At 34.6% G+C, this 144,179-nt stretch overlaps 1 protein-coding gene and 4 pseudogenes across 2 annotated transcripts; 1 reads left to right on the top strand and 4 right to left on the bottom strand.

Moving 5' to 3' along the window:
* Positions 1-58,057: 58,057 nt before the first annotated feature.
* LOC104646644 (ethylene-responsive transcription factor ERF069-like) lies at positions 58,058-58,578 on the bottom strand (annotated as a pseudogene).
* Positions 58,579-63,378: 4,800 nt separating this feature from the next.
* On the bottom strand, positions 63,379-68,549 carry LOC104646054 (ethylene-responsive transcription factor 5-like; annotated as a pseudogene).
* A 2,943-nt stretch (positions 68,550-71,492) lies between these two features.
* On the bottom strand, positions 71,493-79,596 carry LOC104646057 (ethylene-responsive transcription factor ERF069-like; annotated as a pseudogene).
* A 4,506-nt stretch (positions 79,597-84,102) lies between these two features.
* LOC104646686 (uncharacterized) lies at positions 84,103-111,544 on the top strand. 2 transcript variants are annotated; one of them, XM_069297120.1, is made up of 4 exons: positions 84,103-84,671; positions 88,190-89,917; positions 101,548-101,606; positions 110,212-111,544. In XM_069297120.1, exon 2 carries the CDS (start codon positions 88,630-88,632, stop codon positions 89,614-89,616), a length of 987 nt encoding a protein of 328 aa, XP_069153221.1. In that variant the 5' UTR covers positions 84,103-84,671; positions 88,190-88,629; the 3' UTR covers positions 89,617-89,917; positions 101,548-101,606; positions 110,212-111,544. The 2 variants fall into 2 exon arrangements, with proteins under 2 accessions (XP_069153221.1, XP_025885722.1); XM_026029937.2 differs by having other exon boundaries at positions 101,548-111,544.
* A 3,067-nt stretch (positions 111,545-114,611) lies between these two features.
* Positions 114,612-120,527, bottom strand: LOC109119492 (ethylene-responsive transcription factor ERF070-like; annotated as a pseudogene).
* Positions 120,528-144,179: the final 23,652 nt, after the last annotated feature.

Raw genomic sequence — 144,179 nt, 5'->3', positions numbered from 1 at the left:
ATATAACGATCATATTTATTTACTAGGATATTGTATGATGAACTTGTGAGATGATTGCCTTTATAAATATAATTGTTATAATCCAATGGAGAGTGTTGTTAACGACCATAATTTGTTACTTAGACATGTTGTAGGACTATATATTGTTTTTCATATTGAATTACGTGATAATTTTATTAAATTAGGACCCATAAGAGTCATTTGTTATAATTATATGTTGCAACAGTTTTATAATGTGTTGCGAATTTAAAAACAGCATATGTTACTATACATGAAAAATCAAGGAGACACTAATAGACGATTTGATCGATTTAGGAAAGGAAAAATGGAAATTTGACCAAAATATTAGTGATTTAGAACATCAATTATTATTAATAATAAGGTATAACATTTGGAACAACGATTTAGAAGGGTGTTATATACCTATCATGTGGATTTACTAGGACAATGTATGATTAAATAGTGAGATGATTGTCTTTATAAATATAATTACTAAAATTCAATGGAGAGTGTTGTTAACGACCATAACTTGTTACTTAGACATGTTGTAGGACTATATATTGGTGTTACATATCGAATTACGCGGATTTAATTGAATTGAGCCCTAAAAAAGTCATTTGTCATAATTTTATGTTGAAATCTTTTCGCTATATGTTGCGATTTTAACAACTGAGACTGCATATGTTGCTACAGATGAAAAATCAAGGAGAGACTAATAGACGATTTGATCGATTTTGGAAAAAAAAGTAAATACTCGAACCAAATATTAGTAATTTAGAACGCAGATAATCAATAATAATAAAGTATAACATTTGGAACAAGGATTTAGAATAGTGTTATATAACTCTCATTTCGATTTACTAGGACAATTTATGATTATTTAGTGATATGATTGTCTTATAAATATAATTGCTATAATCCAATGGAGAGTGTTGTTAAGGATCATAATTTGTTAATTAGACATGTTGTAGGACTATGTATTGGTGTTACACATTTAATTACGTGATAACTTAATTAAAATTAAGCCCGAAAAGAGTCATTTGTTGTAATTATATGTTACAAGAGTTTCATTATATGTTGTGAATTTAACAATAGAAACTGCATAAGTTGCTACAAATGAAAATGAAAAAGACTCTAATAGACGATTTGATCGATTTAGAAATGGAAAAATTGAAATTTGAACCAAATTTTAGTGATTTGGAACATAAATATTGAATAATAATAAGGAATTACATTTAGAACAACGATTTAGAAGGTTGTTATATGACTATCATATTTATTTATTAGGACATTGTATGATGAACTAGTGAGATGATTGCCTGTATAAATATAATTGTTATAATCCAATGGAGAGTGTGGTTAACGATCATAATTTGTTACTTAGACATGTTGTAGGACTATATATTGTTTTTCATATCGAATTACGTGATACTTAAATTAAATTAAGACACATAAGAGTCATTTGTTATAATTATATGTTGCAACAGTTTTATAATATGTTGTGAATTTAACAACTGCATATGTTACTACACAGGAAAAATCAAGGAGACACTAATAGACGATTTGATTGATTTAGGAAAGGAAAAATGGCAATTTGAACTAAATTTTAGTGATTTAAAACAATAGTTATGTATAATAATAAGGTATAACATTTGGAACAACGAGTTAGAAGGGTGTTATATATCTATCATATGGATTTACTAGGACAATGTATGATGAACTAGTGAGATGATTGCGTTTATAAATTTAATTGCTAAAATCCAATGGAGAGTGTTGTTAATGACCATAACTTGTTACTTAGACATTTTGTAGGACTATATATTGGTGTTACATATCGAATTACGCAAATTTAATTGAATTGAGCCCTAAAGGAGTCATTTGTCATAATTAGATTTTGAAATATTTTCGTTATATGTTGCGAATTTAACCACAGAAACTGCATATGTTGCTACAGATGAAAAATCAAGGAGACACTAATAGACCATTTGATCAATTTAGGAAAGGAAAAGGAAATTTGAACCAAATTTTAATGATTTAGAACATAAATAATAAATGATAATAAGGTATAATATTTGGAACAACGATTTACAATTGTGTTATATAACTATCATATGGATTCATTGGGATAACGTATGATGAACTATTGAGATGATTGCCTTTATAAATATAATTGCTATAATCCAATAGAGAGTGTTGATAACGACCATACTTTGTTACTTAGACATGTTGTAGGACTTTATATTGTTGTTACATATCGAATTACGTGAGAATTTAATTAAATTAAGACCAAAAAGAGTTATTAGTTATAATTATATGTTGCAATATTTTTCGTTATATGTTGCGAATTTAACAATAGAAACTGCATATGCTGCCATTATGAAAAATGAAGGAGACACTAATAGACAATTTGATCGATTTAGGAAAGGAAAAATGGAAATTTGAACCAAATTTTAGTGATTTATAATATAAATAATTAATAATAACAAGGTATAACATTTGGAGCCACAATTTAAAAGGGTGTTATATAACTATCATATGGATTTACTAGGACAATGTATGATGAACTAGTAGGATGATTGTCTTTCTAAATATATTTGCTATAATCCAATGGTGAGTGTTGTTAACAACCATAATTTGTTACTTAGACATGTTGTAGGACTAAATATTGATGTTACATATCGAATCACGTGACAATTTAATTGAATTAAGCCCCAAAAGAGTCATTTGTTATAATTATATGTTTTAAATTTGACAACAGAAACTATATATGTTCCTCGCATGAAAAATCAAGGAGACTCTAATACACGGTTTGATCGATTTAGGAAAGGAAAAATGGAAATTTGAACCAAATTTTAATAATTTAGAACACAATTAATTTATAATAATAAGGTATAACATTTGAAACAACGATTTTATAAGGGTGTTATATAACTATCATTTTGGATTTACTAGCACAATATATGATGAACTAGTGATATGATTGTCTTTAAAAATATAACTACTATAATCCAATGGAGAGTGTAGTTAACGATCATAATTTGTTACTTAGACATGTTTTAGGACTATATATTGGCATTACGTATCGAATTCGTGACCCCCAAAGGAGTAATTTGTTATAATTATATGTTACAAAAATTTCATTATATGTTGAGAATTTAAAAACTGAAACGTCATATGTTGCTATAGATGAAAAATCAAGGAGACCCTAATAGACGATTTTATCGATTTAGTAAAGAAAAATTTTAAATTTGAACAAAATTTTAGTGATTTAAAACATAAATTATCAATAATAATGTGGTATAACATTTGGAACAACGATTGAGAAGGGTATTATATAATTATCATATGGATTTACTACGACAATGTATCATGAACTAGTGAGATGATTGACTTTATAAATAAAATTGCTATAATCCAATGGTGAGTGTTGTAAACAACTGTAATATCTTACTTAGGCATGTTGTAGGACTAAAAATTGGTGTTACATATCGAATCACGTAACAATTTAATTTAATTAAACCCCTAAAGAGTCATTTATTATAATTATATGTTGCAACAATTTCTTTATATGTTGTGAATTTGACAACAGAAACTGCATATGTTGCTACAAATGAACTAGTTAGATGATTGTCTTTATAAATATAATTGCTAAAATCCAATGGAGAGTGTTGTAAACAACTGTAATTTCTTACTTGGGCATGTTGTAGGACTAAAAATTGGTGTTACATATCGAATCACGTAACAATTTAATTTAATTAAACCCCTATAGAGTCATTTATTATAATTATATGTTGCAACAATTTCTTTATATGTTGTGAATTTGACAACAGAAACTGCATATGTTGCTACAAATGAACTAGTCAGATGATTGTCTATATAAATATAATTGTTAAAATCCAACGGAGAGTGTTGTTAACGACCACAACTTATTACTTAGACATGTTGTAGGACTATATATTGGTGTTACATATAGAATTACGCGAATTTAATTGAATTGAGCTCTAAAAGAGTCATTTGTCATAATTATATGTTGCAATATTTTCGTTATATGTTGCGAATTTAACAAGAAAACTGCATATGTTGCTACACATGAAAAATCAAGGAGACTCTAATACATGATTTGATCGATTTAGGAAAGGAAAAATGGAAATTTTAACCAAATTTAGTAATTTAGAACACAATTAATTTATAATAATAAGGTATAACATTTGAAACAACAATTTAGAAGGGTGTTAAATAACTATCATTTGGATTTACTAGCACAATATATGATGAACTAGTGATATGATTGTCTTTAAAAATATAACTGCTATAATCCAATGGAGAGTGTTGTTAACGATCATAATTTGTTACTTAGACATGTTGTAGGACTATATGTTAGTTTTACGTATCGAATTCGTGACAATTTAATTGAATTAAGCCCCAAAGGAGTAATTTGTTATAATTATATGTTACAAAAATTTTGTTATATGTTGTGAATTTAAAAACTGAAATGTCATATGTTGCTACAGATGAAAAATCAAGGAGACCCTAATAGACGATTTTATCGATTTAGTAAAGGAAAATTTTAAATTTGAACAAAATTTAAGTGATTTAGAACATAAATTATCAATAATAATATGGTATAACATTTGGAACAACGATTTAGAAGGGTGTTATATAACTATCATATGTATTTACTAGGACAATGCATGATGAACTAGTGAGATGATCGTCGTTATAAATAAAATTGCTATAACCCAATGGTGAGTGTTGTTAACAACTGTAATTTGTTACTTAGACATGTTGTACGACGACTTAGATATGTAATTTGGTGTTACATATCGAATCACGTGACAGTTTAATTGAATGAAGCCCTTAAAGAGTCATTTGTTATGAATATATGTTGCAACAATTTCGGTATATGTTGCGAATTTGATAACTGAAACTGCATATGTTGCTACACATGAAAAATCAAGGAGACACTAATAGACGATTTGATCGATTTAGGAAAGGAAAAATGAAAATTTGAACAAAATTTTGTAATTAGAACACAAATAATCAATAATAATAAGGTATAAAATTTTGAACAGCGATTTAGAAGGGGGTTATATAACTATCATATGGATTTACTAGGACAATGTATGATGAACTAGTTAGATAATTGTCTTTATAAATATAATTGTTATAATTCAATGGAGAGTGTTGTTAATAACCATAATTTGTTACTAAGACATGTTGTAGGACTATATATTGGTATAACATATCGAATTAGTGACAATTTAATTGAATTTAGCCCCAACAGAGTAATTTGTTATAGTTATACATTACAACTGTTTCGTTATATGTTGCGAATTTAACAACTGAAACTTCATATGTTGCTGGAGATGAAAAATCAAGGATACTCTAATAGACGATTTGATCGATTTAGTAAATAAAAAATTTTAATTTGAACCAAACTTTAGAGATTTAGAACATAAATTATCAATAATTATAGGGAAAATACCCAAGTACCCCCTCAACCGATACCCGAAATCCCAGAGACACACTTATATTATACAAAGGTTCTATTACCCCCCTGAACTTATTTTATATGTATTTTTCTACCCCTTTTTAGCCTACGTGGCATTAGTTCGAAAAAAAAGTCAACCATCGTCGGGCCCACAAGATAGTGCCACGTAAGCTAAAAAGGGGTAAAAAATTATTAATAAAATAAGTTCAGGGGGTAATAGGACCTTAGTATAGTATAAGTGTGTCTCTGAGATTTCGGACATAGGTTGAAGGGGTACTTGGACATTATCCCATAATTATAAGGTATAACATTTGGAACAACGATTGAGAAGGGTGTTATGTAATTATCATATGAATTTACTACGACAATGTATCATGAACTAGTGAGATAATTTACCTTATAAATAAAATTGCTATAATCCAATGGTGAGTGTTGTTAACAATCGTAATTTCTTACTTAGGCATGTTGTACGACTAAATATTGGCGTTACATATCGAATCACGTGAAAATTTAATTTAATTAAACCCCTAAAGAGTCATTTATTATAATTATATGTTGCAACAATTTCTTTATATGTTCTGAATTTGACAATAGAAACTGCATATGTTGCTACAAATGAACTAGTGAGATGATCGTCTTTATAAATAAAATTGCTATAAACCAATGGTGAGTGTTGTTAACGATCATAACTTGTTACTTAGACATGTTGTAGGACTATATATTGGTGTTACATATCGAATTACACGAATTTAATTGAATTGAGCTCTAAAAGAGTCATTTGTCATAATTATATGTTGCAATATTTTCGTTATATGTTGCGAATATAACAACGGAAACTGCATATGTTGCTAGAGATGAAAATCAAAGAGACACTAATACACAATTTGATCGATTTAGGAAAGAAAAAAAGGAAATTTGAACAAAATTTTAATGATTTAAAAGATAAATAATGAATAATAATAAGGTATAATATTTGGAACAACAATTTATAATTGTGTTATATAACTATCATATTGATTCACTAGAATAATGTATTATGAACTAGTGAGATATTTGCCTTTATAAATATCATTGCTATAATCCCACAGAGAGTGTTGTTAACGACCATACTTTGTTACTTAGACATGTTGTAGGACTTTATATTGTTGTTACATATCGAATCACGTGACAATATTATTGAATTAAGCCCAAAAGAGTCATTTGTTATAATTATATGTTGCAACAATTATGTTATATGTTGCGAATTTGACAACAGAAACTGCATATGTTGCTACTAATCAAAAATCAAGAAGAAACTTATAGACGATTTGATCGAATTAGGAAAGAAAAAATGAAAATTTGAACCAGATTTTAGTAATTTAGAATACAAATAATAAATATTAATAAGGTATAACATTTGGAACAATGATTTAGAAGGGTGTTATATAACTATTATTTGGATTTACTAGGACAATATATGATGAACTAGTGATATGAATGTCTTTATAAATATAGTTGCAATAGTTTCGTTATATTATACGAATTTGACAACAAAATCTGAATATGTTGCTACACATGAAAAATCAAGGAGACACTAATAGACTATTTGATCGATTTAGGAAAGGAAAAATTGAAATTTTAACCAAATATTGTTGAGTTAGAACATAAATAATCAATAATAATAAGGTAAAACATTTGGAATAATGATTAAGAAGGGTGTTATATAACCTATCATATGAATTTACTAGGAAAATGTACGATGAACTAGTGAGATGAATTTATTTATAAATAATATTGCGATAATCCAATGGTGAGTGTTGTTACCAATCATAATTTGTTACTTAGACATGTTGTAGGACTAAATATTTGTGTTACATATCGAATGACGTGACAATTTAATTGAATTAAGCCCCAAAAGAGTCATTTGTTATAATTATATGTTGCAACAATTTAGTTATATATTGCGAATTTGACAACAGAAACTGCATATGTTGCTACACATGAAAAATCAAGCAGACTCTAATAGATGATTTAATCGATTTAGGAAAGGAAATTTTTTAATTTGAACCAAATTTTAGTGATTTAGAACATAAATTATTAATAATAATAGTGTATAACATTTGGAACATCGATTTAGAAGGGCGTTATATAACTATCATATGGATTTACTAGGACAATGTAAGATGAACTAGTGAGATGATTGTCTTTATAAATAGAATTGATATATTCCAACGAAGAGTGTTGTTCACAACCATAATTTGTTACTTTGACATGTTGTAGGACTATATATTGGTGTTACATATCGAATCATGTGACAATTTTATTGAATTAAGCCTCAAAAGAGTCATTTGTTATAATTATATGTTACAATAGTTTCGTTATCTGTTGCAAATTTGACAATAAAAACTGCATATGTTGCTACTGTAATGATCCAAAAGCTCCTCTTTAGAATTTTGAATATTTATTTAACTTAAGTTAATTAATCGATAGTTTATGGGCTAAAGTGATAATTTATTTAAGACCATAGGTACCATTTAGACTATATTTAATAAAATATGTGGGTAAAACCTATCACTTTTAGTACATAATTAATTTTTTTTAAAAAAAAGAAGAAAAGGTCGAAGGCTAGAGGCGGCCGAAGGGTTTGCAGGTAGCTGATTTCCCATTTTCTATATGCCTGCTACATTAATTTTCCCCACTTAGTTTCAATTTCTAGGTTACATGTTAAATTAATATTTTATCATGAACTAAGGACATATTGTTATGCATATATATATTAGTTATTATTATTATATTAATTTACTGTTAGTATGATTGTTGATTGGTTATGCCATTCATACTTTAAGCATGTTGGATGGCTTGATAATTGAATCATTATTGTAATGTGCAATTTTATTTTAGGATAAATTAGAAGAGATAAAGCTTGTAGCTAAATTAATTGGAAAAAAAATAATATCGGACTTTGATCCAATATGGCTGCCACAGTATTTTGGTTGTTTCTGGGAATTAAACAAATAAGATTTGATGGAAAATTGTTACAATAGCCATGGAGTAATCATATAACATAGTAATATAAGATTTGACATGTTAATTGGCATTACGGTTCAAGAACTTGATTATAAATTTGGAGTGAGTTTTTGGGTCAAGGCTAAACACATAGTAATATAAGTGTTGTTAGTTCCGAAATCATACTGTGGTCATTTACTTGAATAGATCTCTTTGAGTTGGAAATTCAACGAAAGGGGAGAATCAAGTTTCAAAGTGAATAGATTGAACGAGGAAAGTGGATTTCTAAACTCTTGTTAAGCGTATGAAATTCATGTATTTCCTTGCGTGGTGTTGAGAACGATTTGGAGACTTGTTGCTTATTTGTTAGTGTTGTATTCCTTGCTGTAAATTGTGTTTTGTTATCAAAATGGTTATCTCCTCATTTTCATTTGAGCATGTCAATTGCATTGTATCTGAGACATGATTGTGGTATAAGGATGTATAATTTCGAGGGTCGTATCGCGCGCCCCGATGGATATTATATTTCGAGGGACGTATCGCGCGCCACGATGGTTACTATTATCGAGGTTCGTGTCGTACGCCGCGACAGATGCATAGACAGATATGTCCTCCATGGGTCCCGGACTGAGAGACAGCGGGTGTGTATCGTTATGAAAGACATGCATCACTATATTTGACATTGCATCTCATGGCATTGCACATTATTATTGATGAACTTGAACATGTGTTTTGCTGATCTTGTGAGTGTTTTTCTGTGAAGCTTGTGACTGTTGAATATTGAGTTGTTATTGAGAATGTGCAAACTGATAGAGTGTGGCTATTGAGTTGTGTGTTTGGTAAACTGTAAACTGTTAGGCGGTAGCATGGAGGTCTAGATAGGGTGTAAGAAGTACCCGTATTTTTTTCACTTAACTTGTGTTTAGAGGTTTGCTTGTTGGGTACCGCGTAGTTTGGTACTCACCCCTTGCTTCTACAAATTTTTGTAGGTTACGAGCCCAAATTTTTGTGATACCTTCCATTCTCTTCGTTTCCGAGGCATCTTGTGGAGGATTGTGAGGTAGCTGCTTGTCATCTAGCGAACTTTCCTACTCCAGTTTATGACTTTGTTTTTACTTGAAAGACAACTTCATTTTAGACTTCTATTTTGTTTCAATTCTAATATTTACATTAGAGGCTTGTGCACGTGACAACCTGGTTTTGGGGATTGAATTAATATGACTTGGTTTTTTTTATAGAAATTGTTGTTGGATTGTCATTTACTTTTGCACTTTGTTAGATATTGGGTTTTAGGCTGACTTGTCTTGGTGGGATAAGACGAGTGTCATCACACACATTTCGGGTCGTGACAAAATGGTATCAGAGCCAGGTTCATAGGTCTCACGTGTATACAAGCCGAGTCTACGTAGAGTCTCAAGGATCAGTGCGGAGACGTCTGTACTCATCTATCAGAGGCTATAAAGATTACTAGGAAACTTCCTTTTGTTCATTCTTTCTCATCGTGCGTATTTACCTTCGTTAGTACTCAGTTGTTGTATACTCTTTTGACAAATCACGAGGACTAGAACTAATATTACTGGTGGTAGAGGGGAGGCACTTCCCGAGGCAGTTGTTGAGGCCCCAGCTAGGGGTAGGGGTAGATCTCGAGCAAGAGGTCGTGCTAGTAGTACGACAGTAGCCAGAGGTCGTGGACGTGGAGCAGCACCAGTGAGAGGTCATGCTAGAGAGGTCTCTACAGAACCCCAGATTGATGGCAGGGAGGACCAGGTTCCTTCAGATCCTGTAGTCACACCTTTGCTTCAAGATACACTATTGAGGGTGTTAAGTCTGCTAGAGGGATTTTCTCAGGGTGGTGGTGCGACTACCACACCACATGACTCTCGTACTAGAGAGGGGGCTCACAGCTAAGAGCAGCAACAAGCTCGAGCTGTTTAGGATGCGGTGGGGAACCTACCAGTAGATCCCGTAGTACAGGAATGATGTTGCACCAGCAATTGGGGGTCAAGTTGCATCAATGGTTGTTCTGACAGAGGATGAGCAGCGTAGGTATGAGAGATTTCGAAAGATGGATCCACCTCAGTTTTAGGGTAGGAAGAGCGAGGACGCTCATGAGTTTCTAACTACATGCCGAGAGTTACCAGAGGTGGTTGGATAAGCTGAGTCACATGGGGTTCGATATGCTACACTCCAGCTTCGTGGACCAGCAACAGACTGGTGGAGGACTTATTCGGGATGTTTTCCAGTTGGATCTCCTCCTGTGAATTGGGAGCAGTTTGCTAGCACATTCCAAGATCGTTTTATCCCATGGAGCGTGAGAGAGGAGAGTCGCTTGAGGTTTGAGAGTCTGAGACAGGATGGTTTATCGGTTACAGAGTATGAGGCGCGTTTTTTCCAGTTGTCTAGGCATGCGTTGGCCATTATTCCAAATGAGACAGAGAGGATCCGCAGATTTGTAGGGGGATTGACTTTCTCTATCAGGTCAACTGTGTTTCGGACATCTAGGGAGGGGTCTTCTTTCAAGTCCATTGTGAGCACCGCCAAAGAGGCAGAATTGATGGAGAGAGAGGAGTTTGGGGACCCTAAAAGAGCTCGTATATCAGGTCAGTTTTATGGTGCCTCATCTGGGGCTAGGGGATCACAGAGAGTGAGTGGTTCTTTTCAGCAGCGGGGACCTATTCATGCATCTATGCCGACATTTGAGGGTGGCCACACATCTAGGGGTTCTTATGGACCAAGTCAGGGCTCGTACAGTTCACAACAGCGACCTATAGGGCGAGGCAATTATAGTGTGTTTTCAGGGTCCACACAACAGTTCCCAGGTCAAAGATTTTATTTGTGGAGATCCCGATCATCTAATGTGGCAGTGTACTTCACAAAGGGGTCGTGGTGGGCCTCGACATTATTCTTCATTCCAGACTAGACCACCAGCACCACAGGGTAGAGGTCGTGGAAGAGTTCAGTCAGGTAGAGGTGATAGAGTTTCTAGTAGTGGTGTTGCAGCTCAGTAAAGTGGGGGTAGAGGTACCACCCAGGATGGAGGTGGACGAGGAGGCCACTACTATGCTTTCCCCGGGAGACCTGAGGCGGAGACCTCCGATGCTATCATTATAGGTATCATCCTAGTATCTCATCGACCTGCGTCTGTGTTGTTTGATCCAGGTTCTACATTATCTTATGTGTCTACGTATTTTGCTGCTAAATTTGATATGATATGTGATAGCATGACTGTACCTATTCGTATTTCTACATCCGTGGGTAAGCCCTTAGTGGTGGATTGAGTATATATCGATCCTGTCTTATTTCATTGGCTGAGTATGACACTTGGGTAGACTTAATCATTCTGGGGATGATAGACTTTGATGTTATCTTGGGTATGGATTGGCTTTCTCTTTATCACGCTGTCCTTGATTGTAATGCTAAGACTGTGACTTTAGCAATGCCTGGTATTCCGAGGGTTGAGTGGAAGAGTGCTAGTGGTTCTTATCCTAGCAAGGTCATCTCTTTTATCCGTGCTCAAAAATTGGTGGAGAGGGGGTGTTTGTCTTACTTAGCGTTTATTCAGGATACTAGTGTTGAACCACCTTCCATGGACTCTGTTCCCGTGGTTCAGGAGTTTCTCGATGTATTTCCTTATGATCTTCCAGGTGTTCCTCCCGATAGGGATATCGATTTTGCTATTGATTTGGAGCTGGGCACTAAGCCTATTTCTATACCTCCATATCGTATGGCCCCAACAGAGTTGAAAGAATTGAAGGATCAGTTACAAGATTTATTGAGTAAGGGTCTTATTCGCCCTACTATATCACCTTGGGGTGCCCCTATATTGTTTGTAAAGAAGAAGGATGGGACTATGAGAATGTGTATTGATTAGCGACAGTTGAACAAGGTAACAGTTAAGAATAAGTATCCTCTTCCGCGTATTGATGACTTAATTGATCAGTTACAGGGAGCATCATTGTTCTCTAAGATTGATTTGAGGTCTGGGTATCATCAGTTGAAGATTAGGGCATCAGATATCCCTAAGACAGCTTTTCGGACCCGGTATGGGCATTATGAGTTTCTGTGATGTCCTTCGGATTGACTAATGCCCCTGCAGCAATCATGGAGTTGATGAATGGGGTGTTTCGACCATATTTTGATTCTTTTGTGATTGTTTTCATCGATGACATCTTGGTTTACTCTAGGACTGAGGAGGACCATGTCCGACACCTGAGGATTGTACTTCAGAGGTTGAGAGAAGAGAATTTGTATGCCAAGTTCTCAAAGTGTGAGTTCTGGCTTACTTCTGTGACATTCTTGGGACACGTGGTGTCCAAGGAGGGTATTAGAGTAGATCAGGCCAAGATTGAAGTAGTAAGAGGCTGGACGCGACCTACTTCACCTACTGAGATTAGGATTTTTGTGGGATTGGCAGGCTATTATCGACGATTTGTTCAGAGTTTCTCTACTATTGCAGCTCCATTGGCTAGATTGACTCGACAGGATGTGGGTTTTCGGTGGTCTGATGAGTGTGAGGAGAGCTTTCAAAAGCTCAAGACTTTGTTGACTTCTGCTCCTATGTTGACTCTACCTGAGGAATGTGTAGACTTTACTGTATATTGTGATGCTTCAGGAGTTGGTTTGGGTGGTGTGTTGATGCAGAAGGGGAAAGTTATTGTTTATGTTTCTAGGCAATTGATGTCCCATGAGAAGAACTACCCTACTCATGATCTGGAGTTACCGGTTGTGGTATTTGTACTTAAGTTATGGCGTCATTATTTGTATGGAGTGCATTGTGAGATCTTCACTGATCATCGGAGTCTTCAGTATATCTTTAGCCAGAGGGATTTGAACTTGAGGCAACGGAGATAGCTTGAGTTGCTGAAGGACTATGATGTGACCATTCTGTATCATCCAGGAATGGCCAATGTTGTGGCCGATGCTCTGAGTAGGAAGACTCCTAGCATGGGGAGTCTTGCAACGCTTAGTATTGAGAAGAGACCATTGGGTAGAGATGTGCAGATATTAGCTAACATTCTTGTCTGCTTGCAGATTTCAGAAGAGAGTGATGGGATGATTGCTTTTATTGAGGCTCGGTCTTCTTTAGTCGAGCAAATCCGTGCACACCAATTTGATGATGAAAAATTATGTCTCATTCGAGACAAAGTATTGATATGGGAAGCTAAGGAGGTTGTCCTTGATTCTGATGGTGTCTTGCAGATCGGAGGCAGAATTTGTGTTCCTAGTACAGGAGATTTGATTAGATTGATTCTTGAGGAGGCCCATTGTACTTCGTATTCCATCCATCCGGGAGCGGCGAAGATGTATCATGATCTGAGTCAGCATTAGTGGTGGTGTTGGATGAAGAGAGATATTTCAGACTTTGTTTCGAGGTTTTTTACTTGCCAGCAGGTCAAGTGTGAGCACCAGCGGCCCGGGGGTGTATCTCAGAGGATGCCTATTCCTACGTGGAATTGGGAGCGGATTACTATGGACTTTGTTGTGGGTTTGCCTACCACAGTGGGTGGTTATGACTCTATTTGGTTTGTTATTGATAGGCTGACCAAGTCTACCCACTTCATCCCGATTCGGGTAAAGTATACCACAGAAAAGTTAGCCGAACTATATATCATTCAGATTGTACGACTACATGGAGTTCCTGTTTCTATCATATCAGATCGAGGTTCACTATTTACTTCTCACTTCTGGAAGGCATTACAACATGGTATGGGTACTTAGTTAGATATGAGTACGACATTTCACCCTCAGACAGATGGTCAATCTGAGCGGACCATTCAAGTATTGGAAGATATTGCTTCGAGCGTGTGTGATCGATTTTAGTGCAAGAACGGATCGACATTTACCCTTAGCGGAGTTCACCTATAATAACAGTTATCACTCTAGTATCCAAATGGCCCCATTTGAGGCATTGTATGGTAGACGGTGTAGATCTCCTAATGGTTGGTTTGATTCGGCGGAGATGGACTCTTTGGATACAGACTTGCTTAGAGATGCTATGGAACAAGTACGTATGATTCAATATAGACCGTTGACAGCCCAGAGTCGACAGAAGAGTTATGCAGACTGGAGAGTTAGAGCCTTAGTGTTTATGGAGGGTGATCATGTTTGGATCCGAGTATCACCCATGAAGGGTGTGATGAGGTTTGGAAAGAAGGGCAAGCTTAGCCCTAGGTTCATTGGACCTTTTGAGATTTTGAGCTGGGTGGGAGTGGTGGCCTATAAGTTGGCCTTGCCACCTAGTTTGTCATTCCTTACAATTATATGTTGCAATAGTTTTTTTAAATGTTGTGAATTTAAAAATAGAAATTGCATATGTTTCTAAACATGAAAAATCAAGGAGACAGTAATAGACGATTCGATAAAATTTAGGAAAGGAAAAATGGAAATTTGAACCAAATTTTCGTGATTTTAGAACATAAATAATCAATAATAATAAGATATAACAATGGAGAGTGTGGTATACGACCATTATTTGTTATATCATAATTCAAAAATAGGTTTAAAACAAGTGAAGGCAAAATTTTCACTATATGTGCATAATATGTTGCCACCTATGTAATTTCAAAATGAATACAAAAAACAATAAAATCAACAACGTCTTCAACATAGATTAAATTAAATTATTCTCACACAGTACTTTACGGAAGAAATTTAACTAGATAATCTAGTTCTAAATCACAAATACACAATTCGTAACGAATATCGTCTTCATCGTCACTTCCTCTAGGCCAGCCAATCCTGCGTGCATTTTGTTGGGTTGATGCACAGTGCAACAAATGGATCCTACACCAAAAATATTAGGTTCTTGCACCACATTATATTTACAATGCACCACAAATGGTGTCGACATCTTCTCACTATAATAAAGATCATCCTCAAATTAGAAAGAACATTCATAAAAATTCAACAACACAACGCTTAGCACTTCTTGTGGGGAATTTCGATTTGGGCATGTAGTTTCTTTGTGGAAAAAGTCCCTACATACTAACCACTTATTTTTTCTTGTTGGAAATGATCCACCAACTCCATGCCATCTCTTATATGTCCTTCTTCCGGGTTTACTTGGATCAACAAATGGAGGAGGTAATTCTCTCTTTATGATATCCAAATGGACAATCCAAGAATCTTCCTTTGTGACCGGCTGAATTTCCTGACAATATGTTATTATCTATTATTCCACTGAATAATATGGAGAGGTGTATAGGTAAATATTATTTCCAAAATCATCACCATGTTGGGATCGAATTGTTGTCATGGCATGTGGACAAGGTATTTTGTCCAAATCAAAAATTCTACAAGTACAAGTTCTTCTTTGTAGATCGACAGTAGCAACATCTCCATGACCAGTGAGACTGAACTTGTAGTTAGCGATTTTATGGACAACTTGTTTCTCGCGTTGACATACTCTGATATGTCTTTTTTAATTAAAGGAACAAATATATTTGCGGAGTGCACCAGTTTCATATGTGTCTGATGAAATAACAATACAGATCTCCTGTTTATTTCATCAAATAGAGAGTCAATGGGAAATTCTCTTTCAACATCAAACATAGCATTCACCAATTTCGTGATGTTTGACGTCATAATGTTATATCTACACAACAGCAGATAAAAATCAAAGAAAACACATAAAGTAAAAATAAACTCAATTGAGATGGTACCTCATTCCCGGGCAAAATGCCCTACTCCATGTGTTAAATTCAATACGTTCAAGAGCTTCAGCAGCCTTTGGTACCAAAACTCTTATTTGATTGAAATGATCATTGAACTCACGTATATCGTATGACATTGTTGCTTTATAAAAATGGGACACTACCTTTGAATTGTAAAAGTTATTTAGAATATTTTCCTCCAAGGTGTCTCATGCAACAACCATAATGAGATGTAGGGTACATTCTCGAAACCATTTTTCGAATACTTGGATGCCTATCAGAGATAATTCACAACTCATCAGTATTATCTACAAAGCTTCTCATATTTTGAAAAAATTATTCGTATGAGGCATCACATTCCTTGCCCACGACACAGAAAGCCACTGGAAATATATGATTCTCGACATCTTGTGCCACCGCCGATAGCAGAACTCCTCCATACTTTCTCCTTAGAAATGTGCCATCAACAACTATTACTTTTCTCATTTCGTGAAAACTAATTATCCAAGCAGCATATGATACAAAGAACTACTTGATATCAAGCTAAACTTTGGTACCAACTTCTATCCTTTTTTTTAATATCAAGCTAAAACTTCAATTCTTGGGGTGTGATTATGTGATTATAGGTTGAGTTAGCTGTTAACTATTGTTTATTTATAGTGTAAATGTTTTTTAAGAGTTATTTCATTCAATAATTTTTGCTTAATCTAAAGGGTTGTAGTTGCAAATGCAGCTATACCTTTGTGTTTTTGTCTTGCTTGAGAGAGACATTTTAAAACTAAGATTACTTATTTGACGGTATGTGGGTATTGAATTTTCATGGGTTCAGCTCAAGAGAATAAATCTGAAACCCTCTTCTGCACATTCAACTAAAGAGAGTGAATGGACTAAAATGTAGGTAGTTCTTAATTGTTTCTTATTGGTTTTTGAGAAAACAAATTTGATTCGGGGTAAATCTTTCAAGAGAATGTTTATCCCCAATAGAGTCCATCTTAGTCACATAATTTACAACTATTTAATATTAGTTGCAATACCCAGTTGTCAACCTTAGCCTATAATCCTATCACATCCCAAAAACCTGTCTCATTATTTATCTATACATGTTATTTGCTATTATAGTTGATAATTACAATCAAAACCCCTGTAATTTGACACTTGATTCACCCCAAACTTGAACCATGATTTTATTTCGTAAATTTTTTACCTATGATTGACTTGAGCATTTTCGCACTTGGTTATTGATTCTAAAATACATATCACTCCCTGTGGGATTTAACCCCCGAATAAATTAGTTGGGTTATACTAATCAATAATCATTGACATTTAGTATTGATGAAGTTTCCTGATACCTAAAATCAAAATTGTCGCGCTGCTAGAGAGTGATGTTGTTTGAGAATCTTTAGTTAAGTTGAATGTTGTTCTTGTTATATAAAGTTGAACTTACTTAATTTTATTTTTGTTTTGCTAGTTTGTGTCTTGAAAAAGAATGGAATCAACGGTATCCAAGTAGTCACCAAGACGACATCAGAAACCTCAATAATATCAACGAGCCTAATGCTAATTACCACTTTTGGGTGGTATTGTTTCCCATCGCTTGCCTCCGGCCGAAGGAAATGCAATGTTTTACATTACAGGTACTAATGTTTCAAATTTTGCAATCGAAAAGCGTTGTTCTATGGTTTGGCTCATGAGGATCCCCATTAGCATATTAGAAATCTCGTGGACGTATGTGGACCGTTCTTCTTTAAGAACATATCGTAAGAGTTGGTCCGATTGAGGTTGTTCCCATTCTCTTTGATGGGAGAAGCCTACAAGTGTCTGGCGTGGTTGCCACATGAATCATCACATCATTAAAGAAGATGTGTCGACCCTTAGCAAGACTGTTACTTCCCATTCAGTATCAATCAAGTATTTTGAGATCCAAATGTGTCATATCTCTTCAAATTTTGAATCTAAGACAACAAGGGGGATTTTCCGAGTGATACGGCAGCCAACCCCAAGAATGAGATCTTAGTGTAGACTTGTGTAATGCTACGACGTTATCTAAGGGATTTTTAGGAGGCAACCCAAGATTTTATTTGCTATCTTTTGAAATAGAAATAATGGTATGTTATTGTGAAGCTCAAAGTATGGAAAATGACTAAAAAATGCAGATAGGCGAGCCAAAAGTCCAGCCGACGTATCAGGCCAGAGTGCCCGATCTAATCCTTTGTTAGACCTAAGATAATCTGAAATTGGGTTCTGTAAAACATTGTGATCCCTTTACAAACTTCTTTAAATCTTATAGTCTTAAACAATAGCATTAAAAATGATTTCTTTAGCCCTTTACAAACTTCTTTTAGTTTTATGGCTTTACAAGAATTTTTTGTGCTTAAATATAAGAGATCTTGATCTTTAAAGAGAAGAGATTTAAAATGGTAATTTTCTTCTTTTAAATTGTAATAGCGTGAGAGTTCTAAGTTTTCAAATTTTTACACTCACAGACTAAAATTATATATCCTTCTAAAGAACTAGAAAACCATTTCTCTCAAACTCACTTTAATCCTAGATTTTTCTTTTGTTGAGTTATTTCTGTAGAGTTTCAATCTAAAGACAGAGAAACAAGGAAATTAGATCACCTTGTTTACTTACAATTTGAATTTTAAAAAAATGTCATTTTCAGATCTCTTATGTGTACAAGAGAAAATTATACCTTCGCCACAGAAATTCACATGTCACACATAAATAACTTCAAAAATATAACTTGTGGTATAGAAAAGTTAAAGAAACTCATATTTGTGCATACCTTGAAAAGAAACTCGAAAGCTCTCAAAAAAATCAGTAATTCTGATCTTTTGTCTTGTCTTTATGTCTTTTTGCATATGATGGTCATTTATATGATTTAAACTTTAGCAATCATCGCAATATAGTAGTGGTAAGAAATTAAAACAAAAATAGTTAATCTTTTATACTTCAATTTTTTTCACTTCTCATTCTTATCCATTATCATACATGTGGACTAAAATAAAAGAAATCAGCATTAATAATTCATTAAATAGTCTGTGTCATTGAAATTTTAAAAAAGACTCACCTATATCATCCGTTAAACATTTGGCTAATCTATATCATTTTCATTTTAGAAGAATAATTTTTTAAAAAAAATAAAATGTAAAATATTTTACTCTGTCACTGTACCCCCCCCCCCCCATTTTTTAGTTTAAATTTCTCTAGAAATGTCTATAATCTTTTTGTACTTTTTATAAAAAATTCTAACCACTCCACCTAACCCTCCGCTTACAAAAAATTTATTGCTTTGTATTACAAATATACATAATGAAAATATGTTTTACTTACCACCGTTATAATAAATTTTTTATTTATGTTATATTCGATACACGAAAAAGTTTCTAAAAATATATGTACATATCAAACACAAAACAAGAAAAATATAAAAATAAATTATGAGTGGCGAATTAGCAATGAGGGGGTGGAATTTCTATTTTTTAAAAGTAAAATAATATCAAGCTTTTTTAGAATGAGTAGGTGATTTTTTTTTTGGGATAGGGGGGTGGTGAAGTATGAAGTTTTAAAAATATATTATAAAAGAAATTTTAAAATAAATTAAAAAGGGTAAGGATTGTGGGGGGGGGTGGAGGAGGGGAGTACAAGGAGGACGAGGTGAAGTGGGTAAAAAACTAAATTTAAAATTTTCTGCATGTGCAATGTCATGTGGCAAAAAAAATTCTAATAAAATAGAGAGTAAATTACTGTATTTCTCAATATATTAATTGATAGTTTAGGTATGAAAATCACTCTGAATAGTTTAGATGTTGAACTAAAAAAACTCAATATTTTAGATGTGTTTTTGACCCTTTTTTCTATGTAAAATAGATGAGTTCTTTAGCGCCGTAAATAAAAAACTAAATTAAAACTAAATAAAGAAAAAAAATAGGTTTTAAAAAAGATAGAGGATGAAAAAGACAAAAAAAAACAAAAGGTACGACAAAAGGACAAAAAGAGAAATAAGAGAGATAGAAAAAAGGATGAATGGACAGGAAAAAGGAGGAAGAAAAAGAAAAAAATAGCTGGAACAGAAGTTTTTTCCCCCATTTTTTTATCAAAACAAAACTCATATCGTATCATATATTTATATACAAGATAATTCTAGGTCTGCCTACGTGGCGCAACCACGAGCAAGGATTTAGTTTAAAATTTATTTATTTTTAAAATTAGCCTTCGTTTTTTCATGAAAAGATGTGACTTTTATGAATAGTTTCGACTTTAATGAAGAGTTGTGAGTTTTATCAAAAGTTGTAACTTTATGAAGAGTTGCGACGTCTTTCAAAATGTTACGACATTATGAAAAGTTGCGACTTTAGTGACAAGTTGTGCCTTTATGAAAAGTTGCAACTTTTATGAAAGGTTGTGAACTTTACGAAGGCTTGCACTTTTTTCAAATAATTGTAACATTTCTGATAAAGCACAACAAACATTTGTTCACACTACCCTTTGTTGTCTATAAATAGAGGAATTTTCTCTTTTTTTATTAAAAAAAAAGTCCAATCTTCTTCTTCTACTCCTGCAAAATTAGATATTCGTTTGATTTGCTCCAATTGAATAACCAACTGACGTTGTTGTTTTTGTATGGATAAGTTGGTGAATAAAATTGTTCCATCACGAGAGGGTATTATTCTTTATAGCTTTGGAATTAGAGGAGAATAAATTTCTTAAGGGATATTGTGCATTCAGTGGACTCGATTTTTTCTTTCTATTTCATTCTATTTTTATATATCTTGGTATGTTTTATACACTCATTAACTTATGCATAGGATATTAATTATTATTTTTGAGTACATGTTTTAAACTCTGTTGTTTATGATTCTTCAAAGTTATTGTCTCTGATTATATTGAACATATACACGTATAATACGTTTATTCATTGTGCAGAAAATAGTTAGTGTACTCAGCTCCAAATATTCATATTTTGATATTCTATATTAAATTTTATAACGTAAAAGTACTATATATAAACTTAAATACTATCTATTTTTATAAAGATATGTAATTTCTCACTTATCAATTGAAGAAATTCATTATGCAAGTTAAAAAGGTGTAATTGTTTTCCTGTTCAAGCGTAATTTCTTTTTTAAATATGTTTACAAACTTTTGAATTTTCTCCTAAGACATATATCACAATTCTATAATCTGAGCAACTTAAATGCTTTTTTTAATCATGAAATGTCTTTGTATGTATATATATTCTTATTTTATTCTTTATTTTCCTTTTAATGTTAATTAAAGAACCAATGATTTATTATTTCGTGAATAATTCATTTGTTAGAGGTTCTTGTGTAATGTGATAATGACAAATGATCAAATTCATGTTGAAATATTGCTAATATTGTTGATGAACTTATTTTCCCATTATTTTTAATATATGAATATTAGTAAAAAAAATATTTAGAGTTTCTCAATCTGGAGATTTTGCATTTGGATTCAAGCAAATTCAAAGTCAAAATCAGTTCTTGCTTTGCATATACTAAGCTAAGATTAAATATTCCAACATAATTTGGTATGCAAATCATGGTAACATTTTGCCACGAGGCTCAATCGCAGAGTTAAATCCTCTAAAGGGACTGATTCTCCGATACTTAAGGGAAAATGATCATGTTGAGCACTGTAGGATTGATTCTAATGTTGCTTATGCTGTCATGAATGATACATGAAACTTTGTTGGAGTTGGTGTTGGTTCTTCAGTATTATGGGAAATTTTTCGATATCCGACTGATACCCTTATGCCTACTCAAATAATAGAGATTAACAACAAGCTTGTTGCTCGAAAATCTGAGTCTTTCTTTGTTTCTGGTGGAATTTATCGTCATATATTAAGTGATGGGAATTTGGTTCTTCTTACTCAATCAAAGCCAACTAATTTTGATTATGATGCTGAGTATTACAATAGTCATACTTCTGATTCAAGAGATGAAGCCAATTCTAGTTATCGATTGATATTCGATGAGTTTGGTTCTATTTACATATTGAAAAGCAACAAACAAAGACTTGCGTTGACACCTCCTAATGTTCCTTCAATTTCAGAACATTTTCACAGGCTAATTCTTGATTTTGATGGTGTTTTAACTCATTATTATCATCCAAAGAGTAAGTCAACGGGGGATAAAAAGAGGAGTACTCAATGGTCTTTGCCTGATAACATATGTCTAGCGATTGTTGAAGATATTGGAACTTGAGTTTGTGGATACAACAATGTGTGTCATCTAGGTTAAAATCAAAGACCATATTGTGAGTGTCCAAAAGGTATTCGTTGATCGATCCGAATAATAAGTATGGGAGCTGCAAACAAAGTTGTGATGAATTTAGACATGGAAATCCTGAAGATTTATATGATTTTGATGTGGTGACTGATGTTCATTGGCTGTTATCTGATTTCGAGAGGATTTATCCTTCTACTAAAGAAGAATGCAAGAAGGCTTGTTTAAAAGATTGTTTCTGTGCTATTGCTCTTTATAAAAGCAATGTTGTTGGAAGAAAAAACTTCCATTGGAAAATAGGAGAGTAGACACCTCTTTGAATGTAAAAGCTTTTCTTAAAATACGGAAAGTTTGAACATAAGAACTCAAGTTTGAACATAAGAACTTAAATTCGACATAATGTATACCTGCTTCAGGTTGATCGTTGAATTCGTTGATCCAACTTGATATTTTAAACAATTCAATAGTTTGTATTTGTAACAATTAATGGACCATATTGTATAACAAACATTGATTTGCAAGTAGTATTTCAAGTTGAAGCTGAAATATTTCATACATTTCAAGAAACATATTGCACTGAGATACAGATACAGGTTATTGATGTACTCTTTTAGGTAAAAGAAAATGAATAATGGGGGAAAAACATTCATTTGATACTTCAACAGAAACTTCAAGCATTAAATCTCTTGATATCTTTCTAATGCCTCTTCATCAGCGCCTACAAGTAAATGCAACTCATCTCTTTTATAGAAATCGTAAGCCCATTCTAGTAGTATCATTTAATTCTCGTTTGCCTAATCCTGCTCATAGTTTTTTCTGCAGAAAATCAACTCTAAGAGAAAGACCCCGAAGCTGTACACATCAACCTTCACAGTTACACGCATGATTCTGAACCAGTCTGAAGCTGTACCATTTGGTTCCACATATCCTAGTTGTTGTTTGAGTCTGATGTTTTTTCAGTAGCTTGGCCGTACCAAAATCTTCTATTTTTGCTGTCAAATTTTCATCGAAAAAACGTTTTGGGGCTTGATGTAACATTATATATTTAAGTACTGCACTCTTCATGTAAATAGCAAAGTCCTTTGGCAGTGTTGTTGGCAACTTGTACCCTTTTGGACCAACGAAGCCTAGAGTATTTGAATAGCAAGTGTGCTATCAAGCCGGTTTTCATGTGTTTATATACCAAAAGGTGGTGTTGGCCTTTGTTGCAGAATCCAAGGAGTTGGACAAAGTTCTCGTTATTAGTCCTGCTGATTGAATTCACTTCATCTTCAAATACTTCTTCTCTTTCTCCTTCTGTTACCATGTTTCGAAGTTTTTTTACAGCAACGACTTTCCCATTTTCATCATCAAGAACCGCTTTGTAAACTGTTGATTAAGCTCCAGTTCCTAACTCTTCCTTGAATCCATTTGTAGCTTGTTCTAGCTCTTTGTAACTAAAACTTGATAAGTTCACTCCTGGAACAACTGAATTCGGTTCCGTCCCCTTTCGTTTTTTCCCTTCAAACTTAAAAATGTACACAAGTGCCTAAGAAAATAAGATCAAAGTAGATTGATTTTTCTTTTTTCGTATTTCAACATTTGGCGATTCCCATACTGTGGAGTTGTCTTTCCTTATTTTTATCAAAGCCTTCCCTCCCATCGTTAGACATACTCTCCCATTTTAAAGAGCATATCTTTTCTTCTCACAGTCGTCACTATAAATGGCAACAACAAAAAAACAATCACTCAAACAAATTCGGTATGCACCAATCCTCTGAAACATCCCAGTGAGACTCATAATCTGAGTCGTGCCAGCTAGTATCCAACATTTCATGGAACGTAAAAGACTCAACTTCTCGCGACTTATGGTTACAGTTTTGCTCAGAGAAATTTTGTCTGCACCTGCCTAATTTGTTATTCGGATCATCCAAGATATATCGAGTGGACAATCACATCTCGGCCTCTAATCAGTTCCTATTGAGCATAAGTTGTTGAAACCACATGCACCCCCTCCAGTACTTCATGCGCTAGACAAAAAGATGTTACCAGGAATGTAATACAAACTAGACCGTGCCATCGGTTCCCTGTTGAGTCCATCCCATTTTTTGGTCAACTTTTGTTATTCAATTGATACAAGTAATTGTTAAAAAGGAATAGTAATTAGAGTTCAAAATAAAAGATTTGGTAGTTTACAAATTTGTAAAATTTGCAACAATTTTTGACTTTACTGTGTTTACCTATGTCATTAGTGACATAAGCATAGTTTTATCCTTCTATAAATAGAGCATTCTTGCTCATTTGTATAACACACCAAAGCAAGAGAGAAAACCACATTGAGAGCAAAGTGAGGTATTCCGTCGACTAAATAAAAAAATTGTCTTTGAAGAAAAATAGAGTGTGAGAGATATTTTATTAAGGTGAAAATCAAAAGAGTGTTGTACCTTTTGAGTGTGTAGTAGTCACTTTGAGTATTGTATTCGTGACTACACTGTGTAAAATTTCTTACTGTAGTGATATCAGTTTCTCCTTGGCCCATGGTTTTTTTCCTTATTGAAAATGGTTTCCACGTAAATTGATTGGTCTCGTTATTTTTTCATTTTATTTCCATTACTCTTACTATATATATTGTTGTGTTTATCAACATTTTCCTTATAACTTGGTATCAGAGTCAAGGTTTTGTCTGAGTATGCTCTGTGGTTGCAGCACAATTTAAAACTTCCACATCATAAAAGATTTACTTTGATTTGCGATAACAAAATTTATTTTTTTTGGGGGGGGGGGGGGGACAATGGAAGACAACACACGTAGAATGATTACTTTGAATGGTGTTAATTATGCCATTTGAAAGGGGAAAATGGAAGATATTCTTTATGTCAAGAACTTTTATAAACCAATATTTACCACTGTAAATTCTGATAATAAAACAGATGAAGAGTGGAATATGTTGCACAGACAAGTTTGTTGATTCATTAGGAAATGGGTCGATGCTAATGTGTTGAACCATATTTCTGGGGAGAGAAATGCTCGAACCATATGGGAGCATCTTGAAATTTTGTATGCTCGCAAGACTGGCAATAACAAAATGTTCTTAATAAAGCAGATGTTGATTTTAAAATATCATGATGGTTCTCCGATGACAGACCATCTAAATAATTTTCAGGGGATCATGAATCAATTATCTGGTATATGCATCAAATTTGATGAAGAAATTCAAGGCTTGCTTCAACTTTCTTCCCTACCAGACTACTGGGAAACATTTCGAACTTCATTTTCATATTCTTCTCCGGATGATATGATCTCTATGGATTCCGCAAATAGTAGTGTCTTGAACGAAGAGATGAGAAGAAAAACTCAAGGCTCTTCTTCATCAGATGTCCTGATAACTCGCCCCAGAGGGGAAACAAAAATCGTGGTTGTCAGTATAGAGAAAAAAATAGGATCAAAACCAGAGGCAAACATAAGGATATTGATTGCTATCATTGTGGCATGAAAGGGAACACAAAGAAGTTTTACAGGAAGTTGAAGAGGGAGAAATATAACAAAGAGGAAACTAAGGAAGATGGCAATGAAAATTACCTAGCCACAATTACCACCGAAGATCTTGTTATTGTCTTTGATGCGGATATGATAAATATTGCTTGTGATGAGTCAACTTGGGTTTTGGACCCTGATGTCGCATCTCATTTGACATAAAGGAAGGATTGTTTCTCTTCCTATACTCTTGGTGATTTTTGAAACTTGAGTATGGGTAATGAGACTGTTTCTAGGGTGGTTGGTATTGGTACAATTTGTTTGGAACCTAGTTTTGGAACTAAACTAGTTTTGAAAAATGTGTAACATTCTCCTGATGTTCGTCTGAACCTAATTGATATTGGTTTTTTAAATGATGTAGGATATGTTAGTACCAACGGTAATGGAAAATGGAAGCTCATTAAGGGTTCCTTAGTTGTGGCTCGTGGTAACAAATGTCGAAGTCGATATTGGACAGCGACATCTGCTTGTGTTGATATGGTGAATGCGGTTGAGGGAAATAACTCCTCAACGTTATGGCACAAGAGACTTAGCCATATCAGCGAGAAAGGACTTTATATTCTGGCCAAGAAGAAAATTTTGTCAAATTCCAAAAGTGCTAAAGTAGAAAAGTGTGAGCACTGCTTGGCTGGTTAACAAAATAGAGTTTCTTTTTAAGTCCTTCCCTACTTCTAGAAAGACAGATTTGCTTGAGTTGGTGCATTCTTATTTATGTGGTCTAATAAAGACAAAGATATTGGGTGGTGCACTCTACTTTCACTTTTATTGATGATTGCTCGAGAAAAATTTGGGTCTATGTCTTGAAGACTAAAGACCAAGTGTTAGGCATCTTCAAGAAGTTTTAGGTTGTAGTTGAAAGAGAAACTGGAAGGAAACTTAAATGTATTCGTACTAATAATGGTGGTGAATATAGTGGACCATTTGACTAATACTGCAAGCATCAAGGTATTGACACCAGAAGACTCCTCCAAGACTCCTCATCTTAGTGGTTTGGCTTAGATGATGAACAGGACCTTAATGGAAAGAGTTAGATGTTTGCTTTTTGAAGCAAAGTTGTCGATCTCATTTGGGGTGAGGCTTTATTGACCGTTGCACATGTTATTAATCGATCTCCTGCTGTTGCTTTGCAAAGTGATGTACAAAATAGTGTGTGGTACGGAAAGGATGTATTATATGACCATTTGAGAGTATTTGGTTGCAAAGCTTTTGTACATGTGCCGAAAGATGAGAGGTCAAAGTTAGATGCCAAGAGAAGGTAATGCATCTTCATTGGATATGGCCTAGATGGATTTTGTTACAGTTTATATGATCCAATTGAAAATGATCTTTGAGAAGCCGTGATATTATTTTTGTGGAGAATCAAACAATTAAAGATATTTACAAAGTGTAAAAGGTAAAATATTCAAGTTTTGATGGTATAGTTCATCATGATGAAGTTCCTCACATAAGTGTGCATGATGTTGTGAGGCTTGATAATCATAGTGGTGCCCAGAATCATGTATCGAATCAACATGTGGTTGTTGATAATAACAATGATATTGTTATTGATGATCCTGTTTCTCATGAAGTTGTGGACGAATAAAATATTCAGTCTTAGAGGTCCACAAAACAATAGTTTCCTTCTTCCCGTTATTCACCAAATTAGTATGTGTTACTCACTAACGGGGGAGAACCTGAATGTTATGAGGAGACCATGGAAGATGAGCACAAGAATTAGTGGATTGAATCCATGTAAGATGAGATGAAGTCTTTGCATGCAAACCACAATTATGAGTTGGTAAAATTGCCTAAGTGCATCAGAGCTTTGAAGAACAAGTGGGTGTTCAAAGTTAAAGTTGAAGAACACAAGTTCAAGCTAGATACAAAGCTAGATTGGTTGTTAAGGAATTTTGTGAAATAAAGGGTATTGACTTTGATGAAATATTTTCTTGTGTTGTAAAAATGTCCTCAATTCGCATTGTTTTAGGTTTGGCTGCTAGTCTGAATTTAGAGATTAAGCAGATGGATGTGAAGACGACTTTCCTTCACTGTGACCTAGATGAATAGATTTATATGGAACAACCTGAGGTCTTCAAAGTAGAAGGTAAAGAAAGTTTTGTGTGCAAACTCAAAAATAGTCTTTATGGACTAAAAAAATCTCCCAGACAGTGGTACAAGAAGTTTAAATCTGTTATAGGAGAATAAGGCTATAAGAAGACTTCTTCAGATCATTGCGTATTTGTACAACAAATTTTAAACAATGATTTTATCATCCTTTTGCTGTATGTGGATGATATGTTGATTGTGGGTAAGAATACTTCCAAGATTGACTAGCTGAAGAAGAAGTTATGTAAGTCTTTTTCTATGAATTACATGGGTCTTGCCAAGCAAATTTTGGGAATGAGAATTACTCGTCTCAGAGATGAAAGGAAAATTTATTTGTCTCAAAAGAAGTGCATTGAACGTGTACTGGAGCACTTCATTATGAAGAATGTTAAACCTGTTAATAAACCTCTTGCTGGTCATATGAAGTTGAGCAACAAGATGTGTACTACAGCTAGAGAGGAAAAAGAGATCATGGTCAAAGTTCCATATTCCTCCATTGTGGGAAGTCTAATCTATGCAATGGTATGCACTAGACCTGATATTGCTCACACAGTGGGTGTTGTTAGCAGATTTCTCAAAAATCTGGGAAGAGAGCATTGGGAAGCTGTGAAGTGGATACTCAAGTATCTTAGAGGAAGATCAGATGAATGCTTGTATTTTGGAGCATCAAATCCAATCTTTAAAGGCTATACAGATTCTGATATGGCAGGTGACCTTGAAAACACAAAATCCAATACTGGATATTTGGTAACTTTTTCAGGGGGAGCTATATCATGGCAGTCAAAGTTGCAGAAGTGTGTTGCACTATCTACAAATGAAGTTGAGTATATTGCAACTACTGAAGCCGGCAAGGAGATGATATGGCTAAAGAAATTTCTTCAAGAACTTTGTTTGAATCAGATGGAGTATATTGTCTATTGTGATAGCTAGAGTGCAATAGACTTGAGTAAGAACTCCATGTACCATGCAAGAACAAAACACATTGACATCAAATATCATTGGATCCGTGAGGAAGTGGAGAGTGAATCATTTCACGTAAAAAAGATCCACATAACTAAAAATCCTGAAGATATGCTGACCAAGATGATATCGAAAGACAAGTTCGATTTATGCAAAGAACTTTTAGGTATAAGCTCTCTCTAAGATGAAGATACCTCTTTCTAGTGAATGGGACTGGAGGGTGAGATTTGTTGAGTCCATCCCATTTTTTGATCAGCTTTTGCTATTCAATTGATACAAGTAATTGTTAAAAAGAAATAGTAATTAGAGTTGAAAATAAAAGATTTGGTAGTTGGCAAATTGGTAAGATTTGCAACCATTTTTGACTTTGTTATGTTTACCTATGTCATAAGTGACGTAAGCATGGTTTTATCCTTCTTTGAATAGAGCATTTTTCTCATTTGTAGAGCACACCAAAGCTAGAGAGAAAAACCACTTTGAGAGCAAAGTGAGGTATTCCATAGACTGTACAAGAAAAATAGTCTGTGAAGAAAAATAGAGTGTGAGCGATATTTTAGTAAGGTGGAAAGAAAAAGAGTGTTGTTTCTTTTGAGTGTGTAATAGTCACTTGAGTATTGAATTCGTGACTACACTGTATAAAATTCCTTATTGTAGTGATATCAGTTGCTCCTCTTGGCCCGTGGTTTTTTCCCTTATTGAGAAGGGTTTCCACGTAATTTCTTGGTGTCGTTATTTTTCCATTTTATTTCCATTACTTTTACTCTATATATTATTGTGTTTATCCGTGATTGGGATCCCAACATTTCTTACCAGAAGATTTCGAATAGACATAGTGCCTAAAAACTCCATCATATTCAAGAATCGCTCGATGATACATTGATTGGCTTCTTGAATTTTCCACATTAGAAAAAATCTAATTTATCAAAGTTCCATTCTTCACTTGAAGAATAAGAAAGCCTGATTAATTGAAGATAACTTGATAACCACTGCCAATTGACATAGGTGACCAATATGCAATTTTATTGCCTCAGCTGGATAATCAATTGTGCAAAGCACCAGATACCCATCAGTTTGAAGTATAAACTCAAACCTCCCACTCGATACATTTGTGTCAGAGAAACTTGAAACAGGGTCGTTTCCTTGATTAAGTACTTGACCAGGAAAAATCGTATCGGTCGGCTCATTGAAACTCTGCCATAGAGTGTCTAAACTACTAGTTGCTAGCACAAAGTTTCCGCAATAAAACATGGATCCATAGGCATATTGAGCATTCGCAATGGCACAATCCCACATCTCTTGACCATTTGGATCAGTGAGGACTAGTATTCCATCCGCAAAGTGGTGAACTTTGGATCCATCTAACGCAACATTATTCCTATTGGCTGACCAAAATATGGTTTTGTCTGTGATTTTCTTGAACCATATGGCTAGTACGTACCTTTATACATTTCCAACTTTTTGGAAGCTGAAAGCGAATTCATCTTATGGAGATGGACAAAATCTAGTAGTATCACTTGTAGTGAGTGATGAACCCAAACTAGCATTTCGGTAAGATTGAGCAATGGCTGAACTGGGAAACAATAAGAGACCAACAAGAAGCATAGCTAAAAATGTCATGTAAGAAAGAGGCAAAGTTAAAAATGGATAATTTGTACACATATAAGTTACAAATATAATGTCTTTTAACTTAAACTTTAAGTAACTATTCAAGTAGACACTTAAACTTGTATATAGTTGACAAGTTGACACACACATTGCACATGATAATTTACGTCCTGTGCAATATTTATGTGGCGTCCTACATATATAATGTTACATGTGTATGTCTATTTACTTAGCTTTACACAAGTATATAGGTAACTTGTGCATACCCAAAGTTAGAGGATGTAAATGTTAAGTAAGATCAACAAAAATGAGAAAATTAAGGGAAATGTGTCAAATAAGTCTCGTTTTTGTTTTTGGTGACAGATTGACCAAGAGCTGGTCAAATCCTCTTTAAACTGTAATTAACTAATTATGGGACCAAATTAACATTTTCAAAACTTTCTAACCTTCTATAAAATACAAGAAAGCACATTATTATAATTTAAACCAAATTATGTAAAAGAAAAAAAATGTTTTCATCTTCCTTCCTCTCTTCTCTCTCTTCTTTTCTTCCTCCCTTGGGGGGTATTGTTCATCTTCTTCCTTAGAAATATAGAGATCCATCGTTACTCTTCCTCTGTAGTTGTTAATCTTCATCTCCAGTCCTTCATTATTCTCTCATATTTCTGAACTATAATCGTGTTTGACTAGAAATGGTTATGTTTTTTTTGAAATACTTTACAATTTCTGATAGTTTTTTTTCTTGTATTAATGAACAATAAAATGTTCTATAGGTGTACAAAATGAATAATCGACTTAATGGTGTGTATTATTTATCATTTTTGAAAGAAAATCAGCCGACTCAAAAATTCCTTATTTTGAGGAGATGTATATGTATTTGTAATGTTATCATTCAGTGAAAAGTCTTTTTTTTTGTTGTTCCTTTTTTTGGCCATTTTGTTGATATGATTTTTGGAAATATAGTGTTGTTCAGGCATCGAAAATATATTTAGCGTAGGTTGCCACATTTTAGTGATATGTTGGTCATTTGTTTCCACATAAGATTTAAATGTTGTAATAATTTGTACAGATGTGTCAACATATGATGCATCTGTTGCTACATAAGATGTATATATTGCACAACAGCAGGTACATATGTGACAACATAATGTTAATTTATCGCAACAGACTATCCATCGATTGCAACATACTAAAATTTTAATTTTATAATGAATTATAAAATCTCAATATTTTTTATTTACCTTGTAGATAAAATGAAACACGAAGCTTCATCCATGACTATAACTCAATCTTCTAATGTTAGATGCTCTTTTTGTCTATGCAAAGAATGTGAGCAGCAACATGATTATTTTATTAGTCGTGTTAAAAAAACTCACTGATATTTTTAAGGAAATATCTCATAATATTGATGTGCAAAGATCCAAGAAGACTTCACAGCCTTTGAAATGTAGGAGGTTGAAAAAATCTATTTCTCAAACTTTTTCTATGAATATTGAGAAGAATGAAAAGGAGAAAAAGGCAAAGGAGGAGAAGGATAAGGAGGAAAAGGAAAAGGAAAAGGAAAGGAGAAGAATTCAAAGGAGGAGAGTAGAAGAATGCAAAGGAGGAAAGGAGAGGGAGAAGAATGAAAATGAAGAGAAGGAGAAGGAGAAGAAGGCAAAATAGGATAACGAGAAGGAGAAGAAGAAGAAGGCAAATGAAGAGAAGGAGAAGGAGAAGAAGGCAAAACAGGAGAAGGACAAGAAGAATAAGAAGAAGACAAAGGAGATGGAGAAGCAGAAGGAGAAGGAGAAGGTGAACCAGAAAGATAAAGTGAAAGCAAAAAAGAAAGTGAAGAAAGTTGAAGTTGTTAGTTGTGATGTGAAGCGACAATATCCATTTGAAGGTTTTAACATTGACGGCGAGGATCCAACTGAACTAATGTCATCCTTCTCGCAATGGATAAACTAGGATCTTTACAAGAATTGTGCAAAAAAGTAAGTAAAGTAAGGTCGTTAACCTACTATTAGAATTTCTTCTTGTTGTCCAATAAGTAATGATTTATAATGATTACATAATTTCAGATGAAACAAGGAGGATTACTACTTAGCCGATTGCTCAAAACTTTAATTTGACCAACTTGATTTAGTAGTTGAATTTCCAATGATGGTTACAATGTTGCCAAAGTACCTTAAGTTGAGTGGATTTTTGAGCCAAACTAGTATAAGTGTGTCTCTGAGATTTCGGGCATAGGTTGAGGGGGTACTTGGGCATTATCCCTTATTTAAAAGTATATTTTGCCCAAATGATTATATGTAGCAACATTTGTCCGTCACAACATGTGGCGTAGTTGCTATAGCTGATTCGTCTGTAGCAACATTTATTGCATACGTTGCCACATCTAATATACCTAAAAGAACACTCTCACGTAATCATTATTAAAAAGTATATTTTTCTACATATGAATATATGTAGCAACATTTGAGTCATATGTTTCCACAGATGATTATATGTAGCAACATTTGAGTCAAATGTTTCTACAGATGATTATATGTACCAACATTCATCCATCACAACATGTGGCATATCTTGCTACAACTGATTCGTCTGTAGAAACATTTATTGCATATGTTGCCACATCTAATATATCTAAAATCACTCTCTCATGTATCATTATTTAAAAGTATATGTTGCTATAAATGATTATACGTAGCAATATTTGAGTCATATGTTGCTACAAATGATTATATGTAGCAAAATTTGAGTCATATGTTGCTACATATAATCATATATGGCAACATATACTTTTAAATAATGATTACATTAGAGTGTACTTTTAGATATATTATATGTGGCAACATATGCAACAAATGTTGCTACAGGCGAATCACAACATGTGGCATATGTTGCTTCAGATGATTTGCCTCTAGCAATATTTGTTGCATATGTTACCACATCTAGTATATCTTGTAGCAACATTTGACATCTGTTGACACTGAAAAAAAGAAGAGCAACAAATCACGCATTGGCGAATTTTTAAATAAGATTATATAATAGAGATCATCCTCAAATAAGAAAGAACATTCATTAAAATTCAACAACACAACGCTTAACACGTCTTGTGGGGCATTTCGATTTGGGCATGTAGTTTCTTTGTGGCAAAAGTCCCTACATACCGAACACTTATTTTTTCTTGTTGGAAATGATTCACCAACTCCACGCTGTCTCTTATATGCCCTTCTACCGGGTTTACTTGGATCAGCATATGTAGGAGGTAATTCTCTCTTTATGATATCCAAAGGGACAATCCAAGAATCTTCAATTGCCACCGGGTGAATTTTCTGACTATGCCATTATGTATTTTTCCACTGAATAATATGGAGAGGAGTATAGGTAAATCATATTTCCAAAATCATCAGCATGCTGGGATCGAATCGCTATCATGGCATGTGGACAAAGTATTTTATCCAAATCAAAAATTCTATAAGTACAAGTTCTTATTTGTAGATCCACAACAGCAACATCTCCATGACCAGTGATACTGAACTTGTAGTTACCAATTTGATGGGCCAAGAACTTGTTTCCCGCGTTGACATACTCTGATATATGTCTTTTTCAATTGAAGGAACAAATCTATTTGCAGAGTGCACCAGTTCCATACGCCTTTGGTGAAATAACAATGCAAATCTCCTGTTTATTTCATCAAATAGAGCGACATTGGAATATTCTCTTTCAACACCAAACATAGCATTCACCGATTTTGTGATGTTTGACGTCATAATGTTAAATCTACACAACAGCAGATAAAAATCAAACAAAACACATAAAGTAAAAATAAACTCAATTGAGATGGTACCTCTTTCCTGGGCAAAATTCCCTACTCCATGTGTGAAACCAATACAATCAAGAGCTTCAGCGGCCTTTGGTACCAAATGTCTTATTTGATGGAAATTTTCATTGAACTCACATATATCGTATGTCATTGCTGCTTTATAAAAATTGGACACTACCTTTGAATTGTGAAAGTTATTTCGAATATTTTTCCCAAGGTTTCTCATGTAACAACCATAATGACATGCATGGTAGATTCTCAAAACTATCTACAAAAATTTCTCATATTTTGAAAAAAGTATTCATATGAGGCATCACATTCCTTGTCCACTACACAGAAAGGAACTTGAAATATATGATTCTTGGCATCTTGTGCCACTGCCGATAGAAGAACTCTTCCATACTTTCTCCTTACAAATTTGCCATCAACGGCTATTACTTTTCTCAGTTCTTGAAAACCAATTATCCAAGCAACATATTATACAAAGAAGTACTTGAACCTCCCATTTTCATCGAGCGACAATGTCGTCTTGTTTCCTTAATTCGCAACTTTAGCATATACCGGTACGCATTAAGCACTGCGTACTCGTGCTCATGTGTTCCACTAACATTAGGCTTAGCATGCTCCATACCCTTATAAATCTTCCAATACCTTACCTTACAACCCAATTCTTGCGGAATTAATTTGACATGTCTCTTTTTGATAGGCCTTTACAATTGGGAAACCTATTTTCAAAGTACTTACCTATGTCTTTTGTCGTGGCGTGGGGATTATGCCTTGTAAGATGCTCTGAACCACACGCATGGTACTTTTCATAGAATCTAATGGCAAACCTGTCACTACTTGTAAATTTCATATCCCTCAACCACCAATTGCTATACAGATATGAACATTTAAAGGAAAACACGTTACGAGAATTGACCAACTTTTTCAGTCTAAAATCTTTTTTTAAGCAAGCAATTTTCAATAAATTTGCCAGTTCTTGCTTGTTCTTGAATGTCATTGCCTTATAAAATCATGTTTCATCATCTCTAACTTTATTCACACGTGAAAATTGAGAAGCACATGGATTGTTGCTGCCAACTATAGGTGTGGAAGGAAACTTGCTCTCAAGGTCCGACCCTTCAGCTTGAGCTTCACCTTCACCTTCACCTATTCCAATTTCATCATCAGGATTATTCATGTCCGCAAGATGAATTTCATCACTAAATATATCTTGTTAGCCTTGGTCTACGTAACGATCCTCCTCAATAGAAATATCTTCCACGTAGACTCTTAATATTGGCAGTTTCTCTGTTCCTCCAAAATAAACACTCTAACTAGATTGATCAGTTATTCTAAAAGGTAAAACCTTCTCATTATGAAAAAAAATGGGAAATGTAACACATGACAAGATCTTGCGGTTTACAATTGTATCCAGACTTTTGTACGACTAAATTGAAGAACTCATCATACAAAATATTTCTTTCGGCATCCATCCCTACTAAACCAGCTCCTCATTTTTTACTATCCTCCCAACGCCATATGAATCAATTTTTCTTCTCGGCCCATTCACCACGACAATAAATCCCTACAAATAATGACATTGTACCTGAAGAAAATAATTAAAAAACCAATTACTAATTATAAAGAATAAGCATATGTAGCAACATATGACTATTCTGTGGCGATATTTGAGTCATATCTTGTTGCATATGATTGTTCTGTTGTGAAAAATAAATCACATGTTGCTACATGTTTTAGGTATATCATATGTGGCAACATATGACTATTCTATTGCGAGATGTAAGTCATATGTTTCTACATATGACTTTTCTCTTGTAAAAAAATAAATCACATCTTGATACATTTTATAGTTATATCATGTGTAGCAACATATGACTATTCTATTGCGAGATTAAGTCATATGTTGCTACATATGACTGTTCTGTTGTGAAAATAAATCACATGTTGCTGCATATAACTATTCTGTTGCGAGATGTAAGTCATATATTTCTACCTATGATTGTTCTGTTGTGAAAATAAATAACATGTTGCTACATATGACTATAATATGCTATAATTGTTAATTGTTGCAACATATATAACAATACGTTAGAAATGCAAATGCAAATTATTGAAACAACTGCAGGTACCCAGATCAGATGATAATGAATTGATTTTAAATAACTATTAATTATATTACAATAAACAATGTTGTATAACGCTTATGCAGTAATTTCAATTCAACAAAATGAAATTCGGTCCACCGGTTACAGATTAGGTAAAAAACTGATTCAAGAAGAAGAAAGCACAAGCACTACCAGTGAAGACCCGCAATATACGAAACTAAGAAGAAGATGAAGAGAGCATGAAGAAAGGAAAGCAAGCAAGAAAATACGAGAGCAGAAGAAGAAGAAAAGGATGAATACGACGGTAGGAGAAGGGGGGAAACACTTTTATTTCCTCTTTTGGCTCGATATTTTCCCACCAAAATTGGTTAAATTAGGTTTGGCATAGTCAATTTACCATTTTACACCTGATTTAATTCCCACCAAAAGTTGGTTAAATTAGGTATTGTGAAATTACCCTTTTACCCTTCATTTAATTCAGTGGACTAAACTGTCAACTTATAAACTTTTGGGCAACTCCACAATCCTTAATCATTAATCACATAATTGTCACCTACACCCAATACTCAAGACTTATGTCACCACACATTTATTTTGAAACCTTAATGTCACTTTTTTATAAAATCCCAACTTAAATTACATATTTATGTATTATGTCGATAGTAAAAATCATATTCCACGTAAGCAAATTTTAGAAAGAATAGGGAAAAAGAAAATTTAACGTTAATTAAGTTTTTGCTGTTTGGACAATATTTTTAAGAAGTAAATGTTGAATAAGTCAATTGGCTACCCCATTTTTGAAGTAAATGTACATATTGGTTCTATCGCGTTTTCGTGGCTTGGAAAAGTTGTTGTAGGAAGTTTCTGAAAATTATTTGGGTGATTACTTTTGAACAAATAATTTTTAGTTTGAGTGATACTTTTTATTTATTATATTTATAATAATATACAATGCAATATTATGATAAAGCTGATTACGTATTAAAAGTGAATTATGCATGTAAATTACATATATTGTAAGTATTTTAAAAAATATTATACTTATTTAGTAAAAATTTCAGACAATGCATTATCAATATATTAAAGTGTATAATAAATGTATTATTCTATAAATTGTTCTATGTAGAACACAATCAACCTGTATTATAAACATATTGTAAGTGTCCAGGAAAAAAAATATTATTGTTATATATGATAAATATTTTTCTTAAGATAACATATCTATGTAGTTTATTCTTTGTTTACTGTTTTTTTTTTATGATCTTGATTGTTTAAATTTACTATTCCAATTAATTGGGATTAGCAACAAATAGATTCACCAAGGGGCATAAAATGCTTCAAACCAAGTTCTAGCTTAAAAAATATCAGATCTCTGAGTGATGCACACATTATAACCATCCTGTCATACTCAGTGACAATGTAATAAGAAATTTCACTAAAGATATATTCAAACTTTGAATAAGACTATAAGAGTATGACTGATCGTAAATATACCTATATTTCGGATGAACCTCAATACAAATATTGATTTTTTAAAGTGGAATTTTGATTGTAAATAATAATAATAATAGTAATAATAATAATAATAATAATAATAATAAACTTAAAGTATCATAAACCCATTATTGAATTGTAATTTTTTAAATTCAAATAAACCAAAATTTTCATAAATAAATTTGAATTTCTTAACTACCACGTAAATACCACTCGTTAAAGAAAAATAGAAAGTTGACCACTAAGGTACTCAAATCATTTTTTTAAAGTTAATTTGGACCTTTTTTGGTGTGTTTGGTACGAACGAACATGCTTTCCATGGAAAATATTTCGTCGAACACAAGTAAATTTTTTACTTATTTTATCATGTAGAAAAAAAAATCCAGATTTTTTTAGGTTTTCATTTATGAATGAATTTTTTTGAGAAAATATTATTTATTGGAGTAAAAATAATTTGGTGGATTGAAATTGAAAAAGAAAATACTTTTAAAAATAAACTAAATTTTTTTTGGGAGAGGGTAGGGTAGGGGTGAGATGGGCTAAAAAAATAAAAATTAAATTTGAAATCAATTTTTTTAAAAAAATTAACTTAATTTTTTTGGAGGGGGGTCGCGGATAGGGGTGGGTGTAACGACCCGTAAAACGAATAAATGCAACTAGAGCCTAACTAGTGAGTATGTCAATTTTCATGAGGTTTGAGGTGGTTTAATGTTGTCCCGTGTCATGGTTGAGGGGGTTGAGGGGTTAAACTTCAAGGTACAACTCCCATGGACCACCCTACGGGTCCTTGAGGAGGACCCTAAGCCTAACCCCCAAGACCCCTTCAAACAAAAAGGTTGCCAAAATTTAGTGACCTACGGTAGGAATCCACGTCCTGTAGGTCCATCCACGCTCGTTGATGGCCTCCATTGGTCAAGGGCCCCTAAAACAAATTGCAGCCCCATATCATGGACCAACAGTATGGAAAAACTGGCTAACCTCACGTGATCATCTAAAAAGTATGACCTGTTAATACCCATGATTGCTACATGGACACTTGAGTTAATATGAACTCTCATCCCCACATCAATGCTCAATACTACTCAAAAAATATACTTTAGCTCATGATTTTAAAATATAATCTTTCCTCTTGGGTTGAGATAATTTACTCAATCCTCCTTTTAGCTTTAAAACGTCCTCTTGGAATCAATGCTCCCTTTTTTATTTCTCAAAACTCTTTTGGAAATATTAGTTTCTCTTAACCTTAAATGTGAAAACATTTATAAACTTTCATGGGGTACTTAGTTCACTTATAACTCAGGAGAAATAAACTCAGCTCTTACTCTTTGCTTAACTTGAAACTTAACTTTTAGGGAATACTTAGTTCACTTATAGCTTTTGAGAACTTAACTCAACTATTTTACTCTTTGGTCAACTCATTTATTGAACCTTAAAATAAAATTAAAATGTTTGTTTAAGACTCTTGAATGCTTTAGGAACTTACTTTGACTTGCTTCTTAAATTTTAAACTTGACTCTTAACTTTTTTGACTTTGATATTAACTTTTCTTGAATTGAATTATGGATCACGGATCATGATATCATGTTTATGGATGATTTCATGATGTTTAGATGTACTTTGGACTGTTGAAATCGACTAGGAATTGTAGGTACATTACTTAGGAACTAGTACGCAAAGATTGGGAAAAAAGGACGTATCCAAGTGACCTTGGTGCTTTGAGAGGAGCGGAGTGCTAGAGCCTAACAGACAAACTCTGGTGTGAGGCACTCTGGCTAGCGCGGTGCGCCAGGACCTGTCAGACAGAGCCTTCGCTAAGGGGCTCTGGCAGGTGCGATGCCCCAGGGGCTGTCAAATCTGGCTTAATTACACATGTTGGTGTGTGGGTGAACGAACTCAACACTAAAAGAGCTCACATTCCTCGATATGGATCACCCCCAACGGATTCCACTTGAATCTCTTGACGTTTTTGGTGAAATCTTGCTCTTTTGTCCCTTCTCTTTATTCTCTTCTCTTTTCTCCCAAACCCTAAGCGCAAAAAGTGGTTTCAAATCTGAACTAAAAGTTGGTTTTACCCCAATTAGACACTTAAAACAAATTAGAAAATAGTAGGGTAAAAAGACTAATTTACCCTTCCGGATTGGACTTTCCTCAGTTCATAGCCCAACTTCTGAAAGTCATATCTCCCTCATACAACCTCGAAAATGTGCTAACTCGGCACCGTGTGACCGTTTGAAAATGATCAAAAACTCACCTTTACACTTAAGAAATTTTCCAGATTTCCCTACTTATTTCCACAATTCATTATTCTTGGTTTGTTAGCTTATTATTAGATTTTTCACGTTACAAGATGTAACAGTTTAACAATTATATCAAGGCACAACTTCTATAAGATTCTTGATACTTTCATTAGACCACAACTATATTATATGTATGCGGCAAAAAAAAGGAGAAGATTTCAATTCTACAAAAATAAGGTAGATACATTAAAAATTAAATATTTTCCACCAAAGGTGATGTTACTCATAAATTAAAATAAAATTATGCTACTAATATATGTATGCCTAAAACAAAGAATTTATGAAGCGAAATATTTGACATACACTCAAACCTCAATTTAACCATCATTCATCATAATAATAAAAACCTTTTTTTTAATGTAGAATTACGTGTCTATGATAGTCTTACTCAAATATTAATTGATAAAAGATAGATTATGTAATCCTTATTAGTGTCACGCAGATACTAAATTTAAAGAATGAATATTTAAGAGAAAAAATAAACTTAAATGGTGTCCATCATTTATGTTCATAGCATCAAGAGGAAAGACTATTTTTTATTTTTTTTAAAAATTGTCCTGGTTTGATTTTTTAGAAAATTGAGTGAACTAAATAATGCTACTTCTCAATAAATGAAACTTTCTTTCCAACTTTGAACTTTAAAACTATTTTGAAATGTTTGATAATTTTGGTCATTTTAATCTCAAAATACAAGTAACTGTATGATAATCTTTATATACCATTTAAAAGAAGTTGTCCTATGTTCTACAAATTTTAATTATTTACTAAAAAGATTTAATTTACTAATATTAATTCTATTTTACAATATTATATACAATATGCATGTGCGACACACGTGCCGTAAAACTAGTAAGGATAAAAGAAAATAAAAGAAATATTGTCTTAGTCTCAATTTAAGTGGTCTTTTGAGTTTTTTGAGTTAAACATATTTTTGCAGTGGCTTTTTCATACCACTTCCAAATATTTTTTATTGTCAATTATTTGACATAGTAATTTTTACATAATTGTTGGAAATATAATTTTAATTTGGAAACCTTTTAGATTTCGTACCTTTATATGCCATCACATTTTGAAAAAATTGACTTCCGAAGTCTTAAATATCCCATATAAATTGAAATAGAGACCTATTAAAGAACATGTTTCCCGAAATAAACATGTTAGGTTCTCAAGGATGAGCATACATAAATTAAAGTTACACAAAATTTCTTTGGAAGGAAATGAGTTATCTTGCCTTTTACCAATTTTGTTCTTTTTCATAAGGGATGTCTTCTGACATGCATCTATTAGGTGTAAAAAAATTAATTTCACAAGGTTATTAAAATAAAAGCAATTTGTGTAGGGTACAAAATAAATTTTGATGTTTTATATCCACTTTCACGAATGAAGACTCCATAATTTGAATGAAATAAGATCTCTTACCTTTGATAATTTAAGTACAAGAAAATGACATTTTTCAAATTTCTAATGAATAAAAATAAAGATATTTTATAACTAAAAAATCTCTTATTTATAAAATTGCTATAAACTAAAAAGAATTGTGGAAATGACTAGAAAATTATCTCCCTCAAACTCACTTAAAATCCTAGATTCACTTCTATTATGTTATCTATCTAGAATTTCAAGTAGAAAATTGTCACGATTCAAGTAGACGTGATGACACTCGTCTTATCTCATCAAGAGAAGTCAACATAAAATCCAACCTTCACGATATAATGCGAAAATTTATAATCAAGTTCAAAAATAAAACCCCAAAAATGATGTACGTGTACAAGCCTCTAATGTGTTAAAACAAAATTGAAAGAAAATACAAGTCTTAGATGACACTGTTTCTAGAACAGAACAAGATTATAATTAAGGAGGAAGAAAGCCTCCTGAAATAACAAGCAACTGCCTCACAAATCTTCAGAAGAAGCCCAGTCAAACCTCCACAACTACAACCTGTAATAAACAAGGCCAACCTAATATTTCACAATTAATATAGCAACCAACGCAACAACAACACTTCAACAACTAAATATCCTCAACAACAAGCTTAATATTCATCAATCACAAATATAACCTACATAAAATCATCCCAACCTAATGTTGCCAATCTGTGTTTGAAAAAATTAGAATACTGATTGTGATAAATTTGGAAGAAAAAAACAGAGTAACAAAATTTTACTAAACCAGTAAGAAAGATGAACAAAAATGTATTTCATAAAAACTAAAATCTGTAAAACGTACAAGAATCTGAAAAATTTTAACAGGAAAAAGATCAAGTCCACTGAACTCCAGTGTCCCTTTAAGGAAATTAGTCTCCTCTAGTATCCGAGATTTGATTTAGAATATGTGCTCCCAGGGAAAAATGATCTCAATCACCAGCGTATAAATACTGAAAACTCTAGTATTAGTGAACTACTCAACAACAGTTAAGTACACGAAGAAAACTTTTTGTGCAGAAGAAGAAAATCAAAAAATTCGTAAGGAAAAATTCTAGAGAGTTAATGGTATTTATAGGCAAGAGGAACATGTTCTGAAAGGTACCACTATGGTGCACACCCACATACAAGGAGTGGCATTCCTCCAAAACACGTCAAATCTCAACCTCCGGCATGCAACGACGAATATGCCCATCAGCACAACTCCGATATAAGTACGGATCATCCCAAAAGAGCTTTTTCACATTATGCATCAACTTCTTCCTCTGATAGAAAGACAAGTCCGATGGTACTATATCACTAGCCAGATAATTCGCAAAATTGGTGATCCATGAAATCAAATCATGAGAAGCGAAAAAGAAATGCTCATCAAGTAAGGTATCATTATTTTCAACATTTTCACCCAGCTCGCGCATAGTTTCATCCTCTAATCTAGACAAGTGATCGACAATTTGGTTTCCTGTCCCCTTTCTATCTTTTACCTCAAAATTAAACTATTGCAATAACAGCAGCCATCTAATCAACGGTGGCTTCGCATCCTTGTTTGACATCAAGTACCTCGAAGCGGAGTGGTTAGTAAGCACTATGACTCTTTTACCAAGAAAATAGGATTGAAAATTTTTAAACGCAATTACCACTGCAAGAAGCTCTTGTTCAGTCACAATATAGTTTTTTTGTTCTTCATTTAGGGCGTTACATTCATAATAAATGGGGTGAAGGATTTTATCCCTTCTCTGTCCTAATACTACACCAAGATAAATCTCACTAGTATCACACATCACCTCAAATGGCTTACTCCAATCTGGGGAAATAATAATGGGCGCTGACACCAACTTCTACTTCAACTCTCCAACTGCTTTCAAACAGGATTCATCAAAAAAGAATTTACATTTTTTCTCAATTAATTTGCACAGAGGATGTGCAATTTTTTAAAAATCCTTAATAAACCTCCGGTAAAAGCCCGCGTGTCCCAGAAAACTTCTCATGCATTTTACAGAGATGCGTGGGAGAGTCTCTCAATGACTTTGACTTTCGCTCGATCAACCTCTATCCCCTTTTCTGAGATGCGATCTCCCAACACTATACCCTTTTTCACCATAAAGTAATATTTTTCCCAATTAAGCACATGATTTCAATCTTCACATCTTTTGAGAACCTCGGTCAAGTGACTCAAATACCGATCAAAGAAGTCTCCCACAACCTAGTGCATTACAGAACCCAAAAGGCATTCTATTGAAGGAAAACGTACCATAAGGGCAAGTAAAAATGGTATTCTCTTGATCCTCCACGACAATACAGATTTGGTTGTAACCCGAATACCCATCAAGAAAATAGTACCATCATTTTCGTGAGAGTCTATCCAACATCTGATCCATAGAGGGCATAGGAAAATGGTCCTTCAAAGTCCATGCATTCAACTTCAAGTAATCCATACATACTCTCCATCCGGTCACCGGCCTTATTGGAACAAGATCGTTTCTCTCATTAGGTACTACTGTCATTCCCCCCCCCCTTTATGGCACAAACTGAACAGGGCATACCCAACAATTATCTGCAATAGGGTATATGACTCCGACATCCAACCACTTAATGATCTCCTTCTTTACTACCTCTTTCATAGGTGGATTCAACCGTCTCTGGTGCTCAATACTAGGCTTGTGATTGTGCATCAGTTGGATTTCATGTGAATAAATACCGGGTGGGATCCCAATAATGTCTGCAATGGTCCAACCAATGGCTCATGTAAACCTTTTCAAAACTTCCACCATACACTCTACTTGTTGCACATTCAAATCCGCTGCAATGATTACCGGTAGAGTGTCATCTCTACCCAAGAATACATAACTCAGATGAGGTGGTAAAGCCTTAAGATCCAATTTTGGAGCCTCCTCAATAGATGGTATCACGAGACGAGACTCGCGATGATTCATATCTAACTCGAATTTATTTTGTTTGGACCGGTATTCATTTCATTCAAGTGCTACAACCAAAGATCCATATTCTTCAATACCATCACTTGCAAAATTCATGATCACTACCTCTAGAGCCTCGACACCCAGGCGTTCTTCAATATGTACCTTAGACGTACTCTCAACCATGTAGGATATAACAGATACCGTTTGGATCTCACCACTCTGCTTCATGGACCTACAAATGTTAAATGTTTCTTCTTCATTGTTCAATCTAAACTTCATTTGCCTTTTCTCCATATCAACCAAGGAACGACCAGTGGCAAGGAACGGCCTCCAAGAATAATAAGGACCTCAAAGTCAACCTCATAGTCAAGTATCATAAAATCGGTCGAAAATATAAACAACTCCACTTTCATGAGCACATCATGAACTATCCCAATGTGCCTCTTCACCGTTCGATCGGCCATCAGTAACCGCATTGCAGTGGTCGTTGGGTCACCCAAACCCAATTTCTTATAAATGGAAAGAGGCATGAGGTTTGTGCTTGCACCTATATTATATAGTGCTTTAGCAAAGTGTAATAATCTAATGGTACATGGAATAGTGAAAGCTCCTGGATCTTTTTTCTTCTGCACAGGAAACCTTGTGGCAATAGCACTACAATGCTGCATTAATTTATCATCCTCAAAACTTACCGCTCTCTTTTTTGTAACCATATCCTTCATGAACTTAGCATAACTGGGCCTTTGTTCCACAACTTCTATCAAAGAGACATTGATGAAAAGCTGTTTCAACATAGTGATAAAACGTCTGTGTTAACCATCCTCATTCTTCAACACCAATATTTGAGGGAATAGTGGTGAAGGTTTAGGAATGGGGACCACTTTCTAAGGGACCTCTGCTTCTTTCACCATTTTGTCCACCAATTCTCTACTAGTTTCGAGAACCTCTTTATCTTTTCTCATCTTATTTTCAACCACATACGGCCTAGGTAGATCAATATTTTGTTTACCTCCTCGAGTAGTGACTATCATGCAATGTCCATTATTTTTTTAGGATTTTGAATGGTATTTCTAGGAAGAGTGTGTGGTTGGTGTGGGTTCACAATAGTAGACAATTGGGTCATTTGTAACTCAAAATGCTTAATCGAGACCGCATGTGCATCCACCTTTTGCCCAATGTTAACTAAATCACTTCTTAATTCCTGGGTGTGCTCATCACTAGAATCAAACCTCCTCCTCATCTTCTGCAACATATCTTCAACTCACGCTATACCACCTCCACCATCCCTAGGAGCAACTTCTCAATTTTGAGAGGGAACATAGGGCCCACTCCGATCATTTCTGTTACCATAGTTACCCCGATTGAAGTTGTTGTCGTGGTTGTAGTTTCCATCTCAAACATTCTAACCCTTTCTGTTGTAATTACCATAGTTTTGACCTTTATTTCCTTGACCTTGACGCCAATTCTCCTGATTGGATCCTTGGGCGTTTGGTCGGAAAAACCCCGTCTGATCATTCACTGCATAAGTATCCTCTTCATAATAGTAGTCATCCATTCGCGGTGGTTGTTTAGTCAAGTAGTTTACCTCATTTACCTTTTCTGCACCTCCAGTGTCATGTTTGAATACCAACCCGAGCTCAGTTCATATTTGAGCCATCTCTTCATGAATTTCATCTGTTGTCGGATAGTATGTATCTTTTACTGCAAAGGTATTTCTTCCAGTGTGTGACTTTCTAGTACTAAACTCTTATTGTTGCAAGAAATTTTCTCCAACTTCTCTGCGATCTCGAAATAAGTGCACTCATTATAATAACCCCCCGCAATAGTATCTAGTACTCCTTTGTTGTCTTCATCTTGACCCCGATAGAAGTACTATTTCAATGACTCATCATCAATGCGATAGTTTGAAAAACTCTTCAAAAACGTAGTAAACCTGTTGCAAAAGCTACTTACCGACTCTTCCGGTAGTGCCACAAAGTTGTTCACCTTATCCTTATGATTAAACTTCTTGGACACTGGATAGTACTTGTCTAGGAATATATCTATGAAGTTATCCCAAGTATATATGGAATTATAGAGTAGCTCAGTAAACCAAACTGATGCAACTCTCATAAATGATAGAGGAAACACCCGCAACCCAATGACGTTCATATCTAAGTCTGTCCTCCCCACACAACTTTTGCATATAGTCCTCAGTTTAGCTATGTGTTCATGGGGATCCTCTTATGGTATCCCTTAAAACAAACCACAGGTATATATTTCATCCCATGAGAACTCACAAACCGGTCCATAAAATCAATGCCACATACATCAAATAACTAAATCACTAGAATCAGATTTATGGAGATCTCTTGCCTCTGAGAAATTCCTCTATATCTTTGGCATCTATCACGTGACTTGGAGAACTCGTGCACATCTTAGTGAATGGTTGGACAATAGTACCAATACTGCAAAATCTTGTGGGCAGTTTGGATACAACTATGGTGCCCACCCACATGCGAGGAGTGGCATGCCTCCAAAACACTTAACATCTCAACCTCCGGCATGCAACAACGAATATTCACATCAACACAACTTGGATATAAGTAAAGCTCATCCCAAAAAAGAACTTTCTCAAATCATGCATGAACTTCTTCCTCTGATGGAATGACAAGTCCAATGGGACTATATCAGTAGCCAGATAATTTGCAAAATCGGCGAACCATGGAATCAAATCATGAGAAGTAGCCAATACATGCTCATCAGGGAAGGTCTCATCAATTTCAGCCTTTTCACCCAACTCGCACATAACTTAATCCTCTAATATAGACAAGTGATCGGCAAACCCTCGCAGTGAGCATTTGCATCAAACTACTAGTCACCACGAACGTGTGCCCAAGGGGTAGTATATTAGAATTATTAATGTTGACATTGCCCCTATAGAATTCTTGAGGGATTGAGACGGGAGGCTGCATCCTCATACATTATGAGCCTGGTTTTCCGCAACTACCCGATTGTGCGCATCAATGGTGGTGGAGGATGCCTTATTAATCCATCACCAAGATTTATTGGGTTTTGCTGATTTTCCATTCTTCGAACTAGAATTTGTCCCCGGATCTGTGTACCGGGCATACACTAGAGCTAGACCTGAGAAAAACAAAAAACAAAATAAAAACTAAAATCATGTAATCATTGACTAAACTTTAGTAACATTATTAAGGTTAATGTAAAATCCACTTTCCCTGGCGGCAGCGCCACAATTTGATACGCTCAAATTACACCTCCCTAAAGAAGTATAAACGGTCCTATCAAGTAAAGAACTCAACTCATAGGTTTGGGTTGATCGCACGAGGAAAATAGTTTAGACTAAACTTCAATTTACAATTATTTTTATTTAGTCAAGTTCTTTCTGAAAATAGGTCTGTAAAAAGGGGGGTTTGATGAAATAAAATTCTTCAATAACTCTATGTAACACAAGTAACATGAGTAAACATTTGGTTTTTTTCAAGTTCTGAGAGAAACTAGGGTGTAAGTGTTCCCCATAGGTTCATAACGCCATTTTCCTAGCTAAAAAAGTTCTTCCCTATTGTTTTGCATGCAAAGTGATAAGTTAGATAGCGCTAAATCCTTGGTCCGACGTTGAGCAAATTCCACCCCGTACCTTGGTCCGGCTACATGCATATAAACTACTAACCTTTACATTTACTTCATATTAAGCATCATATTGGATATATGTGTTAGTTATTACATCGCACCAATTGAGACTATCCTATTAGATAGTATCCCACATAATTTATGTTGATGAATTTTTTCTTATTAACTACCTCCTTGGTCCGGCAACTAGCAACAAGACAAGTTCTAACGCATGTACTCGATAAAAAGATTTCTAAGCAAAAGAATTATCAATACATGCAATAGCCTATTTGAGAATTGTTATTAAGCTTGGTCTACTTTGTTAATTACCTAGGTTCGTACAATCCTAGTTTTGGATTTATTTACCCATGCATATAAGAACACAATTAATAGTTGTTAAACAATAAAACATGAACTTACTTTGACAATTCGAAGAAAATCAATAAATCAACTTGAAATAACAAGAAATCATTTGAAAACCAAATCCGAAAATTGAATTAATGCTAAAGTTGCAAAACCCAATCTCCAAACACAAACTAAGAACAATATTAATAGAATCCAACCTCCCAAAAGAGGTTTTTACACCCTATATATAAAAACATAGTGCTAAATTAAAAGGAATTAAAATAAGGAAAGTTGTTCAAATAACGTGGTTGTAATTGACGACCCCCATAGATGGTCTCTCGGTGAAACGACAGACCGTCGACTGCCTCCATCAGTCCAGACATAACATCTTTTTTCATCCTTCAGCTGACATCCTCTCTAAATCAATCGACGAACCAACAACATGGTCCATCGATGCATCTATGATTCGTTGATGCCTTCTGTCGTTCCATACTTAGCCTTTCTTCAACTCTGAGTAGTAGACTATCCCTAAACTTATCGACAATTCAACAGGACGGTCTGTCGATCAATCGACGGACTGTCAATCCTTCTATAGCCCCACACTTGGTTAGATTTCCCTGAGATTCTCCAAATGCTTGAACTATCAGTCGACAACCACCATCTACGGTAACAACGGACCGTAGATGGCCTTCATGGGTCACCTCTGCACTAAATCTCAGCTGCCTGTTTTGTGCAGAAAAATTGTTGATTTGAATTCTTTTTGAAATCTCATTTTTTTCTTGTAAATTTCTCCGCATTTTGGGTTTGGACATCTTTCCTGCAACACAAAGATAAAAACATGTTAAAACTACTACAAAAAAGGCTCTAGACACACACAGATCTTAATAAAAAAGCATTGAAAGAACCACAAAACCACAGTACATAAGGAACCTGAGTCAAGAACCACTCTTTGGGATTTCAAACTAAGTTACACTTCGATATCATTAAACACAAGTCATTTGCATCTTTCATCTCTTCCACGATGTTTGCTTGACTTTTGTCATTGCCTTTGTCTTTGTCCTGTCCTGGAGAACGACAATCAGAAGACCTATGACCAGCCTTGCCATAGTTGTAACAGTTGCCTCCGAATTTATTCTTGTACTGTTCCGACTTCTGCCCGTTGGAGTTCTTTAACTTTTTATCTTTGGTAGGAGCTTCTTCAACAATATTAACTCCAATAGTTGTTGAATTCTTACAAGACTTGTTTTTGGCGTTTTTGTATCTTCCTCAATCTTGGAAAGAATCATAAGATCTTCAAGTTTCATTTCTTTACGCTTGTGCTTTAGATAATTCTTGAAGTCATTCCATGAAGGGGGAAACTTCTCGATCATTGAAGCCACTAGAAAATCTTCATTTACTACCATATCTTCAGCAATCAGATCATGGAGAATAAGTTGAAGTTCCTACACTTGTGATCCAACAGTTTTACTATCTACCATTTTATAGTCTAAAGACTTTGCCACCACAAACTTTTTCAAGCATGCATCTTTTGTCTTATATTTCTTATTAAGTGCATTCATAACTCTTTTGAAGTTTTTAGCACTATAGACATTATATAAGTCATCCTCTAAAGCACCCAAAATGTAGACTTTACATAGGAAGTCTGTCTGTTTTCGTGCTTCAATAATCATGAATTTTTTTCTATCTAGCATATCAACAATATGCACTGGAGTTTCTTTAGTGGTAAATTTCTGCAGACCAAGAGTGGTAAGCCAGAAAATCACTTGTTAATGTCATCCTTTGAAATTCACACCAGTAAATTACCTGGTTTCTCTGCTTGTGGTACAACAGTTCGGGTTGGTGCAGCAACAACCGTTGTAACACTGTTGATTGTCATTTCTTATAAATAAAAGTCGATAGAGTCTAAGTAAGCAATAACTTCTAACTGCGTACTTTAAGGAGTATAAAATAACGAAGATTTTAGTCTCCACCAGAAACACATATTAATAATAAAATAATTTCTTTAAGATTGTTGTCAATTTGTGTTAGAAAAAATCAGAATACTGATTCTATAAATTTTGTAGAAACACAAAGTAACAAAAATTTACTGAACCAGTAAGAAAGATGAACAAAAATTGAATTCACAGAAATTGAAATCTGTAAAACATACCAGCATCTGAAAAATTTTAATAGGAAAAAGATCAAGCCCACTGAACTCACAGTGTCCCCTTAAAGAAATTATTCCCCTCTAGTATCTGATGTTTGATTTGGAATATGTCCTCCCAGGGTAAAATAATCTCAATTACCAGCGTATGGATACAAAAAACTCTGGTGTTAGCGAACCACCCAACAACAGTAAAGTACACGAAGAAAACTTTTTGTGCAAAAGAAAAAGAAAATCAGAAAATTCGTAAAGAAAAATTCTAAAGAGTGAATGGTATTTGTAGGCAAGAGGAATATGTTCCGAAAAAGTTGCAACACTTTCAGAATCTACACGATCATTAATGAAAGTTTGCAAGCTTTCAAATGGTACTGAGAGTTCCTGAAAGTTGCAACCTTTCAGAACAATCATTTTAAAAAAAGGCGAGAAATTTAAATAAAATAAGAAAGTTTTTTAATCAAACGGGTCGTGCGCGAATCCGAGTTGAGTCGGGTTAATCATCTAAAAAGTTGAAAAGATTTGATTAATTTCAACTAAATAACAGAAAACGATTTTAGTATCAACTAATTAATTGAAAAAGTTTTGGTCATTTAATTTAATTAATTAATTAAAACAACATTTGTCCAAAAAATAATCTCTAGATCATTTTCCAAAGCCAGATCCAAAGCCGAGCGAGCGACGACGACGGCGCGAGGGGTTCCCTCTTTCCAACCCTTTTAACAATTGATATGAGTGTTTGTTTATTAAACTCTCCTATTTTTCTTTCCATCACCGATAAGGGACAAATGTCTTTTAATTGAAGAAAAAGAGGACTTTTTAAGTTCTCAACTCTTTATGTTCTCAACTCTTTATGTTCTCAACTTTCCAAGTTCCTCGCTTTTCCTCTATTTCCCATCAATTCTTGTTACATACCCAACTCCTAGCATTTCACAGTTTATAGAACACCCAAATCAACACCAAAACTTAAACAATTATACATCCTTAAGATTAAACTCATTGTTCCTCAATCATAATTTTACAAAAATGCACTCACAAGATCAAGTTCATCAATGATAAAAATGTGCAATGCAATGTCAAGTATAATAATTCTCTATGAAATTGAATTGATTTAAATAACAATACAATCACGATACAACATAAACAATGAGTCAATAAGCCTTTCAAAACCATTCTCAACACATTACACACCAACAATTAATCATAATGCTTTTACTACCCCTTTTTAATCGTTAGAATTATTCAACATGGACAAGTCAACCAATCACTTATTTCCATTACTCCCCAACACATACCACAAGGAAATACACAATTCTATGTACTACACAAGGGTTTAGTAGTACACTTTCCTCAAGTAACTAAATAATCACTTTGGGACTTAAATCTTCCCTTTTTGTTGATCTTTCAAAACAATGCAAATTCACAATAAGATTTCAAAACTAACAAGATCCACATTTCTATGTCCTTAGCCTTGACCCACAAATTCACTAAAAATTTTATGACAAAGTTCATAAATCTTGATGTTAATTAACATTTCAACTATTATATTTTTCTTGTTTCAAGTCTAGCATTAATTCTGAATTCCTCTAATATAATAATCTAATGGTGTTGACATAATACCTATGTCAGAATAAATAGGATGGAAAACTTTAAAGAGAAACAGAGGCTTGAAAATTAAGAGAATTGAATATTGAAGTCTTTTTCAATTTTTTAGTCATTGAAATCATAGGAAAGTACAACTTTATACAGACTTAAAATACAAACAACTAAGTCACTGAATAACAACTACTTCCATTAGTTAACCAACTAATTATTAACCAAAACACATCTAGAAAGTATTGTATCATGATCTACATATTTTCTAACAACTAGCCCAAGAATATAGGACTCAAATAACAAAAATAATTGACATGTTCATACTTTGAATTATTCTTCAATATTCCCCCTTGATTTAGAGTTACGACACCAAGCAACGCCCGCAAAGAAATAAAATTGTCTAGTGCCAATGACTTCGTAAATGTACGGTCTAATTACTTATGAGTGCTGCAATACTTCAATACAATATCTTCCCTTGAAACCAAATCACGAATGTAATGGAAGCGAACATCAACGTTTTTCTTTCTGCAATGAAAATTTGAATTCTTTGACATGGGTATGATGCTTTGTTGTTGCAATATGTCTCTATTGCACTTTCGTGTTTATGCTGAAGTTCTGCTAACATTCTACACTGTTCTCAACTTCAGTTGTGGATAAGGTTGTTGTAACTTACTTCTTTGAGATCCAATATATTACTCCTGACCCAAGAGTAAAAGTATGTTTTGAAATTATTCGTCTATCATACAATGAACCAGCATAGTCACTATCATGAACCCACATAATCTGAAGATAGACACTTACGAATACCAAATCCGATAGTCCTTAGTTCCAACAACAAATGTAGTACTCTTTTTCCTGCTCCAAAATGAACCTTTATAGGTTGTTACATAAACTTCGATGTACCACCACCTAAGAATGCAATATTAGGGTGAGTATGGGCTAGATAAGTTAAACTTCCAACAATTCTTCTGAAACATCTAGCATCATCCATCTCTGCTCCATCCTTAAGTTGCAGGTTTTACAAACATTCATAGGTGTGGCAAAAGGCTTAGAATTAAGCAAACTAAACTTAATGAGAAGATTTTGGCATATTTTCTTTGTGAAAGAAATATTCAATGTTCATCTTGATGGACTTCAAGGCAAAGAAAATAATGTAATAACCCCATATCTTACATCTCAAACTCATTCGTCATTTGAGACATAAATTCATCCACCAGAGAAATAGAAGAGCTAGAATAAATGATATCATCAACATAAAGGAAAACCACGATGAAAGCATTACCTTTGTTATTTAAATACAACATGGGTTCATAATCACTTCTCATATATCCCTTTCTGTGAAAATACCCATCGCTTTTGCTACATCACGCGTGAGTTTCTAATTTCAAACCAACAATGCCTTTTTCAGTTTGTAGACCTTTATTTCGTCATGTTCTTTAAAAAAACCTTCTGGTTTTGCTATATAGACCTCTTATTGTAGGTCTCCATTGAAAAATGCCGACTGGACATCAAATTTGCATACTAGATATTGTGACTATGCAACTAACGCTAGAACAAGTCTAACAGCTTCAAATCGAGCAACCGGATAAATTGTTTCTGCAAAATCAATACCATATTGTTGTGCATATCCTATCGCCTAAAGAAGAGCTCTATGCTTCTACATGGTCCCATTCTTTTTCATAGATTTCATCTTATCTAACATCACTCTCTGCTTCTCTTCCTTTTTAGCCGCTTCTCAATAATGTGTAGGATCTGACGTTGCAAAAGAGAATTGATAAGTTGCATACATGTCATTGGTGTACTTGGGGTTCATCTTTTTAAGCTTTGTTGATATTATTAATGGAATTGGCTCATGAAGTCTCTTCAAGAGTAATAGATGAAGAGTTTCTGCTCCCTGAAGTTGAAGAAAATAAATATGGAGAAGTTTTACTAGAACCGGATGCTGTAGTTATAGGAGTTGGCTGCTGAATTGCATCAAAAGTGATTCCAGTATGCATAGTAATTTGTTCTTGCTTCTTATCATTGCTTCCTCTCCAATTCAGAATTGCTATTTCATCAAATACTACATCACTTCTAAATAAAATCTTTCTACTAAGAGGGTTATACAATCTATATGCTTAAGATTGCCTGCAGTTACCAATAAAAACATAAATTTTAGATTTTTCATAAGTTAAAACGAAATTGGAAATTACCAAAGCATAAACAATACATCAAAAAAATCTTAAATAACCTACAAATGGTTTTCTACACTTCCAACATTCAAAAGGAGTTTGATATATAACAACCTTTAGTGGAGAAAATTCAATAAATGGACTGATATTGTTATGTCTTAAGCCCAAAATTGATTTGGAAATCCCTTCACTCGTAACATGTTTCTTGCCATGTCCACCACTATGCGATTTGTTTTGCTCAACAAGGATGACCTTGAATGTAATTCTTTGTGTTACTTTGCTCATTGGACTGCCTATGCCCATCATTCCTTCCTCAGCCTCTTCCATAGCCACGCCTCGACCACTACAGAATCCTCTTCTTCCTGGATCTCTACTATCTGGACCATTGTTATCATCATATTTGATTGTGGCTTCCTTCACCTGGAGTGCTTTATCTTAATTATTTTCAATAGATCGATTGAATCTCACCTCATGGGCTTGAAGAGATTCCACCAAATCATCAAATGAAAAAACTGATAGATCCTTAGACGCTTCTATAGAAGCACGTACATGATAAAATTATGAAGTCAAGCTTCACAATATCTTTTCCACAATCGTTTGATCTGTCATTTTATCGCCACATGATTGAATTTTGCTGAAAATTGCCACTGCTCTGGACAAGAAAGTAACAATTGATTCTCCATTTTCATCATCAAGGTTTCAAAGTCACATGGAAGTGATTGCAACATCATCACAATGACCTTTGAATCACCTTAAGAGTCCTTCTGCAGAATGGACCAAGCTTCCTTTGATGTGTTTATTATTTCGATCTATGAAAGTGGTTATCACGAAATGTCTGCTGGATAAAAACTAGTGCTTTAGCATCTTCTTTCTTACTGTCTCACTGTCTATTTTCTTTGTCAGGATGCGCAAATCCTCGTTCTACCAAGTCCCAAAGATTTTGATATTTGAGTATTATTTTCATATGAATACTCTAGAAATCATAGTTTTATCCCTTGAAGATGGGAACGAGTGATTTTTCCACACTTAATGCATTTCCATTAATTGACATGACTATGATACCAAAGATGTTGACCTAAATAAGCAAGAAAAACTTTAGGATGAAACAGAGGTTCAAAGGTTATGAGAATGTATGTTGAGGTTTTTTCTATTTTTCAGTATATAAAATCACAGGAAAGTTCAACTTCATATAGACCTAAAATAACAAACTATTAAATCACTAAATAACCACTACTTCCATTAATTAAACAAGTAATTAATAACAAAAACACAACTAAAAAGTATTGCACCATGTTTAACGTATTTGCTAACAACTAGCCCTAGAATATAGGACACTACTAACAAACTTAATTAACATGATCATACATTGAATCAGTATTCAATATACCATACACCTAATATTTAATTACTTATACGAATATATAAAAACTTGAAATTCAATATGGTAAATAAGAGAAATAGAGAAGTGATAGAAATAAAATTAGCGAGAACACTTACTGTTTCAAAACCTTATATTGAGGCACCATATATTTCTATTAAGTAATTTATTAGCATTGACTAACTATGACCTTAATCATTACATAATTATTGGTCATTAACATCATTGTTCTCCATTTTAAAAAAAGGACATGTAGATTAAGTTTTTTCATTCTTCTAAATCAAAACCCACTTAACTGTTTCCTAATTTCTATGACAAGTACCTATTAAAATTTAAAACAATTAATTATACAATCCAATAGCGCAGTAATCAATTCTATAATAGAGTAAGTTCAACGTGTGACTAGTTGAATGTAAGATTTATCCCTTCAATACGTATAAATTGACTAAGTATTCATGGCATCAAAGTGAAATTCTAGAGTAACATTAATTTGACCTTACAATGATGAAGACTTTTGCAGTGGTGATAGTAATTGGCGGCAGCTGATAGAGAACCTTAGGAAAGCAAGACAATCATTTTGTAGAAAATAAGACCTTTAATACATATGATCCAAAAGGTATAGTGTCTTAAGCATGTTTCAGACTTGGCTCATCATTATCAACTCAATTAGTAACCTACCCATTACCCATCAATTAATTGATTATAGTTATCGAATAGTTCAAAATATTCAACCAACTTCACTGACCAAACATAAATGACTTTGAGAAAAATATCGGAGGGGTAAAATGGTATTTTTATAAAAGTTTCCAAAAATGACCTTGCGGATCATGGCAAAAAATGTACCAACATTCCATCATGAATTTCATATAGTTCAAAAGATAAAACGCTCAAACACAAACAGATCTAAAGTATAGTACTCCCTCCATCCGGAATTTTTTATCATGGTTTCTATTTTTAGAGTCAAACTATAAAAACTTTGACTAACATTTAAGATATATTTTTTCATCATATTAATATGCATAAAATTGTAATTTATAGTACTTTTCATGTATTTTTAGAATATCTAATTTTTTTTGTTTAAAATATCGAATTAAAGTGATCTAATTTACCTTTGAAAACTAGTCAAATTGACTTTCGATAAGCGCAACATGACAAACAATTCCGGACGGAGCGAGTACAATCTAGAAAAATATAATTTTTATAATTTATTTGCAGAAACACACATGAGAACAAGAAAGTGAGATCTCTTGTCTTCTTACGATTTGAATGAAAGAAAATATTCTTTTCACATCTCTTATGTATAAGAATAAAAAATATATCTTATAAAAGGACATAAAATTATTATTTTTTTCATAAAAGACTAAAAAAAATAATTTATGATCACAATATCTTGATGTTCAAACTATAACATATAGATCATTATTAAGAATGAAAATGTTGAGGTAATTTCAAAGAAAGACTGCTTTCGTCTATTCAACCTCCTAAATATGTTTCTACTGCCACGCCAAAATCAAGCTAAAAAATGTGTCATGTGACTTAGTTTATAATTGTCTTATTAGTACGTCTTTATTTACTCTATCACGTTTTAAACTAACGAATGATTACTAATACTTTGATAAGAAAAATGGTATCATCATATCCATTTTAAGAATGAATTTATATTTAGTGAGAAGTGTACAAAATTGACCTAATGCAACTAATCTAAATAATGAAGAAAATGAGTACCAATTTATCTTTGATTTAAGAAAAAGAGCAATGAGTAACTCCAATGAAATTTCTATGTCAAGCTCCTGAGGATATGTTAAGGAAGCAAAGAAGTAGTAGCTTCATGTAAATAATTTAGCTTTTCGAAAAAAAATTCAAATGAACTATTTTACAAAAATCTTTCAATTACTTATTTTATGATTTCTGTTAAACTATATTGAACATTTTTGTTGCATTAGATAATGTCTAATTATCCTTTTATAACTCATGGTTGTTTATCTAGCAAAATAAGCATTTTAAGATAATGTTTTTTTAGAAAATCATTACAAAGAATACAACAAAAACAACTCCACATCATCAATACACACATCATACTTATTCATCTGCCTCCAATTGATTAGTTCAACGAGAAGAAGAACATATATGGTGTAATTTCACAAAAAAGATATTGGAGAGCATAAACCTACGGAAATTTGAACCAATAAAGTAACTAAACATATATGGAGTTTCATGCCTTTTATCTTCCTTAATGGTGGATGGGGTCGCTTTTCTTCGGTGGCGGATTTAGAATGTTTGTCAAAGCATTTAGACCTTTTATTTCAATGGCTGCCTTGTCGTAAGCTAAAGCAGCTTCATCCGCAATGGAAAAACTTCCCAACCAATGTCGTTTTTTCATTCTTACATTTCGAATCTCTGTAACCCATCTTTCCCATTTTCATTGTCTAACTCCCATGTACTTCTTTACATTTTCTTGGTGCTGTTTTGTATATTTTTTCTCGTTGGAGGATACCATCTTTGAAGTGACCTTTGTCTTTCCATATTTTATGATAATTTCTTTGCAAATCCTTTTTTGTCGTTTGGACTTCTATCCTTGATGATTTTCCTCAACATCACTAGATGAGTCTGTAACATCATTGTCTTTTATGTAAATACATACAACACATAGCAAGGCCACAGAACAATCGCCCATTAGATTAGTTTTTTTCCTCTAACTTTTGAGGGATTTTTGATTACCTCATTTTCGTGAAGCTCATCTCTGGAAGCCATTGCTTCAGGAAAGAGAACAAACAAAAAAACAACAATAATTCCATTAAAACAGTCTTGTATATATTCTTAATCGATAGTCAAATTATTTTTATTTATGTACTCTATATGTCAACTTGATTATCAAATTTTGATCTAGCACATAAAGTTTCAGACTTTACTCATTATTATGAACTCAATTAGTTACCTATCTATTACCCACCAATTAATTGAATATAGTTATCGAATAGTTCAAAAAATTTTACCAACTTTCCCGACAAATCATAAATGACCCATGTCTCATGAAAGGATGTCGCTGACAATAAATTCATGTTCAAGTGACTCTAGCACTTTGTACTTTTTAGAACAAAAATGGTAGGTTAGGTGAGTACAGATCTTTCACCACAAATATACCTATTTGACTTATATCACCTTACCTTTAACCTCAAAGACCTATTCATTCAACATTCTTGACTACAAGCCTTACTTCCAAGCCCATAATCATCAATTACCCCTAGATTTTGAGGCATTCTAATCACATTCTCTAAAACCATGTGAATCTAGTCATAATTCATCAAAAGGTTCAAATTTTTTGCTTTACAAGTCAAGATCAATCATACATAATCAAGTCTAGTTTAATTCATCTCTATATGTTCCCAATCTTGAACCATTACTACACATGACATTAATTAGAAGATCAATTCTAATTTTTCAATTTCACCTTTTCTGGCATAAACTCCCAAATTATAATTTCATGAAATAGAGTAGGGTTTAACATTTAAATAACATAAATTAATCATAATAAGATAATTTAATGCCAATTCAATCATAATTAAGTATCAACTTGATTGGAATCAAAGTTTAACATTACTCACACTGTAGGAAGAAACCCTAGCTGGAATTGTGTTTTTATTTCACAATGGGGGGAAAACTATGGGGATATATGGGTGGAAGAATCATATATGATTTAGAAAAAAATACCTTAATTAAAATTCCTAAGACATGATTGAAACAATGGAGGGAATCTGCCCGTCTTAGTTCTCTTCTTCTACACTTCTAGAGAGTGAATAATTTGGATAGAATTTGGGCTCATTTTGATGTCTTCGAAGAATGATTTAAGTCACTTATTTTAGGGGTCTATTATTCATATATTGGTGGTTTAATAAAATACTAAGCGATCTACCCTAACCCCTAACTAATTTCCAATTAACCCCTAAGCCCTCAACTTAAAAACTAAACTCTAAATTTGACCCCACTCACAAAACCCCCATCCACGGACTGTGGATGGGTCTACGGATCATGCTACACCCTAGTGGGTGGTGAAATGAAGCTAAAAATTGCAGAAAAAGTGTAGGACTTGGCCTATGACCCCAACCCACGGGCGTGGGTCCATCTACTAGTCGTAGGTTGTTGTTTTTTGACAGCTTTTGGAGTTGTTCCAAGGGTCCTCCTCAAGGACCCCTTCGGTAGTCCTTGGTGATCATACCTTGACGAACTAACTCTAAAACCCTCATTCTAAGTAGAGGAATAATTTTTACGATTTTAACAATCATACCAAACTGTAAAACTCTAGAACAAGACTCTAGAACTTTCTTGTTTAGTTTGCTAGTTTTTGAGACATAACAATATCTCCCCCATGGGATCATTCATCCTTGAATGATGATTCTAAACACTTATTTAGATCATCCCTCTAAACTTACAGCCTATCATGTATGCAATACGTCTAAATGCACACAATCAAGGAAGAAAATTTTAATTCCAAGATAAACATATTTAATGCAACACAAGGGAGTAGGAACTACTTCTAACAACTCAAAATGTGTGAACTTCTACATTTACTCATTTAAAAGAGGAACTACATTCTCTTAACTAAAACATGATCAACACACACTCATGGATCCTAAATGCAATTTACTCTCAAAAAGCCTTTATTAAAGGAGGAATCCTTCAACTCCTAACTGAGGTATGTTAATTAGTTCATCACATGAAGTTTATATGCAATTCCACTCAAATACACCACAACATGAGGCAAAACAATGTATATAAGTCTTTTCTATGAACACCTAAGATTTTTCATGAACATGCACATAAGGGAATCATGACAATGATAAACACACTATAACCTTAGTTTTTTGGCACATTATCTTCCCCTTGGGAGTAATCCTATATAATCACTTCTATACATCATTTATGATAAAATTAACTTCAAGGTCCAATATAACAAGTCACAAAAGGCAAGAAATCCACAAATTAATAAAGCATAAATACCATACTGGAGGTAACATGAGGAGATTATTCTTGATCTTCTCTAGATTGGAGATCATAAAACTTATTTTCTTAAGACCACTCTCATCTGGACCACTAGAGGCAACTATATTATCTTCCCTTCCCTTACCCTTAAAAATTAGGCAATCTCTAATTTTGTTTGCATCCTTTCCACACCCATGTCAACCATCTATGCAAGTTAAGAACTTACTGATGAGTCCAAAATTTCTACTCATTAGGGATTATTTTAATAGATTTAGTGTCTTCAAAGACATATTTTGTATCAATGTAAATCCTTGCATTTCATGTATTTGGATTGAGGAATAAAGCATGAACATTACTGAGCGCAAACGAATAATACAGCCGAAAGAATAAAGAAAATAAGGCCTAAAAGTCTCCAAATGGACATGGTCTCACCTAAAGTTCTAGTGTGCAAAGCCCTCAAGGAGAAAATCAAGTCAGCGATAGAAAAGAGTAGTTGGCGTGTCGCCGAGCGGTTCCACGATACAGTCGCAAAAAGTTATAGATTAAAAGATACTGAAGGTCAAAGCAAAAAGGCGATGGAATTGACCAAAGGACTGGTCACCAAGTGGACCGGCGATCCCAATTGATTGAGCCAAATGATCCTTCACAACATATTTTTGGCGACCATAAATACATTTTTTAGTTTTTAGTTTAGCATCGATTGATATATCGTTCAATCTAGGTTTCAATCTAGAATAAGAATTATCATCTTGGAAGTTTAGAACGGAGTTTTGAGACAATATTTCCCTTAGCTTTAAAGATTTGAAGATAATCATTTTTGAGAAATTGAAGTGGGTGTTGAAGATTCGTCAAATTAGACCTTTGTATAGAAAAAATAAATCTTACCTAGTTGATGGAAACACAATTTGGTAACAACTTCTATCTTTTTATGATATCTAGCTAAAACTCAAATTCTTAGGATGTGATTATGTGATTATCCGTTGATTTAGCTGGTGGGTATTGTTGATTGATAGTTTTATTGCTTTACGAGAAATTTTTGTCCTTACACATAAGAGATCTTCATTTTTAAATAGAAGAGATTTAAGATGGTTATTTTCTTCTATTCAAATTGTAATAGGGTGAGAGATGTGAGTTTTCAAATTTTTAAACTCACCGACTTGAATCATATATCCCTATAAAGAACTAGAAAACCATTTCTCCCAAACTCACTTAAAATCCTAGATTTTTCTTTTGTTAAGTTATTTCTCTAGAGTTTTAAATAGAAATTTTTCCACGCGATGAGGATGTCATAAATCCATCAATGAATTTCTTATAGTTCAATAGAAAAATCTTTAAAAAAAATCAAACCTAAAGTAGTTGAATCTATACATATGTAAGTTTTAAAATGTGTTTGTAGAAACAGACAAAGAAAAAAGGAAATGAGATCTCTTTGTCTACTTACAATTTGAATTTTTAAAAATGTCATTTTCAGATCTCTTATGTGTAGAAGTGAAAATTATATCTCCGCCATAGAAATTTCTATGTCACACATAGATAACACCAAAACTGTAACTTGTGGTCCAGAAAAGTAAAAAAAAAAACTCAAATTTGAGCATACCTTGAAAATAAAATTAAAAGGTCTCAAACAAATCATTAATTCTGATCTTTGTCTTTTCTTTAAATTTTTTGCATTTTATGGTCATTTATATAAATTAAACTTTAGTAATAACTGCTATATAGAAATGGTAAGAAATTAAAATGCAAATAATTGTACTTTTATACTTTGATTTTTTTTCCACTTGTCATTCTCATCCCTTATCATATAAGTGGACTACAAATTCAGAAATCAAAATTAATAATTCAATGAATATTCATACATGTGTCATTGAACTTTTTAAAAGGACTCATCTATGTTATCAGTTAAAAATTTAGCTCATCTATGTCATTTTCATTTGAAAAGAGACTCATCTATGTCTATATTTTTTAATGGAAAAAAGTTTCTATTATGCAAAATTATTTTTTACGCATGCTCAATTATGATTAAGCCATGTCATTGATTAAATTATTCTTTTTAAGATCAAAGAATAAAATATGTCATCGAACATTGAGAAAAGGTTCGTCAATGTCATCCGTTAATAGTTTGGATAATCTCTGTCATTTCAATTAACAAATAATGACGTGGATGAGCCTTTTCTCAAACAAAAATTGTTGACACCTAATTTTGGCCCAATATTTTAAAAATTTGTACCTTTTAAGCTTTATTTATTTGATGGTTCAAAGTATTTTTTTTATATAATTTTAAATAAGTTTATCAATAAATAGCCTTATTTATCAAAATTTTAATTTTTTTATTTGTTAATTTAAAATTGCATTATCGCATATTATTAGTCACGTTCATTATATTTTTTAAAATTCATTTTTATTTGTTACATTTCTTAATATTTATTTTATATTTTTTACACATTCTAAAAGATCATTTAATACGGTCAAATTTTGCGTACAAAAGTTGAACAATGATTTTGAACTCAATCTTGAGCCCATGACTAGATCCATTATCTAACAATTTTCTATTTAAGAAATAATTAGCTCAAAATAGGGGGTGATGAAATTAATTTTAGAATTTGGGGGTTTTAATTATCAGATTTTTAACTCTTCTATAGTTCATTATCTTTCTGGCTCCGACCAGTCACCGCCAAAATGATACCTCACTGGGTCAACGTACCCCTCTTTTTTTCTTTCGTTTCTTCACTACCTATTCTCTTCTCCAAGAACACAACCACACCACCAAAACGCCCTTTGCGATTTTCTCTCTTTTCCGGCGAAATCACACAGATCTTCCTCCCTTTCTCCATTTCCGGTAAGCTCCAAGATGGAAAAACAATCTCACCCATTTCCGACAAAAATCCCTGCCAGAACCTCGACCAAACAACCCCAAATCGCTACCACTTTTCGAACCAGTGAACAACAACAAAGCAGACCCCCATTTCCCCTTTCCTCAACTCAGCAGACAAAAACCGATCACACCACTACAAAAACCCTTTTGATTCTTTTCCTTTTATTTCCGGTGAGCAGCAGCGGCCACTTCTTGAACAAAGCAGCTCCGGTGAACTGGAGCAAAGAAGAAGAGAACGCCAGCTCCCTTTGCCCTTGTCCCTTTTTGATCTTTTGTTCTTTTGTTTGTTTCACAGGTGTATCAGCTCCGACATCCAATGCTGGAGAACACCAGCTCCGACAACTTCAATAAATGTCCGAATCTGGCCCAAAAAGACTTACCACTGGTGACCATTTTTCATTCACTTCCTCAGGTAATCAGCTTTTATTTGCTTTTGTTTTATTCAAATTAAAAATTATTCGGCTATTTTTAGTATTGTTCCTTAGTTTACATCTTTGGTAATGGCTAATATGAGCATTTTTTCATTTTGTATTGTGTTTGATTTATCATTATTTCGATGTAGTAGGTTTTATTGCTGCCATTAATTTAACATTAATTTCGTTTTAGTTTTTATTATTTTACTTTAGTTTTTGGCTTGACTAATATAATATTTTATTTTACTATTTTTATAGGGGAAAATTGTCAATATACCTTGTGTGATTTACTCATTGTTGTTCCAATTATTAATGGCTTTATTTTGTTAACTATTGTTTCATTATTTTATCATTTCTATTGCTTCTAATTAATGTTGTTAGTGAATTAGAGTTTATTTAGTTTAACGAATTTTATACTATTAGTTGTCAACTTTCTTATACTATTACATCAATTTATTGATTGAATGCCATTCTTTAGATTCTTTTCTTTTTTCAATTTCTAATAACTAAGTAATTCTCATCATTATTGTTTGATTATGTTCATATCATTTGGCTGTTGCACTTTACCTTAAATTACTTCATGTTTTTAAATAATTTTGTCTGCAAGTTAAAAATGATCAACAAAAAATATCTCCTTCGGTTTCGGAGGTTTGTCTAACGAGATTATTGTTATTTTGATGAAGTGTTGATTCTCTTGTTGTTTTGTTTTTATATATTTTAGACCTGGATAGGGCTACCATTATACTATGGTATTTGAGTCTTGCATTTATTCTTGTGTTATCAATATAGATTTTTTTATGGTTTCATTTTATTATTTTTTTCAACTTATTAATTATTTAATCCTGTTATTATTTTTGCTGAAATTGAGTTGACTTATTTTATTATTATTTTTTTTAAAATAAACGTTTGGTCCAGTAAATTTAATGTCATTCGAATTAATATTGATTTTATTATTTTCATATTCTTCCTTGCTACTTCTAACATCACCGTTGATAAATTGTCATTATATACTATTTTAAATTTAATCTATAATGTGTTACTTTGTTTCTTTTTGACGTTAATTGATATGGTCTAATTTTCGTCATTTTAATATGTTGAGCTTTACATTAATCACAAGTTAAAATTGGTCAATGAAAAGAAAAAAAAATTCGTAGGTTTTGGAGGCCTTTCCATTTTAAAAAATGGAAATTTAATTAAGTTTATATTATTTAATTGTTAAAATGGCGGATGAAGAAATTATTGTCGATTTCCAAGGCCTCATGTTAATAATAAGGAATTTTATTTTTAAGTTATTATTTGAGTTATTTTTATTCTTGTTTATTTAAACTAACACTTTTACTAAGTGTCTTAACAGGTACCCAAAGATGTTTTTCCAATGGAGTTATTTGAACGAAGTTCAAATCATATTATTTTATTATTTATTATGTATATTATCGACGTTAGGCAAATTTTAGGTTGTGTCGTATATTATTATTTTATTTTATTATTTATGTATGCTGCATGTTATTAGACTTGTATATTTTTTTAATCACCTCCTGAATTTGAAAAAAAACGAATTCAGTCGGGATCCACATTTGTGGATTTCGAAGGGTGCTTAATACTTTCCCTTCGAAATAACTTGGAACCCTTACCTAGAACTAATTGTTTCTAAAATCACTCCAAAGGGTTTCCTAGTTTTCTTAAAATTAGGTGGCGACTCCTTTTTATAATTCGTTTATTATTAAATTTCTTTAAAAAAATCAATTAATTATTTTTTGAGTCACCATTACCTTTTGCCCTATTTTAATAGCGTAGGGATGTAAACAGAAATAACGTAGATGAGCTTAACTTTTGATTAATGACATAAATAAGTCTTCTCTAAAAGTGTGACGGCATATTTGGGCCTTTTTTCGTTACTAGATAACACTTGCAATTTTAATTTTGTTACCAAATTTCATCAGAGTTATCTTAGCATATAATCTTCCTATATAAGGCAATTGTAGTATCAATATGGGGTAAATTTCACATATGATCACGTAACTATCAAATTGACGCATTTCACGCATGACTTTTATTATAGAGATGTATAACTATAATAACGAGGTTACTATCTCCCTCGACACAGTAACAACAGTCAAGTATCCAAATGAAAGGTAAGAAAAAAAGAAACTGGAAGCATAAGCTCAATCAACAAAAGAAAGTTAATCTTGATTGGGTTGTTTTTCTTTAGTGGTGGCTTCAGGATATTTGTAAAGCATTGACACCTGTTATTTCAATGGTTGCCTTGTCATAAGCCAAAGCCGCTTCTAAAGCAGTGTCAAAAGTTCCCAACCAAAGCCGAGTTCTCTTTCTTGTGTCTCAAATCTCTGGTGCCCAGTTGCCTCATTTTCACTGTCTAACCCTCATGTACTTATTCACATCTTCTTGCATCAAATGTGAATCTTTCTTCTCTTTGGACTTCTTCTTTTAATTGACCTTGGTCCTTTCATTATTGATGGTGATTTCTGTTACATGAGTCCTTTCATGTCCCTTAGACTTCTCTTCTTCATCCTTATCCTCCTAGTCTCTAGGCGAATCTGTTGTGTCATGGTCCGGTACGTGAATACCTACAAGACGCGGAAAGACTTGGGAAATTTTTCCCACTTGATTGCTGAATTTTTCGACTACGTCAATTAATGAAGGTTTTACGACTCCATCTTTTACCTGAAGCTCTTCCTTGGAGGCCACTTCTTCATGAAAAGGAAAAAAAAGTGCATCAAATTGAACATGCCTACACTTGATATATGATTAGAAATTCGTTTATCAATATGAGGTGATCGCACCCTATATCTCTTTAGAAAATTTTTGAAGAAATTCAAAGAAATCAGAAATAAAATTGCTCACTCTTAAGAAAAATGTAGTGCCTTTTGATTCAATGGCTGTCTTACCGTAAGCCAAAGCAACTTCTTCAGCAGTGTCAAAAGTGCCAAACAAAGTTGAGCTTTGTTTGTTGTGTGTAGGATTTCTTCTGCCCATATTTCCCATCTCTCAATTGACTAACTCCTTTGTACTTTTTCGTACTTTCTTGGAATAATTTTATATATTTCTCTCTTTGGACACTCCCTTTATCCCAAATTTTTTAATCAAAATTTTAAAAATCCATCCCAAACATCATACTTAACCGTATAAATCATTATTAAGAATAAAAATGTTTAGGTGATTTCAATGAAAAATCTGTGTTGGTCTATTCAATTAAATGAATTTGTTTCTATTGCCACGCCAAAATAAACCCAAAAATGTGTACCGTTTGATTATACTTGTCATATGATGACGTCTCTATTTACTTGATCATGTTTGAAACTAAAGCATAACTATTAATATTTTAAAAGAAAAATGGTATCACCTTAATCCATTTTAAAAATGAATTTACATTTAGTGAGAACTATACAAAATTAACCTAAACATGCAACTAATCTATTAATGAAGAAAATGAGTAACAATCTATGTTTGATATAAAACAACGTAATAAATAAGTTTGATCAAATTTCTATTTCAAGCTCCTCATGATATGTTAAGGGAGCAAAGAAGTAGTTGATTCATGTAAATAATTTAGCTTTTTAGAAAAAATTCAATGAAATATTTAGAAAAAATCAATCAATCACTTATTTTATGTAATATGTTGAAATCTAAAGAACATTTCTGTTACATTAGAAATATATTGTCTACACTTTTTAAAAACCCAAGGTTTATCTAGCAAAAGTAGCATTATTTAGATAATGTTCTTTAGAAAATTTTTACAAGAAAAACGACAAAAACAACTCCGAGTCATCAATACATAAATTATAGCTATCCATGTTCCACCAATTAATTAGTTTAACAACAAAAACAATATATATACAGTGTTATCCGCAAATAGAGTTTGGAGAGGGTAATAAAATATACATGGACCTTTCTTTTCATTTTGTGAAGAAAGATTATTTCCAATGATCCACGGCTCAAAATAAAAGTTATTAGGAAAAAGAAATTTCCATAAGAAAAAAAATGGCAGTCTAAAATTAAGATACAAAGCAAAATGAAGCAACAAATAATAAAAATTATATGCGATTACTAAATACTTCTGCTAATAAGGGAAGAAGATATGGGGCTCGCCCACTGCCTCTCCCACCAAAAGAAACTTTTTTACTTATAGTCGTGCCTTTGAACTACTAAAGTGCAGATTTTGAACTCATGGTTTCAAAGGTGAAATGGATAAATCTATCGAAAGTTGAAGCAATAAAGTAACTAACTATATCTGGAGCTGCATGCCTATTGTCTTATTAGTAGTGGATATGGTTTCTTTCCTTCAGTAGTAGCTCAACAAGATTTGTCAAAGCGCTAACACCTTTTACTTCAATAGCAATCTTGTTATAAACAAAAGCAGCTTCATCCGCAATACCAAAACTTCCCAACCAACATAGTTTATTCTTTCTTACATCTTGAATCGTGCACCTCATCTTCCCCATTTTCGTTGTCTAACTTCCCTATAGTTCTTTAGATTTTCTTGGTGTACTTTTGTATTTTTTTTTCTTTTTGGACGATATTGTCTTTAAAGTGACCTTGCCTTTTCCATTTATGAAGATAATTTCTTTACAAATTCTTTTATTTCATTTGGACTTCTCCCCTTGAAGATTTTCCTCCTTATCACTAAATGAATCTGTGGTGTCAATGTCAGTTATTTAAATACATACGACATGTGGCAAGACAAGTTACAACTAAACGTTCGCCTATTAATTTATTTTTTTCTCTGGAAGCTTAATTGTGAGGGGTTTTTGACCACCTCTTATCGGTGAAGTTCATATTTAAAAGTTATTGCTTCATGAAAGAGAATAAAAAAAATCACAAAAAGTCCATTAAATCAAGCATGTATATACACTTCATTATTAATCAAATTAATTTTATTTATGCACTCTCTTTGTACACTTGATTATCAAATTTGGACCTAGCACAAAGTTTTAGAAAATAAACAAACTTAAATTCAAACTCTCATTTATTTATCTTCTAGACTACCTTAAAAGCATCAACTCCTAAATGCATGTTGAATTATTATAGTACCCCCAATGAAAAATACTCAATATATTTTATTTATTAATTTAATTAATTGTATTAGGGTAAACCTAGATACCCGTTAATATTAAAGGGTGGTAATTTGTCAAAAAGATGTGACTTTTTCAAAGGGTTGTGACTTTTTTTGACGGGTTTTGAGAATTTTGATGAGTTGTGACTTCTCCGACTGGTTGTGATTTTTTTTCAAAGGGTTGTGACTCCTTGTTATTTATGTCACAAGATAGACTCCTTGTAATCCATATATAAAAATAGATAAGAAAATATTACTTGGCCTTAATATAATCTTAAATCAAATTTAAGAAAAACTATGAATAATACTTTTAATTCATATATTAATTTTTAATATTTAAAATGTTTAACATGTTATATCACGGTACAACTTCTATAATATTCTTGATACATTCATTAGACAAAAACTATATCATATGTATGCGGTAGTAAAAAGGAGAAGATTTCATGTACGCCCCGAGCCTACACCTGGAAATAGTCGGCACTCAAAGACCATTGTTGGAACTCAAGCGAACCCTTGACCTGACTTTCTTAACTCATCGAAAGATTAAACTCAACTTAAACAAGAAGTAAGACATGTTGAAAGGAATGAACTTTATATAATATCTGGCCATGATGACACTTAAGTCTCATCAAGCAACAATAAACTCTATACTAAAATACTAACGTCTTTGAAGCCTCTAAAATGACTGTAGGGATATTGGGACAGACCCCACAACATCCTAAAACTAAACTACTAAAAGCAAAAGAAATGGATGTCCTTCGGAATGTAAGGAGGATCACCACTGACTTTGGAGCTCAATATGGATCAACCAAACACCGCGTGATGATCCTGGATACCTGCATCTGCATCACAAAATGATGAAGGCCTACTGGTATTAGTACATTTGAATGTACGAGTATGCTAGTCAGAAAGCTAAACAAAACTTAGGCTTAAAAGAGAGTAAGAATGAATACTTGACTTGGCTTTGTTCAACTCATAATCTACTAACTCTTATTCAATATACGCAGTTAAAATAAATGAAATATAAAGAAATGCTGACTGAAACATGCTTAAACCTCTGAGTGTATATATAAACAAGTACACAATAATGTCTGAGATGTATATAAATACAATACTGATGTATTATGAAAATACAATACTGTTGTGCATAAAAGTACAATTTACCTGAGGGGGGTTCTTAAACCGACAACAATCACTTAAGAGCTACAGTGATGATATAGCGGTCTACCGCACACTGCCACAACATCCTATACCCAACCAAACAACATCATATACTCGGCCAAAGGTTAAGATCTGAACTGCCTAATGGATTCACTAGTAAACTGTGAGAAAGAATCATCTAAAATGTATGACCCTCTTCTACCCATGGTGGCTAACATGGTTTACGGGGGCTGTGAGTTATCTCAACTCTCCCCCATATGAAGTCTCAATACCACTCCCGAAAATATATTGACTCTTATGTTTAAAAACATGTTGATTCTGTGGTTTGAGATTAGTTCTCAAAACTTAATTTTTTAAAAATATCTCTTGGAATCATTGTTTCCTCTTTCTTCTATTAAAGCTAGTAATAGGCTCTGTGGAAGTATAGCTTCCCTTTCTACTCAAAAGTTTGATAACATTTTGTTCAAATTCTTAGAGACTATGTGACTTTTTATATATTTGTCTTATTAGGACGTCTCTTTTTACTCGATCATGTTTGAAACTAAAGCATGATTATTATTACATTGATAAGAAAAATAGTCTCATCCTATCCATTTCAAGAATGAATTTACATTTAGTAAGAAGTATACAAAATTGACCTAATGCAACTAATCTAATTAATGAAGAAAATGAGTTCCAATTTATGTTTGATATAAGAAAAAAACGCAATGAGTAACTCTAGTGAAATTTCTATGTCAAGCTCCTTAGGATATGTTAAGTGAGCAAAGAAGTAAGAGCTTCATGTAAATAATTTAGCTTTTCAAAAAAATTTCAAATGAACTATTTAACAGAAATTTTCAATTATTTATATTACGATTCATGTCAAACTATATTGAACATTTTTGTTGCATTAGAAATATATTGTCCAAATATTTTTTTATAACCCAAGGTTGTTTATCTAGCAAAAGTATCATTTTTAGATAAAGTTTTTTTTTAGAAAATCATTACAAAGAAAACAACAAAAACAACTCCACATCATCAATCTACACATCATACTTATTCATCTTCCTCCAATTGATTAGTTCAACAAAAACAAGAACATATATGGTGTAATTTCACAAAAAGAGATTGGAGAAGATAAACCTATGGAAACTTGAACATATATGGAGTTGCATGCCTTTTGTTTTCCTTAATCATGGATGGGGTCACTTTCCTTCGGTGTCGGCTTAAGAGTGTTTGTCAAAGAGTTTGGACCTTTTATTTCAATGGATGCCTTGTCATAAACCAAAGCAGCTTCATCCGTAGTGGCAGCACTTCTCAACCAATGTCGTTTATTCATTCTTATATCTCGAATCTCTGCAACACAACTTCCCCATTTTCGTTGTCTAACTCCCCTGTACTTCTTTACATTTTCTTTGTGTGGTTTTGTATCTTTTTTATTTGTAGAGGATACCATCTTTGAAGTGACCTTGGTCTTTCCATTTTATGATATTTCTTTACAAATCCTTTTTGTCGTTTGGACTTCTCTCCTTGATGATTTTCGTCATCATCACTAGATGGGTATGTGGTGTCATTGTCCGTTAAGTAAATACATATAACACGTGCCAAGACCAAAGAACAATCACCAATTAGATTGTTTTTTTTCCTCTGCCAACTTTTTAGGATTTTTTGATACCTCATTTTCGTGAAGCTCATCTTTGAAAGCCATTGCTTCAGGAAAGAGAACAAACAAAAAAAAGTACAATAAGTCCGTTAAATCAGGCATGTATATATGCTTCATCAATAATCTGATTATTTTTATTTATGTACTCTATATGTCAACGTGATTATCTGATTTTGACCTAGCACATAAAGTTTCAGACTTTGCTCATTATTATAAACTCAATTAGTTACGTTTATATTACCCGCCAATTAATTAAATATAATTATTGAATAGTTCAAAATTTTCAACTAACTTCCTTGACAAATCATAAATGATCCATGTCTCATGAAAAGATGTCCTTCACAATAAATTCATGTCCAAGTGACTCTAAAACTTTATACTTTTCAGAAATTATATGGTAGGTTAGGTGAGTATAGATCTTTCATCACAAATTTACCTATTAGACTTCTATCATCTTACCTTTACCCTCAAAGTCTTATTTATTTAACATTCTTGACTACAAGCCTTACTTTAAAGCCTACATCATCAATTAACCCTAAATTCTGAGGCATTCTAATCACATTATTTATTACCATGTGAATATAGTCATATTTCAGCAAAAGGTTCAAATTCTATGCTTTACAAGTCAAGATCTATCATACATAATAAATTCTAGTTTAATTCATGTCTATATGTTCCCAAATCTTGAACCATTACTACACATGGCATTAATTTAAGAAAATCAATTCTAATTCTTCAATTTCACCTTTCCTGGCATAAACTCTCAAAATATAAAATTCATCAAATATACTAGGGTTTACCATTGAAATAACACAAATTCATCATAATATCATAATTAGATATTAACTGAATCATAATTAAGCATCATCAACTTGATTGAAATCAAAGTTTAACACTACCCACAATGTAGGAAGAAACCCTAGCTAGAATTGCTTTTTGACATCGCAATTGGGGGATAACTTTGGCGATCTATGGGTGGAAGAACCAAACATGAATAAGATAACATACCTTAATTCAAATTCCTACCACAGATTGAAACAATGGAGGAAATCTACCCGTCTTAGTTCTCTTCTTTTTCACTTCTAGAGAGTGAATTATTTGGATAGAATTTCGGCTCGTTTTGTGTTCTTGGAAGAATGATTTACTTCACTAAGTTTTTGGGTCTATTAGTCATACTAGTTTCAAGGCACGTGTGTTGCAAGTATATATCACATATATAGTATACAATGTTATACAATAGAGTTAGTAGTACTAAATTGATATTTTAAGTAAATAATTATAATTGAAGGAACATACAACCAATGTTTTAAATGATTAATGCATAATGTCATAGAGTTACTTGAATTTTGAGATCATATTGACCAGATATCATTTAAATATTTCAAAATACATTCAGAATTTAAATATGGTGAGAAAGTGACATTCTTTAGTAATAGTACTTTTACTTGACTCAATTTGGAAACAAATCTAATCAACAATTTTTTTAAAAAAAAAAGTATAAATAGACTTTCTTCTTGAGGTTATGAACATAAATGATGGACATCATTTAAGTATAATTATTTTGTGAAAATCCACATTTGAAATTTAATATGTGCCTGATACTTATAAGGATTACCCTAAACATTTCAAATATTTTATCGTTATGCGTAATCTATTATTTACAAAATATTATTTCTCAATTAATATTTGACAAAGAGTATCATAAAGAGGTAACTAAAAAAGGTACTTTTTGTTATGACATTTATGTAAAATATTTAGCTTGACCAACACTTTGTTGTACACATACATTTTAGTACCATAATTTAATCTTAATGTATGAACATCAACTTTGGTGAAAAATATTTCATTTTATTAATTTTATACCTCATTGTTGTAGAAATGTAGTCTTTTTATTTTTTCTGCCGCATACATATCATATAGTTGTTGTCTAATGAAAGTATCTAGTATCTTATAGAAATTTTATCATGATGCAAAAAGTTTACCTTTTTCAATAATTAAAATTAAATGTTGAATAAAATCTACAGTGTTCTTTATAGAATTCTTAATTTGATTTAAGAATATTTTATTTTCTTATCTATGTTTATATAGCTATCAAGGAGTATATCTTGTGACATAACATTTTCTAAAATTAAAATGAGCACAAAATAACAAGAAATTTCATACTTAAAAGGGAAAATGCACAAATATCACCTCAACCTATTTCCGAATTCAAGAGACACACTTATACTATACTTAGATCCTATTACTCCCCCTCCCCCTTCGAGCTTATTTTATATCTAATTTTCTACCCCTTTTTGGCCTACGTGACACTAGCTTGAAAAAAATCAACCAGCGTTGGTCCCACAAGATAGTGTCAAGTAGGTCGAAAGGGGTAAAAAATTATTAATAAAATAAGTCCAGGGGGTAATAGGACCTTAGTATAGTATAAGTGTGTCTTTGAGATTTTGGGCATAAGTTGAGGGGGTACTTATGCATTATCCCTACTTAAAAATTGCATAATCAATAAAAAGAGAAAAGAGAAAAAAGCATCTACACATAGCCTATGAAGAAGGAAGACGAAAAATATATGTTCATGCTACAATCACTATAGTGGTCCATTTGATTGAAATATTTTCCCAAAAACACGTTACTTTCTCCGTTCATTTTAACTTACATATATATTTAAGAAAAATACATAATGAACATGATTATATTATCATATTATTAGTGAAAAAGAAAATTTATTTCTTAAATAGTGGATAAAACATCCAAACTAATAGTTCAATGGACTACGTTAATGACCTTTGTTTTTATAAAATTAGAAAGAAGCTCCTTTGTTTGAGTGTGAAAGAATAACAAATGAAAAAAACAAAACAAGAAATATATTGCCAAATCATGTGATTTTTTCACATTTGTTTATTATTAGAGTCTTTTTCACAACTTTTTATCACTATTAACTCATCAAAATCGTAAGCAAATATATGAGTGTGAATTGATGAATGATTTGCTACAATTGGTTCACAAACTTTTTCTTATATGGTACATCGGATTTCTTTGAATTTATAACTTTATCAATTGTTCCTAATAACTCTTGAGATTTTTTAAGAAGAAGAATAATAGAAAACTTTTTTAGAAATTCGTAGTTTAAAAGTGAGAGGAACCACTCTATTTATAGGTAACAAATAGTAGCATGAATAGGTGCTAACTCTGTCTTATCAAAAAATTTATAACCTTTCGAAAATTCGTTGCTCATCGGGAAAGTCACAACTAATCAGAAAAGGAACAATCCTGTCGAAAAGGTACAAGTCTATGAAAAAATCACAATGCTACGAAAAAGTCACAACTCATCAAAAAGTCACAACCCATCAAAAGAGTCGCAACCTTTTGAAAAAAACACAAGCCTTTAATGTGAAAAGGTATTTACTTTTATTATTATTAAATTAATTGATAAAATAAATCGATTTTTTATTGGGGGTATTATAATAATTTAACATTCATGTTTTGGGAGTTCATGCTTTTAAGGTACTATAGAAGATAGATATAGATATAGGAGGTTTAATAAAAAAACTAACCGACCTTCCTTAACCCCTAACTAATTGTCAATTAACCCCTAAGCTCTCAACTTAAAAACTAAACTCTAAATTTGACCCCACTCAAATAATACCATCCATGGACCGTAGATGGGTATGTGGATCGTGCTGAACCCTCTTGGGTGGTGAACTGAGGCTAAAAATAACAAAAAAGTGCAGGACATGGCCTATGACCCCAACCCATGGGGCGTGGGTCCATATACTAGTCAAAAGTGGCTGATTTCTTACAGCTTTTGGGGCTGTTCTAAGGGTCCTCTCAAGGACCCCTTGGGTAGTCCTTGGTTGTCATACCTTGAATCCCTAACCCTAAAACCCTTACTCTAAGTAGGGGAATCATTTTTACGATTTTAACAATCATACAAAACTCTAAAACTCTAGAACAAGGCTCTAGAACTTTCTGGTTTAGTTCGCCAATTTTTGTGGCATAACAATATATCCCCCTTGAGATCATTCATCCTCGTATGATGATTCTAAACACTTATTGAGGTCACCTCTCTAAACTTGCAGCCCATCATGCATGCAATACATCTAAATGCACACAATCAAGGAACAAAATTTTATGTCCAAGATAAACATATTTAATGCAACATAAGGGACTAGGAACTATTTCTAGCAACTCAAAATGTGTGAACTTCTACAATTACTCATTTCAAGGAGGAACTACATTCTCCTAACTAAAACATGATCGGCACACAATCTGTGGTCCTAAATGCAATTTACTCTCAAAAAGCCTTTATTAAAGGAGGAATCTTTCAGCTCCTAACTAAGGTTTGTTAATTAGTTCATCTCATGAACTTTATATGCAATTCCATTCAAATGCACCACAACATGAGTCAAAACAATGTACATAAATTCTTTTCTATTAAGACCTAAGATTTTTTCATGAACATGCACATAAGGGAATCATGGCAATAGATAAACACACAATAATCTTACTTTTTAGGAACATTATATTCCCCTTGGGAGTAAGCCTATATAATCACTTCTATACATCATTCATGCTAAAAACAACTTCAAGGCCCAACATAGCAAGTCAGAAAAGACAAGAAATCCATAAATGAAAAAAGCATAAAAAAAATACCGGAGGCAACATGAGGAGATTACTCGTGATCTTCTCTAGATTTGAGATCATAAAACATATTCTTCTTAAGAGCACTCTCATCTGGAAACTAGAGACAACTTTACTATCCCCCCTTTCCTTACCCTTAAGAACTGGGCAATATCTAATTTTGTGCCTATCCTTTCAACACCCAGAGCAACCATCCATGCAAGTTAGGCACTAACTGATGAGTCTACAATTTCGACTCATAAGGGATTTATTTTAATATATTTAGTGTCCTGAAAGACATATTTTGTATCAATGTAAATCCTTGAATTTCATATACTGGGATTGAGAAACAAAGCATGAATATTAATGAGCACAAACGAATAAGGCAACCGAAAAAATGAAGAAAAGAAGGCCTGATGATCGCCAATATCATTGGGTAAGTCTTCGAATGGACATGATCTCGCCTAAAGTTCTAGTGTGTAAAGCCGTCAAGGATAAAATCAAGTCGGCAATAGAAAAGAGTAGTGGGAAAGTCGCTGAACGGTTCAACAATTCAGTCGCCCAAAGTTATAGATTTGAAGATACTGTAGGACAAAGAAAAAAGGCAATGAAATTGACCAAAGGGTTGATATCCGAGTGGATCGTCGATCCCAATATATTGCACCGAATCATCTTTTACAACATACTTTTGGCAACCATCAATACATTTTTAAGTATTTAGTTTAGTATCGGTTGATCTATCTTTCTATCTAGGTTTAAATCTAGAATAAGAATTTATAAGCTTGGAAGTTTAGAAAAGAGTTTAGAAACAATATATTTCTTAGCTGTAAAGATTTGTAGATTGCCATTTTTGAGAAATTTTAAATGGGTGTTGAATATCATCAAATTAGACCTTTCTAAAGATGAAATAAATTTTACCCACTTGATGGAAACACAATTTGGTAACAACTTCTATCTTTTAATGATATCTATCTAAACCTCCAATTTTTGGAGTGTGATTATGCGATTATGGATTGATTTAGCTGCTGGTATTGTTGATTGATAATTTTATGGCTTTACAAGAAATTTTTGTCCTTACACATAAGAAATCTTCATGTTTAAATAGAAAAAATTTAAAATGGTCATTTTCTTCTATTCAAATTTTAATACGGTGAGAGATATGAGTTTTCAAATTTGTACACTCACGACTTAAAGTATATATCCTTATAAATAAGTAGAAAACCATTTCACTAAAAATCACTTAAAATCCTAGATTTTTCTTTTGTTGACTTGTTTCTCTAGAGTTCCAAATAGAAAACTTTTCACGTGATAAGGATATCATAAATTCATCAATGAATTTCTTATAGTTCAATAGATAAATCTTCAAAAAAAAATCAAACCTGAAGTAGTTGAATCTACACATATGTATGTATTTAAATGTGTTGGTAGAAACAGACGGAGAAACAAGGAAATGAGATATCTTTGTCTACTTACAATTTGAATTTTTAAAATGTCATTTTTAGATCTCTTATGTGTAAAAGTGAAAATTATATCTCCGCCACAGAAATTCATATGTCACACATAGTTAACTCCAAAATGTAACTTGTGGTCTAGAAAAGTTAAAAAAACTCAAATTTGAGCAAACCTTGAAAATAAAATCAAAAGCTTTTAAACAAATCAGTAGTTCTGATCTTTTGTCTTTTCATTAAATTTTTTGCATTTGATGGTCATTTATATAATTTAAAATTTATTAATCAAGCTATATAGAAATGGTAAGAAATTAAAATGAAAATAATTATACTTTTATACTTCTATTTTTTGTCACTTGTCATTCTTATACTTTTATTATCATACATGAGGACTAAAAAAGAAATCAACAAATTCATTAAATAGACATAAATGTATCATTGAATTTTTTTAAAAAAAACTCATCTATGTTATCCGTTAAAAATTTTGCTCATCTATGTCATTTTCGATTGAGAAGAGGCTTATGTCTATATTTGTTAACTTAAAAAAGTTTTGGTCATGCAAAACAAATTATTATGGTCAATTATGATTCAGCCATGTCATTGATTGAATTATTCTTTTTAAGAACAAAGAATAAAATATGTCATCGAACATTGAGAAAAGGTTCATCTATGTCATCCGTTAATAGTTTGGATCATCTATGTCATTTCAATTTACAAATAATGACATGGATGAGACTTTTCTCAAACAGAAATAACATAGATGACTAAACTTTTGACGGATGACTTAAATAAGTCTTCTTGAAAGTGTGATAAGCCAAAGCAGCTTCTTAAGCAGAGTCAAAAGTTCCCACCCAAAGCCAAGTTCTCTTTCTTTTATGTCGAACCTCTTCTGCCCACTTGCCTCATTTTCAACGTCTAACCCTCTTGTACTGATTCACATCTTCTTGCATCAAATTTGAATCTTTCTTCTCTTTGTACTTCTTCTTTTAATTGACCTTGGTCCTTCCATTCTCGATGACGATTTCCGTTACACGCGTCCTTTCATGTCCCTCGGACTTCTCTTCTTCATCCTTATCCTCCTCGTCACTAGGCAAATTTGTTGTGTCATGGTCCGGCACATGAATACGTACAAGATGCGTAAAGACTTGAGAAATTTTTCTCACTTGATTGCTGGATTTTTCGACTACGTCAATTGCTGAGGGTTTTAGGGATCCATCTTTTACCTGAAGCTCTTCCTTGAAGGACATTTCTTCATGAAAAGGAAAAAAAAAAGGTGCATCAGACTAAACATGCATACACTTCATATATGATTAGAAATTTTTAGAAGAAAACTCAAATAAAACTGTTCACTCTAAGAAAATTATAGTGCCTCTTAATTCAATGGCTACCTTACCATAAACCAAAGCAACTTCTTCAGGAGTGTCAGAAGTGCCAAACCAAAGTCTAGTTTTGTTTTTTTTGTCTAGGTTTTTTGCTGCCCATTTTCCCCATCTTCTTTGTCTAACTCCTTTGTACCTTTAAATATTTTCTTGTAACAACTTTATATATTTCTTCTCTTTGGACATTCCCTTTCTCCCAATTTATTATCACAATTTCAAAAATTCATCTTAAAGTTCATGCTTTACCATATAAATCATTATTAAGAATAAAAATGTTGAGGTAATTTCAATGAAAAATCTGTTTTGAGCTATTCAACCTAATGAATTTCTTTCTGTTGCCAAGCCAAAATAAAGCCCAAAAATGTGTACCGTGTGATTATATTTATCATATGAGGACGTATCTATTTACTTGATCATGTTTGAAACTAAAGCTTATTAATTTATAATTTAAAAAAGAATTGTGGAATCTCCTTAATCTATTTTAAGAATGAATTTACATTCAGTGAGAACTGTACAAAATTAGCCTAAACATGCAACTAATCTATTAATGAAGAAAATGAGTTACAATCTATGTTTGATATAAAATAACGTAATAAATAACTTTGATCAAATTTTTAGTGCAAGCTCCTCATGATATGTTAAAGGGATCAAAGAAGTAGTTGCTTCATGTAAATAATTTAGCTTTTAAGAAAAAAATTCAATGAAATATTTAGAACATATCTTTCAATCACTTATTTTATGAAATATGTTGAAATATAAAGAACATTTTTGTTACATTAGAAATATATTTTCTACACTTTTTAAAAACCCAAGGTTTATCTAGAAAAAGTAGCATTTTTTAGATAATGTTCTTTTAGAAAATCTTTACAAGGAAAACGACAAAAACAACTCCGCGTCATCAATACATAAATCATAGATATTCATGTTCCTCCAATTAATAAGTTCAACAACAACAGTAATAGGTACTGTGTAATTCCGCAATAGAGTTTGGAGAGGGTAATAAAATATACACGAACCTTTCTTTTCATTTTTTGAAGTAAGATTGTTTCTAATGACCCACGGCTCAAAAATAAAAGTTATTAGGAAAACAAAATTTCCATAAGAAAAAAAAAGACAATCTAAATTTAAGATACAAAGCAAAATAAAGCAACAAATAATAAAAATTATATTGATTACTAAATACTTCTGGAAATAAGGGAAGAAGATTTTGGCATATTTCATTTGTGAAAGAAATATTGAATCTTTGGCTTGATTGACTTCAAGGCAAAAAAAATAATTTAATAACCCCATTCTTACATCTCAAAATCATTTTGAGACTTAAATTCATCCACAAAAGAAATAGAAGAGCTAGAATAAATGATATCATCAAAATAAAGGCAAACAACGATGAAAGCAATACCTTTCTTCATTACATACAACATGGGTTCATAATCACTTCTCATATATCTCTTTATGTGAAAATACCAATCGATTTTGCTATATCACGCGCGAGTGGCTACCTTCATACCAACAATGCCTTTTTTTCAGTTTATAGACCTTTATTTCATCACCATTCTTTATAAAAACCTTCTAGTTGTTCTATCTAGACCTCTTCTTGTAGGTTTCCAGTGAAAAATGCCGACTGGACATCAAATTGATAAACTAGTTATTGTGACTTTTTAACCAACACTAGAACAAGTCTAGCAATTTCATATCGAGAAACCGGATAAATTGTTTCTTCAAAATCAATACTATATCAGTGTGCATATCCTATTGCCAAAACACGAGCTTTATGCTTCTGCAAGGTCCCATTCTTTTCGATAGATTTCATCTCATCTAATATCGCTCTCTGCTACTCTTCCATTTTAGCCGCTTCTCCATAATGTGTAGGATCTGACATTGCAAAAGAGAATTGACATATTGTATACATGTCATTAGCGTACTCGGCGTTCAACTTTTTAAGCATTGTTGATATTTTTAATGGAATTGCCTCTTCTAAAGACTTTTCAAGAGTAGTAGATTAAGAGTTTCTACTCCCTGAAGTTGAAGAAATAAATTTGGAGAAGTGGTACTATATTCAGCTGCTGTAGCTGTAGGAGTTGGCTGCTGAATTCCATCAAAAGTGATTCCAGTAGGCATAGGAATCTGTTCTTGCATCTTATTGTTGCTTCCACTCCAATTCCAACTTGCCATTTCATCAAATATTACATCCCTTCTAATTAAAATCTTTCTACTAAGAGGGTTATATATTCTATATTCTTTAGATTGTTTTCAGTAACCAATAAAAACACAATTTTCAGATTTTTCATCCAACTGATGACGAAATTGGTAATTTACAAAAGCATAAGCAATACAACAGAAAATTCTTAAATAACTTACAAATGGTTTTCTACCTTTCCAACATTCAAACATAGTTTGATACATAACAAACTTTATTGGAGACAAATTCAATAAATGGACTGATGTCGCTAAAGCTTCAACCTTAAATTGTTTTGGAAGTCCCTTCGCTTGTAACATGATTCTTTCCATCTACACCACTTTGCTATTTTTTTTTGCTCAGAAACACCGTTTTGCTCCGGAGTATAAGGTGTTGTTAGATCCCCATGAATGTATTTCCTCATAAAAAATATTACTCCTTGGACAAGAATTCACGGCCTCTATCTTTGCGAAATACTTTTATGCACAGACCAATAATTACGGCCTCTTTCTGTGCGAAATATTTTTATGCACAGACCAATTTGCTTCTTAATCTAGATTTTGAAGTACTTGAATTTTGAAATGTTTCTGATTTGGTTTCTAACAGATAGACCCATCTCATGCGACTACAATCATCTGTAAATAGGAGAAAATAACAACACCCACTAAAAGATGTAGTATGCATAGGTCCACATAAATAAACAAATATAAATTCAAGACAATTTGAAGACCTCCATGCTTTTGCTACAAGAAAAGACTTCCAACTTTGTTTTCCATAAATGCACCCTTCACACAATTCAATAGAATAAATTTTTGGTAGTCCAAGAACCATACCTTTGTCAACAAGAAATTTCGGTATCTTTATATTGATGTGACCATACCTCAAATGCCACGACGTCGACTCATCATTTGCACTTGCATCAAGCATAAACTTTCCATGTTGAAAACATCGAGCAGAAACATTTTGTTTGACATCATAGTGATGCAAATCTTTTTGCCTGAATTATTATTTATAATGACACAAGCATCGTCATCAAACTAAAGATATTTCCCATTGGACATTGGTTGTCCAACACTAAAGAAATTGTATCCTAAATTGGGTATGAAATGAACAATGTCCAACATTTTTACTATGTCGTGGCTAGAGTCAATACCAACAGTGTTCCTTCAACCTGCATTTATTTTGCATTGACAAGTTGCATATATTTCTTTTACTTCTCATCTAGTACCTGGAACAAAGATTTGGTGCGTGTCATATTATTTGAACAACCACTATCTACAAACCATACATTAATTCGCTTGTGATCTGTATCAATGCAAGCTATAAAGAGATAATTCTTTTCCTCATTTTTTTGTCGCTACAAAGTCTATTTTCTAATATTTATACCAACATTTAGCCTTTATATGCCTGTAGCACTGATAATGATGACATTGAATGCAATTCTTTGTGTTACTTTTCTCATGGATGGCCAATGCCCATCATTCCTTCCTCAGACAATTCCATAGCCACGACATCGACCACTACGGAATCCTCCTCTTCCTTGACCTTTTCTAGTTGAACCATTGTTCTCACAATATTTAGTTGTTGCTTCCTTCACCTATAATGCTATATCTTAATTATTTTCAATAGACCGATTGAATCTCACCTCATGGCCTTGAAGAGATCCCATCAAATTATCAAAGGAAAATTTTGATAGATGCTTAGACTCTTTTATAGAAGCAACTACATGATCAAATTAGGAAGTCAAGCTTCAAAGTATCTTTTCCATTATCTTTTGATCAATAATTTTCTTGCCAGAAGATCGAATTTTGATGACAATTGCCACTGCTATGGACAAGAAATAAGCAATTAATTCTCCATTTTCATCATCAAGATTTTAAAGTCTTGCTGAAGTGATTGAAATCTCACAACAATGACCTTTGAATAACCTTGAAAGTCCTTCTACATAATTCCTCAAGCTTGCTTTGATGTGGTTGCTGCTGCAATCCATGAAAAGTGGCTATCATTGAATGTTGACACCCAATTTTGACCCTCCATGATAGAAATTAACTTTCGAGCTTCATAATTTTTAAGCTATCTGGAATAATGAGTTTGTTAAATTTAAGTATTTTTCAAGTCATTTTAAATATTTTTTTTGTTATTTATATAATTTTTAAATGATAGATATATTTATGTAATGTTATAAATATTCGAAAACAATCCCAAAAATATTTTATTTTTAGTTAAGTGTTTTTTTAATTTACTTTAGTCTAAGCTATACTTATAATTTCGAGTTAACTAGTATGCAATTAAATTGTTTATTTTATAATTTAATTAATTATTTCACTTTGTCAAGATTAACAAGCTCATTAGTTAATTTCTATAAATTTATCTTATATAGAATTTAACCGAATTTGCCAACTAATTTCAATTTGGCTAAGTTTTAACCTTAATTGGCTATATTTTTTTATTTGAAATATAATCATCTATTAACTTGAGTTCCAATTCTTTTAAGACCAAATTTGGGTCATCTTGTCAATCCAAACCCATTCTCAGCAGCCCAACTTGTCAAATAATCCATTCCAAAACATAAAATTCCAAATACCCACAGCGTACAGCAATACCAAAAATCAACCCACCCGACCCGCGCGATCTTTGTCCTCTCTCGCGACTGAAACTCAGAGGAAACCCAAAAATTTCAGCAGTTACGCGATGCATCCTCCCATCTCTTTTCGTACGAAGACCTTTGGAGAGGGTGAGATGTCAAAATCTGGTGCCTCGATCCTCCTTCGCTCAAAATCAACACCTCACCATTCCAATTCGTACATCAACCAATGGGAAATCCCTATTTGTTAAGGGATTTTGAAAATTTTCAAAAATCCCACATCATATCTTCTCAGATTTTTGGAATTTTTGGGTTTCTATATAAATTCACTTCATTCACTGTTTTAAAGGAGAATTTTCGGAGACCAAAGATTACCCATAAAGTTTTGGGAATTCTTGGTTCCGTAATTTAATATTTTTAAACGTTTTTGTGGTTGCTCTAGTTGAGAGAGGTGGAATCGTCTCCGCCAAACTCGTCTTCGGGTTTGCTGGCCAGAACCAGGTAATCTTTTTGCTCTTTCTTTATTCTTTTCTTTCTGATGCATTGTGGAATTGTTGTTTGTTTTAGTATTGTCAATTATGTTTTTTTAATTAAATGTGTTTAGTGTGATGTTTATGTAAATAGCAGTAAAGTTTGTTGCTCTGTTGCTGGCAGTAGTTAAGAAATATGAATATGATCACTATTGTTTCCAGGAGCATATTTACCTTGCCTGAGGTCTCTTTTGTTAACTAACATTTTTACTCAATCTTTTATTTCTCTATTTGCTGATTGTAAAATTCAAGATTCATAGTGAATTGTCTAAGTTGTGTCATTCCCCATCTATATTCTGATCTTCTATTCGCTTAAATATGTGATTGAAATTTATGATCGTATTGTTCCTTGGTTTGAATGTGAAAGAAATATGTTAGGATTAGAAATTAAGTGTCTTCTTCTGTTTCTGATGGTTTCCTGCTCTCTCATTGCCCTCTTTAAATGCATACAATTAAGAATACAAGTTGTGTACTCCTCCGCATCTAAGTGTTCTGTATTATAAAACAAAGTTGAACTTGTTAATTCATTAATTGCTCATCTCTTGTATTGCTGGAGTGCTTAAGTCTCTCTTGTTTTGCCAAAAATTTTTCTTTAGTATGTCTGTCTTGTTGGAAATTGAATATTATAGAAATATGGACTGATTTTTTTAGTTTACTTCTTTAAAATCTTGGTTGTTGAACAAATACTGATTAATATGGTTTGAAGTTAATCATTGTTGCTAATCTCTTATATTTAGAGTTGAGTTTTGGTTAAAGAAAACATTTGTGTGGTTGAGTGATCTCCTTCTTGTTTAATTTTCAGTAATGAGGTTGAATATATAAATTAAGGTTTCTTGTTCAAACATGCTTATTAAAATCATCTTACTAATCCTTTTTTCCTCGTCTTTGAATTTGCATGAACTCTCTTGTTTGAGTCCAATCGGACTCTTCCTTTTGCATTTTCCTCTCCGAGTCGACTCTCCTTTACACCTAGTGAAAGGGAAGTTAATGTCATTCGATTGAAACCCAGGTAAAACGAACAGATCAGTGGCAAAAACAAGCAGCAACATCAGCTCAAAATAGCTGAAAATGAAAGTTTTTTCCGTCCAAATTGTTGAAATTTGAACAGCTGAAATAAGGCTGAATTGCAGCAGTTTCAGAGGGTTAAAATGACTTCTTTTTTGGTCTTTAAAGGTCTAAAAATACCACTGAAGGAACAGAAAGCATTTTGGGTCAAGCGGCCTAAGATCTGAGCTGCAAAATACAACAATTTCAGCCCCCTAAAATGGTTGGAATGGGGCTGAAATTTTCAGTTTTCGATACCCTTTTTATGTTACTTCCTTTTTATTATTTTTGTTGTTGTGATTGCTAACATTTTTCTAAAGTTTTATTGTCTTGGATAAATCCTCGTAGGAGTTTAACATTATTTAATTTTTTTCCTTTATCAAATTCCTTTTCAAGGAGTTGGATTTGTTGACACAATTTATTTTTAGGCTACTTAAGCTTATGGAATAACTTAAGAACTATGTATGTTCTTTCATAGTTATTAGAAATCTTTTAATCCATGTTTTATAAATTTGAATTAGCCACTTGGTTCAAAATCAATAACTCAAATAAATTATTAAGTCAAAAAAATATTTTCATCGGTTTAACACCTTAAATATCTTCTTACTTGTTAAGTTAGTTGATCTGTATTTATTTTCATAAAATAATTCTATCAAGTGACCTTAAATTTTTTCTTAAATATTAGCCAAACATTAAAATCCGCGGTCAACCGCATGCTAGCGGATTCTCTAACATGCATAAACCCTTACTTAGAGAATTAGTTGAACCCTTACCCAAAACTCTGATTTTATTTAAAGTGGTTTCTTTCAAAAAAATTCCTTTTAAATGGCTTTCTTATTTTTTTCCAAAAAAATAAGTGGTGACTTTCCAAATTACTTATTTTTTCCAAAACCTTTAACAAATTGTCAAAGTTGTGAATCGGCTTTGAAACCTTTCAGTTTTCGAAATTGGGTCGTAACAGAATGACGACTTTGCTGGGAATTCATCTAGGTTTTAATCAAAAGATATTACTGTTTGGCTAACCATTATTTGTAGTATTAAATGTTGCTTTATGTAATTATGTGTTTAAATTTCGAATGTTATTGTCATTGCATGCATAACATTTATTCCGTCAAACGATATTATATTTTTTTTTACTTAAGGGATGATTATACGGGTTCGCAATCATTCGCTAACCAAACTTTTCTCGGGGCACCCTCACGAATGTAGTTAGCTACTGGATAGTCAATAGTCATTAATTGTCCCAGCCTAGGAGTCCGCTTGGGTCACCTATCAACTGTAAATAAAGTCAACTCTCAGTTAACTAAGTTAGAGCTATGCCAAAACCCTTTTTAGGTGCATTAACCTAAGATAATCCAATACCCAAGGTGTATTGGATCCATTAGAAGATCACCTTGAGTCTAATTAACCCCGTTCAATATAAGATGATCATTCAATTATTTGTTAAATTATTTGTTAAATTTGAAGGATATGTATGTCAATTTGTAAGTGACATTGTCCTTTGGGGTTGGTTTTTTTTTAATCTTTGTAGCTAGTTTCTTTGTTTAAGTCAAGTGAAGATCCTCTTCATCAAGAAGAAATTCAAAAGCATCAAGAAGTTCAGGAATGAAGATTTATATGGAAGTTTAGCTTAGTTTACCATTGTACCCCTACGTGGGATTGATATTTATTTCCTTTTCCTCTATTGTGTATTCCTTTTTATATTATTCATAAATTTTATATAAATATTTTTGGGGCAATGGAACGATTTACAAATGATATACACATTCTTCAAACGTTAGACTTACCTTTGGCTTAAAAGGTCACATGTATGTTAAGAAGCATTATATATTGTTTGTGTGTTAAATGTTACAGATTTTGTTTCATTTGTGCTTGTTTGACCTATGTGTTTATACACATATGTTTTGCTTTAAGCATAAAGTGTCCATTATTCCAATCCAATGTTTTTGAACATCAATCCAATTTTCAAACCTTCCAAAATACTATAACTCCATTACCAAAATACGTTCAATATCTCTAACGGTTTTAGGTTCAATAGATCTTTAAAAAATTATTAGGTCATCATTTAAATTCACGTTGGCCTCTTTGTTTCTTGAAAATTATTTCCACACCTACTATTCGGTGTTACTAAACATTCCTTCAGTTTCAAGCGAATATCGAGACATTTTTGTTTCTCCAAAGGAGATTTTCAATTGAACCTTCCAAAATCCACACTTTGAATCTTTACTCAAATCATATAATTCTCTTTAGTCAAATTCTTTTCTTTCGTTAAAATTTTAGTTCACAATAAACAATTTTTTCCATTTGATCATTTTCTAGAAACTCACCTTCTTTGAACTTTAGACAATTTTATTTAAAACAAAACACATGTTATTTTTATTATATATTGCTTTGGTTGATTGTTATGATTAATGGACTAACTTTCTTATTTTTGAGTTGTTTTAGAAGAAGACTGATTTGTGTTGGTAATTAAACTTGCTCACTTGATCAAAGTACTCGCTAAGGTCAAGAGAATCTCCACAGAATCTTCGTTTCTTACTTGGACTACCAAAAAGACTCGTTCAAAAATGGATCCCACTATTCACACGGTTGCTTCGTCCGAAATGATCCCCACTTCATCTATCGCGGCCAATCCTATTGCCTCGGTAGCAACATAATCACCTATGGAAGTCATTGCTCGTCTAGAGCAACAAATTAGCACACTGAATCTCCTGTTAGATCAATACCAAGTTGCTTCTCCGAATCAACCACCTGATGCTCGTGAAAAGGGGCCCATGCCACCTGTGTATCCGACATCGAGTGAGTTTCATCAAGGAGATCATTTTTCCACCTTTCAGCAAACTCAAAGCACCTCACTCACTAGTTTAAGTTAGGATACTCCTCTTATGTACACATTTGCTCCTCCAAAAGCTCTAACAGTAACACATCACACTATGCCAGTGTACACTTATGTCACTTCTCTACCTGTTACCAAGACTCCAGAGTTTCACCGCCCGGATGTTAATCACTATATTGAAATTGAGGGGGACAAAAAATTAATCGATGCTGAAATGATGAATAAGAAGATGAAAAGCTTGTATGATGCTATGAGAGGTCTTCATGGTATCTATAGTAGCTATAGTGTTAGATACGAAGAATTGTGCACATTTCCTGAGGTTGAGTTGTCACTCGGTTACAAGATTCCGAAGTTTGAAAAGTGTAGTGGATCAAGAAATCTATTCTTTCACTTGAAAATATACTATGAAAAGTTGATTGGCGTTGGAAACGACGAAGGGATAATAATCAAGTTGTTCAATCAAAGTCTGACTGGAAAAACATTGGAGTGGTACTCTAAGAAAAATGTGATTAAATGGCGCACTCTTGATGATCTAGCGAATGATTTTGTGGATCACTACAAGTTTCATGGTAAAATTGCTCCTGATAGGATCTCTATTACCAAGCTAAAACCAAAGTCGACTGAATGCTTTCGACAATATGCCATTCGTTGGAGAGAAGAAGCTGCTAGGGTGCACCCACCTATGGAGGAATCAGAAATGGTCACCTATTTTATTCAAGCTCAAGATTCAAAATACTATGAACGAATGGTGACAATGGGTGGAAAGACATTTGCTGAAGTTAACAAAGCTGGAGAAATGATTGAAGAGGGTCTCAAAACTGGCGGAATAATGAGTTACACCTCATCTCAGTTTACTAATAGAGCTTATCCAAGTGGTTCCTATGGAAAGAAAAAAGAGAAAGAAGTTATGATGTTGACGACTCGAGGAGCTACCTCATGTAACCTTCAACCACCTCCAGGCTATCCCAATTCACAATACTATGTTTGCAACAATCAAACGACATTTCATTCTCCACGACCAATGCAAAATCCTTGAAACAATGCACCTCATCCTAATTTTGAGAAAAACCCTCCAAGAGTCTTCACTCAATTGTGTTAGACACATACTCAAATTTTTCAGAGGTTGAAAGAGCCAAAAATACTTCTTCCAGTGGAAGCCAAGAATGTCAATACTTCAGTCGACATGATACTGAGAGGTGTATCACTCTCAAACACAAAATTCAAGATCTTATTGACAATGAATTGGTAAAACTCGCTCAAGCTCCACCGAATGTGAACACCAATCCGTTGCCCAAGCATAAGGAGTAGTTGTTGGCACAACCAGTTGCAAAGAAGAAGTAAGTTATTCTAAAAATTGCACTTTTGACATCTTTAAGTCTTGCATTTCTTGTTTGTTTGTTTCAATTCCCAGTAATTTCCTTTTATTGTTTTGCTTCCTTTGTAATCATTTGTTTGGATTTTAATTTGTAAGCATCTATTATCTCTAATGAACTACGTCTGACCTGAATTCTCAAGAATTAGATACGTAGGCAGCCTATGTCGGTCTCAGCCATTTCCTTAGTTAATTTTTTCTATTTTTTGTAATCCTCAAGAGTTGAAACTACGTTTGACCTGATGTCACAACCCAAAACGAGCCGCGAGTGGCACCCACATTTATCCTCCTATGTGAGCGAACCAACCAATCTAAACCCCAAATCATTTACCAATAATTGAACCATAATGAACAAAATACAATGCGGAAGACTTAAAACTCATTAATATAACCAATAAATAACTTCTAAAATTCAATCATACTATCCCCAGAAACTGGAAGTCATCACCACAAGAACATCTATCCTCAAATTACTAAATTTAAGAGTATCTAAGAAGCTAAAATAAATAAACAGCTAGTCCATGCCAGAACTTCAAGGCATCAAGACGTGAAGAAGAAGATCCAGCCCAAGCTAGGAACAATAGCTCACCCTGAATTCTGGTGTGATGAAGACTGGCTAGAGTTGCGGACAAGTCAAAGTTGATGGCACGTTTGCTGCATTCCATAAATAACAAAGAAAGAAACATACAAGTAGGGGTCAGTACAAGGCACAGGTACTGAGTAGGTATCATCGGCCAACTCAAAATAGAAAGCAATATATATCAGATAATAACATAAAATCAACCATAACACTTAACAGGTGACAACAACAGGTACCATAACCATTGGCCACAACCCAAGCACATCTATGAGGACTCAAGCCTCCACACCATACTCACTTAGGAATTAGATTCTTCAAACCTGAGTATATTAGCATAATTCAAGATTCATTCTCTTTGTTCTTCTTGTTTCAGAACGTGACACTCCGATCCTCTACTACTATGTGTCGGAATGTGACACTCGATCACCTACTATCCTGGTGTCGGAACGTGACACTCCGATCCCCTACTATCCTGGTGTCGGAACGTGACACTCCGATCCACTAATCTCATTCTATTAGTTCATTAATCCTTCTTTATGCCCAGTCGTCATCTTACTAGAGAGATGTTAGGCTTAAAAATTCAATAACCTCCACATTCTAATCCATCACAATTACATAATCACATCATGCAGACACACAATCAAGCATATAGAAGATTTTACAAAATTACCCAATACATATCAATCGCTATTTAGAGTTTACTACGGAATAGCATAAACCATAACCTACCTCCATCGAAGAATGGTGATCAAGCAAGCTATCCACCAAAACCTTTGCTTTCCTCTGCGTTCTCTCTAGCTCTCGCTCGTTCGTCCCTCTGGTCTTTTTTTTCCTCTCCAATTTCTTTCTCTTTTACCCTAATTATCATATAACTCATTATGATGAAAGTAGCCCATTATTTAGGTTTAAGTTGTCTCCTTTAATCCCCAAATAAATAATTTATTAGCATTAACCCACTAACTTTATAATTATAATCATGAATAGTCCAAAACACCCCTTTAACAACTTTAGCAGAATTCCAACCCGAGTGGACTTACGGAGCCTGTGACGGTCCGTCATGACTGTGACGGTCCGTCCTGCAGGTCCGTCACAAAGTTCAGAGAGTTAATTCTGTGGAAAGATTTGTGACGGTTCGTCGTGCCAACGACGGTCCGTCCTGCCATTCCGTCGCGAATTTCAGAGAGTCGATCTCAGTACTCAAATTTTTCAGAGTTTAAGTGTTTTGGGACGGAGACCCTCGACGATCCTTCGTGACCACGACGGTCCGTCGTGTAGTTCGTCGACATAGCCAGTTATTTCCAAAACTAAACTTTACTTCTTGAATCGACTAAACAGGTCGTTACAATAGATACCAATTTACCCATCGTTCGTCCCCGAACGATCACAGGAAGAAAAACAAGGGCGAGAAAGAATACCTGAGTCTGTAAAGAGATGTGGATATTTTTCTTGCATATCAGCCTCCTTCTCCTAGGTGGACTCTTCAACTGGCTGATTCTTCCACTGAACCTTGATGGATGCAATCTCCCTTGACCTCAAATTGCGAACTTCTCTATCTAAAATAGCAACAGGCTCCTCCTCATAAGACAAATTCTCATCAAGAAGAACTGAATCCCAACGAATGATGTAGTTTCCATCCCCATGGTATCTTTTCAACATAGACACATGAAATACCGGGTGCACTCTGACAGTCTTGGGGGCAAGGCTAATTCATAAGCTACCTCCCCCACGCGCTTCAGAGCTTCAAATGGACCAATATACCTCGGACTAAGCTTACCTCTCTTACCAAACTGCATCACCCCTTTCATGGGCGAAACCTTCAGCAAGACTTGCTCACCCTCCATAAACTCCAAGTCTCTAACCTTTCGATCTGCATATTCTTTCTGCCTACTTTGAGCTGCTAGAAGCTTTTCCTGAATGCATTTCACTTTATCTAACGATTCCCTCAGAAGGTCAGTACCCCAAGGTCTAACCTCAAATGCATCAAACCACCCAATGGGAGACCTACATCTTCTCCCATACAGTGCCTCAAATGGGGCCATATCAATACTTGAGTGATAGCTATTGTTGTATGAGAACTCTGCTAAGGGTAAGAAGTTATCCCAATGACCACCAAACTCTATCACATATGCACGAAGCATATCCTCCAAAACCTGAATTGTTCGCTAAGGCTGACCATCGGTCTGAGGGTGAAATGTAGTACTAAGATCCAACCTAGTACCTAACTCGGCATGCAATGTTCTCCAAAACTTAGAAGTAAATTGTGTACCTCTATCTGATATGATGGAAAGCGGAACTCCATGCAACCGAACGACTTCTGAGATATAGAGCCTGGCTAACTTCTCTGCATTGTAAGTCACCTTGATCGGAATGAAATGAGCAGACTTAGTTAATCTGTCAACAATTACCAAAATAGAATCAAACTTACCCAATGTCTTTGGAAGACCAACCACGAAGTCCATTGCAATTCTCTCCCACTTCCATTCAGGAATGGGCATTCTCTGAAGTGTCCCTCCAGGTCTCTGGTGTTCATACTTTACCTGCTGACAATTCGGGCATTGAGCAACAAAATCAACAATCACGCTTCATCCTACTCCACCAAAAATGTTGCTTTAAGTTATGGTACATCTTGGTTGCACCAGGATGTATAGAATACCTTGAACTATGAGCCTATGTAAGAATAGTGTGAATCAAATCATCTATGCGGGGCACACATACCCTTCCCTTAATTCTCAAAATGCCTTCCTCGTCGATTTTTGCTTCTTTAGCCTCTCCACGCAATACCTTATCTCGTATCCGAATCAGCTTCTCATCATTAAACTGCTTTCCCTTAATCTTGTCAAGAAAGGAAGATCTTGCCTCCACACAGGCCAAAATCCTCCCTTCTCTAGTACTTCCAGCCTCATAAAGTCATTAGCCAGAGTCTGAACCTCTCTAGCCAATGGACGTCTAGAAACCTGCAAGTGAGCTAGACTTCCCATGCTCCTCCCTGCCTTTCTACTTAAAGCATCCGCCACAACACTAGCTTTTCCCGAATGATACAAGATAGTGATGTCATAGTCTTTCAGTAGTTCCATCCACCTCCTTTGTCTTAAATTCAAATCTTTCTGAGTAAAGACATACTGTAAACTACGATGATCCATATAGACTTCACACTTAACCCCATATAGATAATGTCTCCATTGTTTTAATGCAAACACTACCGCAGCCAACTCCAAATCGTGGGTCGGATAGTTACGCTCATGTACCTTTAATTGCCTCGAAGCATAAGCAATTACATTCTTCTCTTGCATTAGCACTGCACCCAAACCAGAATAGGATGCATCACAATAAACAATGAAATTCTTACCTTCCACTGGCAAGGTAAGAATTGGTGCAGTAGTCAACAAGGTTTTGAGTTTCTGAAAGCTTTCTTCACACTCGTCCGACCATACAAATGGAACACTCTGCTTAGTCAAATTTGTCAATTGGGAAGCAACAGAGGAAAATCCTTTGACAAATCGACGGTAGTAGCTAGCTAAACCAACAAAACTCCTTACTTCTGTAACATTAGTAGGTCTTACCCAACTCTTCACTGCTTCGATCTTAGAAGGATCCACCATCACTCGCTCCATAGAAACCACATTCCCCAAGAAGGACACTGAATCTAGTCAAAACTCACACTTGGAGAATTTGGCGTAAAACTTTTTTCTCCCTCAACATTTCCAATACGATTCTCAAGTGCTCCTCATGTTCTTTCCTGCTCTTTGAGTATACCAGTATATCATCAATGAATACAATGACAAAGAGATCCAGATATGGCTTAAAAATCCCGTTCATCAAGCTCATGAAAGCAGCAGGGGTATTCGTAAGCCCAAAAGACATTACTAAGAACTCATAATGCCCGTACCTGGTCCGAAAAGCAGTCTTTGGCACATCCGTTGCCCGTATTTTCAATTGATGATAACCAGATCTCAAATCGAAATGGGGCGAGTACCCGACTCCAGATCAATACAGAAATCAATATCTCTATCCGGTGGCATACCTGGAAGGTCTGCATGAAACACATCCAGAAACTCACGGACTATCGAAACAGACTCAATCGAAGGTACTTGGGTAGTATCATCCCTGAGGTGTGCCAAGAAAGCTAAACACCTTTTACTAACCATTCTCTTAGCACGAAGAAAGGAGATGATACAAACTGGAGTGGGAGTGTAGTCACCCTCCCACACTAACGGATCTGTCCCAGGCTTGGCCAATGTCACAGTTTTGGCATTACAATCTAAGATTGCAAAGTTTGGAGAAAGCCAAGTCATACCCAGAATTACATCGAAATCAACCATTTCTAATATAATCAAGTCTACACGAGTATTGCTCCCCATAAAAGTCACAAGACAAGAGCTATACACCTTTTCAACTATCACAGACTCACCCACCGGAGTAGAAACACGAATAGAAATGTCAAGCAATTCACAATGTAAATTAAGACCAGTAGCAAATGAGGAAGATACATATGAAAATGTAGAGCCAGGATCAAATAATACAGAAGCCATGCAATCACAAACCAAAAGATTACCTGTGATAACAGCATCAGATGTCTCCGCTTCGGACCTCCCAGGGAAAGCATAACAATGGGCCATATCACCTGTCTGCCCGTTGCCCCTACCATGTTGCGCTGCAGTAGTTCCAGTTTTCCCGTCACCCCGGCCGTTTTGGTGACCACCATTACCTCTGCCACCACGTCCTCCAGAATGACGGCCTCTTCCATGACCACCTCTACCTCTGACTATTGGGGGTCTGTAACTCTATTTTGGACAATACCTCCTAATATGTCCAGTCTCCCCACATCCATAATACTCTCTGGATTCAAGCATAGGTATCTGTGAGAATGACGAAGTCTGGGGGTAACCTCCAAACTCAGAGGAATGTTGGCTGGTCTGCGATGGACCCCCAGCTACAGCCTGCAGTGAAGACTGAATAGGTCGGGCTGGGTAACCTCCTGAACCCTGCCCTCTGGAGTAATAACCATTAAACTCACCTCCCTTATGAAACTTCTTAGATGTCGATGCCATGGTGAAGTCGTCTGGTTTCACCCCCTCCACTTCTATCACAAAATCTACCACCTCCTGAAAGGATTTTGCTGCAGCAACTACCTGTAAGGATGAAATCTGCAAATCTGACGTTAACCCTTTCACGAAACAGTGAATCCGCTCTTGTGGACTGAAGCAAAGCTGGGTGGCATACCTGGATAGCGCACGAAACTTAGCCTCTTAAGCAGTAACCGACATCCTGCCTTTTTTTAGGCTCAGGAACCCCTCAAAGTCCGGGGTATATACTTCTCCATAAATAAGCTAGAGAATGATGCCCAAGTCATAGGTGGTGCCTGTGCTTGTTGACACTCAACATATGACCGCCACCACATTTTGGCGTTCCCTTGAAACTCAACACCAAATCGTTCTACTATGCCCATCTTATGTAGCAACTCATGACAATCAACCAGAAAATCATAGGCATTCTCAGATTCAGCACCCTTGAAAACTGGAGGTTTCAACTTCAAGAACTTAGTGAAAAGTTCATGCTGATCACTTGTCATTATAGGCCCTATAGTCAACCGAGGAAACGTGCCTATTTCCAATGAGGCATCCATGCGGGGAGCCACAACACCTGCATGTTGTACTCCCAGAACCTGAGGTGCTGGTGCAGAAAACACTGGAGGTGTCTGGCCCTGATCAGATAACCCGCTAAGATAAGAAAGAACCTGGTTAATCATCTCTAGGGTAGGTTGGGGTGGTAATTCTTCATTCTGCACTTGCTCATTCTCCCCTTCCTCACTCTCTCTTACTACTTCCTCAGTCGGTGGAGGAGTCACTGCCCTAGTACTAGATAGGTCAGGTGCTTGTCCTCTTCCTCTAGAGGACGTCCTCCCGCGACCTCTACCACGGCCTCTTGCCACTGCTCCTCTTCGAGCTACAGCCCCAGTGGCTAGCTCAGACGCATCTTGTCTTGCTGGTGTTGGTGTTGGCGCAGTTGTTGCTCTAGTTCTAACCATCTGCGAAATAGAGTGAAGATGGTCAGATACCAATTTGTATCAACTAGATACCAATTGGATCAAAGTAATAGCACGAAAGAAAGAAAGAATGGAATTTTCCTAAAGTCCTATAGCCTCTAAAAGAAAAATAAAGGCGTCCCCCTACCGTTCTTCAAGACTCTACCAGACTCGTTCTTGTGTGATGAGACCAACGAACCTAATGCTCTGATACCAAGTTTGTCACGATCCAAAACGAGCCGCGAGTGGCACCCACATTTATCCTCCTATGTGAGCGAACCAACCAATCTAAACCCCAAATCATTTACCAATAATTGAACCATAATGAACAAAATACAATGCGGAAGACTTAAAACTCATTAATATAACCAATAAATAACTTCTAAAATTCAATCATACTATTCCCAGAAACTGGAAGTCATCACCACAAGAACATCTATCCTCAAATTACTAAATCTAAGAGTATCTAAGAAGCTAAAATAAATAAACAGCTAGTCCATGCCAGAACTTCAAGGCATCAAGACGTGAAGAAGAAGATCCAGCCCAAGCTAGAAACAATAGATCACCCTGAATTCTGGTGTGATGAAGACTGGCTAGAGTTGCGGACGAATCGAAGCTGATGGCACGTTTGCTGCATTCCATAAATAACAAAGAAAGAAACATACAAGTAGGGGTCAGTACAAGGCACATGTACTGAGTAGGTATCATCGTCCAACTCAAAATAGAAATTAATATATATCAGATAATAACATAAAATCAACCATAACACTTAACAGGTGACAACAACAAGTACCATAACCATTGGCCACAACCCAAGCACATATATGAGGACTCAAGCCTCCACACCATACTCACTTAGGAATTAGATTCTTCAAACCTGAGTATATTAGCATAATTCAAAATTCTTTCTCTTTGTTCTTCTTGTGTCGGAACTGACACTCCGATCCTCTACTACTATGTGTAGGAACGTGACACTTCGATCCCCTACTATCCTGGTGTCAGAACGTGACACTCCGATCCCCTACTATCCTGGTGTCAGAACGTGACACTCCGATCCCCTACTATCCTGGTGTCGGAACGAGACACTCCGATCCACTAATCTCATTCTATTAGTTCATCAATCCTTCTTTATGCCCAATCGTCATCTTACTAGAGAGATTTTAGGCTTAAAGATTCAATAACCTCCACATTCTAATCCATCACAATTACATAATCACATCATGCAAACACACAATCAAGCATATAGAATATTTTACAAAATTACCCAATACATATCAATCGCTATTTAGAGTTAACTATGAAATAACATAAAACATAACCTACCTCCATCGAAGAATCGTGATCAAGCAAGCTATCCCCCAAAACCTTTGCTTTCCTCTGCGTTCTCTCTAGCTCTCGCTCGTTCGTCCCTCTGTTCTTTGTTTCCTCTCCGATTTCTTTCTCTTTTACCCTAATTATCATATAACTCATTATGATGAAAGTAGCCCATTACTTAGGTTTAAGTTGTCTCATTTAACCCCCAAATAAATAATTTATTAGCATTAATCCACTAACTTTATAATTATAATCATGAATAGTCCAAAACACCCCTTTAACAACTTTAGCAGAATTCCGACCCGAGTGGACTTACGGAGCCTGTGACGGTCCGTCATGACTGTGACGGTCCGTCCTGCAGGTCCGTCACAAATTTCAGAGAGTTAATTCTGTGGAAAGATTTGTGACGGTCCGTCGTGCCAACGACGGTCCATCCTGTCATTCCGTCGCGAAGTTCAGAGAGTTGATCTCAGTACCCAAATTTTCCAGAGTTTAAGTGTTTTGGGACGGAGACCCTCGACGATCCGTCGTGACCACGATGGCCCATCGTGTGGTCCGTTGACACAGCTAGTTATTTTCAAAACTAAACTCTACCGCTCGAATCGACTTAACAGGTCGTTACACCTGATTCCTACTGAACGGGATACTTAGGCGCCGCACCGGCTCGGTCATATTCCCCGGATGTTTTTCAGTTCTCTTTTAATGAAAACATTGGCAGAATTTTGAGAGGATCTCAAAATTCACTTAAAATAGAGTTCTATTCAACAAACAAGAATCAAGAATCATTTCAGAGTTGCAACTAGGGCAGAATTTTTGAGAGAATCTCAAAAATTAAGTAAAAAACTACAGAAGGTTAAAAAATTACATTATATTTATGGTGGGGCAGAATTTTTGAGAGGGTTCTCAAAAATTCCATGAAGCGACATAATGAGACCAGACAAGCTTGTAATTCAGAAAGAAAAGGAGCATCAAGATAGCAACGCAAAACCAACATGAATCACTCTATCAAAACTAAGAATTTTTCTTTTGATGCAGGTAAAAGGGCATGTTTTTAAATCAATCATTCTCATTTCTTACCAATTATTTCAATTATGTTGCCTTTGACTGTAAAGAGGGGCAACTTTTTGAAATAGTTTAAAGTTCTCAAAATCTTCATTCGACTTCATGATTCAAATATAACCTTTGTCAAACCAATCTCCTCTTTACAAGAGATTCCAGATTCAAAGGACGAGAAATTATTAATGACAACCAGAGATGTTATCGTCTTCACAAACTACAATAAACTAATTAGATTACTCTGTTACAACTTTAAATTAGTATTGGAGCGTCATTTCCTTCAATGTGACACGTTAAAATATTATTAGAGAGACACTTCCTTCAACGTGACGTATTAAGATTATTATTGGAGCGTCACTTCCTTTAACGTGATACGTTAAATTATTATTGGAAAGTCACTTTCTTCAACGTGATAGGTTAAATTATTATTGGAGCGTCACTTCCTTCAACGTGGCATGTTAAATTATTATTGGAGAGTCACTTCCTTCAACGTGACACGTTAAATTATTATTAGAGAGTTATTATTGGATAATCACTTCCCTTAACGTGACACATTAAATTCTTATTGGTGCGTTACTTTCTTCAATGTGACACGTTAATTTACTATTGGAGCGTACTAAAATTATTATTGGAGCGTCACTTCCTTCAACATGACACATTAATTTACTATTGGAGCGTCACTTCCTTCAACATGACACACTAAAATTATAATGGGATCGTCTTCTCCTTCAGTATGACATGTTATACCATGTCTGCACAAATTATATTTGTATTTGTGTTACATTTTCCATTGACAACTTTTTCCAGACTTTCCAACACACAAAGTGGACTACGTCAACCAGGACGCTGCACAACGTGAAACTTTTTCTTGGCAACAAACTGGAGCGTAGTCCAAAGAGGAATATCAAAATCTAAGTACGCGAGTTGAGGAACAACTTCCACCACAATCAAACCACACCTCCATCCTAAGGCATGTGCGTATTTTCGTGGGTTTAATAGTTTCAGTTTCGACTTTCATTAAATTTCAACTCTCACCAGAGACAACTTTTTCAAATTCGAGTGACAATACACCTAGAGGCTTGAAAGTTATGCTTATGTAAGTTATTAACTACGGGGGTGAAAGGCCTCACATTCATAAGTGAGATGTTTGCAAGCCTCTTTTTCATGCTCAACCTAGTTGTCACTCATCCTTAAGCTAAAGGTTAAATCCGCATATGAGATTTCCTTTTCAACCGATTGAGTCGAACTACAAATAGTCTGATTCCCTAAGTTTAGGGATATGTAGGCGGGTTCAATGTTGAAAACTCGGCTATACTCCAACAGTTTTGTCATCACTCCATTTTTGAGCTTTTCGATCTCTCCATACTTCGACATCGAAATATCTTTTTCATTGTTTTGAAATTGTGCGATAAATCAAGCGTCTTATGAACTACTACTAGCCTGAGTTCTCATTTAACTATAGATAAGTAGGAAACTCAATACTGGGGTTAGGTCATAATTCTTAAAGTCTGTACCAAGAACTCTTTTCGAGGAGCTGAATTAGTGGTCGGACAAAATTGGATTCGTCAATATCGTTTAACTCAGATCTTTTTCATCCATCCAGTCAAACGAGGGGCAACTGTTGAAACCCAATTTTGACCCTCCATGATAGGAATTAAATTTCGAGCTTCATAATTTTTAAGCGATTTGGAATAATCAGTTTTGTTAAATTCAATCATTTTTCAAGTCATTTTAAGTATTTTTTTTTGTTATTTATAATTTTATATTTATGTAATGTTGTAAATATTCAAAACCATTCCAAAAAGATTTTACACTTTTAGTTAAGTGTTTTATTAATTTACTTTAGTCTAAGCTATAGTTATATTTTCGAGTTAACTAGCATGCAATTAAATTTTTTATTTTTTATTTTTATTAATTATTTCACTTTGCCAAGATTAACAAGCTCATTAGTTAATTTCTATAAATTCATCTTATTTAGCATTTGACCGAATTTGCCAACTAATGTCAATTTTGCTAAGTTTTAACCTTAATTGGCTATAAAAATTTTTTCGAAATAAAATCATCTATTAACTTGAGTTCCAATTCTTTTAAGACCAAATTTGGGTCATCTTGTCAATCCAAACCCATTGTCTGCAGCCCATCTTGTCAAATAACCATTCCAAAACATAAAATTCCAAATACCCATAGAGTACAACAATACCAAAAATCAACCCACCCGACCGGCGTGATTTTTGTCCTCTCTCGCGACTGAAACTCAAAGGAAACCCAGAAATCTCAGCAGTCACGCGAGGCACCCTCTCATATCTGTTCGTACCAAGACCTTTGGATAGGGTTAGATGTCAAAATCTGGTGCCTCGATCGTCCTTCACTCAAAATCAACACCTCACCATTCAAATTTGTACATCAACTAATGGGAAATCCCTATTTGTTAAGGGATTTTGAAAATTTTCAAAAATCCCACATCATATCTTCTCAGATTCTTGGAATTTTTGGGTGTCTATATAAACCCACTTCATTCACTGTTTTAAACGAGGATTTTTGGAGACTAAAGATTACCCATAAAGTTTTGAGAATTCTTGGTTCCGTAGTTTAATATTTTTAAACGTTTTTGTGGCTTCTCAAGTTGAGAGAGGTGGAATCGTCTCCGCCAAGCTTGTCATGTGGTTTTCTTCCTAGAACCAGGTAATCTTTTCTCTCTTTATTTAGTCTTTTCTTTCTTATGCATTGTGGAATTGTTTGTTGTAGTATTGTCAATTATGTTTTTTAAATTAAATGTGTTTAGTGTGATGTGTATATGAATAGCAGTAAAGTTTTTCCATGATCTTGTTCACTATGTTAAGTGAATTTTGATTGAGCTTATTAAGTTTGTTGTTCTGTTGCTGGCAATAGTTAAGAAATATAAATATGATTCTTTTACTTAATGTAGATCATATATCTATATGTGTGCTTTAAAAATCATTATTCTTATTTGATTTTGCAATTCATGTTAATATAGTTGTCGACTTCTCTGTGTTGCCTTCTTAAAGATATAAGTTGTACATCTTGTCACTTCGAGTTTTGTTTGGACTAAAATGTTATGTTAAGCTTCATTGCTTCTAAAATGTGTTTTCGACTAAATTCTTGTATAGTTTGAAACAACTCAATTGTTGTTACTCCGGCTAGCTATTCCTTATTATCATAGCCCGTTTGTTCTTCCTCAATTCTGGTACGATTGACTGTCGTTCTTGTGGTTAAAATTAGAACTCAAGTTGAAGCTCGTTTCCTCTCTTTCTCGTATGGACCTTTTTTTTGCTTCCATATAAAATAGATATAGTTGGGTCATATAGTCATTTGACTTAAGTGTATAATTTTCTGAAGTATGTTCTGTTGTGTAAAATCGGATATTTATCGTTGAATTTTTAGTTCCTTTTCACTGCATCTGGTCTACTGATTATGAATTTGGAAAATATGTTGTCGGTTTTCTGTATGCTTTCGTTCATAACCTGTCGTAATAGCTACCTGTAGTTTTCTTAAGGAGTGGAATTGTTTTCTATTTGTCCTTATGTCTGATACCAATTGAAGAAACCTTACCCCTAAAACAAGAACCAGGTTCTTGTAAATTGGTTTACAGCAGAACACAAAACAATCTTGAAACTAAAAACCTTCCTCAATGGAGGAAGGAAAAACCTTGTTTTATTAATTCAACAAGATGATTTTATGATTACAACTCAATAACCCATAACCTCACCACTACAACAACTCTCGATTAACTATAATCGACTACCTCTACTCTCTAGGAGGCTAAACCCACCTCTTGTTACAAACCTCACCAAAACTCGACTCTACAAGAAGCCAAACCCACTTCTTGTACAATGAAACCTAACTAGCGACTCAACAATGAATGAGAAAAATAGTTTACATGCTCAAGACTTGCTAACTCAAGAATTTCTTGAACTTTGTAACAATCCTGATCTCACAGGCTTTCACTTGATGAATGACTCTCGCTTTCTTTCGTTGTAAAAGTCTTGTTGTGCTCTTCTGCATTTGATTTCCTTTTATAGAGATTTCTCATGCCTTGTATCCTTATCAAATAAGGTAAGGAAGTTACAATTGTAGTTAAACAAGGAGTACGAATTTTGCCTTTTATTGTACAATCTTTTTTCTACACAACTCCTTACTTAATAAAATATATTTAAGTTTCCTTATTTGTTTCAACTTGTGTTTTCAGCATCTTGAGCACTTTTCTGTTTAATCACTTAATTCCGGTGGCTACTTAATTCTGGCGGGTGCGACAATTCAGGCGAAACACGTAATATGTATATATTTGCATTTATTGTCTATCATCAAAACACACATTTTATAGGCTTGTAGAATTATCATATTCCATCATATTCCCCCTTTTTGATGAAGACAAACCTGTGTGATGAAACATATAATATTCTTTCCCTTTTTGACAAATCAAAAAGAGTTCAATAACCATAAAAGAACCAGATAGAATCCACAACAACAATTTAAGATCAATCAGTTGAGCCAAGAAAACATGTTCTGGAAACACAAAATGAAATAACAAAACAGAGTTAACAATCCAAAAATAACCAGGTGCATACGAAGTACTTTTTAAGTTGAAGATTGGCTAGGCTTGGGTGAGGCAGAAGCAAGCATATCAAGTACTCTACCAACCCTTGCATTGTTAACAAGCTGCTGTTGCACCAACTGATCTTTCAGACGATTAATCTCAGTATGGGAAGTGTAAAGTTCAGCACGCAAAGTCTGGTTTTCAAATTCAAGGGTGGCAGATTTGTCTTCAGCAACTTTGAGTTCCCTAAGTAATTGAGCAACAAGACTAGATGAACGTGGAGAAGCATTAGCAACCTCATCGATTCCATGGGAATGCTACAATCAGCAAGAATTGACTGAGTAAACATGTCTGCGCGAGTTAAAACCCATCCTTCTCCCAATGGTACCTCAAACGCATCAAACACTATGGTTAAAAGATTACCAAAAAACAATTGATGAGAACCAACTTGAGGATCAACAATTCAAGCGAAATGTTTGATGATTAGTGTGGGCCAATCAATACGTTCTTTACATTCAAGAACACTCATAAGTCCCATGTCCCTTGGAGAAGCAATATGACGATGTTAAACCCTGGGTAGTATCCCTTTGTGCACTATTTAAGATAGAAGCTTATGAACTGGTTATGTGACTCCTTTTAACACAGTTTGTGCCCTAGAGGTGACCCTTCCTTGAGAAAACTTGGCCGGAAGACCAGAGTGTTCATCAAAAACTCAACAATAATTAGTAATACCTACAGATGGTATGTGTTAAATTTCACCACGCTTAGTTGCATTAAAGACAATCTCTACTCCCTTCACACTAGAAGATACCACATCCCCTTCTAATATCTTTATATTTGTGTAAAAATCTACTACTTCTTGTTCATAAATAAGATTAGGTTCAAGAAATAACTCTTCCCACCCCTGAAACCGCAGTACTTCACAAACCTGTTTGACTATGTCCATTGATAAGATATCAGGATGAAAAGTTCTACCCCTAAGCACCATTTTAGTTTGAAAATACTTTTTCTTCCCAACTTTGAGAAATTTATCCATGTTTCTTTTTGCCGATTTTGATTTAGACTTAGGGGTTTTGGAAGTTTTAACCTCAGAGCAGTCATCACATTCAGAATCAAGAATCATTGGGGAAATAGACGAATGAACATGAGACTTACCCAGGTGACGACGCTTCACACTAGATGTCGCAACACTAGTTGGTTTGACTATATTCTTACTTCAAGTTACTGCTTTGTGCTGACAGACTTGTTTGACGGCTATATGTTTACGTGGCCGTCATGGTTTATGGGGATGAAGTGTGCTAAGCGGAGTATCATCAGTGTTTAGTGATTGTGAGGATGTTGGTAGAGGGGAGGTAGGTAGGGTTTGAGAATGGGTTTCTGAGATGGACAAGAAGTGAAGATGTTAGTGGTGGTGGGAAAGGGTGTTTTTGTGGATGTTTGTGGCGGTGATATGGGCTGATTTATTATTGTTTTGTCTGACTTTGGGGAAGACGGAGAGGGAGTGAATGGTTCGTAGGTGGGTTGATTTTGAGAAAGCGGGGTGAGGGATGTTGAATCGGTGGAGGTATTTTCTTCCCCATGAGAAAATGCATTGTCAGATGAATTTTCATCGTCTGAGTATGCAACAAGAGGGTTAATCATGGTGATGAATGTTTGGAGTTTCTGAAAAATAGAAGAAGATAAAGAGTTGGTCACTTTTGGAAGATGTATTTTATTGGGAACGGTTGGGGGTGTTGTATTCGAACGGTTTTAGCAATTATGAGGGGCTGTCATTGAAGAGACATGTAACTTTACAATTTGCACTTACTTTTCAGACGAGTGACATATAAGAGAGAAAGAGAAATATTTTCTTTTCAATTGCTAATTTCCCGCGTTTATGTAGGGTTGTCTAAGAATAATAGATTAGACCAGGTTCTAATATCATGAGAGCTTAGTGAAGCGGTACTCCTGTGTCATATCCTGGTTTGAATTTAATTAGTCTTGAAAGATGAGTCCTAGCGAGAGTCCATTTTCTAAAATGGTTCTCGTCCTAGTGCTTTGGTGAAAATATCAACAACTTAGTCCTCAGTTTTGCAGAATGTCATTACTATGAACCCTTTTTTCGACATTATCTCGAAGAAAGTGATGTCTAATATCTATGTGTTTGGTACTTTGTGTTGAACCCGGTTTTTAGCCATATTCATAGAACTGTTATTGTAACAAAGGATAGGGATACAACCAGTTTTTATACCAAAATCTTGAAGCTTCTTCTTTATCCAAAGAAGTTGGGCACAACATGAAGTAGCTGCTACATACTCAGCCTCATCGGTGGATAAGGCGACTGAATTTCGTTTTCTAGTTGCCCAGGATATTAAGCATGGTCCTAATAAGTGTTCCATTCCAGAGGTTCTTTTTCTATCCACCATATGTCCTGCATAGTCTGCATCACCAAATCCCTTTAGATTGAATGAGTCTCCGGTTGGATACCAGAGAACCAGGTTCATGTGTCTTTCAGATATCGAAGAATTCTTTTGACAACCTTTAAATGTGATTCCTTGGGACAAGACTGAAAACGTGCACATAGACCAATACAGAACAAAATATCAGGCCTTCTGGCAGTGAGGTATAGGAGTGATCCAATCATCCCTCTTTATCTAGTGTCATTTACTGGGGAACCTGGTTCACTTTATCAAGTTTTGTTGTTCTTCGAATGGGTGTGTCATTTGTCTTGGCTTCATTCATATCATATTTCTTCAGTAGTGCCTTGATGTATTTTTATTGATGAATTGATGTGCCTGCTAGGGTTTGTTTAGTTTGGAGTCCTAAGAAGAAGTTTAAATCTCCCATCATACTCATCTCAAATTTACTATTCATTAGTTGAGCAAACTCCCCCCTAAATGAGTCATTAGTTCCTCCAAATATGATATCATCCACGTACACTTGAACGATGAACATATCTTCACCTTGTTTTCAAAGAAACAATGTATTATCAATTTTGCCTCTTTTGTATCCATGTGTGAGAAGAAACGTGGACAGTCGATCGTACCATGCTCTTGGTGCTTTGCTTTAGCCCATAAAGTGCTTTGTCTAATTTGTATACGTAATCAGGATACTTAATATTTTGAAAATCGGGAGGTTGTTTCACATACACCTCTTCTTGTAGATAACCATTTAAAAAGGCACTTTTGACATCCATCTGATAGAGTTTGAATTCCATATGAGCAGCATATGCTATCAATATTCTAATTGCTTCAGTTCTTGCCACGGGTGCGAAAGTTTCATCGTAGTCTATCCCTTCTTCTTGGTTATATCCCTGTACAACTAGCCTGGCTTTGATGCGTATGATTTGTCCTTGTTCATCAAACTTATATCTAAATACCCACCTTGTTCCTATTACTGTTCTGTTTTGAGGTTTTTGGACCAGATTCCATACCTTGCTTCGTTCAAACTGATTTAGTTCCAATCAGACCCTGATAGTGCTTCTTTTATATTTTTTGACTCAATCAAGGATACATAGTCATAAAAAGCACACATAGTGCGTAATTTTGATGTTGTTGAAATTCCTGAATTAAGATGAGTAAGAATGTTTTGTAAAGGATATTAGCTTTGTTGCTTCCAGCTATGAGTTTGGACCTGTTTCAGTAGTATACTTATCTTCTGTTTTAGGTGTTTTAAGAGAGGATACAATTTCTTTTTTCCCATATTTTTGGTTCTGATGACCTTGAACAGATGACTTCATTCTGTTCATCCTCTGAATTATCTTCAATTTCACTATTAATTTCATTAAAGACGACATGAATACTTTCTTCTACACGGTTTGTTCTTTTATTATGTACCTTGTAGGCTTTGCTTTGTGAAGAAAAATTCCTTCATCACTCTTGGCATCAAATTTTCCTAAGTTGTCTTTGTCATTGTTGTATATAAAGCATACACACCCAAAGGCCCTAAGATGTCCCAAATTTGGTTTTATCCCTTAATATTGATCTCCTCATGCATCTATTTATGAGATAGCACCCTGTGTTTACTGCTTCTTCCCAATAGGATTTTGGAAGTTTGCTTGATATCAACATTGTTCTTTCAATATCTTCCAGTGTTCTATTTTTTCGCTCAACTACGTCGTTCTGTTGTGGTCTTCTAGGTGCTGAAAAATTATGCTTGATCCCATTTGAAATACAAAATTGTAGGAATTGTGAATTTTTAAATTCCAGTCCATGATCAGATCGGATGCTAATTATTTCTTTGTTGAATTTTTTCTGGACAAGCATTGCAAAGATTTCAAACATAGTGAATGTTTCATCCTTTGTCGCGAGAAACCGTGTCCATGTGAATCTTGAATAATCATCGACTATTACAAACACATATCTATTCCCACCTCTGCTTTGTACACACATTGGTCCACACAAATCCATGTGAAGCAGCTCTAATGGCTTGGTAGTACTGATTGTCAACTTTGGTTTGAATGATAATCTCACCTGTTTTCCTTGAATGCATGTTCCACATACTTTGTTGTTACTGAAAGTTTTAGTTGGTAGTCCCCTAACCAGGTCCTTAGATATGAGTTTATCTATTTTTGTGATGATTATGTGTCCCATTGTTTTGTGCCAGAGCATAGAGCAATCAGAGAGTGCACTTAGGCACTTAAGAGTGTTTTCTTTAAACTCCACAAACATTGTTTTATACACATTCTTGTGTCTCTTACCTAGTAGAACCAGGTTCCCAGTCCACTGAATTTGTCACTCTGCAATCTTTTTCTATAAAAAGTACATTGTTTCCACTATCGCATATTTGAGATACGCTCAGTAGATTATGTTACAGACTATTCACATAATAGACGTTTTCAATTGCATGAGTATCCATAGACCCAACCTTTCCAATTCCCTGAATTTCACCACTTTTTTCATTACCAAAGGCCACGTTTCCTCCTTTGAAGTTTCTGAGTGAGAGAATGCTACCTTAATCTCCAATCATGTGTCTAGAACATGAACTATCCAAGTACCATTGTTATTTCTTCCTTCTCATTGATATGCAGTCAATTTGAGGGGTTAGTTTTTGGTACCAATATCGACTTTGAACTTTGCTTTAAAATGGATGAATAAGATTTTTTCTGGCCCATCGGGGAAGAGATTTGGCTGTAGGGATTTGTTTTCGTTCATTGGTTTTCTCATGATGAGGTTTTCTTAGAGAATTTAGATTATTGTTATGAGTAGTCAATTTTCTTCGACAATCGTAACTTTTATGCCCTACAAGTCCACAGTGCATACATAGACAATCTATGTTGGGATTTTTACTTGAGGGTTAGTTTTATAAAAACCTATTCCATGTCTCTCAGAAGTACGATTCCTGTGAATGTTATTGAGTAGTATAGAGGACATGGTCCTTCTCATTCCATTCTCCGCTTCAGTTTTAGTCACGAGAAGATCTTTGGTTAGATCTTCATTCTTTTTACTTACCAAGTCTAGGTTTTTACTTAGCTCAGTATTTTTAGATAATAGGTGATGATTTTGTTTTTCAAGCTTCTTGTTTTCTTCTCTTAATGATTCATAGTCCTCCATTATTAATTCTCTTTTTGAGTCTTTTGTTTTATACACATCGATAAGGGTGTAGAGTAAAGATTCTAGCTCCCTTTTTGAGTAAGAGTTTAAATTGTCTTGCATGTGATGAAGACTAACCTTTTCATTCATTTCTTCTTCTTCTTTATACTCTTCAGAATCTGATCCAACCATAAGAGCTAATATAGTTTCTTGGGATCTGCAGGTTTTCGTTTCTTCTTTTGTTTCCAAGGCTACTAGGGAAAGAAAGTCATATTCATCTTCTTGTTCTAGTAAAAGAAGAGATTTGTTTTCAGTCTCATTATCATCAAATTCTTCATTAGATGAATTTCGCATTGCTGCGAAGGCTTTTTTCATTGAGATATCTGCTTCTTGTAAGTTGGTTTATAGCATAACACAAAACACTTTTGAAACTAAAAACCTTCCTCAATCAAGGAAGGAAAAACCTTGTTTTATTAATTCAACTGGATTATTTTATAATTACAACTCAATAATCCATAACCTCACCACTACAACAACTCTCGATTAGCTATAATCGACTACCTCTACTCTCCAAGAGGCAAAACCCACCTCTTGTTACAAACCTCACCAAAACTCGACTCTACAAGAAGCCAAACCTACTTCTTGTACAATGAAACCTAACTAGCGACTCAAACAATGAATCAGAAAAACAGTTTATACACTCAAAACTTTCTAACTCAAGAATTTCTTGAACTTTGTAACAATCCTGATCTCACAGTCTTTTACTTGATGAATGACTCTCTCTTTTTTTCGATGTAAAAGTCTTGTCGTGCTCTGCTGCGTTTGATTTCCTTTTATAGAGATTTCGCGTGCCTTGTATCCTTATTAAATAAGGTAAGGAAGTTACAATTGTAGTTAAACAAGAAGTTTGAATTTTGCCTTTTATTGTACAATCCTTTTTCTACACAACTTCCTTACTTAATAAAATATATTAAAGTTTCCTTATTTGTTTCAACTTGTATTTTCAGCATCTTGAGCACTTTTATGTTTAATCACTTAATTCCGGTGGCTACTAAGTTCTGGCGGCTGCGACAATTCTGGCGAAACACTCATATATGTATATATTTGCATTTATTGTCTATCATCAAAAGACACATTTTGTAGGCTTGTCTAATTATTATATTCCATCAGTTTTCTATTTGTCCTTATATCTGAAAATTCTTATTACTTTTCTTTTCAACAGTTATATGATCACTGTTTTTTCCAGGAGCATATTTACCTGGCCTGAGGTCTCTTTTATTAACTAACATTTTTTTACTTAATCTTTTATTTCTCTATTTACTGATTGTAAAATTCAAGATTCATAGTGAATTGTTTAAGTTGTGTCCATATTTTTATCTTCTATCCGCTTAAATGTATGATTGATGTTTATGATCATATTGTTTCTTGGTTTGGATGTGAAATAAATATGTAAGGATTGGAAATTAAGTGTCTTCTTCTGTTTCTGATGGTTTCCTCCTCTCTCACTGACCTGTTTAAATGCATACAATTAAGAATACAAGTTGTGTACTCCTCCGCATGTAAGTGTTTTTGTTTTACAATACTAAGCTGAACTTTTGAATACTGTAATTGCTCAAGTGTTAAAGTCTCTCTTGTTTTGCCAAAACCTTTTCTTAGTATGTCTGTCTTGTTGGAAATCGAATATTTATAGAAATATGGACTGATTTTTTTGAGTGTACTTTAAAATCGTGGTTGTTGGCCAAATACTAATTTATATGGTTTGAAGTTAATTATTGTTGCTAATATCTTATAGTTAGACTTGAGTTGTGGTTAATGGAAACATTTGTGTGATTGAGTTATCACCTTCTTGTTTGATTTTTAGTAATGAGGCTGAATATGTAAATTAAGGTTTGTTGTTCAGACATGCTTATTTAAATCATCTTACTAATCCTTTCTTTCTCTTCTTTGAATTTTGCATGAACTCTCTCATTTGAGTCCAATCAAGACTCTTCCTCTTGCATTTTCCTCTCCGAGTCGACTCTCCTTTATACCTAGTGAAAGGGAAGTTAGTGTCATTGGGTTGAAACCCAGGTAATACCAACAGATCAGTGGCAAAAACCAGCAGCAATATCAGCTCAAAATAGCTGAAAATGAAAGTGTTCTCCATCCAATTTGTTGAAATTTGAACAGCTGAAATAAGGCAGAATTGCAGCAGTTTCAAAGGGTTAAAATGACTTCCTTTTTGGATTTTAAAGGTCTAAAAATACCACAGAAGAACAGAAAGCATTTTGGGTCAACGGCGTAAGATCTGAGCAGCAAAAGATAACAATTTCAGCCCCCTAATTTGTTGGATTGGGGCTGAAATTTTCAGTTTTCGATTCCCTATTTATGTTAGTTCCTTTTTATTATTTTTATTTTTGTGATTGCTATCATTTTTCTAACGTTTTATTGGCTTGGACAAATCCTCATAGGAGTTTAACATTATTTAGTTTTTTCCTTTATCGACTTCCTTTTCAAGGAGTTGGATTTGTTAACACTATTTTTAGGCGACTTAAGCTTATGGAATAACTTAAGAACTATGTATGTTCTTTCATAGTTATTAAAAATCTTTGAATTCATGTTTAATGAATTAGAACTAGCCACTTGTTTTAAATGCAATAACTCGGATAAATTATTAAGTAAAAAAAATATTTTCGTCGGTTTAACACCTTAAACATCTTCCTTATTTATCAAGTTAGTTGATATTTATTTATTTTCATAAAATAATTCTACCACGTGACCTTAAGTTTTTCTTAAATATTAGCCAAACATTAAAATACGTTGGTCAACCGCGTGTTAGCGGATTCTCTAATGTGCCTAAACCCTTTCTTAGAGAATTAGGTAAACCCTTACCCAAAAACCCTTTCTTAGAGAATTAGGTAAACCCTTACCCAAAACTCTGATTTTATTTAAAATGTCTCTTTTCAAAAAATTTCCTTTTAAATGGTTATCTTTTTTTTTTCTAAAAAATAAGTGGCGACTTCCAAATTACTTATTTTTTCAAAAACGGTTAACAAATTGCAAAAGTTGCGCAATCGACTTCGAAATCTTTCAGTTTTCGAAATTGGGTCGTAACAATGAACTGCCTGCTGAATAAAAACTAGTGCTTTAGTATCTTTTTTCTTACTTTCTCCCAGTTTATTTTATTCGTCAGAATGTGCAAATCTTCATCCTACCAAGTCCCAAAGATTTTTGTATTTGAGTATTATTTTCATACGAATACTCCAGATTCGTACTTTTCTACCTTGAAGATGGGAATGAGCGGTTTTTCCACTCTAAATGCATTTCCATTAATTGACATGACTTTGATACAAACGGCGTTGGCGTAAATTGGCAGGAAAACTTTAGGAAGAAACAAAGGTTCAAAGGTTATGAGAATTGTATGTTGAAGTCTTTTCTATTTTTCAATATATGAAATCACAAGAAAGTACAACTTTATATAGACTTAAAATAAAAAACCATTAAGTCACAAAATAATCACTACTTCCATTAATTAAACAAGTAGTTACTAACAAAAACACAACTAGAAAATACTGCACCATGATTAGCGTATTTGATAACAACTAGCCCCAATATATAGGACACTACTAACAAACTTAATTAACATTGTCATACTTTGAATAAGTTTTCAATATACCATAAACCTAATATTGAATTATGTAAACCAATATATCAAAACTTGAATTTTAATATGGTGAATAAAAGAAACAGCGAAGCAAATTAGGAACAAAATTAACGAGAACACTTGCTGTTTCAAAACCTTATATTGAGGCACCATACATTTCTATGAATTAATTTATTATCATTGATTAACCATGACCTTAATCATTACATAATCATTGGTCATTAATACCATTGTTCTCGATCTTTTAAAAAGGACATGTAGATTAAGTTATTTCATTCTTCTAAATCAAAATCCCACTAATTGTTTCCTAGTTTCTGACAAGGACCTATTAAAATAAAAAGTAATTAATTATACAATCCAATAGTGCAGTAATCAATTCTATAATAGAGTAATCTCAATGTGTGACTAGTTGAATTTAAGATTTATCACTTTAGTACGTATAAATTGACTAAGTATTCATGGCATCAAAGTGAAATTCTAGAGTAGCATTAATTTGACCTTACAATGATGAAGACGTTCGGCAGTGGTGATAGTAATTGGCGGCATCGGATAGAGAACCTTAGCAAAGCAAGACAATAATTTTGTAGAAAATAAGACATTTAATACACATGGTCCAAAAGGTATAGGGTCTTAAGCAAGTTTCAAACTCATCATTATCAAATTAATTAATTATCTAACCATTACCCATCAATTAATTGCGTATAGTTATCGAATAGTGCAAACTTTTCAACCAACTTCATCGACCAATCATTAATGACTCGGAAAAATTATCTAGAGGGGCGAAATGATAATTATACAAAAGTTTTCAAAAATGACCTCGCGGATCATAACAAAAAAAGGTACCTACATTCCTTTATGAATTTCATATAGTTTAAAAGATAAAACTCTCAGACACAAACAGATATAAAGTAGTACAATCTAACCATATAGAAGTTTTCAAATTTGTTTGTAGAAACACACATAGAAACAAGAAAATAAGATCTCTTGTCTTCTTACTAATTCAATGAAAGAAAATATTCTTTTCTGATATCTTATGTATAAGAGAGAAAAAAGATATCTTATGAAAGCACATAAAACTATTTTTTCATAAAAGACTAAAAAAGACAAAATTTATGATCACAATTTAAAAATCAATCTCAAAGTTCAAACTATGCCACAGATCATTATTCAGAATAAAAATTTTGAGTTGATTTCAAAGAAAGAATGCTTTTTCTATTCAACCTCATAAATATGTTTCTACTGCCACGCCAAAATCAAGGTAAAAAGTGTGTACCATGTGACTTTGTATATATTTTTCTTATTAGGACGTCTCTATTTACTTGATCATGTTTGAAACTAAAGCATGATTATTAGTACTTTGATAAGAAAAATGGTATCTTCCTATCAATTTTAAGAATGAATTTACATTTAGTTAGAAGTGTAGAAAATTGACCTAATGTAACTAATCTAATTAATGTAGAAAATGAGTAACAATTTATGTTTCATATAAGAAAAAATGCAATGAGTAACTCTAGTGAAATTTCTATGTCAAGCTCCTCAGGATATGTTAAGGGATCAAAGAAGTAATAGCTTCACGTAAATAATTTTGCTTTTCAAGAAATTTTCAAATGAACTAATTAACAGAAATATTTCAATTACTTATTTTACGATTTATGTCAAACTATATTGAACATTTTTTTTGCATTAGAAATATGTAGTCTAAACATTTTTTTTATAACCCAAGGTTGTTTATCTTGCAAAAGTATCATTTTTAGATAATATATTTTTTAGAAATTTTCTACAAAGAATACAACAAAAACAACTCCACATCATCAATACACATATCATACTTATTCATCTGCTTCCAATGGATTAGTTCAACAACAACAAGAACATACATGGTGTAATTTCACAAAAAGAGATTGGAGGAGATAAACCGATGGAAACTGTAACAAACAAAGTAACTAAACATATATGGAGTTGCATGCCTTTTGTCTTCCTTAATGGTGGATAGGATCGCTTTCCTTCGGTGGCGGCTTAAGAATGTTTGTCAAAGCATTTGAACCGTTTATTTTAATGGCTGCCTTGTCATAAGCCAAAGCTGCTTCATCCGCAGTGGCAAAACTTCCCAACCAATGTCGTTTATTCATTATTATATCTCGAATCTTTGAAACCCAGCTTCCCCATTGTCGTTGTCTAACTCCCCTGTACTTCTTTACATTGTCTTGGTGCGGTTTTGTATCAATTTTATCTTTGGAGGATACCATCTTTGAAGTGACCTTGGTCTTTCCATTTTTTATAATAATTTCTTTGCAAATGCTTTTTTGTCGTTTGGACTTCTGTCCTTGATGATTTTCCTCCTCCACTAGATGAATCTGTGGCGTCATTGTCATTAATGTAAATTCATACAACACATGGCAAGACCACAGAAGAATCGCCCATTAGATTGTTTTTTTTCCTCTGACAACTTTGAGGGTTTTTTGACTACCTCGTTTTCGTGAAGCTCATCTTTGGAAGCCATTGCTTTAGGAAAGAGAACAAACAAAAAAAGCACAATAAGTACTTTAAATTAGGCATGTATATATGCTTCATCAATAATCAAATTATTTTTATATATGTATGTAAACTTCATTATCTAATTTTGACCCAGCACATAAAGTTTCAGACTTTGCTCATTATTATCAACTTAATTAATTACCTGTATATTACCCGCCAATTAATTAAATATAATTATCGAATGGTTCTAAATTCTCAACCAACTTCCTCGACCAATCATAATAATTCATGTCTCATGAAAGGATGTCCTTGACAATAAATTCATTTCCAGGTGACTCTAGCACTTTATACTTTTTAGAACTTATATGGTAGGTTAGGTGATTATAGATCTTTCACCACAAATATACTAATTAGACTTCTATCACCTTACCTTTACCCTCAAAGCCCCATTGATTCAACATTCTTGACTACAAGCCTTACTTTCATGCTTACAATCATCAATTACCCCTAGATTATGAGGAATTCGAATCACATTCTTTATTACCATGTGAATCTAGTCATAATTCAGCAAAAGGTTCAAATTCTATGCTTTACAAGTCAAGATCTATCTTACATAATAAAGTCTAGTTTATTCATGTCTATATGATTTCCAATATTGAACCATTACAACACATGACAGTAATTTTAGCAGATCAATTGTAATTCTTCAATTTCACCGTTCCTGGCATAAACTCCAAAAATATAAAATTTATCAAATAGGCTAGGTTTTACCATTGAAATAACATAAATTCATTCATAGTATCATAATCAAATGTCAATTCAATCATAATTAAGTATCATCAACTTGATTGGAATAAAAAATTAACACTACCACAATGTAGGAAGAAACCCTAGCTAGAATTGCGTTTTGACTTCGCAATTACGGGAAAACTTTGGGGATCTATGGGTGGAAGAACCATAGATGAATACTATTACCTTAATTCAAATTCCTAACACAAGATTTAAACAATGGAGGAAATCTTCCTGTGTTATTTCTCTTGTTCTTCACTTCTGGAGAGTGAATTATTTGGATAGAATTTGAGCTCGTTTTGAGGTCTTGGAAGAATGATTTAATTCACTTAGTTTAGGGGTTTATTAGCCATACAATGTATTTTAGTAAAAAAATAACCGACCTCCCTTAACCCTTAGCTAATTGTCAATTAATCCCTAAGCCCTCAACTTAAAAACTAAACTCTAAATTTGACCCCACTCAGAAAACCTCCATCCACGGACCGTGGATGGGTCTATGGATCGTGCTGCACCCTCGTGGGTGGTGAAATAAGGCTAAAAATTGCAGAAAAAAGTGCAGGACATGTCCTATGATGCCAATCCATGGGGTGTGGGTCCATATATTAGTCAAAGGTGGCTGCTTTTTGACAACTTTTGGGGTTGTTCTAAGGGTCCTCCTCAAGGAACCCTTGGGTATTCCATGATGGTCATACCTTGACGTCCTAACCCTAAAAGCCTCATTCTAAATAGGGTAATCATTTTTGCGATTTTTCCAATCATAGAAACCTCTAAAACTCTAAAACAAGGCTTTAGAACTTTCTAGTAGTGGGTGAGTTGCTGAACGGTTCCACGATGCAGTCGCCCAAAGTTACAGATTTAAAGATACTGAAGGTCAAAGATAAAAGGCGATGGAATTGACCAAAGGACTGATCACCGAGTGTATCGACGATCCCAATATATTGAGGCAAATCATCTTTCACAACATATTTTTGGCAACCATAAATACATCTTTTAGTATTTAGTTTAGTATCAATTGATCTATCGTTCAATCTAAAATAAAAATTATCATCTTGGAAGTTCAGAATGGTGTTTAGAGACAATATATTCCTTAACTTTAAAGAATTGAACATTTCCATTTTTGAGAAATTGGAAATGGGTGTTGAAGATTCGTCAAATTAGACCTTTGTAAAGATAAAATAAATCTTATCGACTTGATGGAAGCACAATTTGGTAACAACTTCTAACTTTTAATGAAATATAGCTAAACCTCCAATTCTTGCGTGTGATTATTTAATTATGGATTGATTTAGCTTCAGGGTATTTTTGATTGATAGTTTTATGGCTTTACAAGAAGTTTTTGTCCTTACACATAAGAGATCTTCGTTTTTAAATAGAAGGGATTTAAAATTGTCATTTCCTTCTATTCAAATTGTAATAGGGTGAGAGATCTGAGTTTCCAAAATTTTACGCTCACCAAGTTGAATTATATATCTTTAAAAAGAACTAGAAAAGCATTTCTCTTAAGCTCACTTAAAATCTTAGATTTTTCTTTTGTTAAGTTGTTTCTCTAGAGATTCAAATAGAAAATTTTCCACGTGATAAGGATGTCATAAATCCATAAATAAATTTCTTATAGGTCAATAGATAAATATTCAAAAAAAATCAAACATAAAGTAGTCGAATATACACATATGTTTGTTTTAAAATGTGTTTGTAGAAACGAATAGAGAAACAAGAAAATGTGATCTCTTTGTCTACTTACAATTTGAATTTTAAAAAATATCATTTTCAGATCTCTTATGTGTAAAAGTGAATATTTCCCCACAGACATTCATATGTCACACATATATAACTCCACAAATGTAAAATGTGGTCACAAAAGTTAAAAAAACTCAGATTTGAGCATACCTTGAAATAAAATCAAAAGCTCTCATTACTGATTTTATCTCTTTTCTTTAATTTTTTTGCATTTGATGGTCATTTATTATAATTTAAAATTTAGTAATCAATGCTATATTAAAATGCAAATAATTATACTTTTATACTTCGACTTTTTTCTCAGTTGTCATTTTTATCCATTATCATATATGTGTACTAAAAAAAGAAATTAATATTAATAATTAACTAGATAGTCATAAATGTGTCACTGATATTTTAAAAAAGACTCATCAATGTTATCCGTTAAAAATTTTGCTCATCTATGTCATTTTCTTTTGAACAGATGCAAAACTATCTTTTTACACATGGTCAATTATGATTCAGCCATGTCGTTGATTAAATTATTCTTTTTAAGAACAAAGAATAAAATATGTCATTTAACATTGAGAAAACATTCGTCTGTGTCATCCGTTAATAGTTTGGATCATCTATGTCATTTCATTTAACAAATAATAACATGGATGAGCCTTTTCTCAAATACAAATAACATGGATGAGCTACAGTTTTGTCGTATGACATAAATAAGTCTTATCTGGAAATGTGATAAGCCAAATTTAAAGCAGTGTCAAATGTTCCCAACGAAAGCCGAGTTCTCTTTCTTGTATCTTGAATCTCTTCTGCCCACTTGCCTCATTTTCATCATCTAACCCTCTTGTACTTATTCACATCTTCTTGCATCAAATTTGAATCTTTCTTCTCTTTGTACTTCTTCTTTTAATTGACCTTGGTCCTTCCATTCTCGATGAAGATTTCCATTACACACGTCCTTTCATGTCCCTTAGACTTTTCTTCTTCATCCTTATCCTCCTCATCCCTAGGTGAGTCTGTTGTATCATGGCCCGGCACGTGAATACGCACAACATGCGTAAAGGCTTGAAAATTTTTTCCCATCTGATTGCTGGATTTTTCGACTACGTCAATTGCTGAGGGTTTTATGGCTCCATCTTTTACCTAAAGATCTTCCTTGGAGGACATTGCTTCATGAAAAGAAAAAAAAAGGTGCATCGGACTAAACATGAATACACTTCATATATGATTAGAAATTCTTTTATCAATATGAGGTGATCGTACCCTATATCTCTTCAGAAATTTTTAGAAGAAGATTCAAATAAAACTGCTCACTCTAAGAAAATTGTAGTGCCTCTTAATTCAAAGGCTGCCTTACCATAAACCAAAGCAACTTCTTCAACAGTGTCAAAAGTGCCAAACCAAAGTCTAGTTTTGTTTTTTTGTGTCTAGAATTTCTGCTGCCCATTTTCCTTATCTCCTTTGTCTAACTCCTTGTACTTTTTCGTATTCTGTTGGAACAACTTAATATATTTCTTCTCTTTGGACACTCCCTTTATCCCAATTTATGATCACAATTTTAAAGGTCCATCTCGAAGTTCATGCTTTACCATATAAATCATTGTTAAGAATAAAAATGTTACGGTGATTTCAATGAAAAATCTGTTTTTATCTGTTCAACCTACTGAATTTGTTTCTATTGCGACGCCAAAATAAAGCCCAAAAATTTGTACTGTGTGATCATATTTGTCATATGAGGACGTGTCTATTTACTTGATCATGTTTGAAACTAAAGCTTAATTATTGATAATTTAAAAAGAAAATGGTATCACCTTAATCCATTTTAAGAAAGAATTTACATTTAGTGAAAACTGTACAAATTTAACCTGAACATGCAACTAATCTTTAATGAATAAGATGAGTAACAGTCTATATTTGATAAAAAACAATGATTAAATAATTTTAACCAAATTTCTATTCAAGCTCCTCATGATATGTTAAGGGAGCAAACTATTAGTTGCTTCATATAAATAATTTTGCTTTTTACAAAAAATTTCAATGAAATTACTTAGAACAAATCTTCAATCACTTATTTTCCGAAATATATTGAAATATAAAGAACATTTCTGTTACATTAGAAATATATTGTCTACACTTTTTTAAATCCCAAGGTTTATCTATAAAATGTAGTATTTTTTAGATAATGTTCTTTTAGAAAATTGTTACAAGGAAAATGACAAAAACAACTATGTGTCATCAATACATAAATCATAGATATTCATGTTCCTTCAGTTAATTAGTTGAGCTACAACAATAATATATACGGTGTAATTCCGCAAATAGATTTGGAGAGGATAATAAAATATACACAAACCTTTCTTTTCATTTAGTGATAAAGATTGTTTCCAATGACCCACAATTCAAAAATAAAAGTTACTAGGAAAAAAAGAAATTTCCATAAGACAAAAATTGTTGTTTAAAATTAAGATACAAAGCAAGATAAAACAACAAATAATTAAAATTATATAAGATTACTAAATACTTCTGCCAATAAGGGAAGAAATATGGGGCTAGCCCCTGGCCTCTCACCCCAAAATAAACTTTTTTACTTACGATAATGTCTTTCAACTACTAAAGTTCAGCTTTTGAACTCATAATTTCAAAGGTGAAAATGATAAATCTATGGAAAGTTGAACCAATAAAGTACCTATACATATATGGAGTTGCATGCCTATATTCTTCTGAGTAGTGGATATGGTTTCTTTCCTCGGTTGTAGCTCGAGAACATTTATCAATGCATTAACATCTTTTATTTTAATGGTTGTCTTCTTATAAACTAAAGCAGCTTCATCCACGGTATCCAAACTTCCAAACCGACATAGTTTATTCGTTCTTACATCTAGAATCTCTACACCCATCTTCCCCATTTTCGTTGTCTAACTCCTCCGTAGTTGTTTACATTTTCTTGGTGTAGCTTTGTATCTGTTTTTCTCTTAGGACGATATTGTCTTTGAAGTGACCTTGGCCTTTCCATTTTTTAATATAATTTCTTTTAAAATTCTTTTATGTCGTTTGGACTTCTACCCTTAGGGATTTTTCTCCTCATCACTAAATGAGTTTGTGGTGTCATTGTCCGTTATTTAAATATGTAGAGCATGTGGCAAGACAAGTTACAGCCGAACATTCGCCTATTAAGTTGTTCTTTTTCTCTGAAAGTTTAATTTTGAGGGTTTTTTGACCACCTCATTTTCGTGAAACTCATCTTTAAAAGTCATTGTTTTATGAAAGAGAACAAACAAAAAAAGTACATTAAATCAGGCAGGTATATACACTTCATTTATAATCAAATTACTTTTATTTATTACTCTCTCTGCCAACTTCATTATCTGATTTGGACCTAGCACAAAGTTTAAGAAAATAAACAAACTTAAATTCAAACTGTCAACTCCGAAATTTCATATTAGGGTTGTGACTTTTTCAAAAGGTTGTGCCTTTTTTGATAAGTTGTGACTTTTTTGAAGGGTTGTGATTTTTTAAGGGTTGTGACTTTTTGAAGTGTTGTTTCTTTTTCAATGAGTAGTGACTTTTGCAAAAGGTTGGGATTTTTCCGATGAGTAGTGACTTTTTTGAAAGGTTGTAACTCTTAAGATAAGGAACAATTAACATTTATGTATACTACTATTTTTGTAGCTATAAATAGAGGGTCTCATCTCACTTTTAAATTACGATTTTTGAAAGTATATTGCTCTTCTTTTTTAAAATGTAAGGGTTATGTGGAACAGTTGATTAAGTGCAATTTTCAACAAAATTCAAGGTACCACCACATAAGAAAGACTGGGTGAACAATGTAGCAAATAATCCATAAATTCACCAAGTATTTTTTTCTAACAATTTCCATGAGTTACCAGTGACAAAAAGTTGTGCAAAATAAAAAAATGATAAAAAAATATGAAAAGCTTCACACGATTTGGGTAATATATTTATTCTTTGGTTTTTTATTGTTTATATTATATACCCTCAAATGAAGCAGTTTCTTCCTGATTTTGCTAAAAGAACAGGCATCAAAGTTGCCCATTGAATCATTAGTTTTGATGTTAGATCCACTATATCAAAAATAGTTTTTCATTTATACTTATAACTAGGTATAATTACCCGTTCTTCACACGAGGTTGAACTATGTTATTAACCTCACATTTATCATTCGGTAATATTTAGATTTTCGATATAGACACTACATTGTCAAGATCTTTTTATCTTAAGAAAATCTAAAATCTAACCACTTCATAGGAAGCTTAATTAATGTATGTAAGTTCAACTCACATATAGCAAAAAAAAATATACAAATAATAATTACAGAAATAAATGTTTTTTATTAAAGAAACAAATGTTGATTTGAACCATTTCAACATTTTTATGAGTTGTGGACTAAGAGATGCAATAGTAGTAATGTCACAATGCGATTAAAACAATTTTCATTGTTTAAAGGATGAAAAATGTAGGAAGGGAAGAAAAGACACACACACACACACACACACACACACACACAAACACACACACACACACAAACACACACACACAAACACACACACACACACACACACACACATTCATTAATTTAGAGTTAAGAACCCCCTTTTTTGTCTTTTGTTTTCTAAGGAAATAGTTGACTAAATAATAATAATAATAGAATAAAGTTAAGTCTGAACTATTTTCCTCGTGGGATCGACCCCAACCTCATTAGTTGGGTTCTTTACTTAATACGACAGCTTTACTTCTTATTTGAGAAGTAAGTTTGAGCATATCAAATTTTGGCGCCGCTGCCGGGAAAAGTAGTTTTTATATTTACTTAAACTTATTACTAAAGTTTAGTCAATATTTTCTTAATTTTACTTTTCTATTGTTTTTTATTCTTGCAGAACTAATTTCCTTGTATGTCAAATACACAGAGAGGAAGAAAACCCTTGTTTCCCTACAACCACGAATTAGAGAATACACTATGCAATATGAATCGAAACTTTTGTATTAACGATGATGATCCAAACCAGAACATTCCAGCTCTAGTTGATGCTCATGGTAATTTATTACCCCATGATATTGGTGAAAATCAACAAAGGGGACGAAATGACGCTCCACATCCTCAAGAATACTACAGAGGTTATAATAATATTGCAGACTCTGATGGTCCACTTATCTTGCCCCCTCTACCACAAGGCCACACCTTTGTGGTATCTAGTAGTCTGATGCAAATGCTCACTGCTAGAGGTTTGTTTTCAGGTCTACCTTCTGAGGACCCACATGCCCAATGTAGCTAAGGTAACGACAATGTGTAAAAGTTGTGTAGGGAGGCCTGAATTGAATTTGGATGCAATAAGGATAAGAGTATTTCCTCTCTCACTGACGAGAGAGGCTGCTATTTGGTACACTGAGCTCCCTTATAACTCAAATTTCATTTGGAACAAACTAAGGGACGTTTTGTAAGCACGTTACTACCCGGTCTCCAAGAAAGTAAATCACAAAGACAGAGTGAACAACTTTGTGGAACTACAAGGAGAGTCAATTAGCAGTTCTTGGGATAAATTCACTTCATTTTTGAAAAGTGTCCCCAATCACCGCATAGATGATGAGTCACTGAGGAATACTTTTATCGGGGACAGGATGATAATAATAAAGCGGTATTGGATACTATAGCGGGTGGTTCCAATGGGGAGTGTTCTTATGCCAAGATTGCCAAAAAGTTAGAGAAAATCTCTCGGAATAATATATCTTGGAGTACTAGAAAGTCTGATACTTGTAGAAATACCTTCGCAGTGCAATCCACACACAACCCAACCATAGATGATTTTCGTGAAGAGATGGCTCAAATGAAAACTGAGCTTGGGTTGGTATTAAAACATGTCACTAGGGGTGAAGAAAAGAAAAATGCAGTGAACTACTTGTATAAACCACCACCACCAAATGATGAATATTATTATGAGGGACATCTATTGAGGCAAGTACATGACAACTTTATTCTTTTCTTTCAATTCGCACATCACAAACGCCGGTCAAGGAAAGGCACATATAAACCACGCGCGCAAAAATCTCTCTCTTCCCAAATGCTCCCTCCAACAGATACTGTACAGTCACCCACCTGCGCCACTGCGCAGGCGCGTACGCAGCCGGCTGCAAGCCAAACTCCGCCGTACCAAATCCACCTTGAGCGCCTTGAAGAGGGCAACAAACCCCATAGCAATAGGCTTCATAATCTACCTCTGAACTCTTCGAAAATGCAGTGCAAAGATACGATGAACATTGCGCAGAAAGAGTAGTTTGACAAAGAAATTGAAAATATTTCCCAAGGAATTTCTGGGAGGAATCGATATGAAAAGATGAGGCTAATGAATACACCACACCACGACCTACCATATATCCAACAATCAGGCAATTATACCGCCGCAATTGGCCGGAATAGAGAGGCGACTCTAGAAGACTCTGCGAGTGCATCGCTCGAGTCACAAACCGGATTTCGATCGACTTCAGGCAAATTTCATAACGAATTGACCACTGGGGTTTATTCCCCTTGTGATGGCGCCCCTCCCACTGAAATCTCAGATGAAATGGATGCCGGAATCACTGGCGAGGAGAACTCCGGTGAAAATGGAGTTCGAAACATCAGAAAAAATGAAACTTCGTTGAATAACATTGGTTCTCAGGCTAAAAAAATCATCATACAAGCTACTCTGGCCACCTAAAAGGAGGAACCAATGTAATAATGTTCCGACACCTTCCTCCAATTCGATGATCGGAATTCTGCAGGAAAATTGTGATAGTTATGAAGGAGGCTCTGCTTCTGATCGTAATGCTGAACAAGGCACCACTCCAGCGCCCCCTCAATAATAAACAACAATAATGGGGAAGGAAGCAATCCTCACGCGAAGGAAAACTTGAATGCAGAACAGGGCAATAACATGAACATGAAGGGGCTTCATACCAAAGCCGCATCAAATGATATACAAACTGCAAGTTTTTCTTTTGACATAATGGGTAGTCCACAACAACTAACTCCTAACATTGTTGTAGGTAATACACAGGGTACAACAAGAAGAAAGGACAATGGTGAGAAAGGTGAAAATGATCAACTACAAAGCCAAATAATTCCACATCATAAACTGCAACAACCAGACAGTGAAGTGCGAATTGAGAAGAAAGGGAAAAACAAGGATGAAACAACCAAACAAGCCACTGAACAGGCTCAAGGAAAATAAGGAAGGAAAATCAACCAATCACAATTGGAATACCAAACAAATTTCCCCAAGATATCTAGCAACTACATAAGGTATGGACCTAACACTCAAATTGACAAAAATACTAAACATGGCAAAATGGAAGTCTAACACTACTAGAAACAATCAACAGCATGGTCAAAACTCTATTAATAATTTTAAGCTTGATAAAGCCTCTGAGCCGGCTCCCTATACTGTGGTCCAATCTTTTGCTGCAAGATTAAGGTATAACAAAGATAAGAATGAAATTCCTATAGTTTTGAATGAACCTGTTCACACAACTAGGCAAAGTTTCCCTGCTGTGCTTCTTGAGGAGGGTGATTACTATGTGAAGTTGGCTGAAGTGTGTAAGTATACTCTACTGGGCAAATTTACTAATATAATGCAAAAAATTGAGTTAGTTAGGAAAAGTTTCACTCTCCAAACTCAACTTACAGGGAGTGTGAAAATCACACACTTCAATGCTAGACATGTTTACATTACTTGGATAATGAGTTTGATTGCCAAACTGTTTGGACTAAACATAGAATGAACACTGAAGGCCAAGCAATGAGGATACAAACATGGACTCCTGACTTCACCCTTGAAGAGGAGACTACCATTGTCCCAATTTGGGTGGCTATCCCTTGTTTGCCATGTCATTGCTATAACAAAGTGTTATTAACAACCATTCTTAGTTCTATTGGGAAAAAGCTATCCTTAGACTCTCCTTCCTCCCAAAAAACTAGGGGCAGTATTATTAGAGTTAAAGTGCAGGTGGATCTCACTAAGACTAGACCTTCCTATGTGTGGCTGGGATTCAAAAACTCTGATCCAAATAAAGGAAGATGGCTTAAAGTTGAATATGAAGGCATCCCAAATTACTGCTTGTACTGCAAGCATCAAGGACATGTGAACGGTAGTGCACAATTAAGAGAAAGGATGAAGACACCAGGAAAAAGAAAGAAGGGGATTCTGAGAGGAAATCCAAGGAAGAACAGGAACAGGGGTCTCATTTAAAAACTCAAGGACAAGACAAAAGTAACCTTGAAACCACAACAAGAACTCAGAATCAACAAAACAGAAAGCAAAAGGAAGTGATCAATCAAAATGATATGGTCAGTCAACCGAAGAATCAATACGTAAACCAACAACAAAAAACACCACCCTCAATCCAAAGGAACAAAGCCAGCAGGTGGATCTTCAAGAAAAATAGTGACACATTCTAAAAAGGAGGCAACAAAAACATCAAGATCAAACTAACTCACAAAAATATCAAGATCAAACTAAATCCAATGTTGTTTGGAGACCTCTCTCACCCTCAATGGAAAGAAACAGAAGCACCAACCAGCAAGAGCAAGAAACAACAGGTATAACTAACATTCAAACTCAAACTACTTTTTCTAACCTTGAAATGCAGGAACAACAGGAGGATACTCAAACAGGAAAAGGGAGCTCCAGCCAAGCAGCAAAGGAAGCAGACCAGTCCAAAAATGTGATTGTTACTTCAAGGAACAGTTCCAACAATCACAACTTACAAAACCAACAAGCTAATCCAACCAACAAATACGAGACCCCAGGTATTGACTCAATGATCCCACACCCCAGAACCCCCAATATTATTAATGTTACTGCTGGTCTTTCTGAAGAAGTTTCTGGACGTATGGATGGGGGGTGTCGGGAGATAGCCTCTAACTTGCAGGATGGGGTTACCAAAGGGGGAAAATTGCCTCATGTTATGCATGAGGGGTTGGAATCTGACCTTAGTACAGACCATAGAGCCTCTAATAATGCTGATAATAGACTACAACAAGGGAAACAACAACAACTTCAACACAGGTACAAAATAGAGACAACAACAAACAATCTACCAAAGGAATAAATGAGAAACAACAACCTAAAAAATGAATGAAAAAGATCACGGGAAACAAAGTGATATTATTGCTATGGAAAGCACTCCTAAGAGTAAGAATAAGCCAAGTAAACAAAAAAGAGATGCGGCAAAAAGGAGACAAAACAGACTGCAAGAAAAGGATAAGGAACAAGAGCAGCTTGGAAGGGAAGAATCTGGTAACAAATTTATCATGGTTGAAGATAACCATGGATTAGATATTCTTTCCCTACAAGCTCAATATATGACCCCTCCTAAAACTGACCCCCCGAATTTAAGACAACAAAAGGGTACACTTAACAATGTGCCTATTTAGATGAATATGCTGTGGATAATTCAGAGGATGAAATGGATGGGGATAACCATTCCATAAAAGAGGTTGAGGAAGATGATGAGACTAGTGACGCCCTCATTAGGACCTTTAGTCCACATAATGATCAGACCTTGGAAGAAGAAATCCAACAGGTAACATAGAGGCAATGTCTATCTCCAAGGGGTTTCCATCATGAAAAATTTCACTTCAAGAATCAAGATGCAAATACTGTCACTGCATGCAGACAAAACACTAGGCTCCTCTCCTCTAGATCATCCTAATGATTAGTACAATCATATGGAATGTGAGAGGGATCAACACTCATGGGGTGTTGGAGAGACTCAAAATGCTAAGGAAACTACACCATTTATCTGTTATTACTATTTTGGAACCCTTCTCTGATAGTGTTCATATTCAGAACTTCAAAGTGCAGCTAAGCACGGATAATGCTATTAGCAATTGTAATAGTAATATTTGGGTTTTCTGGAGCAGTGATATTGACTGTAATATTCTTGATGAAGATGAACAGCAAATCACTTGCAATATGAAATACAATGAATTACCATATCAATTTGCTAATACCTTTGTCTATGCTAAATGCAAAGATCATTAAGAAGACCTCTATAGGACAAAATGATACAACACTATACCTTAAATGATAATCCTTGGTGTGCTGTGGGTGATTTCAATGTTATAACTTCTATCGAGGAAAAACTGGGAGGGTTACCTCATAACATAAGAAAAAGTATTGAGTTTATTAATGTCATTGAAGCTTGTGGACTTTTGGACATAGGTTTTAGTGGACAAAAATTTACTTGGTGCAACAAGAGGGGTATTAACTGCAGAATCTTGAAGAGACTTGATAAGGCGATGGTTAATGATACTTGGTTGGATAAGATGCCTCAAACCACCATTACTTACTGGTCATCTATGGGATCGGATCACTTCCCGCTTCTTATGGAAATGAATTCCCCAACTACTGATCCCAACAAATACTTCAGGTTTCTCAACTGTTGGGTAGACAACCCTCAATTCTTGGAAACTATCAAAACCTGTTGGGCGAAGGAGGTAGAGAGTAATGGTATGTGGAGATTCCATCAAAAAATGAAAAGATTGTCAAACACTCTTAGTGGTTTGTCAAAGATAGAATTCAGTGATATTTTCCATAATGTTAGGATGTATGAGGAACAAGTGCACAAGGCTGAAGAAAACTACATCTCTAACCAAAATGACTCAAATAGAAGTTTCCTCCATGACATTAATTCCAAGTACATCAAGTTCCTCAAGTTGAAAGACACTATTTTGAAACAAAAAACACAGCTTCAGTGGTTTAAGGAGGGTGATAATAACTCTAAATACTTCCATTCTGTGATAAGGGGAAGAAGAAGGAAGTTATTTATTCACAAAGTTGTAAATGAAAATGGAATCTGGGTTCAAGGTGATGACAACATTGCTCAAGTAGCTTGTGAACATTTCAAAGAAATATTTAGTGGAGAAGAAAAGTGTATTAATGAGCATACTTTCGAATGTATTCAAAGTAAGATTAGTCAAGACCAAAATACTAAGCTTACCAATATGCCTAGTATGGATAAACTTAAAGAGGTGGTCTTTTCAATGAATCTTAATTCAGCAGCTAGGCCTGACGGTATGAATGGGTATTTCTATCAAAAGTGTTGGCACATCATCAAGAATGATTTAATGGAGGTTGTACAAGCTTTCTTCAGTGGACAGATGATTCCCAAGTACTTCTCCCATTCTTGTATTGTGTTGCTCCCTAAAGTCAATAATCCAAACAAAATGACTGTATTTAGGCCTATAAGTCTGAGCAACTTCACTAGAAAAATCATATCTAAGCTAGTGAGTAACAGACTTAGTCCTATCCTCCCTAATCTAATCTCTCCTAATCAATCTGGGTTCGTTAAAGGCAGAAGTATCTCTGAGAACATTATGCTTGCTCAGGAAATCATTCATCACATCAAAAAACCCAACACTGGTAGCAAAGTTATCATTAAACTAGACATGGCAAAGGCCTATGACAGGGTGTCATGGTCTTATATCTATCTGGTTTTAAGGAAAATGGGATTTGATGAGGTGTTTATTGATATGGTGTGGAGTCATGGCTAACAATTGGTACTCAATCATAGTCAATGGTAAGAGATATGGTTTTTTCACTCCACTAGAGGCCTCAAACAAGGTGACCCCTTTTTTCCAGACCTATTTATTTTAGGTGCGGAGGTGTTATCAAGATCTCTTAACAGGCTCCATAATCATCCGAACTACCATGATTTTATCATGGAAAGGAGGGGGCCACAATTGAACCATTTCAGCTTTGCTGATGATATCATTTTGTTCACTTCGGGGAGATGCAGAACCTTGATGATTCTTATGAATACCTTAAAGGAGTATGATAATACTTCTGGACAGCTCAACAATGGTGATAAGAGTCACTTTATGCTACACTCTAATGCTTTCACTAGCACTAGAGATAACATAAAGAGACTTACAGGTTTTAAACAAAAACAGGGTCCAATTACCTACTTAGGCTGCCTTTTATTTGTCGGTAGGCCTAGGAACATTTATTTTTCTGACCTTGTTAATAAAGTTGTTGGCAGGATCACAGGGTGGTAAACCAAACAACTGAGTTATGGGGACAAGGCAATTCTTACAAAGCATTTGCTACAAGCTCTCCCTATCCATCTACTTTCTGCAGTAACTCCCCCAAAGACTATTCTTAAGCAAATTCAAATGGTTATGGCTGATTTTTTCTGGGGGTGAAATAGTGACAGGAAGAAATATCATTGGGCTTCTTGGAGGAACCTAAGTTTCCCTTATGATGAGGGAGGAATAGGCATGAGGAACTTAAAAGATATTTGCAAGTCTTTCCAATTCAAACAATGGTGGAATTTCATAACCAAGCAAACTCTGTGGGGTGCTTTCTTGAAGGCAAAGTATTGCCAAAGGTATAATCCAATTAGCAAAAAATGGAACTCTGGAGATTCCTTAACTTGGAAATATATGTTGATGAACAGACCACAAATTGAGCAACACATCCAACAGAAGTTACAAGCTGGAAATTGCTTATTTTGGTGGGATAATTGGTTAGGAAGTGGGCCATTAGCACATTTCACCACCAACAACAATAGATTCAATAACTCCAAAGTGGCAGATTTTTGGGAGGCAGGGAAGTAGAGATGGAGCAGATTGTTGGAGCAGGCACCAACCAGCCAGCTCTCCAAAATCTTAACTACAGCGATTTCCCCCCATCAACACCTACCATATCAGGCTGTGTGGAATCTTCAACCATGGTGGCTTCACTTGCTCATCATCTTTGGAAGAAATAAGAGAAAACAAGGCTAAGAAACACTTTAATTCACAATTATGGCATAAAAACATTCCTTTTAAATCCTCCTTCTTATTAGGGAGAACCCTTAGAGGTAAACTCCCTACTAATGATAAACTAATTAATTTTGGCATTGAGCCATCCAATTGTGTTTTCTGTTTTGACAAATCAGGTACGGACTGCATAGAACATATTTTCAACTCTGAGAATTTTGCAGCCAAAGTCTGGAGAAGTTTTATAGCCACTGCAGGCATGCTGCCAGAATTTTCTTCTCTGCAGGTACTGCTACAGCAACGGTAGACTGCCACGCCAAAAAAATGCAGCCCATAAAATGCTCATGCAAGCCACCCCAATATTCATTTGTTGGAACCTTTGGAAGAACAGGTGTGCAGCTAAATATGGAGGTAAAACAACCAACATAAGCAGGGTCAAATATGACATATACAAGGAAACCTACCAGATGCTTAACACTGCCTTTCCTCAAGTTAGATGGCCGGCAAAATGGACAGATTTAATCCAAATGAGTGAGAGGTGCTTGCACGACATCAAGGTGAACATGGTGACTTGGATTAGACCTCAATATCAATGGCTCAAAGTAAACACGGATGGCAGTGCCATCACCAACCCAGGCAGGTTAAGGGCTGGTGGTATCTTGAGGGATAAAAATGGCAGGTTGGTGATGGCTTTCACAACACCACTTCGAGAGGGTACTAACAACAAGGCGGAAAATGAGGCAGCAATTTTTGGTTTGACTTGGGCAATTGAACTTGGACATAGGAACATAATATTGGAACTAGACTCCCAATTGGTTGTGCATTGGATCTTAAAGAAGTCTCTCCCTCAAGTGAGCATTAACACACAGTTGGCAAGGCTACGAAACCTCATCTCTCAAACCCAGAACTTCAAATGCTTACAAGTTTTCAGGGAAGCTAATTGGGTGGCTGATGCACTATCAAAAAACAGCCACAGGATAACTTCTCCACAGGTTTACTTCAACAGCCAGCAAATGCCTAAGGAAGCAAAATCATACTACTATCTTAATCTTTTGCAAATGCCTAGTTTTAGAAGGAAAAAGACCAAAAGGATTAAGGAACCTCCTTGATTATCCTTGTATCTTTTCAACTTATATATAATTAGAATTATAGCTACTTTGAATAGGTTAGGTTAGATTATAGGCTTTCTTGTAAAGGCAGAATCTCCTAGTTTATGTCTTCTAGATGCTTTGTATTGAATGGAGTCCTCTCACTAGGTACTTAGTATTTTGATTTCATCTTTATGTAAGGGGAAGAGTTAACTTCCTTTTGGAAGTCAACTCTAAACCAACTTAGGTAGGAGGTCAGGTTTATGCCCCCTCCTTTTATTTTGTTTTTGTTATTAATGATAAAGCCTAGGGGTGTTGCTCAGCCCTACCCCTCCAAGGGTTATTGAACTAAAAAATTATGAGGAGGATTTCTATGCGATAAATGAGCAGACATGGGGGGGGGGGTTCAATCGAATGCCCAAGGCTCAAATAAGGAGAATTGGCGCCAAGGTCAAGGAAACTAAGGTCAAAACTTTGGTAACTATAACCGTGAGGGTAATTATGTCTGAGATGGAAAATGCAATCGCGACAACAACTTCAACAGGGGTAATTATGGTATCAAAAATGATAGGAATGGGCCTTATGTTCCTCTTCAAAATCGTGAAGTTGCTCCTAGGGATGGTGGATGTAGTATGGCGCGAGTTGAGGATATGTTGCACAAAATGATGAGGAGGTTCGATGCTAGTGATAAGCATACTAAAGAGTTAAGGACTCATTTAATGGGTATTGGGGAGAAAGTCGATATACATGCAATATCGATTAAGCAACTTGAATTGCAAATGGACATATTATCTGCGACTGTGAACACACGGTAACCGGGCACTCTTCCTAACAACACTGTCCAAAATCCAAAAATGATGGACAATGTATGGCAATCACTAATCGGGGTGGTAAGCAAACCATTGACCCACCTATGCCGTATAATAAGGAAAAAATGATAAAAGATAATGATAAAGTGGTAGAGGTTACTGGTGAAGTAGAAGATAACACTGGAAAAGATGTTGAAGTGCCTAAAAAGGTAACTCCCATGCCTATACCCCCTCCCATTTTCCTCAAAGATTAGTAAAAAAGACTGAGGATGGTAAATCTTGACGTTTTATAACAATGTTGAAGCAGCTTTCTATCAATGTCCCTTTGGTAGAAGCTCTAGAACAAATGCCTTTTTATGCCAAGTTTATGAAAGATCTGGTTACAAACAAAAGATCGATCACTTTTGAGGATGATGATAGAATGAAGCATTGTAGTGCTATTGCTATAAGATCTCTAGTACAAAAGAAAGAAGATGCGGGTGCGTTCATTATTCCTTGTACAATCGGGTTATTATATTTTGCAAAAGCATTATGTGATCTAGGGGCAAGCATAAATCTCATGCCCCTCACGATTTACAAGAAGTTGTGTTTGGGTGATCCATAGCCCACTACAATGCGGCTACTAATGGCCGATCAAACAGTAAAAAGGCCTATAGGGATACTCCATGATGTGTTAGTAAAAAAGGAGTCGTTCATATTTCTGGCAGATTTTGTTATTTTTGATTGTGAAGTCAATTTTGAAGTACCTATTATTCTTGGGAGGCCATTCCTTGTTACGGGCAGAGCGTTAGTTGATATGGAAAAGGGGCTGATGAAATTTCGATTGAACAATGAAGAAGTGACCTTCAACATTTGTAGGTCCATGAGACAGAGTGGTGAGCTCCAATCGTATCTGTTATATCCTACAAAGTTGGTAAGTCATCCGAGACACATATAGAAGAACGTCCAGGTGTAGAAGCATTAGCGGCAATGATAATGAATTTTGATAACGATTGCATTGAAGAGTACGGTTCATTAATCGCGGCTCTTGATAGTGGTGATGTTTGGTTTATATCGAAGAAATATGAGTTAGACATGAAGAATTGCGAGTCTTCAACCGCGAAACTATCTATAGAGGAGGCTCCAAACTTAGAACTAAAAGATCTCCCACCTCATATCAGGTATGAATTCTTAGGAAATGGTGACACTTTGCCGGTAATGATTGCATCAGACAAGAATGAACAACAAGTTGAGAGTTTGGTGAAAGTGCTAAAAAGGTTCAACGAGCCATTGGGTGCACTATTGTGGACATTATTTGGATCCCTTCTGGTATTTGTTTTCATAAAATCCAACTCATGCCCAATCATAAGCCAAGTATTGAGCACCAGACACGCTTAAATCAACCTATGCAAGAGGTCGTGAAGAAGAAAATCATTAAATGGTTTGACGCCGGAGTAATATATCCCAGCACCGATAGTAGTTGGGTATGCCCTGTTCAATGTGTACCTAAGAAAGGGGGAATGATTGTGGTCCCCAATGAGAAAAATGAACTGTTCCAATGAGACCAGTTACTGGATGTAAGGTGTGTACGGATTACCATAAATTAAATGCATGGACCAAAAAAGACCATTTTCCTATGCCCTTCATGGATCAGATGTTGGATAGACTTGACGGAAAAGGGTGGTACTGCTTTCTTGATGGATATTTCGGGTATAATCACATTTTTATTGCACCAGAAGATCAAGAGAAAATCACCTTTACTTGTCCATATGGGACCTTTGCGTTAAAGAGAATGTTGTTTGGGCTGTGCAATGCACCCGCCACATTTTAGAGATATATGATGTCGATATTATCCGACATGGTGGAAGATACCATTGATGTTTTTATGGATGATTTTTCTGTGGTTGGTGAATTATTCGAGATGTGTTTGAGACATTTATCTGAAGTCTTTAAGAGATGTGAAGACTACAATTTAGTACTAAATAGGAAAAATGTCACTTCATGGTGAAAGAAGGTATCGTTTTGGGTCATCGTATTTCAGAAAAGGGCATAGAGGTTGATCGAGCTAAAGTCGAGGTATTAGAGAGACTTCCCCCCACCTATCTCTGTAAAAGGTGTGAGAAGCTTTTGGGCATGTGGGTTTTTACCGGAGATTCATCAAAGATTTTTCAAAAATTGCACATCCCTTGTGCAAACTGCTGGAGAAAGATTATAATTTTATTTTGATGAATCTTGACTTAAAGCATTCGGCGAGCTAAAAGAAAAATTGTTGTCAGCACCTACATTATTTCTCCGAATCGGAACATTCCATTTGAGGTGATGTGCGATGCTAGTGGGGTTTCTCTTGGTGTGGTATTGGGACAAAGAAGAAACAAAATCATTCACCCCATTTACTATGCTAGTAAATCCCTAAATGAAGCCCAGAAGAACTACAAAATGACTGAGAGAGAACTCCTTGCAGTAGTCTTTGCTTTAGAAAAAGTTCGTTCCTATTTGCTAGGTACTAGAGTTTTAGTGCATACTGGCCATTCAGCATTAATATATTTGATGGCAAAGAAGGATACGAAACCGAGTTTTATTCGTTGGGTATTACTGCTACAAGAATTTGACTTTGAGGTAAGAGATAAAAAAGGGACCAAAAATCAAGATGCCGATCACTTGTCCCGTCTAGAAGATGAAGCTATGAGAGAGTTAGGGTATAAGACTAATATTGATGATACTTTCCCCGATGAGCATGTATTGGCTGCCTCAAAAGACTTGATTCCATGGTTCACAGATTTTACAAACTATCTGGATAGCGATATTGTTCCATCCGACTTTTCCTTTCATCGAAGAAAAAAATCCATGTATGATCTGAAGAAGTTCTTTTAGGATGAACCATACTTATATAGGAGTTGTGCCGATGGGCTTATTTGGCGTTGTGTGCCAGAAGTTGAGATGTTGAGTGTTTTAGAGGCATGCCATTCCTCACCCGCTGGTGGAAATCATAGTGGTACCCGCACCGCTCATAAGATATTACAATGTGGTTACTATTGGCCAACTATTCCTCAAGATGCTCATGATTTTGCCAAAGCATGTGATAGATGCCAAAGAGATGGCGGCATTTCAAGAAAGCAAGATCTCCCTCTAAACCCCATTTTTGTGATTGAGTTATTTGATGTTTGGGGTATTGACTTTATTGTTCCTTTTGTGATTTCTCATGGAATGAAATACATTTTAATAGCGGTTGAATATGTATCTAAATGGGTTGAAGCTATCGCCCTCACAAACAATGAAGGGAAGAGTGTCACTGTGTTCTTGAAAAAGAATATATTTTTTTCATCAATTTGGTACCCCAAGGGCAATTATTAATGATGGGGGATCCCACTTTTGCAACAAATTTTTCAAGGGATTATCGGAGAAAATAGGTTTCGCGATAATGTGGCCACTGCTTACCATCCTGAAACTAGTGTGCAAGTTGAAGTGTCAAATTGGGAGATCAAACCGATATTGTCAAAAACAGTGAACGCTAGTAGAACGGATTGGTCAATGAGGCTTGATGATGTTCTCTGGGCCTACTGGACAGCGTATAAGACTCCCATAGGTATGTCCTCATACCAACTTATATATGGTAAAGCTTGTCATCTTCCGGTTGAATTAGAGCATAAAGCCATGTTGGCTTTAAAGAAGTTAAAAATGGATTGGAACGAAGTTGCAGAACAACGGTTAACTGGGTTGAATGAAATCGATGAATTTCACCTGAAAGCTTATGAAAGCTCAGCCCTCTACAAAGAAAAGATGAAGAAGTACCATGACCTAAAAAATGAAAAATGCGAGTTTATGGTTGGGGATTTGGTGTTTTTATACAATTCTAGATTGCGCTTGTTTCCAGGCAAGGTCAATCCAAATGGACTGGCCCTTACTTGATTACCCAACTATTCCCTCATGGAGCAGTTGAGTTGTAAACGAAGGAGGGTGTGCGGTTTAAGGTGAATGGACAACGAATAGAAATCTATTTCGGGCATGCTGAATCGGCAAATGAAGTGATCAAGGCATACCATTATGATGAAGTCTGAGTAATCAAGTGTCTTAAGTCGTGCCGCGACGTTAAATCAGGTGCTGGTTGGGAGGCAACCCAATATGCAGCACATCACCAAGAAATTCTGCAGAAAATCACTCCGCAACATTCACCGACGGATACATCGACGAAACATCGCATGAATCCGTTGTGCCAGGTACGTTTTTCATTTATTTTCAAAAGTAGGGCACCCACGATGGAAACCATGACAGACCGTCCCATCTGCAACGGACCATCGTCGGAGACTCATTGCGTCATTAATCAGCAACCCGACCCGGCTGGGAATTTTAAAAAGTTTTCAACCTTTTTAACTCCCTACCAATTCATTTAAACCATTTCTTTCCCTCTTTCTCCCATTTCCTCCCTTTCCAACTTCCTACCTTTCTCATCCTCTTCTCTATCAACTGATCCACATCACTTCCCAAAATCCCAAAATCCCAAAATCTCCTTTCTACTGGTAGGATTCATCTCCTTTGTTTCTGCTCTTGATAGCTGAGTACCTCACTTGCTTGTTTTTCTCCTCTTCTTAGGTATGTGTCTCTGATCTCTACCCATTTACACTGCATTTTTGTATTTTAATTACTATTGGCCTATTTATTTTTGTTGGGTCTTTGCTCTTTGATTGAATTTTGTCTGACCTAGGTGGAGACTCCCTTGAATTGCCTTGTTAAAATTCGAGAAATTAGTGTGTCAGCATTGCTAGTTTGCTAGGTATTTGGGTTAGAAACATGTAGGTTAATATCATATTTTCCGTTTGAGTCACAGGGGATAATTGTGGCATCCTCAGTTCTGTCACTAAATGACAGAATGAGACCCCGACGACGGACCATCGTACCCACAACGGACCGTCATAGGGTCTATCCCAACACCTCACTATTCCTTTTCTCTAAGTGTCCACCAACGGACATATGCGACGGACCGTCGTTCCTATGATGGTCCATCCTGCACAACCGTTATGGTTGTCAGAGAACTTATTCATAAGTATCTCCAACTTTGTCTAAGTGTCCTCTGACTGACATCTACGATAAACCGTAGTACCCACGACGGTCCGTCCTGCACAACCATCATGGTTGTCAGAGACCCTTGTCCTAAGGGTCTCTATTTTTTTTTCTAAGTGTCCACTAACGAACATCTACGATGGACCGTCATACCCTCGATGGTCCGTCCTGCACAACCGTCATGGTTGTCAAAGACCCTTGTCCTAAGGGTCTCTGTTTTTTTCTAAGTGTCCACTAACGGACATGTACGACGGACCATCGTACCCTTGATGGTCCATCCTGCACAACCGTCATGATGGTCAGAGACCCCTCTCCTAAGGGTCTCCATACTTTTTCTAAGTGCCCCACGAGGGACATCGACGACGGACCGTCATTATCACAACGTTCTGTCCTACTTATCCGTTATAACTTTCAGAGACTTTCCTTCTGAGAGTCTCCAAATAAACATTGTTGAAGTAAGACATGACGGACCCCATGACGGTCCATCATACTCACAACGAGCCATCACCTGGTCCATCGTGTTTCACAACTACTATAGAGATGTCATTACAGCTTTGCTCTTATGTGCATTTTGTCTCGTTTTTTCTTTTCTTGTTTTCTCCTTCTAGTACTAATAATGATTCTTTACAGTACTATCTCTAGTGGCACCGAAACAAGATCGAGTTTACGCACGTGGGCGTTCAAAGTCTGTCGCCCTTTCTGCCCGACTGGTTATAAGCTCCAATGATGAGCATGATCCCGAGTACGTGCCCCCAGGCACTGCCACTCTAGCACAAGCTTCATATACAACCAGAGCTATACCCAAAATGGTGGCTTACGGCTTAGTCACTACCTCCTAGTCTGATGAGGAGCGCACACTGACCGGTACACCTTTTAGGTCAGCTACACAAAAAGAACGAGCATTTTGTTCCTTAGGAGTCTCGTGGTCGGAGGAAGCCTGTGGGTCTGCAGAAGTCTCTGCACCCGCCACTGCTACACAATCTGCCTCGTCTGATGAGGCTGACAGTCGTATTGCACTCCAGGCTCACCGACTGGAATTCCCGCCCCGGTTGCCGACCAGCCCAACTGGTGGTGTGTTGACGGGCAATACCAAGTGTATTCAAACGCCAAGTTTCTAAATGATAAAGGCTTCATGACACGGACCCTTACACTGGAGAGGCGGGTCCTTATGGGAAGTCTCCCCACTACGCTAGATATCCAGACTCTTTTCACCCGACACCGGCTAGAGTGCAAAGCTCATTCTTTGGGTCGCTACAGTGAGGAGTTGGTCAGAGAGTTTTACGCCTCTTATGTGGATACTCTCCGATCACACATCGTTAGGCGGGCTGCCCCCTCCAAACAATCCCCACTCAAGCACGTAAAAGTATGCGGCATACAGGTTGACATCTCCCTGCCAGCCATCCACCGGTATCTATATGGCAAGGATGTTGATACCACCAGGACCCCTCTCACCGCGGAGTTCGACTACTGGTGGAAATTTGTTAAAGATGGACGATTCTTCCATGAGCCATCATTGTAGAAACCACCAAGAGGTGCATGTCCCAACACTTATCTATTGAATGAGAGGCTTCCAACTGGGTAATAGAGCCGAAGGGAGCCATCAGGAAGGCTAACTTGACCTTCACGGCTAAGTTTCTATGGTTTATTGTCTGCCACTGCCTCTCCCCCATGGCTAAAGATAATATAGTTACATGGGATCGTGCAGTTTTGATGGCAGCGATAATTGTCGGGTTTTAGGTTGACTTTACTTGGCTTCTTCAGACGTTCATGCACATGAGGGCTTTCAAGGTCACCACTACTTACCCTTTTCCGTGCATGGTATTTTCATTATGATGGTCCGCAGGTGTGCCCATCTGGCACATTGATAAGCTCAAGACTCCGCAGGGCTATGTCTATATCGGCCTCATCTGGGATGAGGCCAATGAGTTGGCTCCATGTAGTGGGCCCCATCCAGAGTTGCTTCTACATGGTGAGAAACTGGTTGATGCTGTAGTGCATGCTCAAATGGCTAAGTAGGCTACTTCAGCACCCACTAACACTACCCCGGTCGAGTCTATCCCGGGTAGTAGCACTACCCCAAGATCCTCTTGCTCAGCCCCTTCCCTCGCTCCGGTCTGGCTTTCTAGGGTCCAGAAACTAGAGGCTCAAATTGCCACACTTCTGCATCACATCAACCCTTGGATGCAGAGGTCTATTGTTGAGGCGGAGGAGCGCTTGGAGCGTAAGATGTCACAACACACAGAGACGAAGATTACGGAGGTTCATCAGCACTTTGAAGTTTTTATGTTGCAAGTGCTAGCCCGGCCAAGACCCTCCGATAGACGTTTCGACCCTTCAAACTGCGGTTGACATTTTCCAAGAAGATCTTGATATGATCCTAGAGGCTAGGGTTCCTGAGTCTGAGTCCCCTTCTGCAGAGCCTGTTGAGCACATAGTGTTGGCTGCTTTATTTGCCACTTCTGAGATTCCACCACCTCCCCCTCGAGAGAATGCTAAGAGGCGCAGGGATCAAGAGAGGATGAGGCTAGGGCCAGGAAAAAGGAGCGCCGTGAGATGGAGGCTGCGAGGAGAACCTCGATTACTAATGAGGAGGCGCATAAGATTAGGGCTGTAGAGTTAGCTGTCGGGGAATCTATCTTTAGAGATGTGGAGACAGCGGGAGGCACGACTGATAGTGTTGTTGCTGATGAGGACACTACTGAGGGTGTCAAGACTACAGAGGTAGTGGGTTCTGGGGAAATGGACCCACCAGCTTGTTGATCGCCGGCGGTTTGCGCCTCAGGTTTTCTTCACCTACCACTCTTGTATTCCAATTTTTATGCATTGGGGACAATTGCATATCTTTTTGTTGGGGGTGGGATAAATGGAAAGTGAGTGCTAGGGTGAAGTGTGAGTAGCCAAATTCACGATCCTCTTTTGGAGTTTTCTTGCCTGTGTTCTTTATCCCCAAAAGACTGATTACTTTTATTGTTAAACCGGCATGTTATATCATTATATCTTGTGTGCATAGTATAACTCTGAAGAATGATGGCTAAAACAAATATGATATCCCATTATGAAAATGATACATGACTAGGCATAGTAATTGATAATTGTGTGGCTCTAAACATAGCATAGAGATACACTACTGCAAGACCTTGAATCTAAGACTTGAACTAGGTGTCTAATAATCTGAATCTGTAATGAATGTCAAGTGAGTGTGAGGAAAATTCAAAAGATCCACCATTGAGACTGAGCTAGAACTTTCCTGGTTAGTCTTGCTAAATTTAAGACAAAATGAACAATTAGGAAAGGATCATAGGCCTTTGTTCGAAATATTCAATCTTGAGCCCAAATAAAAAATACAAATGAAGTTAATCTCGTATTGATCCAAATGATTTGAGCCTATAAACAGATCTTTCTTTTTCACCCCAACTAATCTTCTCTGGGAACAATGTGTTGGCCCTGGTCCCCCTTCGACATGTGCACCTCAGTTTATTTCAAAAGCATAAGTTGAGGGTAGCTAATACAGAAAACAACCTTGTCGTGGCTCTGACCCAACCGTGGGTATTTTGAACCTTCACTCATGGCAAAGTCATGAGTTGAGGGTGGTTGTTATAAGGAATACTCCGGAAAATGGGGTTGTAAGAATGAAGATAAAGAAAGAACAAAATAGAAGTGACTAAAAAAAGTCACTTACATATAAGGATAAGAAAGGGAAAATAGAAAGATAAAAAGAAAATTGATAAATTGGGAGAAATAAAATTATAAAAAGGTAGTACGTTTAGCCGATATGTCAAGGAGGGAAACAAGTCACTAAAGTATACCTAAATATACCCTAACTGACCCTGAGCCTTTGTTACAAGCTAATAAAGTCCTATCGTGATCCTAAGAGTTGTATGGCGAACTTAAAGCAGTGAAAATAAGGGCAAGCTTATGGTAATATGTATGAATGAGTTGTGAATTTGTTCTGAGAGTGAGGGTTGAAAAGTAATCCTTATACTCAAACTGAAATCATTGTGTGAAAAATGAGGATGTTGTTTTGAAGTGAGGACACTAGTTGCAATACCAGAAATATTAGCACCTCGGTGAGAAATTGAAGAGGACAGATGTCAGTGTGTGGTGAGTTTGTGTCATGGTCTGATTCCACATAATTCTAGCCTAATAGTGATAACATGCATTAACATGACGAGAATGATCGGGATTGATAGCCAAATGATTGCGAAAGTTAAAATATGGATACTCTTGTACAAAGATTTTGTTGTTAGTCATAGTGCATCGCTTGAGAACAAACAACGAATTTAAGTTAAGAGTGTTGATGTACCGTGGTTTCAAGGTTCTTTTAATGCTTTTTACTTAAGTTTAGTGTGTGTCCAAAAGCCTTTTTGTATTGATTTTTATGTAAGTTTCTCCTTATTTGCAGGAAATTTGTCCAAAGATGAATGTGAATGTTTTTGAGTGATAAAAGCAGAAGAGACTACCTACGGAGCTTATGACGGTCCGTCGAGTCTATGACGATCCGTAGGTGGCATCGTAGTGAGGAGAGAAGTTGATGAAGGAAGATGGGGAAGTCTGACCTAGTGTGGGAATACAGAAGTCCATGACGGACCGTCATAGCCACGACAGTGTCCTGCTGGTTCTTCGTAATGATCAGAGAGTAGTCCAGTACCCAAATTCCAAGAAGTTAAAGTATTATGGAGCGGAGACCCTCGATGGACCATCGTGCTTGGAACGGTCTGTTATACCTGTTCGTTGAGAGTAATGAAGAAAGTAGTAAAAGAATTTGTGAAGTATGGGATGACAGAGGCCATGACGGCCCATCGTGACCACGATGGTCCATCACGAGGTCCGTCGACTCAGACGCTTTTTGACAGATTTTCAGTAATAAGAATCCTTCTTTTATTAGGTTTTTTATTTTATTATAAATAGTTCGAAAAACTTCATTTTTGGGGTTAGACTTTTGGTTAGACGGATACACTTTTCGATAACCTTTAGTTCTCTAGTTCAAGTATTTAAAGATTAATTTCAGTAATTGATACACTTTTTCTGAAATTGATTGTTGGTGCTTTTGTTGATTAATCAAGTGTTTTTGTTGATTTCATTCTTTCTCATTAATGTAAGTGCATGAATTCTTATATAAAATATATGAATAATGTGATTATGACCATGGGTAACTAAACTCCATAACTAGGGTTGTGGGAACCATGGGTGAATAATGAGGTAAAATCTAACTAAAAGAGCAATTCTAGAATAGTTTCTTGCATGTATTGATAATTCTTTCGTTTAGAAGTCTTTTTAATGGATGGACAATATTAGAACTCGCCTCAATGTTACTTGCCAGACCAATGAGGTAGATAATAGGAAAAGAATTATCAACATAGATTTAGTGTACACAATCTAATAGGCTAGTGTCGGTTGGTACGAGGTAATAACTTAGTCAAATATCTAATACAATGCTTAATATGAGGCAAAGGTAAGGGTTAGTATAGCAACACACGTAGCCGGACCAAGGTCCGGAGTGAAATTTTCTAGATGCCGGACCAAGGATTTAGCGATACATAACTTATCACTTTACATGCAAGATACTGGGTAGTTAAAATTATCAAGTTAGGAACATGTGGGGAACACTTAAGCCCTAGTTGCTTTTATTAATTGATTAATCTCCGAGATTTGAATCTGTTAGTTTTAATTATTTTCATTAATTTAGAGTTAAAACCCCCCCTTTTTGTCTTTTGTTTTCTAAGGAAATAGTTGACTAATAATAGTAATAATAGAATAAAGTTAAGTCTGAACTATTTTTCTCGTGGGATCGACCCCAACCTCATTAGTTGGGTTCTTTACTTGAAACGACCGCTTAACGTCTTATTTGAAAAGTAAGTTTGACGTATAAGAGAGTTATTAATTTACTTATAGTAACTTTTACATAATTGTTGGACATATAATTTCTTTTGAAAAACATATAGATTTCACACCTGAATATACCATCACATTTTGAAAAACTTCACTTCTCTTAAATATCCATATAAATAAAAATAGAGACCTACTAAAGAACATATTTCCCAAATAAACATGTTCCTGTTCTTAAGGATGAGCATACATAAACGAAAGTTGTACTAAATTTCTTTGGAAAGAAATGAGTTATCTTGCCTTTTACCACTTTTCTTTTTTTAAAAAAAAGGATTGTTTTTTCACATCTCTTAGGTGTAAAAAATTAAAATCTCACAAGGTTATTAAATTAAAAGCAATTTGTATAGGGTAGAAAATAATTTTCGCCGGTATACATCCACTTTAACGAATGAATATTTCATAATTTAAATGAAATAATATCTCTTGCCCTTTTACAATTTAATACAACAAAATGACATTTTTCAAATTTCTAATGTATAAAAATGAAGATATTTTAAAACTAAAAGATCTCTTATTTATAAAAATGTTATCAACTAAAAATAATTTTGGAAAGGATTAGAAATTTTTAACATCTCGCAACTCGAACTAACTAAGAGTAAGCTAAGAAACCAAGAATAATCAATTTTTGGGAATAAGTATGGAAATATGGAAAATTTTCAGCTTTCAAAAGTGAGTGTTGGTCATTTTCAAATGTCCATAAAGTCCATATCAGGATTAGTTTGGATTATTTCTTTATATATTTGGAAATTCCTTGGGAAGAGCTTTCCAATGCCTCAAAGATTGCGAAAATTCGATGTAGCATGAGGGAGATATGGCTTTGGGAATTTGGGTTGTTGAACTCAGGAAAATTCAATCCGGATTTTGGTAAGGGTAAAGTTGTATTTTCACCCCAGTATTTCCTAATTTGTATTTAGGTTATGTTAGGGGTAAAACTAAGTCCCAGATCAGTTTTTGAAAAACTAAGAATGCTTAGGGCTTGTGAGA

Source organism: Solanum lycopersicum, chromosome 1 (genome assembly GCF_036512215.1).
Source record: "Solanum lycopersicum chromosome 1, SLM_r2.1".
Lineage (NCBI taxonomy): Eukaryota > Viridiplantae > Streptophyta > Magnoliopsida > Solanales > Solanaceae > Solanum > Solanum lycopersicum.
The sequence above is the reverse complement of the archived record's forward strand: the minus strand, read 5'-3'. Positions and strand labels throughout refer to the sequence as shown.

Excerpts from the sequence above, each read along its gene's own strand:
- LOC104646686 (XM_069297120.1), top strand. The coding sequence starts at position 88,630 with ATGTACACATTTGCTCCTCCAAAAGCTCTAACAGTAACACATCACACT.